Source organism: Paramormyrops kingsleyae, chromosome 17, assembly GCF_048594095.1.
Source record: "Paramormyrops kingsleyae isolate MSU_618 chromosome 17, PKINGS_0.4, whole genome shotgun sequence".
NCBI classification, from domain to species: Eukaryota; Metazoa; Chordata; class Actinopteri; order Osteoglossiformes; family Mormyridae; genus Paramormyrops; species Paramormyrops kingsleyae.
The window spans coordinates 16,341,379-16,462,775 of NC_132813.1; the positions used below are offsets into that span (position 1 = coordinate 16,341,379).

At 50.4% G+C, this 121,397-nt stretch overlaps 5 protein-coding genes and 2 long non-coding RNA genes across 24 annotated transcripts; 4 read left to right on the top strand and 3 right to left on the bottom strand.

The window, feature by feature from the left end:
- Nucleotides 1-4,700: 4,700 nt before the first annotated feature.
- Nucleotides 4,701-8,482, bottom strand: LOC111847164 (uncharacterized). Its single transcript, XR_002839037.2, has 3 exons — nt 8,400-8,482; nt 5,961-6,004; nt 4,701-4,771 (listed from the first exon to the last, which is right to left on the bottom strand). It is a non-coding gene; the product is annotated as an uncharacterized lncRNA (long non-coding RNA).
- smg6 (SMG6 nonsense mediated mRNA decay factor) lies at nt 7,774-56,739 on the top strand. Of its 3 annotated transcripts, none has more exons than XM_072701446.1 (19): nt 7,774-7,931; nt 9,786-12,357; nt 12,678-12,870; nt 13,038-13,148; nt 13,724-13,830; nt 13,942-14,020; nt 14,348-14,458; nt 15,012-15,218; nt 20,955-21,016; nt 21,103-21,248; nt 33,675-33,788; nt 33,998-34,181; nt 36,028-36,244; nt 43,594-43,773; nt 48,425-48,583; nt 53,077-53,221; nt 53,515-53,738; nt 53,816-53,897; nt 54,278-56,739. In XM_072701446.1, the coding sequence occupies exons 1-19, from the start codon at nt 7,817-7,819 to the stop codon at nt 54,406-54,408; spliced, it is 5,139 nt and encodes a 1,712-aa protein (XP_072557547.1). In that variant the 5' UTR covers nt 7,774-7,816; the 3' UTR covers nt 54,409-56,739. The 3 variants fall into 3 exon arrangements, with proteins under 3 accessions (XP_072557547.1, XP_072557548.1, XP_072557549.1); XM_072701447.1 differs by having other exon boundaries at nt 7,775-7,931; nt 36,031-36,244; XM_072701448.1 differs by lacking the exon at nt 7,774-7,931 and adding an exon at nt 7,937-8,075.
- A 711-nt stretch (nt 56,740-57,450) lies between these two features.
- hic1 (hypermethylated in cancer 1) lies at nt 57,451-74,378 on the bottom strand. 3 transcript variants are annotated; one of them, XM_023804929.2, is made up of 2 exons: nt 74,159-74,378; nt 57,451-65,243 (listed from the first exon to the last, which is right to left on the bottom strand). In XM_023804929.2, exon 2 carries the CDS (start codon nt 65,224-65,226, stop codon nt 63,187-63,189), a length of 2,040 nt encoding a protein of 679 aa, XP_023660697.2. In that variant the 5' UTR covers nt 65,227-65,243; nt 74,159-74,378; the 3' UTR covers nt 57,451-63,186. The 3 variants fall into 3 exon arrangements, with proteins under 3 accessions (XP_023660697.2, XP_023660696.2, XP_023660699.2); XM_023804928.2 differs by lacking the exon at nt 74,159-74,378 and adding an exon at nt 71,656-72,133; XM_023804931.2 differs by lacking the exon at nt 74,159-74,378 and adding an exon at nt 71,249-71,649.
- A 1,156-nt stretch (nt 74,379-75,534) lies between these two features.
- Nucleotides 75,535-86,315, top strand: LOC111840276 (uncharacterized). 6 transcript variants are annotated; one of them, XR_011983336.1, is made up of 14 exons: nt 75,535-76,089; nt 76,583-76,635; nt 77,084-77,176; nt 77,276-77,319; nt 78,398-78,529; nt 79,105-79,246; nt 79,460-79,574; nt 79,698-79,858; nt 80,185-80,368; nt 80,862-80,990; nt 81,185-81,276; nt 82,007-82,087; nt 83,687-84,205; nt 86,179-86,315. It is a non-coding gene; the product is annotated as an uncharacterized lncRNA (long non-coding RNA). The 6 variants fall into 6 exon arrangements; XR_011983334.1 differs by having other exon boundaries at nt 75,535-76,635; XR_011983335.1 differs by having other exon boundaries at nt 76,583-77,176.
- Nucleotides 82,144-91,241, bottom strand: tsr1 (TSR1 ribosome maturation factor). The gene is made up of 15 exons (XM_023804922.2): nt 91,070-91,241; nt 90,512-90,615; nt 88,191-88,419; nt 87,757-87,891; nt 87,085-87,509; nt 86,612-86,765; nt 86,216-86,397; nt 84,525-84,724; nt 84,285-84,444; nt 84,075-84,185; nt 83,735-83,867; nt 83,248-83,364; nt 82,973-83,113; nt 82,500-82,574; nt 82,144-82,412 (listed from the first exon to the last, which is right to left on the bottom strand). Exons 1-15 carry the CDS (start codon nt 91,185-91,187, stop codon nt 82,234-82,236), a joined length of 2,463 nt encoding a protein of 820 aa, XP_023660690.1. The 5' UTR covers nt 91,188-91,241; the 3' UTR covers nt 82,144-82,233.
- Nucleotides 88,315-114,405, top strand: taok1a (TAO kinase 1a). Of its 9 annotated transcripts, none has more exons than XM_072701541.1 (21): nt 88,318-88,453; nt 91,988-92,138; nt 92,228-92,295; nt 100,413-100,661; nt 100,867-100,938; nt 101,864-101,965; nt 102,132-102,177; nt 102,452-102,548; nt 102,927-103,040; nt 103,867-103,958; nt 104,367-104,460; nt 104,704-104,785; nt 105,094-105,261; nt 105,451-105,876; nt 106,002-106,226; nt 106,312-106,440; nt 108,881-109,084; nt 109,176-109,415; nt 109,525-109,737; nt 109,842-110,024; nt 110,282-110,790. In XM_072701541.1, exons 4-21 carry the CDS (start codon nt 100,530-100,532, stop codon nt 110,753-110,755), a joined length of 3,093 nt encoding a protein of 1,030 aa, XP_072557642.1. In that variant the 5' UTR covers nt 88,318-88,453; nt 91,988-92,138; nt 92,228-92,295; nt 100,413-100,529; the 3' UTR covers nt 110,756-110,790. The 9 variants fall into 9 exon arrangements, with proteins under 9 accessions (XP_072557645.1, XP_072557642.1, XP_072557643.1 ...); XM_072701542.1 differs by lacking the exon at nt 88,318-88,453 and adding an exon at nt 91,411-91,430; XM_072701545.1 differs by lacking the exons at nt 88,318-88,453; nt 91,988-92,138; nt 92,228-92,295 and adding exons at nt 94,963-95,479; nt 110,925-114,405 and having other exon boundaries at nt 110,282-110,690.
- Nucleotides 114,406-115,789: 1,384 nt separating this feature from the next.
- tp53i13 (tumor protein p53 inducible protein 13) lies at nt 115,790-118,969 on the top strand. Its single transcript, XM_023804923.2, has 9 exons — nt 115,790-115,928; nt 116,137-116,211; nt 116,332-116,367; nt 116,568-116,626; nt 116,712-116,790; nt 116,988-117,116; nt 117,215-117,406; nt 117,492-118,164; nt 118,242-118,969. The coding sequence occupies exons 1-9, from the start codon at nt 115,833-115,835 to the stop codon at nt 118,349-118,351; spliced, it is 1,449 nt and encodes a 482-aa protein (XP_023660691.2). The 5' UTR covers nt 115,790-115,832; the 3' UTR covers nt 118,352-118,969.
- Nucleotides 118,970-121,397: the final 2,428 nt, after the last annotated feature.

The following is a 121,397-nucleotide window of genomic DNA, read 5'->3' on the forward strand; positions in this document are numbered from 1 at the left end:
GATATTTTTTAGCTATTTTTGCCTGCCAAAATAATTTTACTTAATTTTGCATTTACATTATTCATCCAAATTAAAAAAAATAAAAATAAAACACACTATATACGCTCAAACTCTGTCAGGTGCTGTCCGAGTTTTCAATTTTGTCTCAATCAATCGGAAATCTGAAGTAAGACTACTCTTTGAAAATCATACAGATACTGTCTGGTTATTTATTGGCCTACGTCCTCGGGGATTAAGGGAAAACCTTAATCCTGGATTTTCGCGCACACGAAAATGTTGATATTCGCCTGGTTTATATGTGGCAAATCGTCAGAGGATTAACCCAGAATGGCGATTTTGGGGTTTGGCCTTGTACGCATTCACTCCCATCGATACGTCAGACCGAGACGCGCACGCTGTCTTTTCATAAGTGGAACAGTAATGCGCTAGGAGGGCACTTAAATAACGTTCATTACGCGCAAGCTTCAAATTCGCCCAAGAAACCTGTTGTGAGGTGAGAGATAACGATTCATAACGATTATCTGTCAGTGATACAGATATATTCGTTGTTATCCTGCTGCTATCCGTCAGGAAACTGTTTCTTTAGCAGCACATTCTGGACAGGATGCCACTTCATCGCAAGGCTCACACATGCACCGATGGAAGACGCCAATTCGCCTGGCTTCGCGTCTTGAACTGCGAAAGCAAAATCGTGCAGCATGTGTATGGAGAACATGCACATAGGAGTGGGATTCGAACCTACAACCCCGAATACGTGAGGCAACTTGAGACACAGTGCCGTCCTTTAGTTTACTTAAAAAGAGATGCTATTCTATAGATTTTTAACAGAAGTACCATAATACACCCATATAATTTAAAAATTCATGTTGTTCAGCACGTGCGCCTTGGAGATAGATGATGCAGACAGAAAGAGAAGAGCAGAGGAGCCGACGGGATAGTTCATTGTCTCCTGGTAGCATATATAACGTCACTTTTTCCATAAACTAATGCAAACATTCCGTGACATGTATTAAAATATAAATATGGTTATCACGCATGATTCACCCTGAAACAGTAAATGTCCTTATACACACACACAGTGTGTGTGTGTGTATATGTGTGTATATATATATATATATATGTATATGTATATATATATATATATATATATATATGTATATATATATATGTATATATATATATATATATATATAGAAGGCTAGTTCACATATGTGTTTGAAGGAAACATGACAGTTAGTCTAGAAGCTTCTTCACTCTGTATTAGAAATCTTCCGAGATGAATTACAAATGGCCACTGGCATTGGTGCAAGAAATGCGGTGGTATTCATCCAGTTTGGGGTCTGCTTCAAAATGTGATGATGAGCTGTTTTTACTGGGGTTCCCTCGGCCAGGCAAAAGAACCTACACATTCTGCAATAATATTCAATCGATACAACTGTATAAATTGTATAGTTATATGTAAAAGAAAATGACTAGCTGAAGTTGGAAATCCCTCCTCAATCGGCGTCCTCCCGATCCGTTTGGGCGGCCCTTCCGGAACTGGGGATGATTCGCTTTTAATTGGTGTTTTTGAACATATTCGAACACATTTATTTGTCAGTAAGTCTTGCCGTTTTCCATGGAGCCCGCCCCCATTAAAAGTATCCTCACCGGTTTAAAAAAACACTGGTAAACTGCATATTGCAAAAGAAAGTGCACACAGTCTAACATACCGTGACTTTTTGGTTGTATGTTTTGTTTTTTGTTTCTAAGTTAAAATGGTGACTGAGGCTTTCTGTCACATTGTGCTAGCTTCTGTGTGAGGACGTAGACTCGTTTACGCACAGTCCGGACACCTCCTCGCCGATACCGTGGTAATAGCGTGTGTTTTGGAGGCTGGGGGGGTTTCGGGGCTGATTTGATCCCCACCAATGCTGAAACCAAACTTATGCCCTTGACAATATCACCAAATATAACATGCATTCAGACAGGAAATAAGAAAATTCATAAATATAGGGCTACAATAATGTGTGTGTGTGTCACGGTTGGCTGTGTCAGTCCGTGTTGTGAAGTCCGAATCAGTTTAAGGTTAATAGGCCCCACAAAATACGTGTTCTGCCACAGGAAAGTTTGTACCTGTTACAAATTCATTGAGTGTCGTTCTACATCATGGACGCACGTTTATGATCTTTGAGTAAAAGATGGAGGCACCATTGCATTCGAGTCACACATGCGACGCTGTAGTTGTTAATTGAATTAAAAATTCAGTGCAGGCAGCAGAATATGAGTCTTTAAGGCAGGTAAAAGCCGGCTTTCTTGCAGGACCGTGTCATGAACAGTCATTTATGTAGCACAGGCGGCGAGTTCAACGCAATTCCTTAGAGGAGACTTTTTAATCACAAATGTATTTTTATAGCATTACAGCTCAGATCTGCAGCTACGTACGTCACGCATTATATGATGAGAGGAGGTTTATTTTGCTGTCGTTGGCGTAAACATTTACATCAGAAATAAAAGATAGAACAGAATTTAGCAGGGGCAGTGTGTGGGTGCAGCTTCAGACTGCTGGTATTTTTCTCCCGGGTATTTTTTTCTGAATGTTACCAGTTTTAGAAAAGACGCTACACGTGTTCCTCTCCTGGTTTCAGGTAAAATGTGGAATAAGGGATGAGCTGAACGTGTGAATGCGTGTGCAGGCTGGCTGATTCATGCATGCAGAAATGCACATGTGCTTTACACTCTGAGCAAAAGATGATGACTGTAGAAATCAGTGTGTACTGGGGAAGGAGAGAGTGGATATTCTACAGTAAATATACCACCCCCTGCAAGCATGCACACACACACTCACATCCGTAATTATAGACAGCATGCACTGAGTAACAATAGTGATGAATCACCATTCCACGCCACTGAGCTGCTGCTGTGAAATTGCCAACATCTATCCTTCGTTCTTTCTTTCCATCCTTCCTTCTCCCTCTCTCCCTCCCTCTCACTCCGTCCCTCTCACTTCCACCCACCCCGTCCACCCACTCCCCCTCTCTCGGACACAGTCATTCCTGCGCCTTGCCACCTCTCCTTCTCTCTGTCAACGGTAGCCTTGGCTCTCAGATCTCACTTGTTCTGCATTGTTTTCAACCCCCCCGCCACCCCACATCTCTCCTGCACACCCCTCCTGTTTACAAAACCAACACAAAGTCCATCTGGAATGCTTTCATTATATAAATCCAATGATGTTTGTTTGAGTCGCATTAATCATTAAACGGTAATGATTAATGTTTCTACACTGCGACTGAGTGTGTCTGAATCAGTCTCTTGTCAGTATTTCATCTTCAAAATTAATTTACAATGTGTATTTTATTTTGATTCAGCTTTACATCACCTACATTCTGTCAGTGGGTGACAGGAAAACGTTTCTACTTCTCTGTTCCTTGTTTTTCTCGCCACTGTGCTTGAAGAGATTGGATTGATAAAAAGACTCCTCTGTCTCCACACCTTCTTCTCTGACTCATGCATATTTCCCAGCATGCCCCTTGGAGAAGGTACGTGCGCCCCTGGTACAGGGAGTGGGTGTTTGCCGTGATCGTGGAGACCAGCAGACCTCGTATGAGCCGCTTTCACACATGCGTGTAATACCAGGGGCAGCCTCATCAGCTGGCATTAAGACAGAAGATGATCAATGCCTATTCTTATGGTGCCCACTCAGGACTACTGACCTTTAAAAGGTGCTTAGAATTATCAAAACTTTTGAAAAAGCAATTAACACGGAGAGATGAGGGTAATTTTGTGGAGATTAGCCACTTTATTTGGCAATTGTATTTAGTCTCATCCAATGAACAACTTTGAAGAGTGTTGTGTGTGTTCATGCATTGCGAAGCCCTTCATATTTAAAACAACATTTCTTACATTTGCTCGTTGGTCTTTATAAGCTCCTCTCAGTCCAGCATTCACCTTCATCCCCTCACTCGCTCTGCTCTTTCTGAATCTGATTCACAGTGATTCATGCTTGAATGTGCTACATAGCTGTAAGGATTTCCCTGGGACCTCCCAGGGGGGGTGCTTGTGATGCTCTGGGACGATTCCCTGCATGTCGACTGGCAGACAAAAGGAACCAGGGCTTGGACCCTCTGCTGCTCCCATCTGACGGCCCCCGCCAGACGATCGTGGCCCACCCCGCTTTTCTGATCCATACCCTGCCAGTCCTCTCAGGCAGACGCTTCACCCCTGCTGTCATCACCTCCTTCTTCGCCTCCGCCTCTGCCGTCATTGCTCCCAGAACTGCTGTCTCCAGCTCAGACGGCGTGCTACCACCAGGCGATGCCACCATGACCTTGCCTTTTGTGTCTCACTGTAACCAATGCGAGAGGCTTAACTGGTGTCAATCTGGCCGGCCGGCCAATCAGCAGGGAGCAGCAGCCGGCTGTGGTGCACCGTCTGGCAGTATTTTCCCTCCTGCCCACATGTTGTGTTTGGACCTTTAACTGAGTGCATCAGTGGATTTTAAAAGCACAGCTTAGCAGCGAGCCTGCATTGGACTCTGAGTGCTGACGAGGGGGCTCCCCCTCCTCACAAAGCACTTCCCAGCCTTCCCTTCGCCTGTCCATCAGGAGTTGGTGCAGTGCTCGCAGTGCTCTTACTCCTGCCTGGGGTGGGTTGTACAAACTAACGAGCAGCCCGTTGATAAAACATCCTCTTTCAGGCGTTGTCCTAGCCAGCTCTGCCTCCCTGTCTCTGCAGATCTCACTGCCTCTGCAGCCCACACTGCCTCTGCAGATCTCGCTGCCTCTCCTCTCCACTGTAAAATAAGTCCCGTCGGGTAAAAGATCAGATACTCTGGCTTTTTTTTTTTTTTAACTCCCCTTACTGGAATTTTCTATGACCCCTATCTTCTGATTGGCTGGTCCCATTCTTTCTTTCTATGTCTATAGCTAACCCTGCTGTGTTCCTTCTCATAAAACTAATGTATTGTTATTGTTTTCTGTTCACGTCTCCTATCTCTCTGGCACTCTGCACCCCTCCACCATTGTCTCCTGGTCTCCTTCTCCGTTACCTGTCCAATTAATGTCTGCCAGCGTGCTGCAAAGTCATCCTGGATAAGGTGGAGGGTTTGTTCGGGGAAAGTTAGCTGGGGGGGGGGGGGGTGTGCAGGTGGCCTCACAGGACTCAGAATTTACCTGCTGAACCATCCTGCCTACTTATCTGCATTCCAAGTCCTGCCCCCCCACATCTGCTAATAACACCCTCCCTCCTGTTAGCAACAGACAGGAATCCAGTGATGATGCACGTCATCCTTCTTAGGATTTTCATTGGCTACATGTGCTCTTACAAATATAGGGCCTATTTTGGTTATTGGCTATTTTACCTAGTCAGTGACTGCATTGTTTTTCAGATAGTTGATAGATATTGCTGATACTACCAAGATTTGTGGGTTTGTTTCAACAGAGAACAAATGACCAGTTAATTGATAAAGCAAATAAGGATTTAATGTATCTCCTCTCATTCTGTCAACAGCCCACTTCTTAGACACAGTGTCTCTGCCAAGGCGCTTCCCTGCGTCCTCAAAGTTCTGTCAGCGCCTGCAGCTGCAACTGCAGCCTTTAGATGTGCAGCTGAAGGGAATCTTGTCTATTCTCTGACTCAGAGAGAACTTCTGCTGACTGACTACAGTGATGCAGGATTTCAGCTCTGTCCAGCACAGACCTTTACTTAATAAGAATCTTATTTTATTTTATTTTTTTTGCATTTAAAAACTTCACTGTTAGTTGCAGCTTATATACACGGCGCTGGAAGAACTGTCATTGGTTATAGGTTGTATTTTAGTATTTCATAACTGTGACTCTGGCTGCCTCCCATTCTGAAGACATCCTGTTACTTTTGACTAAAAAAAGACTGAAAATAAAATGCATGCAGTCAACACATTACATAAATCTATTATTCTTGTAAGAAGAGATGGATCGATGGACGGACAGATAGGCCTATCGCACCTTGAGTTTGGTCCCTGTCAGGATCTGCACATTTCTGCCATCTACTGGTTAAATATAAATGCATAAAAATAAACAAGAAAATCATGCTTGTTTTTTTTTTTTAAACAATGATCATTAATCCGATGTTCTCTACAAAATGTATTGGAACAAATGCATATTAGTAAAAGGGATCGATGTGTGAACATATACCGTTTATCCCACCTATTCCTTTACACCGTTACTACTCTTTTATTCTTTATACACGATATCTGTACTGAACCCCGCCCCCCCCCCCCCCGAGCAAATCACTGTTTCCCACACATACACTACATGAGTCACTGAGATGACTCACACACACATACACCACAGACAGTCTTGTATTATGTGCCCTAGCTAACCTTGAGAGAAAATGCCAGTTCTTCTAAACTGCGATATCTTCCTTTCACCTTTCCAAACGATGACATCCTTTATGCCACCATCTGTGGCTAGATGTCACACACTCACTACCTCAGAATGACTTTTAAACTCTGTATATTATAATTAATCCCGTAGCATCATTCTTTCACCTTGTAATGAATTATGTACTGTGCCACACCTTGACTCAGAGATGTTTTGTTCTATCTTAATATATAATAATAATAATAATAATAATTGGTACTTTATTGATCCCCGTGGGGAAATTGTTTTTACGCCTCCCCCAACTTGCTCTTTGTGGAGCAAGCTGTCTGCGAAGGGCAGCCACCCGTAGCGGCGCCCAGGGAGCTGGGTGTTTTTAAAAAATATCAGTGTTTATTATCCTGTTTCAAATACAACAAAATATTCAGGCACTCCAGGCATATCTGTCCCAGTAAAAATCAGTAGGCTATATTTTCCTTTTATTTGATTTTATACCATTCAATCGCACTAATTTGTTCAACTTATTGGCCATATCAATCACACGATCATCTTGTGTATATGAACTATTAATGGTTTTGGTCAATTAACTATAACCGAATTAAGTAGAATAACGATGCACAGAAACATACTGGCGATTGAACAGTTCAGTGTGATTCTGTTACCTATGATAAATATACACTGCCAGAAAAAAAGGTACAGGCCTGGTACAGTTTTGTTCCCAAAGGTGCAAACAGCATCAATGTACCCTCCTAGGTACAAAATTGTTCCTCAGAGTCCATTTATATACATTAAAAGGTACATTTACCTACAGCTATAAGGTATAATTGACACACCTTTGAAGGTACAGCCCCAGTGAAAAGTAATTGTACTTTTTCTGAGAGTGTATAGCCCAAGCAAGTAGCCACTAAAAATACCTAAACAGTTACATTTTATTTACTTAGCAGACTCTTTTATTCAAAGTAATCACATTTTTTTGAGAAAGCATTGTTATACAGCAACAGGGGTTAAGGACCTTGCTTAGGGGCCCAATGGTGACATCACTCTGCCGCCCCTGGGATATGACCTTCCCATCACAGGTACAGACACCTACCGAGTCGTACACCACTCCCCAAGTTACCTTTCAATCACAATTTCATTGTCTGCAAATTTATATGTATCTGCGAATCAAAATTTATTAATAAAATTAAATGCATACCGTTAAATTCAAAGCATTAAAAAGAACGGCGGCAAACTTGAATACTTCCTCTGTAACTTTATCAATAGTTTTGGCAAATACAGCATACACCAAGGTAAATGCGTGATAAATCCTACACGATAACCGGCGTATTTTACGGAGTAAAATGATGTAAAGTAAAGTAATACAGTGCAAGATGAGTACGCGCTCATGCTGCTGTGCTATTTTCAAACGCGCAGTCAGTTCGGCTCACGAGGGCGCGCGTGCGGTGTTTTGGCCTAGCGCCGCCGCCGTTTGTTTGGGTTCGATGGTGAAGATGGCGGACGAGCTCGACAGAGTGCGGATCTCAGCCGCGGAGCTGCGAGCCACGGTGACCAGCCTGACTAACAACGAGCAGAACCACGGAGCGGGAGAGTCAACGGGTGAGGAGCTGCTGCCTGGTCCATTGGAATAAGGCGCGGGAAGTGACTCCTCGGACAGTTTGAGCGGCTCAGGTTGTTCAGGCAACTTAGCGTGGTTGCTAAGTGAGTTAGCATTGACGGTGGAGGTGTGGGGAAATGAACAAAGTAAGCAAAGTAAGCCTTTCCGCAGTGTGTCGGTAAAATTGTGCGAAATGACCTCCCCACTCCCCGTATAGAGAGAGGGCCACGGAAAGGTTCTGCCGAACCGGGGAAACTGGGCGGTGATGCGAACGGACCCCCCACGTCCACCTTTCCCTGACAGGCCGAAAGCGTCCGGGCGCCAACTTCGTGGTTTTCAAATACCCGGCGCTCTGCTGAGTAGCCGTAAAAAAGAGACTCCCTCACTATTTACAGAACAGCTCAATCATTTAAACAATAGTTTGATAACACTGGTTACGCTGTATTTTTACATGAGTAACGCTAACTCACCACATCGTATTGACACGCGTTAAAGCATAGCTTAGCTAGCCTAACGTAACCCAAGCAGCGAGACGGCAGGCAGTTCATTTTACACCCGGGACATAACGGTGGCGTTGGCAGAGTGACGTAAGCGATGTTTGTAAGATTTTTGTAAACTACTCGTTAGCTGATTTTTTTTCATTCCGCAAATCAATGCAAACCCTTGTTTTCTCTCATATTGAGTTTTAATTCAATGCATTTATCTTAATTGAAATGCAAGTAACATCAGCATCACTTGGCTTCAGTGTAGAAAAAGTTTCTTTTTTTACGTTAAAGTAAGCTGGGTTTGTGTAGCAGAGATAGGGGTGTTTCATGTGTTCATGACAAGGTTGTATTTTACTTCTTTTTTCCATCTGAAACCCACATTTAAATTTCATTTAATACCAGAAAAAAATTACTCTATTTTGCTGGTATTTGAGCTTTCCGCTTTAAGAAGCCCTGAAAGTGCTTTATTGTGCATTGCAGTTTGCTTCATTGTGCTTCCTAATTTAAAGAAAAGGAACAAGCTTTAGTTTGGTTTGAATAAAATTCAGTTTGAAGCATATAGCTGGACATCTTTAGGGAGGCACCAAGGAAGCAGTTTAAGCTCTTCATGTAATGTGTTTTTGACAGCTGGGTGAGTCACTGTACAGTTTTCAGGTTGCTTCGGTGCTCATTTGTCTGCTCAGTGGGTGAAGGTGTAAGCTGTGCAGTCTGTGAATCGCTTGCCCAGCATCCTCCCCCCTCATCCTGTGCCCCCGTTAGTATCGTCATTAGCGTAACAGGTTAGTAGGGACTGAATGTTTCATTTCAGTTTCCCGCTGGCCTGACGTGTGAGTGCTGCTAGGTGTTGTGCCTTTGACTGTGCCTGTGCTGTTTTGTCTTAGGTTAGAATTTGGCCACCTGTATTTATTATAGAAAAGCAGATGGTGTCTGGTCAATTTTTGTCAAAAGTGACTGTAGCCTAGGGCTGCTTTAGACACTCCACAACATTTGGGAACACTAAAATAAAATTAAAATTTCCACAGCATCCTGTGGTTTTCCACCTAACTGTTGAGAATATTGAAATACAAACACTTTTCTTAAATGAGGTAGTATATAGTGCCCTGCAGTGGGTTGGTGCCCCATCCTGGGCTGTTCCCTGACTTGCGCCCGTAGCCTCTGGGATAGACTCCAGTCTAGTTGTTCTTTTTAAGGACATGGAATATGCAACCTGAAAGTTGCCAGTTCACATCTAATAGGAGCATGTTGTAAAATACCTAGGCATGGGACCTAGCCTAAGCATCCCCAGTAAAATATCCAGCCTTATGAGTAACTCTGGATGATAATGTCAGCTAAGCTGTTGAATTAATATTTTGCTGCCTGCTCATTCTTCAGATGCATCTGAGGGGAACCCCAGTCAACGGTCCTTTGAGGGGAAGAGACCTGATATCCAGCTGTACCGGCCACGCATGGGCCAGGACAGGCATTGCCAAGATACCCCCACGTGCAGTGCTGACAAGGAGAGAGATGCTCAGGGGGACAAGCCCTCGGAACATCAAGGCTGTCCTGGGAAGGATGCGGAGGCAGAACAGGATGTCTCATCGGTTCAGCACATGGAAATGGAAACAGAGTCTGCCCCAGAGGGAGATCAAAATGTTGCTACGCCAAACACCCAAGACTGTGCACTTAGTGAAGGGCCAAAGACCCCAGACAGTGCACTAAGTGATGGAGATTGTGGGAGTGTAAATGATGGTACTTCTCGTTTCGCTGTCTCCAGTAGCCTTCCTGCTGGCTCTAAGCATTACCCTGAAACCAAATGCAGAAGTGACTGTGAGTTTGTGCCACTGAAAAGTATTAATCATTGTGTGGATCCTGGCCGTCAACCGGACACCTCCCATTGTACCAGTCCTGCTGGCACTGACACTAGCAGCCGCTCTGGGGAGCCACCAAAACAACCCCAGGTGACAAATTCAAGGATTTTGGCTTCCACTTTGTCCTGTGGGTCCACTTCACCAAAGCCAGGTCGCCGAATTCGCAAACCTGACCGTGAGATATACCAGCCTCGGGCGGGAAGGTTACAGCAGCAGCAAGGCAGTAAAGAAATGGCCTTGAGCAAAGAGCCAGAGAAAACTGAAACAGGAGAGGAACCTAAGAAGAGCTCTCACCCCGAGGGGCACAGCCGTGAGGGTGTGAAGGACTCAGCCTTGATCAAAGAGCCAGAGAGATCTGGACCTGGTGAGGAAGAACCCAAGAAGAAGAGCAAAAGCAGGCGAGAAGTTGGCTGCCCACCTACAGATGTCAGCATCGCAGTGGACCATCTGACCGGCAGTTTGGAAAGCATGAAGATGTCAGAGACAGGAGATAATGAGGCCAAGAAGGCAGGGAAGAGAGGGGGAGAGGAGGACAACGCAGGGAGCAGTAGGCGGAAGACGGGTGAGGGGAGGCGAAGCCGAGCCGGGGGGGGGGGAGGTGAAGGAGGCAATGGAGGCTGTTTAGGGGAAGCTGGCAGAAAGGGGGTTGAGAAAAAAGAGAAGGGAAGTCGGAGGAGTAAAGGGAGGGACAGAGAGGGAGATAAAGATCTGAAAAAGAGGGGGAAGGAAGTGGAGGGCAGAAAGGAAATAGAACCTGATGACGGAAAGGGAAAAGGCAGAGGGGGAGATGGGATTGGAGACAGTGGAAGGGTGAAAAGCAGAGCAAAAGATGGGGGGAAGGATGGTGACAGAGAGCGACTAAAAGACGCAGAGAGAGAGCGAGGCCAAGATGGGGGTGGGAGGCTCCCGCTTGGGGGAGGCAGTAGGGCTGGTCAAGTTTCCAAGCGTTATTCCAAGTCGGGCAAACGTTGTCCCAGGAACAGAACCTGTAGCACCAGCTCAGCCAGCAGTGGAACCAGTATGGATGGGCCAGGCGAGGAGGCCAGAAGAAGGGGTCATCTGGCAATGGCACGAGATCAGGGCGAGGGCAAGGGCAGAGAGAGGCTGGACTGGGGCGGCAAGCAGCAGCGGGATAACATCAGCAGAGGTTTTTCCTCTACGGATTCCCTTGAGGAGAGTGAGACTGGGCATAATGTCAGGGGGAGGAGGCTAAGAGATAGTGACAGGCACAGGGAGGACCCCTGGAGTCCTGAAAGGAGACTTGGTGTGAACAGAAGGGGTAGCAGAGGAGGTGCTGGAGGACAGAGTGAAGGTGTTCAGAGGTCACTTCTTGTCCCACCGCCTGATCCTCCCCAGTCCATCACAACAGCAGGTGACGACCTGTCCAGGAGACAGGAGGGAGGGAGCAGAGGGAGGGGGAGGGGTATTCTTGTCCTCCCTACTCGTACTGACCTCACCATGCCCCCAGAGTCTAGCCCCAGGCAGCTGACTGGAGTAGGGAGAGGGTCAGCGGGTCCTGTGCGTGGAAGAGGAGGCCGGGGTGGGGCCACCAGGAGACTGTGGGACCCAAATAACCCCGATCAGAAACCAGCTCTGGTGCACAGTCATCAATCTCAGCATGTGGGCCTAAAGCAGCCACTGCACCTACAACAGCAAGGTCAAGGCAACTTTGGTCAGCTACACTTTCTGGATACAGATGATGAAATTGCAGGAAGTCCCCCTGTTCACCAGGGGGAGCTCTATCATGGCTATCATACTTCCCAGCAAAATGCAACAATGGCCTACTACAAGTTCCAAAATTCAGATAACCCATACTTCTACCAATCTCCCAGCACCACCACGCGTTACCCTTACCCTTACGGTGTGAACTACCAAATGCCTGGAGCAAACGGCATGTACCCCTCACCCACCGGTTCCTTCTATACGGGGTACCCACCTGCTGTGCCTGCGCTGACCCCAGAGGAGGCGGAGGTGCAGACCAGGGGTGAGCTGGGGAAGCTGCTCCGAGTTGCTGACAACCAGGAGTTGCAGCTCAGCAACCTGCTTTCCCGGGACAAACTGAGCCCGGAGGGTCTGGAGAGGACGGCTCAGCTGAGGTGAGCAGCCTTAGCCCTGGGGGAATTACACTAACCAGAAATGCTGTCCTGCCGGCCATGTTTTAAACACATTTTATTGTCCGTTAGTGTTTTGTTGCTGAAAGTTTTCACCCCTTTTCCACACTAAATGTATCAGCAAGGGACATGTTGGTAATTACGCAGTTTATAATTACTTGGCTGAATATGTTCGTTGCCTGCTGGTGTTGGGGATTGATGTGTTCCATGCTGATTGTCATGAGTGTTTTAGTAAAAGCCCTTTTTGACACTTGAATCTCCAGATGAGGCAAACACTCTCTTGTCTGCCTGTCTCTTGTTGCCAGGGCGGAGCTCCTGACGTTGTATGAGCGGGTGATCTTGACGGACATTGAGTTCTCGGACTCGCAGAACCTGGACCAGGCCCTGTGGAAAAATGTCTTCTACCAGGTCATCGAGCGCTTTCGGCAGCTCCTGAGGGAGTCGACGACGGATGACGAGTCCCGCATTAAGAAAATGCTCCTCACGCTTCTGGATGAGGTAGAGCTGGGCTTTCCAGAGGTTTTTTTTGTGTTGTTGACAGTGTGTTCTGTCCTTTTGGAAGGGGTACCTTGTTTTCAGTTGGGTTTTGCTTTGTTGCACGGATTGTTGGATCACTAGTTAATCGAATGCCTGCCGGTTGATGTGCTCCGGTGTGTTTCCCAAAGGGAGTGGTGTTCTTCGATGCCCTGCTGCAGAAGCTGCAGGTGGTGTTCCAGTTCAAGCTGGAAGATTACATGGACGGTGTCGCTATCCGTGCCCGGCCTCTCCGCAAGACTGTAAGTGGACACCTCGGCAAACGGCCATAAGATGGCGCTCTGCAAGTGTGGCCACGAGCATGGTGTTGTGTTTGGCATTTTAGCTAATCTGCATGCCTTTATGGCTGTAGGGTGTCTGTAGTGTTTTATGAAACTGCAGGTGCTGTTGCTGTAGCATGCAGGAGGTCCAGCTTTGATGTCACCCTGTGAAAGCTCATAACAGAGTTTTGTGTTAGTGTATCAGGCCCTGCTGAGCTGTGAGTCCTGGGTCTAGCCCCCACCACCAGAGACAGTAGTTTCATACTCCCTTTCGATTTCAATGCAGCTTGTGTCGGAGACTGGCTATTTGGTTTTCTCCACAATTGGCTTGCTTCACCACCATCTGAAAAAAAGGGTTCCACTTTGGCTGCATGGCATGTTTTGTTGTGCTTGCAGGGTTTGCTAAGTGGGTATTTATCTCTGCAGAGTGAGACCATTTGTGTGTAAACAAAAATGAAAAATGGCAGTACTTTAGACGTCCCGCCATGTGGTCTGAGTGGTGTTTATTGTTTTGTGTCTGTCGTGCTGGTGACACTATGCTGGTCGTGTGTGCATAGGTCAAGTACGCTCTGATCAGCGCCCAGCGATGCATGATCTGCCAGGGTGACATCGCCAGGTATCGAGAGCAGGCTAGTGACTCTGCTAACTACGGGAAAGCGCGCAGGTAAGCACACCTGAAGATGTCATCAGCAGTTAGTGGGACAGTGCAGAGGGCGGTGACATGAGGAAGCATGTCTGTGCACTTCTGGGTCACAGTAAGCATCTCTCTCCACAGTTGGTACCTGAAGGCCCAGCACATTGCACCAAAGAACGGACGCCCGTATAACCAGCTGGCTCTACTGGCCGTGTACACGGTGAGTGTTTGTGCCCTACTGGAGTCACGTGCCGAATGGTGGGTTTCGCTCATCTCAAAGCATGTAAAAATCGAAAGCACGGTGCAGTTAATCCCTCGTTCTTTTAACTTCTGTTGGGACCGAATTCTAAACAGGAGGTACGTTCTGGCAGCTGTTTCACAGTTTGCCATTAGGTGTCAGTGTAAGCCTATAGAATGAAACTCGCTGGATGGATATATATTTTTTTTTTCTGACTTTTTCCTTTGTTTATATCTCTTGTTCACGTCTCTCTTCTGCTTTCCCACACAAATCAACGGCATGTTATGCCCCCCCGCCCCCGCCTCACAGAAGAGGAAGCTGGATGCAGTGTACTACTACATGCGCAGCCTGGCCGCTAGCAACCCCATCCTGACAGCCAAGGAGAGCCTCATGAGCCTGTTTGAGGAGACAAAGCGAAAGGTGTGGGCGGGCAGCTGGTTTTGTGGCTTTGGGTGCTATGCAGTAAACCACCAGCAGGTGGTGTGATGCTTGAGAAGAGTGTGCATTTTTGTCTGTGTGTGTGTGTGTCTGTGAGAGAGTGGACAGCCTTTGATGGGTTCCATGGCAGTCCTGCTATTCCCACAAACCACTCTGTGCACCATAAGTGAATACAGCATTCATTTGGGATCTTAATTGCCACGGGAAGGAGAAGATCTGGCTGGGACAGGAGGATGCGATTAAAGGTTACGATCTAGGCTGCTGCTGGCTGGCTGCAGTGCTTAGACTGCACAGGCCAGGCTTTGCAGTCACCCCAGCTGAAGCCCGTTTGGGTCATGCTAGCGTAGCATACCTCTGCAGCTGTAGGTCTCTGCATCACCTGTGCGTCTGCGTGGCTCTGGTTGCAGCCCAAAGGTCCTGTGCCCCTTCAGGCAGGCTGGAATGCTTTTGCTTAATGTCACTAATGTTTCCTTTCTGGTCACTGGTGTTGATTCGTTTGTCGATCTCTGGTCAATGGTTCCCCACCTCCTATCAGGCTGAGCAGCTGGAGCAGCGGCATCGCCTGGAGCCAGTGGGGCCATCGAGGGGCCCCCGAGGGGGCGGCCGGCGCGGACAGGAGCCCGCACGCATTGAGATCTGGGTGCGTCCTGGAGGGCAACCGGCAGCCACATCCCGCACGACAAGCGAGTCCGGCCATGAGGTGGAGCGCGACGGCGAGCTCGAGGGCCTGAGCACCAGCGACGTGAGTAGCCTGCAGTCAGCGGCCGCGTCCGGCCCTTTCAGGGGCTTGTCAGCAGATCCCTCACTGACAGGCTGTGGCCCCAGGACATGTGACACAGTGTGTTAATGAAGTGAAATGAGAGGAAGCTTTCTTTGCCGTCTGTACACGGACTAGTGCGGGTACTTCGGAATGCTCTCTTCTTCATCCACATGCATACAGGTGTGGGTGAAGCTTGGGGTCTGAGCGTTGGGTCACCCATGTGTACTGCGCACCTGCTGGGACGATGGTTGATGAGCTGTCCTACCATAGAGAGCCTAACTAGATTTCTCATGACTTGGCTGATCTGGTTTTTTTTGTGGTTCACAGGGTTGTTGTCTGTTTGCCACTGTTTTCAATGTGGGGGGGTGTTTCTCTGATACCTGAGTGTGGCCTCCCTGGCTCTTTGTGTTAAGTCTCATGTCAGGGTGTGTCTGTAAGCAGGGGCTGGGTATTTGTATCCCTTCATGCATGTGTTTTCGTGGGAGGGATGTGTGAATGAGAGAGAACCCTGTTAATGCATTTGTGACACTTTGTGTGTGTGTGTGTCTCGGCTGTTTGGCAGAAGCAGTGTATTGTTTCGCTTGGTGCAATGGTGATGAGAACGTGGCCGAATCGGGGGGGGGGGGATTGGCCCTGGCAGCGGCCCGCAGAGAGCAGGGGCGGGGGAAGCCACGCGCGCACGTGGCCTCACCTCATTGCGCCTGGCTGGGCTGCCCTTCAGTTCAGAGAAGGAGGCTTTCGCCATATTCTGCGGTGTGCTCATCATGAAGTTTCAGTTCAACCAGCAGAATAAAAAGAAATGAAGAAGCAGCCCCCACCTTTGTTTACCTTGCCAACCCCACGTAGTCACTGCACAGCAAAGACGCGTGCTGTCTCCATTTCGCCACAATGTGTATCGAAACACTACTTTTCTGATTTTAAAAAGACAGTATGACAGAAGCCCTGTAATCATATAGTCCATATCTATAAAATAAAACTACCCAAATAAAAAAAATCTACCCAAAATAAACCAAACAGAATTTATCTCCTAATAGTGTGTCACATAAGTTGGTGGTATTGCCTCGAGTGCCGACAAATGTGATTACAGGGCTTTAGATGATGGGCATAAAAATTTGTCCGGACGGCAGTTTTTCAGTACTATACAGACATTTACTAACACCCACAATTTCCTAAGCAGATTAGTAGTACGCCCAAAATATTGATGAGAGTTGTATTGTGACACCCAAAAGTTAGTAATCTGTATGAATTCGGTGTATCCCTATGTTTAAGAAATGTTTGTCTTTAAACTGCAAAAAGTACCACCAAACCACTGATATCTTTTTACCTTGTTTATCCACAATATCTAATCTATTAAAAGACGTGGCTGCTGAGGTGTCTGTCTTTACCGCCACTTCAATGCTTTTCGCTTCCATGTCATACCAAACCAGTAGTATGTGGCTTGTTAACCTAGTTTAATAAGGATACGTCGTATAGTACTAAAAAAACCTGTCGTCTAAAGCCCTGATAATTATTGTGCACTTGCACATTTCACAATCATATTGCAGTGTGATACCATGCCGCCCTACGCTTAGGTAGAATTCTGTATAATATGCTTGCTTTGACACCATGCTCTGTGTTGTTCTGGGCCCTGTGTAGTAATGCAGTAACGTGGAAAGAAACTAGCCACGTCTGGCCTGCCAGCGTGTTGTTGTAGTGCCAGTTGTCGCTGGCTTACCTTCTGTGAACTTGGAGGGGGGAGTCGCCCAAAGACACTCAAAACACATGGCAAAGTGCATGATTACATGCAAAAAATATTAATGTGAAACGAAACTTCAAATACGGAAGCAGACTCCTGATCGGCTGCGTAGGGCTTTCGCTTGTTTGTCCCCGTCCCTCCCCACTGTCCACAGGAGCAGCCATTATGCTGGCTGTCATGGGCTGAGATGACACACTCTGTCTTAGAGCTGGCTGTCATGGGCTGAGATGACACACTCTGTCTTAGAGCTCCTGTGGTGTGTGGAGGTGGTGAAGACTCATCCCGCCCCTCCTCCCCCTGCTCTGGTGGCTCACCCCCCCATTCCCAGCGTGTCAGGGCAATGGCTGGGGTCTCGCTCCCAGGATCCTCAGTGGCGTCCAGGCGCTGGCCTTCCCCCTGCAGCTGCCATGCCCTGAAACCCTTGGAAGGCCTCCTTCCTGCAGTAAATGTCACAGCTTCTTTTCAAGAAGAAATATGGGCGCATACGGCTAAATGATACAATCTAAAACCAGCGTCTGTCTCCACGTACCTTTCATCTTGGGGTGTTTGCAGAGTGCCTCTGGGGGGGGGGGTGTTATGCTAATCATATCTTTTCAGAATTAGTTACAGATTGGGATCTCAGACTGGTCTATGCGTGTGCCGCTCTCTTGCTGCTTGCTGCGCCTTCCCTTACCGCTCGTGCTGTACAAAGCAGGCTTTGCTGTCCTCTTTGTCCTCCTTTACAGAAGCAGCATCAAAAAGCGAAGACCTGCAGGGCCGTGTTTCCTGAACGCGTGTGTCTGTCTCTTCCTGAGAATTTCAGTCATCTCTGTCTGCACGTCTCCTTTCGGTGGTGTCTGTGTCTTATGTGCTTATTTATCTGTGTGTTTGTGTGCAAACTTTCACCATAAGGCTGATAAATAGTTGAGGGGAAGTGGGTACATGTGATGCTGTTAGACGCATCCTCCAACACCCTCTCAGCCTCGTGGCCCTGCTGCCGGCTATTTGACTGGGCAGGGGCAGGACAGCATGGGGTGGCAGTTGCCCATCAACCTGTACTTTCGTGTGACCCGGATGTTCAAGAGGGTGCTGTAAAGCACGTTGCACATGAGCTGGTGCTTAACGACTGAATGCCACCTTTTAGGATTAACACCTTGCTGCGTGTTGTAGGCCTGTTCTGTGTCCAGCCTGTGCCGTGTGCTTCGACGCATCGCCCAGTCCTCCCCCTCAGTCCACTGCCATTACCTCTGCAGCCCAGGAGCCTCTGTCACAGTGACGGTCATGTCTGTAGAGAGCAGATGTGGTTGCCAGTGGCCTGACTGGTCATGCCTCTATGTTTGGGCACCACTGTTGAACACCATGCTATCTTTGAAGGCACTGCCGTGAACTCCGCCTGTGGTTAGCTGTTTGTCAGAAGCGAAGGGCCATCTTGCTCTGTGCAGAAAAACTCTGGGGGTTTGTTGCCTTTGCCTTCTTCCTTTTTGATGATAAGCTCTTGGGATCTGTAGCTCGTGCACTGGGCAGTGCAGATGGGGTGCTGGCATTCACGTCCATGTTCACGCACCCATACAATAAGTAGTCCAGTGCAAATATATGGTGTTGAATCTGAGCTGCTCCCACAAAATGTCCAGCTTATTAAGTAAGAATTCCCCCTCCTCGATAAACAAATCAGAAAAAGAGTATAAAATAGGTGTTTGCTCGATTATTACAGCAATAGTCCTGGCAGAGCTGCGACGCTGTGGCTCTGTGTTCAGAAACCACTGTTAGCTGCTGTATGTGCACATATCACACTGACATCTCCAGGTGTATGTGTCTTGGTCTGTGCGCACGCATCTGTGTGTGTTTGTGCATGGGTGCATGCATTTGTGCGCGCCTCCGTGTGTGTGTTTGTGCGCGCACCTGTGTGTGTGTGATCAGCATTTATCTGAGTGTCAGTCCAATTGTGCCAAGCAACCAAGGGAAGGGTGGAGCTCATCAAAGCCCTTTATCTGAGCTCCTCATCTGCTGACGCTGCCAGCAGGGGCCTCGGTCAGTCGTCTCCCTGCCACGTCCACCTGTGCGGGGGGGGGGGGGGTGCTTTGCCAGGCTGGCTCCTTAAGCCACACTGTCCCCTTTGAAAGGCTTTCTGTCATTCTGTCCTCTTCCCCTTTTGGGATCCAATCCATTGTGTTGCTCGGTCTCCTGATGCCCCACCGCCTGACCGCATGGCAAGCTAATAAAAGCCACACACACTGCGATGGTGTCGGGCAGCGGCGCGGCCCGCCGATAAGGGCATGGCGAGGTGTCAGGCTGTTGCTTTGTTCCTGTGGTGGCTTGCTGCTCTCGCACGCAGCCCTGCAGCTCGTGCCTCCCCTCAATGGCCACCTCATGAGTAGCCAGAGCCGGTGGGGAGTGTAAATGCCAAACCTCAGCGCAGTCTGGAGATCAGGTTATCAGGATCAGGATAACAGGTCTTTCTTCACACTTGGCTCACACGTGCACTAGCACCTATGTGATGAGCATTTAAAGGGGGTCATGGGTCACCTCAGCCGCCAACGCTGATGGGTATTGGTATTGCTGTGCTGTAGCCGTGGCAACCACCCCACCCGTTCCCCCGGCAAGCACAGGAATAGCCGCGGAGCGCGGGTGTGGGGCTTCCTAAAATACAACGCGCTGCCACCGGCGGCAGTTGATTTATTCTTAAATGCTGCACCACTGTTTATGCTACCCTGGCCCCGCTGCCTGTAATGGCTGTAATTAGTGTCATAAGCGGCAGCGTGTTTTCATTTTGGGGCCGGGGGGCCTCGCCTGGTGCAGCAGAGGGATTTGCACCTTGACAAACAGCCTGCTGTGCTGCAGTAACTGCGTGTGGGACAGTTTGGAGTATGTTGAAGTATGTAGTCGCACGCGTGTATATCATTTACGGGGACGCTCGTATCTCACGTTAATATCATGGAGGCTCTAAAGTAAATATAGGACGAGCTGCCGCACGCCGCTGTCCTCGGGATAAATGACACGTCACGACAATAGTTCCGTTGGAGTGCAGCCATTTCGAAAGTGTGTCCGTGCTGCTTAAGTGCCCACAAGTTACCCACTTGACATAAATCGCAGGCGGCCCCGTTTGTTTGGAATCCCCTGCCTTTGTCTCTCAGCTTGGCTTATGGGGGGTAGGCTCTTTGAGGGGGGGCCTGTGACTCTCCTCCTTGTGTAGCTTTGGTTCACTGTCTTTAGTTCAGTGACTTCAGTCACTGTATCATGTTCTTTGGTCCAAAGTGATGCTGGGACAGAAACAGGCCCCTCTTTTGAGGCTCCCTTTTTATATTTCCGTTCCTTTGCACTATGAACACTCTTTTCCTCCTTTCCACCTCAGAGGAGGTTAGATGAGACCAAAGCCACACTCGCTGTACTGAGCATGTGCAATAATAGTGTGGTTTTACTGTGGTGTTGTGGTGCAGGTTAAAGAAATACTTTATTTGGTCCTACAATAGTTTGATCTGTGTTTATTCTGATCTGGTTTATAAGTCAGTGTGTGTGCATTTTGCATGTCAGCCACCAGAGGGCAGGTTCCTCCTTTGTCTGAAAATTCAGCAGGGCATATAACTTCAATTTCTTTGCAGATTTCTGTGTATGTTCTGACCCAGTGACTGACCCCTCCAGCTTATGGCTCCCTGCTGATTTGGCAGGTGCAGTGATTGACAGCTTATAGACCCTCTTGTCCTCACCCACTGTGTCCAGGCGCCCTGTGCTTTTCTGAGAATGATTCTATAGTTATTTTATGCTTCACCTGTGTTTAATGCAGATTCAAAGTGTTTTAAGTCACTGTTTCTCCTGTAATTAATTGATCATCGTGATGGTATACCGTTCATTAAACCACTGAGTGTTCAATCTTTAGGTCTTGAAAGAGGAAAATCAGAAATCGGATTAACAAGAGCCTTGTTATAGTTTCAGTAATCATTGTATAAACAGTGTGATTGAAGTTTCTGCTTTATATCACAGATGTAATTTAAATCTCTCTATTTCTGCAGCTGAACAAGAGATTTGTTCTGAGCTTCCTTCACACTCACGGGAAGCTGTTCACCAGAGTGGGGTGAGTGTCGGGGTTGGTGATCCCATGCCTGTGCCAACGGAACGTGCCATCTGATCGGCGCGCTCTCTGTTCTCTGTGGCCTACAGCCTGGAGACGTTCCCCATGGTGGCCAGCCGCGTCCTGCAGGAATTCCGTGCTCTACTCCAGCACAGCCCCAGCCCACTGGGCAGCTCCCGCATGCTGCAGATCGTCACCATCAACATGTTTGCTGTGCACAATGCCCAGAGCAAGGGTGGGTACTGCAGCACGCCGAGCCGCATGGTGACGGACGCACGGCGCTCCCTTTAACTGCAGATCAGCGTGCGTCACTCACATTTCGCAGTGCTGGCATGGCCTGACCTCGAACCCTGACCTCCGTGTGAACTGCTGTCCCGGCACCGTTTTCTTAGGAGAAGTGAAACCGCTGCGCACTGCTGAAGCTGGCCGCCGTGCCACACGTTCACATGCACGCACGCACACACCGCAGCTTCCTCCCACAGACGCGTAGTCATGCGCGCCTGCACACGTACACACGCTTCCCACCACCTTGTGTGCACCCCATCCCTGTATGGGGACATGCAGACACACACACACCTGGGTTTCTGTGCTTTTCCCGAAAGCAGCTGCTTGTGGCCACTGCTGTCAGTCATCCTCTACATATTTTTCCCTCGCTAGCCATCCAGCCAAAGGCGTGTGTCTCTGTCTCTCTCTCTCTGTCTGACGACATGCGCGTTTGGCTCCGTGTCTCTGACGGTGCATCCTGGGTAATATCTTCTTCATTTTCCATTGCATGTTTCTCTGTATGAATACAGGGGTGTCATAAGGCTAAAATATGTGTGTGGGTGACACTGCTGGGGTTGTTTGGATGGCTGGTTTTCTCCGTGTTTGGGCCCAGAAGCCAGTACACTCCATTTTCTGAAGGGGACAGGGCAGCCATGCCGGTCTCGCAGGCAGTTTCTTCTGGAGAGATGAAGTTCCACGCGTCCATCTTCCTCGTGGCATGGATGTCACAGCGGTAACAGTGACGTAACCCGTCAGTGGTCCCGGATGTGAGCCTTTGACAGATTGCAGGTTACAGGTCCTTACTGGACCTGCTTCTAGCCTCTTAAAGTGTCCACAGAAGTAGCAGCTGTTTGACCTGAAATGCTTTGTAGAATCAGTGTGTTGGTGTCTGTTCCAGTGGGAATGTGGCTCCCTGCCTGGTTTGGGGGTAAGAAATGGGGGACACAAGTTTTTGGGCCCCACCTGCATTCTTTGGAAAGTATGACATTTAAGAAACTTAAAAACCTGATTGTTACCTCCGGTGATAATGCTGTAGGTTAGAACTAATATTTTCAGAAGGCTGGTTTTTAACACTGCAGAGTACTGCATTAGGGCTGGGGGTTGTGTGTGCCCTATGGCTGAGCCCTGCATTGCCCATCCATGTATCCTTAACTGTTGTGCCACCTGCTGCTGTTATGTTGCTGAAGCATAATAAGTACATTGATTCTATGCTGCCTTTGAAAAATAGCCAGAATGCTCAGTGATACTGACAGTAATGAGGATCTTTGGTGGGGAGGCCCTACAAACACACACACAGACAGATCCATTTACTGCTCCCCCAGATGTGTGCGTAGTCTCCTCTTTTGCGGGGGGCATAGGAACTTGGATCCTGGTTTCAGTCCTCCCATTCACCCCTCCTTTTTTGACCTCCAATCCCCAAAGCTCCCTCAGCCCTAACCTTAACCTGCACCCCCCCCCCAGTCCTCCAGACCCCACATTCACGGCCTGCATACCCCCTGGCCTCCTGCAGACCTCCATTCTCCCTCCCTCCTGGCCTGCCTGTACCCGGTTAACCACAGAGATGTGGGTTTTTCCTGCAATAATTTGTTTTTTATTCCCTGAAATCAGACAGACTCCCGCGCGCACACACCCACATAGGCATGATCACACACTCGGGCTCTTACACAACCACACACACACACCCCTGCTCGCCAATCATCTTATGCATGGTCACGCGAACCCCCCCCCAGGTGGGTACGCACACATACTCCAAACAAGCACGCGCTCGTCTGCACACACATTTTTATTGTATTATTCTATAAAACTTCCTATAAATCACTGGTTATTAATGGGCCCCAGACCGGGCCGTCTCCCTGCGCTCTGCACTCTGCCTCACAAACACACACCAGATGCGAAGGAAATGGGCAGACAGGAAGGGCACCCAGGAGACAGCCTGTGTTCTCTCTTTCGCTCGGTCTCGTTCTTTCTCTCCATACTCCCTTTGTGTTTTGCTGTGTCCGAGTTCCTAGACCCCAGATTTTTAACTGAAAACAAAAAAAAAGTAATAATAATATACAGGAGCCGCGCCCGGCGTCCTGGTGAGCAGGCTCTCCCCGTGGGCTGAGACAAACGCCAGCTGCCAGGGCTGTTGTACCCTGCAGGGCTTTGTGGGCACGTGGTAGCACCACATTCGCTGGGGGTTTTCCTACGTGGGCACTAGGGCACATCTTGAGAGCTAAATAAATGATATGAGGCCCCTGTGTTAGGGCAAGGGGGGGGGCAGCATCCTGTGCTTCAGTGACACCAAGGATGTTTCCCTAGCAACATTGCTATGGTGCAGCACCAGACCATTCTGGGTTTGGGTGGGTGTTTGCAGTGGGAGTTGCTGTAGGATTAGGATCCAGGGGGAGCCCTGGACAAACTGGGGTGAAGGGTCCCAGTGTGAACTGGGGGCGGCTTACTGGTATGTGCCTGCAGATGCAGTCGTTAGCTTGTAACATCCGGCCTGGCTTCAGAACCGCTGGTCCTGTACAAATATCACAGCATCGGCACAAATATGTAAATATGTTGACTTGGAAGGATGGTCCCTTTTGCCTTGTGTCCGCACAGCGCCCCGGGAGAGAGGGGGAGCGGCTGCAGGGAAAGCAGGGCTCCAGCTGCCCATATATGGGTGTGCGCTGGGCTCCGACACCAGCTTCTCATCACCTCTGAGCACCACACTCGCAGATGTCTCGCTGAGTCCGGCTGTGGTGCTGGGAACGGAACATAGTCCCGCGTGCTCAAACGGGAGGTGCTGCCTTCCAGCAGGGGTTCCGAGCCCGACTGGCTCATGCTTGCTCATATCAGCACCCACCCACCCACCTCATCTGAACTCTGGGTGCCCTCAGATGGTTTTGTGATTAATAAGGGGGAAGAAAGACATGAAACCAAAACCTTACTCGTTCTCGCAGTGGGTACGTGCGCCTGTGGTATTGTGCAGGCGCGTATGTGTGTCTGAGCTCTCATGGTTCTCTGCTTTAGGTTTTGGGTACTGGCTTGTGGAGAGCAGTAGACATGCTGGCCCCACTGGGGGTTACTGTGTGTGTGTGTCCGTCCCTGCTCACACTACAGCGGCATGCATTTGCCCTGTGTTCTCTCTGGCAGTTACATGTCTGTGGGATTATCACACTCACAAGTTTCCACTCAACAGGTCTTTCAATTTGAAACAGCTCGGCTGTTGGTGCTTCAAATGTGCATTCTTATGAAATTTAGTGGGCTTCAGCGTGCTGTGGATGGTGTCTTGGTGAATGCAGTCAGGTATAGTGTATTGGGGATGGTCTCTTTGTGAATGCATTGGGGTGCAGTGTGCTCTGGACAGTCTCTTAGTGAATGCAGTGAGGTGCTGGAGATGGTCTAGTGAACGTATTGGGGTGCTGTGGGTGGTCTCATAATGAATGCATTGGGATGCAGTGTGCTGTAGATGGTATATTTGTGAATGCAGTGAGGTTCAGTGTGCTGTGGACGATCTCTTAGTGAATGCAGTGAGGTGCTGTGGGCGGTCTCTTGGTGAATGCATTAGGATGGAGTGTGTTGACGGTGGTCTCATAATGAATGCATTGGGCTACAGTGTGCTGTGGGTGGTCTCTTAGTGAATGCAATGAGGTGCAGTCTGCTGCGGACAGTCTCTAAGTGAATGCAATGAGGTTCCGTGCTCTGGGGATGGTGTCTAAATGAATGCAGTGAGGTGCCATGTGCTGGGGTTGGTCTCTTAATTAATGCATTGGGATGCAGTGTGCTGTGGGTGGTCTCTTAGTGAATGCAGTGAGGTGCTGTGGGCGGTCTCTTGGTGAATGCATTGGGATGCAGTGTGCTGTGGGTGGTCTCTTAGTGAATGCAATGAGGTGCAGTCTGCTGCGGACGGTCTCTTAGTGAATGCAGTGAGGTGCAGTGTGCTAGGGATGTTTTTTTTTTTTTTAGTGAATGCATTGGGTGCTGTGTGTTGTCGGTGGTCTCTTTGTGAATGCAATGAAGTGTTGTGTGCTGTGTATGGTGTCTTAGTGAATATAGTGAGGTGGAGTGCGCTGGGGATGAGCTCTTAGTAAATGCAGTTGGCTGCAATGTGCTGGGGACAGTCTCTTAGTGAATGCAGTGGGGTGCACTGTGCTCTGAACAGTCTCAGTGAATACAGTGGGTGCATTTTTGCTGGGTAAAGGTGTTTTAGTCAATGAAATGTCATCTGTATTGGTGGTGGCGGCAGGAATGTGTCAGTGCCTCTCTGGTGTTTGCCTGCATGGCAGTGCTGATCATCTAGATGCTTCCCTGTCTGTCTACCTGTCTGTCTGGTGGAGGCTGCTGTTGTTCTGTCTGCCGGCAAATCAGACCGTTCGGTGCCCGGTCAGACTCTCGGCAAAAGCTGGACTTTCCAGTGTCCCTCCAGTTCCAGCTCATTATTAAAGTGTTTCCCTGGGTCTCCTGTCTCTCTCCCTCCCCCTTTGGTCCTTCTCTCTCTCTCTCTGTCTCTCTCTCTCTCTCTCTCTCTCTCTCTCTCTCTCTGTCTGTCTCTCTCTCTCTCTTTCTCTCTCTCTCTCTCTCTCTCTCTCTCTCTCTCTGAAGCGGCTCCCTGCTCTGGGATTCCTGTATCTCCATCGTGAAAGGTGTAGGCTCAGTCATCGCTGTCACAAGATCGTGTTTGTGATCCCCACCCAGGTTGTCGGCAGTGTTCGTGCACGGTGCCCCCACCCTGCCTCCATTTCTCTATCTTCTCTCCATCTCTCTCTGTGGTTGGCAGCAGAGTTTGGGCACTAGCAGTGTTGGCCCTGACTGCAGCAGGATGTGGAGATCTGTGTGTGTGTGTGTGTGTGTTTCTGTTCTCTCTCTATACCACCCCCTTCTTGCTTTTTTTCTGATTCTTGTGTCTTGGCTGACTTTTTTACCTCTCGAAGAATTTGGAAAGGCCGTGAGATTTCTTTTTTTCTTTTGCCTGACTTTGAGAGCTGCTCTCCCTTGCACACTCTCCTCCTGCCTCTCTCTCTGTGTCTGCTGTGGCTTTTTACTAATAGATTTCATATGTTGCAGCAGTTGACATCAGTCTTAAACTATTTTACATGTGATCTGCGATATTTCCTGAGGAAATCTGTCAGATATTTATTAAGGTCTAATAAAACAAACCTTTCTTGTTCTCTCTCCGTCTTTCTGTTGTCCCTTTCTCTCTCCCTCTTTCTTTTTTTAAATGTCTTCTCTCTTCCTATGTGGTAGTTGGCCTGGAAGCTGTTTGAATGTGTTATTCCTGCTTTTAGAAGTTTCTTTTTTGGGACAGTACTTCCTTTCGTTCATGACACTGCAGGTCAGGTCAGGCTGTTTGACTGAGAGACACTGGCAGTGGTCACAATGCTGATGGAGGCACTCTCCCTTCTGTGTTGCCAGTGATGGGCTGTCCATAGTATTATGTTGGCCACTAGGTGCCGCAGTGGTTAAGGAAGTAGCTACATCGGTAGTTCTGCTGTTGTGCTATTGAACAGGTATTATTCCACTCTAGTCCATTCTTAGATTGAAAATGCATATGGATAAAAATAAATAATTTACCCAGGAGAACAGGTCAGAAAGTTTCAGCCAGGCTCCTAATCCTCAGGAATATTTGAGTTTCTACATTTAGCTCTGGTGCTCATTTTGAGTGTAAATAAGCTAACCTGACTTACTAATTATTTGAATAGCCATGTTTTGGTTTGACTTTTTGCCCTGAGTGGCCATATTGGGAAGCAGGACTCATCAGCATTTGGCTTAAGGGACCTTCTGCATCTGCCCTCCTCCCTTCGCCTCCGCCGCCGCCCATGCCGATCCCAGCTCTCCGTCTCTCTCTGGATCCTTGGGACTTCCAAAGTTTCCCCCAGGACCTTCCCTCTGTGAGGTGGGCTCAGGGAGGCAGTGGACACTCACACGCACACAGCAAGACGCATGGCCGGGTCACTGAGTGTGGAGCAGGGCAGAGCAGCAGAAGTGGCTCAGGGTGTGGTGATGGTGCAGAGAGGCTGGGCCACATGGGGGGCGGGGTGCTGGGGACTGGGCGGCATCGGGGGAGGGTGCAGAGGGGCTGTGCCGCGTGGGGGGAGGGTGCCGCCTGTCTCTGCTGATGTCGTGGTGTCAGTCTGCAGGATTTATGTCTTTGTTTGTTTCTGTCCTCACTCTCCCACTTCCATGATGCATTCCACATTTGCAGTGTCACACCACAGCAGCTCCCTCGCCTGCCTTCCCGTTGTCCCACTAGCCCGGGCTTCTCGCTCTCCTCGCTGCGCCGCTCCCCCTCTTCCCTGCCTTTCCCCACCATCTGACGTATCTTCGCATGCTCATGCTTCAAGGGGGTGTCACCGCAGCAAGGTGTAGCCAACAGTAGGGCAGCATGGTGTGCTGCGGCAACAGCTGTCCAAGATGAGGGTGAGGAAGCAGAGTGACCAGATTTACGGCATCCCGGCATGGATGGGAGGCTTTGTGGCTTTCTTTGGACCTCCTCTGCTCATCCCCGAAGATGCAGTGAGTGTGAAAAGGTCACAGATGAGTCTTGGGCCCCCTTCCGACACGCACCGTCACTCAACTCTTCTCATGATGCTCTTGTGTCCCACAGCCTCTTGTTCTCTCTCTCTCTCTCTCGCTCTCTCTTCCTGTCTCAGTTTCTTAACTGAGAAACGGGGTTTTTTCATGCCGGCCTTTAATTTAATTCGTAAGAAGTGCTGATTGAGCGCCGCAGAGCAGCGTGGGCACCGGCCCCAGGGAGCCGGGCGGGAGCCAGGCCGAGATGGAGACCACACTGAGAGCATGGGAGGCCAGACCCCGTGACAGGCTAATACGGCCGTGTGAAATATACAGAGAGTACGTGCCTGACACCGCTTAGCGACTACTGTGCGCGGTGTATAAATATCGCCTGGTAGTCCTCATCATCATGTTTATATAAGTGGGCAGCACTTTGAGTCTGGCTTTTAAGAGCTTGCATGGCAGCGCAGTGGTGAGGTATAATCATGTCAGGAACGAGGAGCAGGCACTCACTCAGGCCCCCGCTTACCGGGGCCGCCCCGTGTCACCTGTGGCCAGCAACACACGCTAGCTGGGGGGACCTCACCTTCAGGCACTCCTCTCGAATCTTTGCCACAGTGTGGGTAGCGATCTTTGTTCCCATGATGCATTGCTCCCTGGTGCTCCGACGGTTAGATGAAAAGGATCATGTGAGCTGTGAATCAGGAAGGCCAGGAAATGGAGGGCTTGCCTGCGGGAGAATGCCCGCAAATCCTCTCACGAGTGGCTGCAGCTGACTGGCACTGTCCTGCGTGTGCCATTGCAGCCCTCCAGCTCACAGAGAGCCATCATCGACCGAAAGCCCTCATGTCGGTTCTGTCACGCCGGCTCACAGCTGGCCTGGGACTCGCGGGAATTCTGTTCTGTGGATGGACTTGGAGCCTAGCAGCACCTCCCTGCATGCGTGGGACAGTGCTGTGCGCAGGGCACTCTGTGACCTGCAGCCTTGGGTGGTCGTGCATCATGGCAAATTCAGATATTTATTTATTTATTCGGTCACGTGTCCCTTCAGTTTATTTAAGTGTGTGTGGGGAGTGGGGTGTGCATCTGGAGCAGGGTGCTTACAAAATGCCAAAAGAATAACATGTCACGGTTTGTTGAGAAGAAGATGGAGACGAGAACAACAAAGCTGGGGATGTCCTCAGCCTGAAGCCCAGGGCGGGGCACTACGCAGAGATAAGAACAAACCATTATTTCATTTACCATAACCAACACCTAACCCCCCCCTTCCCATTAAGTCATCTCACCCCAGGGTGATAAGCTTTCCTGGCAGGAGCTGATGATGGAGCCACCTGCAGTCAGTCAGTCTGCCCCTCCTCCAGTGCCTCACACTTCATCACCGTCTCACACAGACACACACACACCGTCATACACTCACACAGACACACACACCATCACCGTCTCACACAGACACACACACCTTCACCGTCTCACACAGACACACACACCTTCACCGTCTCACACAGACACACACACCTTCACCGTCTCACACAGACACACACACCATCAACGTCTCACACAGACACACACACACCGTCATACACTCACACAGACACACACACCATCACCGTCTCACACAGACACACACACCTTCACCGTCTCACACAGACACACACACCTTCACCGTCTCACACAGACACACACACCATCAACGTCTCACACAGACACACACACACCGTCATACACTCACACAGACACACACACCATCACCGTCTCACACAGACACACACACCTTCACCGTCTCACACAGACACACACACCTTCACCGTCTCACACAGACACACACACCTTCACCGTCTCACACAGACACACACACCTTCACCGTCATACACTCACACAGACACACACACCATCACCGTCTCACACAGACACACACACCTTCACCGTCTCACACAGACACACACACCATCAACGTCTCACACAGACACACACACACCGTCATACACTCACACAGACACACACACCATCACCGTCTCACACAGACACACACACCTTCACCGTCTCACACAGACACACACACCTTCACCGTCTCACACAGACACACACACCTTCACCGTCTCACACAGACACACACACCTTCACCGTCATACACTCACACAGACACACACACCATCACCGTCTCACACAGACACACACACCATCACCGTCTCACACAGACACACACACCTTCACCGTCTCACACAGACACACACACCTTCACCGTCTCACACACACACACCTTCACCGTCTCACACAGACACACACACCTTCACCGTCTCACACAGACACACACACCTTCACCGTCTCACACAGACACACACACCTTCACCGTCTCACACACACACACACCTTCACCGTCTCACACAGACACACACACCTTCACCGTCTCACACAGACACACACACCTTCACCGTCTCACACACACACACACCATCACCGTCTCACACAGACACACACACCATCACCGACTCACACAGACACACACACCATCACCGACTCACACAGACACACACACCATCACCGTCTCACACAGACACACACACCATCACCGTCTCACACAGACACACACACCATCACCGTCTCACACAGACACACACACCATCACCGTCTCACACACACACACACACCATCACCGTCTCACACACACACACACACACCATCACCGTCTCACACACACACACACACACCATCACCGTCTCACACACACACACACACCATCACCGTCTCACACACACACACCATCACTGTCTCACACAGATACACACACCATCATACACTCACACAGATACACACACGCGCATCGTCACAGAAATGAATAGATTTTCCTGCTATTTTTGCTGATGTTAATCTTTTCAGTTATTTCCTTTCAAACGTAGCTTTGGGGCAGCGTGTTGGGAAGGTGCGATACATACGGGTCTAATGCTGGATTGAATATCACGCTGCCCGTCTTCCTTCTGAAGCTCTGGAGCCTTTCATCCTGCCAGCATGAGCTGCCCTCCCCCCTTCAGTTTGAAATGCTGCTTGGAGTGATGGCCCCGCGTCACTGGAGGGGATTTTCCTTCATGCATGACTCTCCCAGGCTCCTCCTCAGTTTCTCACCCCCCCCCCCCCCGCCTTTCTGCCCCCTATACTTCAGCACCCCCTCCCTTAGGCTACAGGGGCCAGGTGTTACCTCCTCATTCCCCTTTGCGGCCCGATCTAAGCCAAAACGCGCATCGCTGACACATACACTAGCCTAATGCCCCCCCCGCCCCCACAGACAGACACGGGGGGGTGGCCGTCCGTGGGGGATTAGCGCGTGGGTCGCTGCCGTCTCGCCGCGGCACTGCTTTACTTCAGCGTGCGGATCGCAAGCCGCCTGACATGCTATAAACCTCCCACTGCTGGGTAATGTCAGCGTTCCGCCCGGCCTGGCCCAGCTCGGCCCAGACAGGCGCGAGGTGCCGTCCTAATATATGTGCGGCCCGTCAGAGGACTGTGCCTTTATAGCACTGCACCGTGTTCCTCTTCGTTCCTCTCAGCTCCCTTACTCATTTTTCTGACGCCCCTGTCAGAATGGGCCCTGGAAAGCGAGCATGCAAAACTGTACAGCTGCGTTTAGGATCCGCTGTGTTTACGTGGGTCTCTGTCTCTCCACGGCATCGGCAGGGCATCGAGACTCATCCCTGTGCTGTGGATGCTCTGGGGCCCCTGTCTGCTTGGCCATGGGCCACGGTGAGGTAGAAAGCCTGCGTGCAGTGGTTAGCACTGGACACTGGCCTACCTGTGGCGTCACCTGTTCAGCTCACTGTCACCTGCATACGCGTCTGTGTATATTCTCTGAATGCTGTTTATGTGGTTCATTGTTTTTTGGCCTGCCGATTTCGGCCTTGTCCTGCTGGGGCACAGGGCAGCCGTGACGAGACTCTGACTCCATACAGCAGCTTGTTAGCAGGAATTAGCCCGAGCTGAGATGTGTTGGAGTGCAGCGCTCTTATCTGTGTGTGAATCTGGCTGGGGCGTGTGTGCATGCATGCGTGTGTCAGCGTCGCCGTGTGGGAGCCAGGGCCGCTGGTGTGGCTCACAGCTGCAGCTCGGTGCCGTTCCTGGAATGGCCAGACCCTCGGAGCTGTTTACTGGCATGCTGCTGTATCAGGCGCGGGCTGTGGATCTTGTCCAGCTGGCCCTCTCCCTCTATCTTTCCCAACCCCCCCCCCAACATGATGCTCTGCCCACTTCCTCAGAATTGCACCTCTGCACCATTCCTTTAGGGTGCGTTGTCATTCTGTGGTCTCATTCGCACCCAGGCCACCCTCCCCCTCCCATAGGGGCATGGTGACTACACATGTCTTCCTTTGGTGACCGACTCCCTGGTCGCCCTGGCATGTGGCAGTGACACGGGTTCCTGTTCAGGCCTGTTTTAGCAGCTCTGGTCTAAGGCAGCTGTTTTCAGGTGCCACATGAGTGCCCTCAGTGTCGGAGAAAGCCGAGTATCATGCCAGTGAGTCGGACTGACCGGTGTAGGTGTGTGCCTGAAGTGCAATGTAATATTACAGCAGGAGAGTGGTCTAAGTGCCCCAGACATTGGGGTTGGGGCTTGGAGCTTAGCTGTCTGTGTGTCTGTCTCTCTACGTGTGTCTGTATTTGTCTGTGTGTGTGTGTGTGTGTGTGTGTGTCTGTCTCTGTGTGTGTGTGTCTCTGCAGGGATGTGCCCACTCCCTTTCTCCCACCCTTGGCTGGGGTTGCCCTGTGTTTATGCTGGAGTATGGACTTCCTAGTGGCAGCCTGCACCTATCTAAACATCCCCCCGGCCGCTGCCCTGTGTTCCCTGCCCCCTCGCTGAGCTCTGAGCAGGAATTTGAACACTTAGGGGGGGGCGGGAGGGGGACTTCTGTCTCATTGAAATGAGCCTCTGGCCCCTGTTCCGCTCCTCGTCCCGTCCGGGGAGCAGTCTCCGTCAGCATTCACACTGTCCCGAATCGGCGCCTCGCAGTGCAGAAGTGTGCATCCCATGCCAGTGCCCGTATGCGTGTTTCTGCTGCGGCCGGCCTGCATTCGGCGCAGGACGCCGTACGGTGAAAGTGCCTGTGAGTGCAAGGGCTCGCTGACAGATGAATTGCTCTAATTAGAAACCCATAACATCCTGCCACATGGCCGCCTTATCCCACTGCACACTTCCTGCTCCCAGGCGGCCGTGGCGGGGGGAGCGCTGCCCGGACGCCGGCCCCGGGCCCCGGACCCCGGGCACAGTCTCAGTGTCTGTCTCTCCTCAGCCCCTTTTGTGTCGGTGTGTCACCCCATCCCTGACTACTCTGTCTCTCTCACTTCCTCTGTTTGGGTCTCGCTCAATCATCCCAGCTGCTCTGCCTGTCTGTGGCAGCCCTCTATCTCCCCCGCCCTCCCCCTCGTGTGCTAGGGGCGGGGGGGCTTCTTCTCCCCAGCGAAGGCCGGCCGGCCGCAAGCTGTCGCTGAGCGGAGTGCGCTGCCAGCCAGGAATGCGGGCCGGCCCTCGCTCTCACGCCTGCGGAGTCAGCGGCACGGCGGCCAGAGAGAGCGTGTGCACTCACTCGGCTCTAATGGCTGCCAGAGTCCGGGGCATGGCGGCCTGCTAACGTCAGTGATGAGGGTGGCCATGGACCGGCTAGCGGAGCCCCTATGTGCTGCTGGCGGCTCCCTGGGTAACAGGAGCCGGCCCCTGGCAGATGTCCCGTCTAACCATGTGACCATGCGGATGTGTAGCACACGCCTTGTGTCCGTCCATCACACTCATATGCCATATTTAAAGAGGGGGAACGTCACACTGTGATGCAGCTCTGTTCCCCTTACATTGGATCTTATTGTTGGGTTGAAACCCGTATGACGTTAAAATAACATTAGATGCTGAGTGAAGGTGCCGCCCATCCCCCCTTCCCGTTTGCAGAGGGTCAGGATGAGGTGCGTTCGCCTCTACAGGAGCAGAGTACGGCCTTGGGACTCGCCATGTTCGCACTGCTGGTTCAGCGCTGCACAGAGCTGCTAAGGGACACACCCACAAGTAAGGCTCTCGTCTGTGTGTCTGTGTCTGTCTGTCTGTCTATGTGTGTGTCTGTCTGTCTGTGTGTGTGTGTGTCTGTGTGTGTCTGTCTGTCTGTGTGTGTGTCTGTCTGTGTGTGTGTGTGTCTGTCTGTCTGTCTGTGTGTGTGTGTGTGTGTGTGTCTGTGTGTCTGTGTATACGTGCAGCTCACAGGCCTTGCCCTCATGCAGGTCCTCGCTCTCCGGATAACGAGGAGGCCGACCTGCCAGTGGAGGGGGGTGGCATGCCACGGGTCTCTGACTTCCCCCCCGACCTGCGGGAGCTGCTGCCCTGTGTAAAGGTGTGGTCCGACTGGATGCTGGGTCACCCCAAGCAATGGAACTCTCCACCCAGCAACCTGCCCCCACCCTGCAGGTGAACCTCCGCCCCCAACCCCCCCCCACTCATGCACACACAGACGCACACATGCAGTGTCTCAGGTACAGTAGCTCAGCCCTTGACTCAAATGAAGGACACGCTTACAAACACAGTCCGCAGAGTGTCTCACTGGCTGTGAATTGGGCCCCCATCTTGATTTTTGGAGAATTTCTCTGTCTTCCTGTCTTGCCCGCCCCCCGATCTGGTCTTCCTCACACACACATTCTGTCACGTGCTGCTGCCTGTTGTGTGTGTGTCTGTGTGTCTGCCTATATGTGTCTGTGTCTGTCTGTCATTATGTGTATCTATGTGTGTGTTTGTGTCTGTATCTCTGTGTCTGGGTATGTTTTTGTGTGTGTGTCTGCGTGTGTGTGTGTGTGTGTCTGCGTGTGTGTGTGTGTGTGTGTGTGTGTGTGTGTGTGTGTGTGTGTGTGTGCACACGCACGCCGGTTGGGGGGTGAGTTGAGCCACAGCACAGTCCTGTGTCGAGCAGCTGTGGCACTCCCAGTTTCCCCCTGATTGCTTTCAGCTGGTACTTGAACCCGGGGCCTTCTGGGTTCTGGAGCCCGGCCCAGACCCCACAATCCCCCCAGCGCCCCGTACAGCTGCCTGACCCCTCCCTGACCCCGCGCTGAGGATAGGAAAATACAAGGCGTGCCAAGCCAGAGAGCCTCTTTCATTCTGCCTGCTGGCACCCGGCCCGTGACCAGGGCTTACATAATGGGAAACATAGCAGGGCCCAGGAGAGAGTGCTGTTCTCTCCTTCACCGATCGGCCCCTCCTCAGTGCACTCTCGTTGCCCCCCCCGTGTGATATATCTCCCCGCACTCTCTTACTCGGGCACATCCATTACACACGCCCTCGACACAATCCTGAGGCCTAGCCACCGGCGTCGGCACGCGCGTGCACACACACACACACACACACACACACACACACACACACACACACACACACGCACGCACGCACACACACACACGACGCACACACACACACACACACACGCACGCACGCACGCACACACACACACACACGCACACACACGACGCACACACACACACACACACACACGCGTCCTTACAGTTGTTCCCCATCTGCTTTTCACACATAAGAGACACGAATGCACACATTCACACACACGTTGGCTTCGGCCTGGCCAGTTATCTAGAGCCATGGTGCATTGGAGAGGAATGCAGTGCCGGCCTCCCAGCGTGACCCCTGACCTGAGGGGGCACTCATCCGACTGGCTTGTGACCATGTGACTCAGCCTGTGCCGGATGTGTGGGGGGGGGCAGGCTGGGGATTCTGCATGCTGTGGGTGGGAAGGCAGCCGCGGCAGGTCAGGTCAGGGCTGTTACTGGCCCTTTATTCCCAGAGTGATTCTCATGGATAGCAGCTCCACTCCTTCATGCTGCTACAGAAATGTGGACGAAATGTCTTACTCGAGATGCCCAGTGGGACCTGAGCAGTGGTTGAAACTTCAGAACCCTTGCTTGGACTTTGGGCTGTCAGATGTGCATAAAGAGCTGCCTGCTGCCCCCCCCCCCCCATCTCTCATGCCCCACCCTTGCCCGCCTTACTGGTCAGTCAGGACATGCGGCTGCCCCCCATTTGAGTATCGGCTTTTCCCTTTGCTCGTTTATAATGCCCTTCACATCTCAACTGCTGACAGACAGGCTGCAGGCTCAGTCTCCAGTCGCTAACTGCCGGCCCTCATGTAATCGTAAGCGATGTCATTTCCTGTAGGTAAAGGCACAGGAACAGACTAGTTCTGGATCTCCGTGATCTGAGCCCTGTTCCTCAGCCCATCTGTGTTGGTCTGACCATTGCCCCTTTTGCCCAGCAGCAGCCCGGACGTGTGGCAGTGCTTGGCAGACCTGTGCAATGAGCTGGCACGGGTCCACCTGGGGGAGGTGCCACTCTACAAGGCGGATGGCGATGGTGATACAGACGAGGAGCTACAGCTGCTGGTGCTGGACGAAGACCGTGCGTTGGCGGGGTTTGTGCCCCTGCTGGGGGCGCCGCAGGAACCCTGTTACACGGAGAGGGGCACTGACCTGGTGAGCGAGCAGAGCCGGTACCCTGGGTGGGTGGGCGCCATAGGAACCCTGTTACACGGAGAGGGGCACTGACCTGGTGAGCGAGCAGAGCCGGTACCCTGGGTAGGGGGGGCGCCATAGGAACCCTGTTACACGGAGAGGGGCACTGACCTGGTGAGCGAGCAGAGCCGGTACCCTGGGTAGGGGGGCGCCATAGGAACCCTGTTACACGGAGAGGGGCACTGACCTGGTGAGCGAGCAGAGCCGGTACCCTGGGTAGGGGGGGCGCCATAGGAACCCTGTTACACGGAGAGGGGCACTGACCTGGTGAGCGAGCAGAGCCGGTACCCTGGGTAGGGGGGGCGCCATAGGAACCCTGTTACACGGAGAGGGGCACTGACCTGGTGAGCGAGCAGAGCCGGTACCCTGGGTAGGGGGGCGCCATAGGAACCCTGTTACACGGAGAGGGGCACTGACCTGGTGAGCGAGCAGAGCCGGTACCCTGGGTAGGGGGGCGCCATAGGAACCCTGTTACACGGACAGGGGCACTGACCTGGTGAGCGACCAGAGCCGGTACCCTGGGTGAGTGGGCGCCATAGGAACCCTGTTACACGGACAGGGGCACTGACCTGGTGAGCGACCAGAGCCGGTACCCTGGGTGAGTGGGCGCCATAGGAACCCTGTTACACGGAAAGGGGCACTGACCTGGTGAGCGAGCAGAGCCGGTACCCTGGGTGGGTGGGCGCCATAGGAACCCTGTTACACAGGGAGGGGCACTGACCTGGTGAGCGAGCAGAGCCGGTACCCTGGGTGGGTGGGCGCCATAGGAACCCTGTTACACAGGGAGGGGCACTGACCTGGTGAGCGAGCAGAGCCGGTACCCTGGGTGGGTGGGCTCCATAGGAACCCTGTTACACAGGGAGGGGCACTGACCTGGTGAGCGAGCAGAGCCGGTACCCTGGGTGGGTGGGCTCCATAGGAACCCTGTTACACAGGGAGGGGCACTGACCTGGTGAGCGAGCAGAGCCGATACCCTGGGTGGGTGGGCGCCATAGGATCCCTGTTACACAGGGAGGGGCACTGACCTGGTGAGCGAGCAGAGCCGGTACCCTGGGTGGGTGGGCTCCATAGGAACCCTGTTACACAGGGAGGGGCACTGACCTGGTGAGCAAGCAGAGCCGATACCCTATGCCTTGCTTTTCTCCGCCATCCCTTTTCCGCGGTCTCTCTTCCCTTTTTTCATCCTTTGCTGTCCCTTTGCATCTCTCTTTCTCTCTCTCTCTCTCTCTCTCTCTCTCTCTCTCTCTTCTCCCTCTGGGAAGGTCCTGCTCTCAGTGCTGTGAGTTTAGGCCACAGAGGGGCGTTGAGGAAAACGCTGACCTCTCCCCTCCCCTCTTTCATTTTCCCCTCCTTGACTTTATTTTTCTTATTGCTGTTTTATTCTTCAACTCTGCCTCTTTGCCCCCAAGACTCACAGATTGTAACAATAGTATTAATGATAATAGTGATGATGGTGCTGATGTAGAGGAGCAGAATATAAAGATAACAAACACACTGAGGCTGACCTGGGCGGGGATGGCGCACATGTGTGTGTCTGTGTGTGTGTCTGTGTGCGTGTCTGTGTGCGTGTCTGTGTGTGTGTCTGTGTGTGTGTCCGTGTATCTCCGTCTCTGTCTGCATCTGTGTCTGTTCCCGTCTGTCCGCGTCTGTGTCTGTCCGCGTCTGTGTCTGTCCGCGTCTGTGTCTGTCCGCGTCTGTGTCTGTCCGCGTCTGTGTGCGTGTCTGTGTGTGTGTCCGTGTATCTCCGTCTCTGTCTGCGTCTGTGTCTGTTCCCGTCTGTCTGTGTCTGTCCGCGTCTGTGTCTGCGCGTGTCTGTGTCTGTGTGTGTGTCCGTGTATCTCCGTCTCTGTCTGTGTCTGTCCGCGTCTGTGTCTGCGCGTGTCTGTGTCTGTGTGCGCGCACGCGCGCATTTCAGTCTGTGTGTATGTGCACGCGTTTGTGTGCGCGCACGTGTTTGTGTGTGTGTGTGTGTGTGTGTGTGTGAGAGAGAGACAGCGTTGTTGGCATGCTGTATATACGGTCACTTCCTCTCCAGTTTAAACAGAGCAGCCTGTGCTGGCAAACTCCTCTCTCTCCTCCAAATGGTTTGCATCATGTTTAAGACCCCCCCCCCACCCTCTCTCTTCCTCTCTTCCTCTCTCTATAAATCACCAAATATCTCAAACTTTATGTGAATTTGGGGAAAAAAAATCTTCCCCCCAGAAGGGCATAAGAAAAAGCCGGAATGGATGAGGAGCACGTCCCCTCCCCCAGCCCTCCCAGCCGCGATGCCCGGCTGCTCCTCGTCACAGGCTCTAATCGGGCTGCCTTCCCCTCTCGCCTCTTCCTGATTAGCTCCCCAAGTCGGCCACGTGTGGCTGGTTGTGTCCCGGAAAGTGTCGACTTCGATGGTTTCTCACTCTTTGGCGGCAGTGAGTTCTGTCTGGGTTTTTTGCCACGTCCGTTTGGGGGGGCACGCTGGAGATGGGCCTGTACTCGTGCACTCAGCAAAGGTTTTGGTTTGCTGGTGTAAAATACCCAGTTTCAGGTATGCGTGTGGGTTTGAATCCCATGAACACGTGTGTGATTAGAGAGTCACCGCCGAGTCAGAGCCTGCCCCTCTGCCTTCACCTTTTGACGTATCCTGGGCCCTTGAAGCTGCAGAATCTGCCTTGCAGGTGGAGCAATGCTGGCGCCATTCCACAGCATGGGTCCGTAGGCCATGGGGGGGGGGGGGGGGGCTAGATAGCTCATTTCCATTTTAGAATAAGAGAGTTTGCCCCCCAGCAGCACCGTCTCTGGCACACGGTGGAGATCTGTCAGCTTGCTGGACTTGCATCAAGCGGCAGTTTTCATTAGCAAGCAGAACCCAGGGGCCATGGAACTGTCAGGACCGGGACAGACTCGAGGGAGCAGCGGGGAGATATTGGAGGGGGGAGGGGGGGGTGGCCTCAGGTGTGTGGCGGCAGGCTTGAGATCAGAAGAGCAGCAGCCCTGAGGGAGAGAGTGCTGGGGAGTGATCGGTGCTGCCGGTCGGGACTCTCCTCCTCTGCCTCGCGATCCTGGGCAGAGACGCCTGGGCTCCTGTACAGCTCTCAGAGCTGGGAGGCTGCTTCAGGGAGGGGTTTACGCATGTAAGCACCATGCTGCCGGTGTTTGACGGAGACGGGGCAGCGCAGGTATACTCACTGCACTCCCCCATCACTTGCGCACAATCTAACTCGAGCACACAGACGCACTGCTTGCCCCCTGCCCCCACCCCCCCAGCACAGTAATTGTCTGTATCTGTTTTGTGTTATGGCTTAACAGCATAACTGTGGTCAGAGGCTTTTTATGACAATTATACCCTTGCTGAAATTTCAAGTCAATCGACAGGCGAGCTTTAATTACCAGAATTAAATGGGAATTTATGTGCTCACTTAGCAAAGTCGTTAAAATAATTAGAGGAGATTGCTCAAAAAAATACCCACACGCATATCATCTCTCAGTGGTTATGCTTGAATGAATAATCCTGATAATGGCAGCGCAAACACAGTTAGGTGATAAACCCTTCCGTGATGAGCAGCGCCCGGTCAGATGTCAGAGACACGTTCGCTTGTCCTGCTCCGAATGGCGACCAGGGCAGTAGGCTGGAGCTGCCTTCACACACCCAGAAGCTAATGCGGAGTGCAGGATCCCAGGTAACATGTCACTGACTGGGACTGACGCGGCGCTCGGCTATTTCAAAACACACAAATAGGATGCCTAGCTTTGGTGTGTTTGCGCCACTTCTCGATAAGCTATTGTGTTTGTATGTGGAGTTGTGGTTTAGACATGTGGCCTTATTCTAACCACACACTCAGTGCGTATTGTCACACACGCACGCTTGCACGCATGCAGAGGTGTGTTCTCTGGTTTGCGGCGCATCTTAATTACCAGTGTGTTTTCCTAAGTTGTATCCCTGCTGCTGGGAGTGAGGGACAGCTGCAGTGTGTCCTCCTGTTGCAGTGTGTCCTCCTGCTGCAGTGTGTCCTCCTGCTGCAGGGGGACACTGCTCCCTATGTTGGGTTGTTCCTTGACAAGTGTACATAACAAACATCACATGCTTTCCCTCGCCATTAATCAACTACCATAAAGTTCAACCAGCTTTAATTCACTAACTGACTTCATACAAGACTACTGGTAACTCCTTAAATGTTGTGTAAGTTATCCATATGTACAGTGTACACTGTGACTCTTCAGTGCTTCGGTCCCTGTTCCAGTGCGTGTTGTACCTGGTATTTGGTAAATGAGTAGCCCTGCATGCTCTTTCATGCTGGGTCTTTGTACCCTCTTATAGTGAGTCTCTCTGTGGGGCCATGCTTTCCCTGGCTGTGTGTTAGGATAGATGGTGACCCCTGTATGTGTCCCCTGTGAAGTCACCATCTCCCTCCTCTGCCTGTCTGCACAGTGTGTCCATATGACTGTATTTTGAGACATCTTAGCTCTTCCGTTCTCAGTCTTATCTGATGGCACATTTTTATAAAGTCACCGGACTGATGTTCTAGGTCATCAGATTGCTATTAAGCTCTGTCACACCATCAGCTGTTGGCACCCTGTTGGTCCCGTCCTCATCTGTGTGGTTAGCGGACATTCCCGTCCGTCCCCTCCTCCCCGACCCCTTTGTTTGGCCAGCAGGTCAAAGGTCTGTTGGGATCTGTGCTGAAAGAACGGCTCATGGTCACATCCTGATGGGTTGATCCCTTAGGCAGCCACTGGTGCTCTGTGTCAGGAAGGCACGAGCTGTGCAACTTTGACTGACTGCAGGCCGAATTGAGGAGGGTGGGGAGATGTGGGGAGGCTGCCTGACCACGGAGGGTTTCGGCGCACGTACGAACGCACATGTGACGTGGCCCCGTCTGGTGGTGGTCAGTAGGGTCATGGGATCTCAGAGTCACTGTGAGGCCACGGCAGAAACGGGAAGTCAGCTTAATCTGCGAGAGGCTGGCAACTTCCTGTTGAAACTGTCTGGTGATGTCCCATATCGAGAGGCTGCGAAGCAGAAACTGTGGGAAGGCACAGTCAAAGAGTTAGCCGAAATGAGAAGTGGGGGTCCTTCATACCTGGGACACTTTTACTGGGGGGTGTAACCCAGCCCCCTCTGGAAGCTGCAGCAGGCGCGTATTTCCCTTCAGTAACGTGTTTTTCGTGGATGGACACATGGTAAATACATGTCTTTGTGATTTATGTATTTATTTATTTGATGATGGTTATCTTATTTTACTCAAAGTTAATCCAAAGTGACACAAGGGAGGAAAGTTTGGGGTGAGAGTACAGGGTCAGCCAGGCCCTGGAGTAGGCTGGGTGGCCTTGCTCAGTGTGATATGGGTGCTCTGCCAGCCAAGGGATTTGAACCAGCAACTTTTTGAACATGTTCACAGATCCTAACCCAAGCTTCCTGCTCCTATAAAGCGAGAAACCCTAAAGACTTATGCTTTTAGTTTGGTTGTGTGGTTAGCTGCTAATGCAGAGCAATTCTTATATTAAAATGAGGGTCTGTGCAAAAGTTTTGTAATGCAGTCATCTACATAAGCAAGATAAGCTTCAGTTTAAACTTTTTTTAAATGTGGTATCTTTCAGTTTGCTCTCATAAGCAGGTTCTCCAATCAGAAGAGGAAATGGACCTTTGGTGGCCTCTGTGCCACGTTTCCTGGCCTTACACTGTGCTCATGTATCTTGCTTTTGTTTGAGAGATGATTTGGCAAAGATTTGCCGCATATGAAATTGCATTTTTTTTGCTGATGGTAGTTGGGATTTAACTTGGAAGTGTCCAGAGAGTGTTCTGAGGGCTCTGCTTGTCAGGGTTTTCTTGCTGTGGAGGTATGTGTCTGTCTGGTGGACCTCCCCATGGCCCTGCTGGTGGGGATTCCTCCAGTGCCCACTTTCCAGTGGCTGCTGAACCAAACTGTGGGATCCAGACTCCCATCCCATGAGGTCAACCTGAAACACTGTGTGCCAGGTCCTGGTTAAAATCATTCATGACCTTGGATTCCTTGGGTGAAAGTGGTTTAGTTGTGCAGGAACTGAGCCAGAGCTCTGACTGGTTTGTTTCATCATTGAGATGTTGCATGTGGTCGAGTCTGAGAGTGGCTGATGGACTCTTATTTGGTAACTGTTTACTGTTGTCAGGCCTGATCTCAGACAAACATGGTCGTTTCCTCCTGCAGTATCAACCAATTTGGTTTATGGGGTTGAGTTTTGGGATTATGACAAAGCACCGAGGAGACAAGTAGATGTTATATGAGGAGGAGATTGTTCTTTTACAAATGTAATATCCAAAGCAGTTGCTGGTTACCTGTGGTATTTTCCGGCTTTCTGCCTGTCTGAGAGCAGGTCTCTCCACTCTCTGCTGCTCAGACACAGCTTCCGGTGAGCCGCCGCCTTAATAGCCAAACGAAGGTGATCATTTCGACTCTGAGCTGTTGAGATTCGGCATCCAGGTCTTTCTGGAATATCAGTGAGAGAGACCAACAGTCTGACAGCTGAGGGGCCGCAGCACTGCTCGCTCGCCTGGCCGGCCGGCCGTCCGTTGGCGTCTGTGCTGGACTCCCTGGGGTCCTGTGAGCTCATCTGCCACAGTCATTACAGGAGGGGAAGGTAAGGGCCAGATGCGGGAGATCTGCAGTTTCTCTCCATTGCTTATCGCCAGGTGAAACCTTACCAGTGTGTGTGTGTGCGTCGCCCCCCACACACACACACACACACACATACTGTGTCACGTTGCCAGTGGAACTGTGTCTTGCACATGGCCCTTGGTCCTGGGGTTGCTTCTCTCGTGTGCTGTCATCTACCAGTTGCATCTTTTATAATGATTTATAAGTGGTACATCCACAATAAACCCCACCCTCTGCCTGTCTGCAGGAAAATCAGACCCTTTGCTGACCCCACCCCCTTTCCCTGCCCACAGAGATATGGTACTGTTGGCTAACCCCGCGCCTTCCACAGGGAGATGGGACCCTTGTCTAACCCCGCCCTCTCTGCCTGTCCACAGGGAGACGGGACCCTTGTCTAACCCCGCCCTCTCTGCCTGTCCACAGGAAGACGGGACCCTTGTCTAACCCCGCCCTCTCTGCCTGTCCACAGGAAGATGGGACCCTTGTCTAACCCCGCCCTCTCTGCCTGTCCACAGGGAGATGGGACCCTTGTCTAACCCCGCCCTCTCTGCCTGTCCACAGGGAGATGGGACCCTTGTCTAACCCCGCCCTCTCTGCCTGTCCACAGGGAGACGGGACCCTTGTCTAACCCCGCCCTCTCTGCCTGTCCACAGGGAGACGGGACCCTTGTCTAACCCCGCCCTCTCTGCCTGTGCACAGGGGATTGCTGCAGACTGTAAACGGGTGACAGTCCTGAAGTACTTCCTGGAGGCTCTGTGTGGGCAGGAGGAGCCGCTTCTGGCCTTCAAGGGTGGAAAGTATGTGTCTGTGGCGACGCTCCCGCCCCCCAGCCTGGGAACGGAAGCTGGGAACCGCCAGGGAAAACAGGCAGACAATCAGGTATGGGGCGAGCCAGGAGGGGGGTGTGGGGAGATTGGGGGAGCCGGGTTAGAGAGATCCAGGAGGGGTGGGGGTAGGAGAGTGAGAGGCCACGTGTGAGGGGGGGGGGCTTTATATGCAGTTTGCTGGGCATCTTTGCTGCTACTGCTATGTGTGTGTGTGTGTGTGTGTGTGTGTGTGTGTGTGTGTTTCCTCACTCATCTGTATTTGTGATCACAGCTGAAGAGTGTGTTCGGATGAGGCTCCGGCTGCCTGTTTGTTTTTTGAAGAGTTTTCATACTGAGTGTGTCACATGGTGTGTGTGTGTTTGTCACATTGTGTGCATGTATATGTGTGTGTTTGTCGCATCGTGTGTGCGTGTCTGTCTGTCCGTTGCATTGTGTGTGTCTGTCACATTGTGTGTGTGGGTGTGTGTCTGTCACATTGTGTGTGTCACAGTGTGTGTGTGTGTGTGTCACATTGTGTGTGTGTGTGTCTGTCACATTTGTGTGTGTTTGTCTTGTCTGTGTGTGTCACATTATTTCTGTGTGTGTGTGGGGGGGATACTGTGATCAGCAGGAGATGGATGGGCGAAGCATGGCGGGGGGTGGGTGCTGGGTGTCACGTTTCCAAAAGGCCGCCATGTTCAGCATGTACTCGAGATGTGGCACAGACCTGTGAATAAATGAGCGTGTCGGCCAGTGGACGGGTGGCTGGAGAAAATCAGGAGAGGTGCTGCGGGTCAGATGGTGAGGAAGTCTCCTCCCACAGGCTGACTGACTGCTCTTGCCAGATACCTCCATAACCAGTGGCGGCTAGTCTGTGTCACATTCAGAATTAGTTTATAGGAGCTGGATAACACAATAAGTGCTATTTCATTGGTGTGGGTGTGTGCATGAGTGTGTACACAGGCGTCTATGGGGTGTTGTGAATTTCTGTGTGCCGTACGTGCTCCATTGACTGTCCTCTCTCCCTGGGGGGAGGGGGGCTTGTCGTGATGGTCCCAGCTGTCCTGTGACATCACTGCATCAGGAGCAGGAAATGGGGGGTGGTTAATTTAGGGAGGGGGGTGACATCAGAGGCTTGTCTGAGCCTCTTAGTCTCCCAGCTGGGTAAACTTCCCTTTGACCCTCCTGCCCCTCCCAAAAGCTCCAACCTGTTTAGTGCAGCTCGTAGATGCTGTGCGTCTTTGATTAGCGCAGCTCGTAGATGCTGTGTGTCTTTGATTAGCGCAACTCGTAGATGCTGTGCGTCTTTGATTAGCGCAGCTCGTAGATGCTGTGCGTCTTTGATTAGCGCAGCTCGTAGATGCTGTGCGTCTTTGATTAGCGCAGCTCATAGATGCTGTGCGTCTTTGATTAGCGCAGCTCACAGATGCTGTCCGTCTCTGTTTAGTGCAGCTCACAGATTTTCTCCCGTCTCTGTTCATTGCGGCTCATAGATGCTTTCTGTCTCTGTTCAGTGCAGCTCACAGATTTTCCCCCAATCTCTGTTAAGTGCCTCTCATAGATGCTCATCATCTCGGTTTAGTGCACCTCACAGATGCTGTCCGTCTCTGTTTAATGCAGCTCACAGATGCTCTTTGTTTAGTGCAGCTCACAGATGCTGTTCATCAGTGTTCAGGGCAGCTCACAGATGCTCTCCATCTCTCTTCCGGGCAGCTCACAGATGCTGTGTGTCTGTGTTCAGTGCAGTTCATAGATGTTGTCTGTCTCTGTTCAGCGCAGCTCATAGATGCTGTGCGTCTTTGATTAGCGCAGCTCATAGATGCTGTGCGTCTTTGATTAGCGCAGCTCATAGATGCTGTGCGTCTTTGATTAGCACAGCTCATAGATGCTGTGCGTCTTTGATTAGCGCAGCTCATAGATGCTGTGCGTCTTTGATTAGCACAGCTCATAGATGCTGTCCGTCTCTGTTTAGTGCAGCTCACAGATTTTCTCCCGTCTCTGTTCATTGCGGCTCATAGATGCTTTCTGTCTCTGTTCAGTGCAGCTCACAGATTTTCCCCCGTCTCTGTTCATTGCGGCTCATAGATGCTTTCTGTCTCTGTTCAGTGCAGCTCACAGATTTTCCCCCGTCTCTGTTCAGTGCCGCTCATAGATGCTCTCCGTCTCTGTTTAGTGCAGCTCACAGATGCTTTCTGTCTGTTTAGTGCAGCTCAAAGACTTTCCCCCATCTCTGTTCAGTGCAGCACATAGATGTTGTGTCTCTGTTCAGTGCAGTTCGTAGATGCTATACGTCTCTGTTCAGTGCAGCTCACAGATTTTCCCCCGTCTGTTCAGTGTCCCTCATAGATGCTCTCCGTCTCTGTGTAATGCAGCTCACAGATGCTCTCTGTCTGTTTAGTGCAGCTCACAGATGCTGTCCGTCTGTGTTCAGGGCAGCTCACAGATGCTCTCTGTTCAGGGCAGCTCACAGATGCTCTCTGGTCAGGGCAGCTCACAGATGCTCTCTGGTCAGGGCAGCTCACAGATGCGCTCTGTCTCTGGTCTGGGCAGCTCACAGATGCTCTCTGTCTCTGTTTAGTGCAGCTCATAGATGCTCTTCGTCTCTGTTCAGTGCAGCTCGTAGATGCCGTGCGTCTCTGTTCTGATCCTCCCCATCCTGTTTGTTCACACCGTGCTCATGTCATTTCAGCCTCTGACCTTGTCAGAGTTCCCTTCTGTTCAGTGTGCTCTGTTAGCTGTGTGCTACCTGGCTGTTCATGACCTTGGTCACACACACAAATACGGTTTTCAGCAGCGCACCGCATTACACCAGCAGGCTGTGATGAGCCTGTGAATTCCTCTTCACACCAGAGTGCTTATGCGGCTCTGAAACCGGTGTGAGGTTGGCAGCTTTGACACCACATGCTGCAGTGTGCATCTTTGTGGCATGAAAACAGACTTGCTCTATAATAACATCAAAGCAGTTTTCCCTGATGAGATACTCTAAAGGCTTCAGTGTAGAACAATTACAAGTATGTGAACTGTAGGAGTCCCCTCAAAGCTGACTGCAGCTCAATACTCCACTGAACCCCTGTCACTGTGGGGCTCAATCTCCCCTGTACTCCTGTCACTGTAGGACTCATATTACATTGTACCCCTGTTATTGTGCGACTCGCGCCCCACTGTAGCCCTGTCATTGTATGACTCGCACTCCACTGTAGCCCTGTTACTGTGACTCACACTCCACTGTAGCCCTGTTACTGTGCGACTCGCACTCTACTGTAGCCCTGTTACTGTGTGACTCGCACTCTACTGTAGCCCTGTTACTGTGACTCACACTCTACTGTAGCCCTGTTACTGTGACTCACACTCCACTGTAGCCCTGTTACTGTGACTCACAATCCACTGTAGCCCTGTTACTGTGACTCACAATCCACTGTAGCCGTTACTGTGCGACTCGCACTCTACTGTAGCCCTGTAACTGTGCGACTCGCACTCTACTGTAGCCCTGTAACTATGTGACTCGCACTCCACTGTAGCCCTGTAACTATGTGACTCGCACGCCACTGTAGCCCTGTAACTATGTGACTCGCACGCCACTGTAGCCCTGTAACTATGTGACTCGCACTCCACTGTAGCCCTGTAACTGTGCGACTCGCACTCTACTGTAGCCCTGTTACTGTGTGACTCACACTCCACTGTAGCCCTGTCACTGTATGGCTTACACTCCACTGTAGTCCTGTCACTGTATGGCTTACACTGTACCATGTCTGTATTGTTCACCAGCATGAGCTCCATCATGCTTTATCTACAGCTGCTCTGAAATGGTGTGCCCCACTGTTGCCCACTCTCTCCCTGGGCCCCGATCAGCAGTGCCAGCTACAGGCACAGTTGGCATTTTTAGAACTTTTCCAATACCTTGCGTCTTCATAAAAGATCAGCTGTAGCCATATTGTCCCGCTGCCGTCAGCTGTGCCCATTGAAAGCTGATCCCCTTGGGCCCAGGAACGTCCCTACAAACCTCCTGCTGATGTAGCTTGGCTCATCCCAATGACGGCCGCACCCTCAGTTCTCTGCCTCACTGTCTCTGGGATGTGTTCAGTCGTCCCCTCTGCTCCACCATTTCCCTCTGTCTCTCTGCTCATTAGGCAAAATATGCCGCATACCTTCCCAGTCTGATACGGTTCAGCTTCTAAGTGCTTGCATGTGTTTCTGTGGACATGAACGCCGTTACCTAGAGCCTGCGTGTGGCCCCTCTGTCGAGGCTGTGTGACGGTGCAGCTCGTGCACACTGCCTGTGTTTGTCTGTGTATTGGCCTGCGTGCTTTACGATGTCTGGCAGAGCGTGCAGTGGCTGCAGATGGCAGGAGGTGTGTGCGGCTGCATTAATGCGGCCTGCAGTTCTCGTTAGCGCTAATCAGGGGCTTCCTGTGTCGAGAGGAGCCTGCTTCACCTTCCCCAGGCCCTGTTCCACCCTCGCTTCCTTCTCACTCCATTCTTCTCCCCTGGCCACCTCCCATGCAGTCCCTTTGCTTCTGACTCTCCTGCTGTCCGGTGTGTGTGTGTGTGTGTGTGTATGTCCCCACCGTCTAGTTGACGTCACACGCCGGGTCGCGACCTTTGACCCCACCCGAACTCGCCATCGAGGCGGGTTTTTTCAGCTGTGTAAACGTTGCAAGCTGCTTTTCGAAGGAGTATCAGTAATTAATTGTGCCCCCCCTTCTCACCCCCCCACCCCGGGCCAGGAGCAGGACGTGATCGTGGAAGCGGAGTCCTCGCAGTCACTGTCGGAGGGCGAGGTGGATGGAGACGGCAGCGAAGATGACATCCGGGAGCTGAGGGCTCGGAGGCACGCGCTGGCGCACAAGCTGGCTCTGCAGCAGAAGCGGCAGGACAAGATCCAGGTACGGCGAGTCCAGGTCGCGACCCCCATGCACACCGGCCCTGGGGTTCCACCCAGCTGCTTTTTGGAGGCAAAACAATAGTTCTATTCCGGCCCTCTTCGCGTTTAAACGACCCGGGGGCAGGATTGATGAATGCATTCGAAATCTGGAAACTGGATATTAGAAACTTCTGCCCTCTCTTTCCCCCTAAGCCCCCCCCCCCCCCCCCCGTTACCCCTCAGCCCCTCACTGCAGTACTGCTTAATGGAGTTTAATGGTGTGCAAAGGACACTTTGATAGATAGAGTGAGAGAGGCTGCTGATTTGGGGAGTTCTTTTTTCAGTTCTTTCTTGTGTAAAAAGTTTTTTTTTTTGGTTTCTCCACCACCCCTTTATTTTATTATTATTTTTTTTTTAACGGTGCCCTGGGCTCTGTACCGGATACCCCCCCCCCCCATCCCCACCCAACCCACCCCTGCCTTGAAACGTAGCCAGCCACAGCTGTCTGACCAGATGTGTGAGAGAAGGAGAGGCTGAGTCCAGTGGGGACTTGAAGCTTGAAAAAGAGCTGAGGTGGGGGGGGGGGAGTTGGTTCTGGAGAGAGATGGAAAGACGGGGAATATAAAGGGTAGAGATAGAAGGACCCGGAGAATGGAGCAAAGATGCGTGAATGACTCTTAGATCTGACAGCGCGCAAACCTTGTCAGCAGGAGTTTTGTAGGGATCACACATTGTAATGGAAATAGCTGTGATTTTCTCTGCATTCGTGTAAATAAAAATGCTCTTGAGTGCTCCAGAGCAGGCCGTCGGGGACGTGGACTCCATCGTGAGCCAGGCCGTATCCTTGCTTTCATGCCGTGGAATCTGCCAAATCCTCCCTGACACCCCATTGGACCCCAATCCATTCGGCCAAGGCGAGCCGCTCGCCCGGATCCGCCAGCTTAGCTTAGCCTCAGTCGCGGGAGGCGCACATACGCCGGCTGAGCCGGGTCCCCGTGTGTGTGTCCCTGTCGGAGGCCAGATGTGATTTATCGTGGGCCCTTGAGCATGCTGAGCCTCCCCCGTGAGGTGGGGCCCTGATTAGAGACGGGGCCCAACAAAAACACGTGCACACACACACACACACACACACAAACTGCCATTCGCTTCTCATTACACACTCCGGCAGTCTCTGGACTTGTTAACAGAGAACGTTCCCTCGTACCTGTGACCTGTACGTGTGGGTTCCTGGGGCCAAAGACAAGTCGAAGCGAAATGCTCAGCCTGGCCGTGATGCTTTAAACACGTGTGCTTTGGGCCGGGGGCAGGAGAGTGAGCACACGTGAGCGGGCTGGTCTGCATTGAGTGCCTGCCTCTTCTCTTCTCTTTTTCCCACACGCTTCCTCACGATAAACGTACAGCCGCTCTCACACGCTCATCTCCCACCTTCTCTCTCTCCTGTTTGCTTCCACTTCTGTTTTTTGATGGTGCTCTGAGGGTGGGGGGGGGACAGCTTCACATGAGTACTCATTTACATGTGTGCATCATTAAAACCACTGTCAGCTGCAACATTACCACCCTCTTTGGTTTCTGCCAGCCCGGTGGCGTGCTGAAGATGCTTTTATCTGCCTGTCTGCCGGCCTGCCTGTCTATCTGTCTGCCTGTCTGTCTGTTTGCCTGCCTGCCTATCTGCCGGCCTGCCTGTCTGTCTGTTTGCCTGCCTGCCTATCTGCCGGCCTGCCTGTCTGTCTGTCTGCCGGCCTGCCTGTCTGTCTGTCTGCCGGCCTGCCTGTCTGTCTGCCGGCCTGCCTGTCTGTCTGTCTGCCGGCCTGCCTGTCTGTCTGTCTGCCGGCCTGCCTGTCTGTCTGTCTGCCGGCCTGTCTGTCTGTTTGCCTGCCTGCCTATCTGCCGGCCTGCCTGTCTGTCTGTCTGCCGGCCTGTCTCTGTCTGCCGGCCTGCCTGTCTGTCTGCCCGCCTGCCTGTCTGTCTGCCGCCCTGCCTGTCTGTCTGTCTGCCGGCCTGCCAGCCTGTCTGTTTGCCTGTCTGTCTGCCTGCCGGCCTGCCTGTCTGCCTGTCTCTGTCTGTTTGCCGCATCGGATGGCGGGCCTACACGCGTGCTCGCTCACACGTGGCGAGTGGCACGGCTGCTCCGTGTGTACACGCCTGTGAGCGTGGGTGGCGACCTTGGCTGGAGCGCAGGAAGCCTTGCTCCCTAGAAGAAAGGTTGTGACCTTCCTGGCCGCAACTTACTTGCTCACATGCTTTGACGCAGTCTCGCTGGCATTGTGCCTTCCTGCCTCACACTCCGCTTGGCCACTCGACGCGCGTCCCTGCGTTCCCCCATGTTTTTGTTCACTGCCCCGTACCAGTGGCTGTGTACTGTTTGTATGCACAGGAATGTGCGATGATGTAAGCGTAGGTGTATAAGAATGCTTAATGGCTGTTTAAATATAGCCAGCCCTTGACTGCACCTCCTGACCTTAGAGGACTTGCTTTCCAGATTTGAAACAATGGACCCCCTCCCCCCCGCCTGCCCGCCCAAGTGTTCCCCTCACTGGACACACACTGGCCCAGCCGATAGGGGATGTCGCAGAGTGTTCTGGCGGCACGTCCAGCTGTCACTGGGACACAGGAAATGATTCTCATCCAAGAGAAATCCTCGCATCGGAGGGCGGGGGGGGGGGGGTCGCGTGGCTTAGCTGTGATGTTATGGGCGCAGGAATGTGGCACCGCAGCCGACCGGCACCAGGTGGATGTGTCTGCGTGCCTAATCCCACTGCCGGAACATCAGCGTGCATGTGTGCGTAGGTGCATCTGTGTGTGTCTGGGTATGTATGTGTGTGTATGTGAGCGTCGGGATGGGTGTGTGTGTGTGTGAGAGACTGTGTGTAGGTGGGTGTGGTTGCCAGGTGTTCACGCTCCATCTCTGACCCTGCGGATGGATCACAGTGCAGCTTAACTTGTGTCCTACTTCTTACCCTGTGCCGCCCCCCCCGCCATGCCTCATAAGTCACCAAGCGCATCTGCCTGTGTCTATGAGAAAATGTGTCTGCATGGCTGCCTGCCAGTTGAGACCCGCTCCGGTGAGTGTGTGTGAGTGTGTGTGAGTGTGTGTGAGTGTGTGTGTGTGTGTGTGTGTGTGTGTGTGTGTGTGTGTGTGTCCCCTTGAGTGAAACACAAACACACACGTCCGGCCCGCTGGCCGCTCTCTCTGGCCCCGTGGCCTGTTCTGCCTCTGCTCGCCCTTCCCACACTCAGACTTGCTCTCCATCCGCCAGGCTGCCCTGGCTCCCCCGCTGCTCTTCCGCCCCGTCTGCTTTGTCTCCTGCCCCGCACGCATCTGCCCATCCTCCCCCTCTCTATCCCTCTCCACTTCCTGTATCCCGCACCGTGTGCCCCCCCCATCGCCCTGTTGCTCTGACCCCTCCTCTTTCCTCCAGTCTCCCTCCGTTTCTTTGCCTCCCCACCAGAGCTTCCCTCTCTCTCCGCGCGACGTGACTGTCAGCACAAGCTGTGGGGCCTCTGCCAGCAAGCCAGGTCAGGGTCTGCTGGAGATACAGGCAACGCTGCTGTGCTCACACACAGTCACAGTGTAGATACACACTGTCAGCCATGCCTGGGGTACCCGCCCTTCTATGTCATCTGACACTTTCTCGGTGACACACCTGCGGCCACTTGTCCGGTTCGCTCAGGATCGTCCACGTGTGACCTGGGCTGCTGAGGGAGTCCGGCCTCTAAGCTGGGGGTCACTTGCCAGTGCCCCCACGCACCTTGGGCCTAGGTCCTGACTGGTGTAGCGCAGGAAGCATTGGGTGGGTGAGAGCCGTGTTTGGCGGGGGAGTGGTTTCAGCTGGTGCTCCTCTCACAGTCTGTTTACGACAGACTGTGCCAATAGTCTCATTGAAAATTCTTTGCTATGCGGCACGCCCAAATCAGGCCAGACCGACAGAGCATTAATAGAGTCCCCCCCCCTTTGTGTTCCATTACTTCCTTAGCCATTTGTGTTCAGTGACTAAAATACCTGAAAGAGCTGCTCATTCAGACAAAGGGTCTGTAACCCATGACTTCCTTAATAGCTACATTGCCTCTGAATTCAGTGTACAATGCCGTATAGAGCATCTGCTAGTCTGGCTGTAGTGATGATCCAGGTGGCAAAGTAATATATACCAGTGCTGTGTCTTGTGCCAGTGTTCCAGGCTGTTATACAATATGTACCAGTGCTGTTTCATGTGCCAGTGTTCCAGGCAGTGATGTTATATATACCTGTACCGAATCCTGTGCCAATGTTTCAGTTTGTGATATGTACCAGTGCAGTGCTGTGTACCAGTGTTCCAGACTGTTATACAATATGTATCATTGCTGTGCTGTGTACCAGTGTTCCAAGCTCTGATGTAATATGTACAAGTGCAGTGCCATGTGTAAATATTCCCAGTTGTGATGTAATATGTATGGGTGCAGTGCCGTGTGCCAGTGTTCCAGGCTGTGATGTAATATGTCCCAGTGTATGACAATGTCTCTTTCTCTTCTGTATTCCAGGCTGTACTCCAGACTTGCCGGCAGCTGGAGCTGGAGATTCGGCCGCTCTTCTTGGTTCCCGACACCAATGGCTTCATTGACCACCTGGCTGGCCTGCAAAGTCTGCTGGCCTGCGGCCTCTACATCCTGGTGGTGCCACTCATCGGTCAGCCGCAGGGCCCCCCTCCTCCTACTCCCTCCCACTTGTCATTTCTCTCATCCCTTGTTTGAAAACAGCTCACAGAAATGTTTTCCTCTTTACCGTTCTCTCGGAGATCTACACGCCTCCTGTCCCACGTTAACCCCTCTCCCCCAGCCACCCGTGTCGTATCGTTATCTGTCTCCTGCCATCTTGCCGCCACATTTCTTTGACGGCTGTAGCGGTCGTGCCCAGTGACAGTGACGCCTCACACTGAACTCCCACTGGCTTTTGAACCTGCCCCTGCCTACCTTTCTCAGTGATCACGGAGCTGGACGGCCTGGCGCGGGGCCAGGAGCACCGGGGTGGTGGTAGGGCTGTGCCCGGGGAGCATGCCCGCGCGCTGCAGGAGAGGGCCAAAGCCGCGGTCAGCTTCTTGGAGCGGGGGTTTGAGGCGAGGGAGCCCTGCCTGAGGGCGATGACCAGCCGCGGAAACCAGCTGGAGTCCATCGCCTTCCGCAGCGAGGACACCTCCGGCCAGCAGGTATGGGGGTCGTGGCTACTCTATGGCGCCGAAATCCAGCCAGACAAAACCATCAACGCACACCTGTCTTCCCACAGGGAAACAACGATGACCTTATCCTGTCCTGCTGCCTTCACTACTGCAAAGACAAGGCCAAGGACTTCATGCCCACGCAGCGAGGTGACAACACGCCTGCCGTGGCCCCCGACCTGCACTTCTCTGCTGTCTGTACCTCACATAAGGGTTTCCATGGTTACTGGTATGGGAGGGGTGAGGCCGAGCGAGCCCAAGTAGAACAGGATGGGCGGTCGTGTTGGGGCAGGTACCCAAATGTGTGAAACACGTCGCAGGAAGTGGCACCTTGCAGGCGCACCGAGGCTGGTGTGCAGGGTGTGTGCTGGTGTGCAGGGTGTGTGCTGGTGTGCAGGGCGCTGCCTCAAAGCCACCTCGCGTGACAGAGCCGCCAATGACATCACCGTGTTTCTCAGGACAAGCCCGTGTCCAGTCACACCTCTTCACTTCTACTTCCTGTCTCATTTATGCTCCCCGACCCCCCACAGATGAGCCTGTCCGCCTCCACCGTGAGGTGGTTCTGCTGACGGATGACCGCAACCTGCGAGTCAAGGCCCTGACCCGCAACGTGCCGGTGCGAGACATCCCTGCCTTCCTCAGGTGGGCCAAAGTGGGCTGAAGCGAACCGGCGGCAGGGGGAGCCGATGACGGTGCAGCCACGTGCCAGGGAGCCGTGTCGAGGAAGGAGGAAAACAAACGGCCTCTGAGGAGGGGGGACGTCCACCTCGGCGGGGCGCCGAGGGAAGCGCCCCCGCCCGTCCTTTTTAAAGATCACTAAAGCTTTTTTTACTTTTGTTTTTCTTTGGTTTTTTCTCCTTTCTGCCCCTCTGAGGAGCCTCTGCCTGCTGCTCGCCACAGTGAGGGTGAGCGTGCACATGGGCACGTGTGCAGGGTTTCAGGACAGAGCCATGGGCAGGGAGACCAACCAACTCGACGGGGGGGGGAGGGGGGGCAGGGGTGGGCAGAGGAGGCGGGGCCCTGGTGGGAGCTGCCAGGCGCCTACTGGGTTTCTGCACAGCAGGACTGGTTCGGGCTGAGTCAGGGAGACGATGGTATGGGTCTGGCTCTGAGAAAGACCTCTCCCCATGATAGTCACCGGGGTGACGGAGAAAGCCGGAGAGAGGAGAGGGACAAAGCAGGCCCCAATCTCCTAGATACAGATTTCCATTTTGGCAGCTTTCAACAGCTTTGTTTTCAGTTCTGCATTGGCTCTGTGGTTTGACAGCTTTTCATTTTTATTTTCACCATGTATATATAGTATAACTTTAATGCTGAGTGACGTTGTGCTTTTAGGCCTGTGATGCGCAATGATGATGAGTCTGTGTGATTTATGTGGGACTGGTGATGAACAGGCAGTGGCGCTCACAGAGGCCGTATGCTGGGCTCCATATTGGCGCTCTGGAGTCACCCTTCAGTTTGACAGGGTTCACACACAGGTGACAGGAGGTGACTGGAAGCTGGAGACACGCAGCCACACCCACACGGAGCTGCATGCATGTTGAAAACATGCGCTAGAGCGAGAATCACATGCATGGAAAATGCTTGGGTGTGAATCTGTGTACTGTGGCTAAGTGTTTGTGGGCCAGCTATTGAGATATCAAACTCACATGTATGTGATGGAAAAGCAACTGAATACCTTCGTTCACACAGGAAGCTTACATAGATATATGTGAGTGTGTGTTTCTGTCTGTCTGTGAGCGTGCTACAGAGCGAGGACGAGTGTGTCTGTGCCCTGGAATGGCGCAGTGCCAGTACCCAGCTGGTGCTCCCTGACATTACCAAGTAAGCCTCAGCATTTGACACTGAACACCTTTGGCATTTCTTGCAAGACTTGCGGGCCAGCATCTGCGTCTCTGGTGAGGCCTGGGCCTCGGAGGGTACTCTCACACGCCCAGTATCTGCCTGTCCTCTTCCTTCCTATCAGCCCTGGTGTGAGAAACGGCACAAGTGACAGTCCCACCACTTGGCACGTGTCATGCGTCAAGCCAGTCCCCCTGTGTCTCACCTTGGACCCTCACGGTCAATGCGGTCAGCATGGGAGCCACCTGTGCTCAGCCTGTGTGGCCTGTGACACAGCATGACGAGCACTTGGCCTGCTGTGCACTATGGGGTGACGCCCTAGGGCTGAGTCTGTCACTGTGTACTTTCGCCCTTTTACAGAGTGCTTTAGAAGAGTAGTTTTATTTTTAATTTGGGTTTTATTGCTCTTACTAAAACTTTTTAAATACTTTCTTGTTGCTGTTTTTTTATGAGCTGTTGCTGTAACTTTTGATTTTTGTTTCCACTCATTACTTCTGTTCTGTGTCTTACCGGTACCCGTGTGATGTTGTGTATTCATTTGCAGATTGCATCCCACAGTGATGTCACGTACCGCGCGTCAAAGCTGCATGTGTAATTGAGCGTGTTAGTTTCATCATGGTATGCGACCTCCTACGTGACATTGTGTCATCTCGCCTCCGAACGCGATCTGAACACCTTCTGGGGATTAAATGTCGGATGTGAAGCTCTGATGACAGGCCCAGAGGTGGTTGCGCTTGTACAGAGACAGTGACACACTGTCTTGCCTGCACAGAGATAGCAACGCGGCGTTCCATCTGCGCAGAGACGGCAACACACTGTCCCACCTGCGCAGGGACAGCAATGTAGTGTCCTGCCTGTGCAGGGACAATGACACACTGTCCCACCTGCGCAAGGGACAGCGACACGGGGTCCTGCAAGTGCGATCAAAGTTCCTGTCGCATGAAGCTGGAGGTCTGTGTTTTAACCTTCTGTAAATTTTCTGCAGTTCAGTGCGCTGTATTAGTCATTGTGCTTGAGTTTGTGCACGTGTGGGGGGGACGCAGAGGCTGTGCGGTGTACAGTGACAGGAAAATGTCACCATGTGACAGGGTTTGACAAGGCACACTCTGCATGTTCGCTCTTTACCCTTAATAAACGGCTGCTTTGAAGACGAACCTCTCCTGTCTGTTTTTTTTCCCCTTTCTCTTCCATCGTACTCATTCCAAAGCTGGCCACTGTGCCTGGGAGCGCAGCAGAGCCCAGTAAGGTCTGTGAGTGCCTGCAGTGAAGGCTGTCCGTCCCCAGGACGCCGTGTGTGGCACAGCCCAGCATCCCCCCCACCCCCCCCCACCCCCCTGCCCGTTCAGCTGTTTGCCGTGTTCTGAGCCCCATCTAAACGAGTGGGGCGGCACTGGAACGCAATGATGGGCGAGGCCCCGGACATCTACGGCAGGCCAGCTGTCACCGCCGTACCACTCACAGGTCTGTCCTCCAACTTTCTCCACTCTAACAAATTTCACTGTCACTTAAGTGCTGTCTTAGGTTAAAAGTAGGAGATGCACAGAGCTTACGGATTTACAGATCCGTATGTGGCTGGGTGTTCAGGCCGTGTGGTCATCAATGGCTGCAGAGTTAGACTGACCTTTTTGTGTCTCCTGTGTCCCACTCAGACCCTTAGCTGTGGTGACAGTGTCACTGTGGGGCAGACCAAGGGCTTTGGTCTCAAAAAGCAGGATTAAAGAATCGTGGAACAGTTAAATGGCCACTTTGGATCCCTTAGCATCTGTCTCTGACTGGGATGAGCTCTGAACTGTAAAATGATGGTGGCGAGTTGCTAAAGCGCTACTGATGAGGTAAAATGAAAATTTAAATGAGAAATAGATTTATAATTTCTGTAGTTCATTTTATTGCCAAATTGACTTGGAATATAGAAACTGACAATCGTGTAACACGTTCACTGTGGCCTTTATAACAAAAAAGCCCTTCAGCATTATTCAATATGACATAGAAATCAGAATAACCCACTGTTGAAATTTCTACAAAAATTGAAATATAAAACATTTCGACATGCAATAAATACATTCATTTCATTAAAGCAAAAAAGACCATATGAACACAATGTAATGTAGAATACTGCTTGCTTTCATGTGTATTGCATTTTAAGTATTTTTTAAACTAAAAAAACAAGAGGAAGTGATGTTTAAACTTAATGGTTTTTATAAAAGTGAGCAGAAGGTTTGACCTTAATCAGAATGCAACACTGACAGCTTATTTAGTGAGCCCCACCTCGAAAGTTTGTGCTTATCAGGTGATCAGTATCTCCTCACTGCCCACCCCAGAGTCTGTGCTCCCCTCCCTCCTGTCCATACACTTTTGGCCATTCTGTCTCCGTCTGTCCCTACGTCCATCCTTCATGTTCAGCTTCACAAACGCATTTTCAGTCGTTCCCTTCTGCCTGCCTCTGTCCTTTCTCCTTTCAATTCATCATAGAATTTTTTTTTTTGCATCTTTAAAATTTAAGCTTTCAAGTCCCCTCTGTCCCGTAGTTTTTTCTGGAAAAGTGACGATGCCCTGTGCGCTGGACCATCTCGTCCTGGGGATATTTTGACATTTTGCCGTGGAAGTTCGGGGAATTCGATCGGGGCGTTAAAGAAGAGAGAGCGGTTGTTCACATAAACATTTTGACAACTGTCTTCTTCAGGATGAGAAACAGCTGGAGGGGACCTCGAAACGGGAGGTGGGGTTAGTGGGCCGGCTGGGGAGGGAGTAGAGATTGTGGGCCAGAGTGAGTGCGGGGGTGGGGGGGTCCCAGGGAGGAAGCGGACTGCAGAGTGAGGATTAGGTGCAAGCGCTGGCTAGCGGTGTGAATGCCACAGTTTGTGCCCCCACCCTCCCAGAATGGTGTGGTTTTCCAATCGATGCATCTGGATGTAATATAGAGTCCACCCCCACCCCCTCCTTTGCTGGACAATGGGAAAGCAACACACCCAGGTGCGTTTTGGTGGAAAACGGGGGCTCTGACTGAGACCACACATCCCATGCCACTACACCCCCCCATGCTCAGTCACAGTGCCAGACTGACACCCTTTGGGGATGCCTGGCCTGCCATTCACTTTGCTTGCAGATGGAGGCTCCGCCCACCTACCACAAGCCCCACATTGCTGTGTGGGCTGCCCTTCCCCACCCCTCAGAGTGCATCTGTCAGTTTGATTTTGCATCAGCGCCCCGCAGTCTCCCACACCAGTATGACTCTGGCCTGGGTTTATATGCCCTTATGGGGCTGCAGTGGGGTCACCAGTGGGCAGCTTCGGAGACACGGCTGCGCTTTCTGCAGCAGGAGAGGAAGAGGAAGGAAAGCAGGCGAGTAAAAGACAGGCAGTGTGCTTTTCCTCAGCCCAACGGAGGCCCCAGGGGTCAGGCGGCCCCTCTATTGTTAGACGATGCCTCTGGTCCGCCCAGTGACTCCCTCCATAATGACCCCCTCCCGCCCGAATTTGGAGGAGGAACACACAGAACTTCCTGCCCTGAGATTTGACCGAGCCAATCTGCAAACCCACTAACCCGCTCCCACACACACACACTGCACCCACACATCCCAGAAGTCTTGGCTAACCCAAACCCTAACCTAACCCAGAACTCTGCTTTTCCTCGCCCCCCCCGAGCAGCTTGTGCAGCAGCCATGGAAATGTTAGCTCCCTGTTTTTCTCCCAGTGTTTCGTCTGACGGGGGGGGGGGGGGCGGCGTGAGGCCAGGAGAAGGTGGGGGGCAGGGCAGCCGTCCCGCCAGCCTCTTCTCCCCCCCTCACTCAGACATGCCTTCAGCTTGCTCCACGTCTCCTGCTGCTTCTCTGACTTTGCCCCCACGGACACCTATGGTGGCTCTGACTGCCGCGCAGGCCCCCTCCTCCATAACGAAGACCCCCGCTGGCTTGCACTCTGTGTCTCTGTCATGCGCGGGCCCTTGACTCTGGCCAAGCCTGTCAGCACGCAGGTTATCTTACGCAGGCGCCCGCTGCTAACATCACACACACGGGGGGTTGGGGGGGCATCGGAACATTCGCTCTGGTCATCCTGGACAGCTAACCCTCCCCTCCTCCCCATCTCTGTGAAGTTCAAAACCTGTCTGCTAACCGTACGCCGCCGCTAATAGCAACGTCTCACTCTGCAGCTGTCGCGGCCCGCTAGTCGTCTGTGCGCTCGTCCGAATTTGTTTGCAAGCAGCTAGTCCCCGAATTTTGGTCCTTTTTTTGGTATTGTCATACATCCCTGTCCTAGCCCTATCTGTCTTTCTGTTTCCATTTTTAAAACATGCATCTGTTGTAAGGACGCCTCCCCGCCCATAGGTCATGTAAAGGTCATGCCCCAACCTACCCCCCCTTTCATCTGTGTTTAAGTTTTACAAAATTAATTCAGTGGTTGGTTGTTTCTTTGGCAAAGTCGAACTGGCAGATTACATGTTGTTCTTTAACAAACAAGAACATATACACAATACTACAGCTAAGATATTACTGTGCAATTCTGTCCACGGACAGACAGGTAAATACCTCAGGCTCAACACTGGTATGATGGTAAGGTACAAAACAGAGGTTATCGAAAAGTACTTTATAAAGCATTTAAGGGGAAATATAAGGGATTGTTTTGGAGGACCTCGATTGTCTTAGAAATTGCATAGGTCTGATAAAAGAGTGTCACAGAAGTGTAAATACTGCATTAAAGCTAAACAATCAGATAAAATCATTAGCAACTCTTCAAACACACATTTTAAACATAATAATCACAAAAGAAATATCCACAGGATTCAGTCAGGATGGGTACACAGTTGCTTCCTTTGACACAAGCACAATAAAATTCCCTACATGCCCAGCCTGGCTGGCGGATGTTTGCGGAAGTCTGGGCTGATGGCTGCTTGTTCCCTGGCATGGTTTTGGAAGCACTGGAATCACTGGGAAGTCTGGAGATCTATCTGGTCCCTGTTGATTAATCGGGGGGTGGGGCATGACTGGTCAATGTGGTCTCTGGAAAAGCCTCGTGATTGAACAGATGTGAGAGACAGACAGCCATCATCCCACGTGTAAGCAGAAGGGGTGTCTGTGCGTGTGTATGTCTGCATGTGTGTGTGTCTGTCTGTCTCTGTATATCTGTATGTGTGTGTGTGTTTATGTCTGTGTCTGTCTGTGTTTCTGTCTGTCTGTGTTTCTGTCTGTCTGTGTCTGTGTGTGTGTGTGTTTCTGTCTGTCTGTGTCTGTCTGTCTATTTCTGTCTGTCTCTCTGTATGTGTGTGTTTCTGTCTCTTTGTCTGTGTGTGTTTCTGTCTGTGTGTGTTTCTGTCTGTCTGTCTGTGTCTGTATGTGTGTGTTTCTGTCTGTCTGTCTGTGTGTGTGTCTGTCTGTGTCTGTATGTGTGTGTTTCTGTCTGTCTGTCTGTCTGTGTTGCCATGGAGCTTCATGTCCCTGATACTCCACCTTGAGCCAGGCTCCCCATTCACTTCGCCTTGGCTCGAATAAAGAAGTGTTTTGTCTGGAGGGAAGGAAAAGGAAAAAAGCCTTGATTCACTGATATACCACAGAAATCGCAAGTCGTCAAAGGTAGATGTGGTACACGCGTGTTCTCCCTCCCGCCAGGGCAGCTGCTACAGTACATGTGTCACAGGCATGCAGAGCTTCTCGCTTCACATTCGCCCATAAGGCTGGATTGGTCTCTAGTGGTTAGACAGTCTGATTTAAGACAAGCCTTCAGCAGCTCCTGCTTCTCTTGCGATGAGGTACAGTGTCAGAGGTCCTGATTGCTGAGTTCAGGGCATCGCTGAAGTTATCCATAACCGTGAAGGGCTCCACCCTAGGCAGACCTAGTCGGGACCATTAACCTGCTCACCAGCCGTTAAGTGCTGCCTGTGTGGTTCATGGCAAAGCCACGCGATTGGGCGGTGCCCCGGAGGTCAACCATAAGGCTCCTTGGTGACGCACCACCACGTCATAGCTATTAATACATCAGTAAGCACACGCTAAGCGCAGAAACCCCTGCACTGGTCATGAAGCTGAAGGGTGTCCATGTGGTTTACAGCGCAGGGTTTGGGGAGAGGGGTGTTGTCATGTTGTGAGTGCCTACTGGTATTTAATTACACGTGTGTTGGGAAGAATAGACAGAGGAGGTTCACGTGTGTGTTGGGGAGAATAGACAGAGGATGGTCGAGTGTGTGTGTTGGGGAGAATAGACGGAGGAGGGTCGCGTGTGTGTTGGGGAGAATAGACGGAGGAGGGTCGCGTGTGTGTGTTGGGGAGAATAGACGGAGGAGGGTCGCGTGTGTGTGTGTGTGTTGGGGAGAATAGATGGAGGAGGGTCGCATGTGTGTTGGGGAGAATAGACGGAGGAGGGTCGCGTTTGTGTGTGTGTTGGGGAGAATGGACGGAGGATGGTCGAGTGTGTGTGTTGGGGAGAACAGACGGAGGATGGTCGAGTGTGTGTGTTGGGGAGAATAGACGGAGGATGGTCGTGGGTGTGTGTTGCGTTTCGAGCCAAAGCAGCACGTGGGAGGCATTTGGCCCGTGAAATGAGGACGGAGGCCAGCAGTGGACACAAGCCGCTGGGCAGGGTGTGGGATTTCACGGGGAATTAGCGCTGCTCTGGGCCAGCTGTGCTGTCCAACTAGCAGGCCCTCAAAGACGGGGGAGGGGGGGCACCGATTAGCACCCACAGTCAGAAGCCCTGCCTGTATCAGCACTGCACAGAACAGTTTGGGCCCTGTCTCTGCCTTATGGCATTTTGAGGAAGCCCACCCCAGTGCAGCGCCCCCTAAAGGCAGATTCAGCTCTCTGTGTGGCCCTCACACTGACCTCAGGGGTAAAGCATCCCGCTTGGCAAAGGCTTTCATGAAGGATTGCTACTCTTCCTACTGACGGTACAAAGGCACGTGGGCATAACTGTATTCAATAGTGACAATAAATAGCCCTTAGCATCTCATGCTAATGCCGTGGAGACCTATAGGAGGAATGAGTGGGTGCTAATTACTGCCCTTACATTCAAGCCTCTGCTCCACAAACATGCCCAGTCTGGAAGGAAACGCAGAGGAGGAAGGCCACTTGAACGAACGGCTGGGGTGAGCCATCTCCAGCAGGGTCCAAAGGCTGGGCCGGAAACCGCAGAGCTGCAGAGCCACTTTCACAGGGAATATCTGACAATCCATCAGGTTTACATCTGCTGCAGACTCCCATCGGCTGCCATTATTCCCCCATGTTCAGGTTCCTCCTTCCCTCTGCCTTTTTCCGTCCTTTCATAATACTTGCATTGCTGCATACCCAGGGCACGGCTGCCATGCATATATGCTATTTATACCCATGGTCTTTGGATTCTGAACGTTAAATAGAAAAAAAAAATCTATTCGGTTTTGGCTCGACAGCTAAAATAGTACTTTTTAAAATCAAACACTGTATTGTGTGAATCCTTAGGTAAAAAAAAAAGAATATAAATTAGCACAATATCCCTTTAAAAGGCACTTTTTTAGAGGTCTGCATGGCTTGGTTGTGTGTTTTACATTTAGGCCTCTTAAGTCTTGCGGGCTGTGTGGTGACCCAGAGGTCAGAATTCATCGCCACGGCAACTCTGGCCTCATGGTGCAGCGGGCTTTAGCTGGGGGAGTAGCGGTCAATGGTGCGCAGATCGGGGGCCAGCTGCTGCGGCTGCAGGGACAGCGTCTGGCCCAGGGCGTCCATCTTGTCGTGGGTAAGCCCCAGGTGTTGGGCGGCCAGCTTGGACAGCGGGAAGAGGCCCTCCATGGCCTCTGGCTTCAGGCCCAGCGGGAAGAGGCCGTCGCCGAAGTCCACCTTCAGCTTGCCGTCAGCGGCGCCGCCCATGCCCACGCCCACGCCGTGCATCTTCATGTGGCTGATGAGATTGCGCTGCTGGGCAAACTTGCCGCCGCACACCTGGCACTCGTAGGGCTTCTCGCCGGAGTGGATGCGCATGTGCTCCGTCAGGCGGTACTGCCGCGTGAAGCGCATGCCGCAGGCGTCGCAGGCGAACGGCTTGAGGCCCAGGTGGCTGCGCATGTGGCGCGTCATGGTGCCGCGCTGCGTGAACTTCTTCCCACAGATGCTGCAGGGGTACGGCCGCGTCAGCCAGTGCGTCTTCTCGTGCTGCCGCAGCGTCGCCGGGTCCTTGTACGACTTCTCGCAGGAGGAGCAGCGGTACGGCCGCATGGTCTCCCCCAGAGCGGGCAGGCTCGAGCAGCTCTTGCCCTCTGGGTATGGCAGACACCCACTGCCATTGTTGCTGTTGATGTTTCCTCCTCCGCCGCTGCCGTTGCTGCTGGCCGGCTCTCCACTCAGATCCTCCTCATTGTGCGTCTCCACGTGGGCGTTGAGCTGCTCGGAGCTGGGGAAGCCCTTGTCACACGGGATGCACACATACAGGTTGTCCCCGAAGCTCTCGGGCTCATATGCTGGGTGGAAGCGCTCCAGGACCCCGGGGGGAGATGGGTGGCCCTCACTGCTGCCTGACTCCTCGCTGGCTGTGCCACTCTTATCATCGACGCCTAGCTTGTCCTCGACGGTCTTGCGGCGGTTTCGGAGCTCCGCCCCCCCGCTGGAGTCTTCCTCTTCGTCGTCACCCTCCTCCTCATCCTCGACCCCGAAAACCGGAGGCTCACGCTTCACCCAGCTTTCGAGAGTGGTAGGGCAGAAGTAGGACTCGCTGCCGCGTGAGAGGGAGCGCTGCAGAGTGGGTAGGTGGGGGCCGAATGGCTGGCTGAGGTGGGGGTAGGAGGGTGACGCCAGGTCGCGCAGGTCACCCGTGGTGTCGCCCGGCTCCAACCTGATCTGGAAGGCTGGGTCTCCATTTGTGGGGTAGTCATCCTCGTTGATGCCACTGGGGCTGTTATGCCCACTTAGCTCGCCCCCCCGGGCATCATCGCGCCGCAGGGCTGAGTGAGGGATGTGTGCAGCTACCTGCTGGGCTTGAGGGGTGGGGCTCTTCTTGGAAAGGTCCAAGCCATAGTCGGGGGAGCAGCCCCTCTCTGGCCGGGGGGGACGCAGACCCAAGGGCAGCGCCAGAATTGAAGGTGGGCCCGAGTAGGCCAGGGAGCCCTGAGAGGTAGCAGGGGCATACAGCTCCCCCACATGAGTGGCCAGTGGGTCCCCTGGTGCTGCTCGTGAGGGGTGGCTGCCAGCCACGCCCCCGGGGATGCAGGCCTGGATGACTGGGGTGGCGGAGCGGAAGCGCGCCTCTCGGCTGGGGCCCATCTTCTCATAGGGCAGCAGGTCGGGTCGCGGGTGGTACTTGCCTGTCCGCTTCAGCCTCTTTTTGCATAGTGCCACCAAGTCCAGCAGCTGCAGGTAGCTAGCTGCAGCCAGCACCGCCGCTAGGCTGGGCTCTGGGCCCGCCCCTGGTCCTGGCTCGGCCTCCCCCAGCCGGCCCGTGTAGATGTAGTCCAGGATGACCCGGAAGACCCCCGGGCTCACCATCTCGTGGTCCAGGTTGATGAGGTTGTCGTGGACGACCAGGGACTTCAGGTAGAGGCTGCTGGCGGCCAGGATGTTCTTGTGGGCGCGGAAGAGGGCGTTCTGCACCACGATGATGACGTCGCAGAGGAAGCCTTTGGTGCGCTGCGTGTTGAGCTGCAGGAGGAGGTGTCTAGCATGACTGGGGGCTTCCATGGCATCCAGCATCGTCTTCAAACCTCCACCTGCAGCAGGCGAATAACCATTGGTGAGTCATGCCACCATACGCACAAGACAAACCTGTCCATTCCCGCAAGGTCGCTTTCAACCTGCTGTTTCTGCAGAGGCCTGGTAGACTATAGCATTCCAGCCTCATACACAAACAGCACTTTAAGTGTTACAGGATTTCAAACGGCTTGTAAGTGAGCAAAAGGATGGCAGGCATAAGTCCTAATAGTGTGTTTCCTGGAACGATTAAGAAACTATCGATGTGATTGTCTGCATAAGGGCAAAAGCTCAGTTTTACATTGAAGAGAATAGATTACTGCTGATTCGTACGGCAGTAATCCGCCGTGTTGTCGTTAACATGCCCACACGCCCAGTGTGCTGAACGGCACGCGAAAAGGACACCAGTAGAATCGCACGCATTTAAAGGGAAGATGAAGCATGGGCGTTCCGCTATAGTATGAACGACCCAGACGCAAAAAAACGACACAGCTGAAATCACGTTTGACATTCGGCTCTTTCGGGTTCACATGTAGGGAGAATTTATGAATGTACCAAATGTAAATCAAACCAGGGACATTCTACGCATTTTCAGAGCGCGAATAAGTCGGGGGTTTTATTGGTTAGAAGGACTAGGTAGCCCGTCTAAAAACTATTTATAGGTAAATTGTGTATATTCACTTCTCGTAAACAAGATTTACATTTTAAACAGTGGTGGCAGCATGTCCAGACAATAATTTACTGCTACACACTATACAACACGAAGTACTTCCGTAATACGCCTTGAAATCTAAGGTTTGCTTAACGTTGTCAAACGCGCAAATCGGCTAAATAATGAAGCAACAGGCAGCATAGTGCTAAAGGAACAGGACTTGCAACCAAAAGATTTATGGGGAGGCTGTACTACTACTGTGCAGCCTGGGTAACCAGATATATATGTAAAAATCTGTACGCGCAAAAGGTGCTTTGGATAAAAGCGATTACTTAAATAACTAAAATAAAAATCAAATTCCGTTCAGTAATCCTCCATATGTCAGGCAATCCTGGTTTGTTTTGCATAGATTTTATATTCTACATGTCCCTAAGAAAGACCTGCGATTGGTCCGCGTGTAACAAAGCGGAATGTCGCGAGCTGCCTACTGCCAAGGTCTGCACTGTCCTCGGTCCTGTCAAGGTGCTTTTCCCTTTTTTGGGGCGGGTTTAATAGTCCGTGCAAACGATGCATGATTTGTGTTAGCAGTAACAGCACGCGGGGCAATGGCCAGTTATGGGGACTCATATTTAATTTTATGTTCAAACACGTCCAGAGCATGCCCGTCTGCAAATATCCAGATACACGCCGGCAAACACCTAGTGAACGCTGCATGAAGCAACACACCCACCTGCGCAGTAAATCAAGCAGTATGCGGCGCAGGAGCTTGTCTATAAATCAAAACTCATCTTCAGCGTGTGCAATTGAACAGCAAGGAGCTCTAAAAGAGGCTTTAGGTTATCGGATGGTATTCGTGTCGTTAAATTGTTTGCTTGTTTATAACCCATAGTCTTGTTATAGGGAAAGGCCAGTAATAAGGCTGGTTTGATGCCACTGTGATCCGCCTTGAACCGCACTGTAACAAATTCCCAAACTGACTGGTAAAAACTGGGGGAACGCCTCGGTCCCAGTTGCAGCATCTAGGTGTATGGATCACGGTTAAGCTTGACTTCAATCTGAACTTAACTTTCGTTTAAAAATACAGGCCCCAAAAATGAACTGTGGATTCAAGGACATAAATACGAAAAAAGACAGGAGAATTAAACACGGCTCAGAAAGAACAGCGACATATTAAATATGCTAACTGAACTGTTACTGAGAAACCCTCGTCTGGTGCAGAAACCATACATGGGGTCCTCGCTTCCAAACGACCAGAAAAATGTAACTGCGGCATGGCTGGTCACAGATTGAATTCTCCTACCCAGCCGGAGAATGAGAGGAGAAGGGGGCGACATTTAGGCCACTTGGGATTAAACTCCCATATGGGAAAAAATGTCACCGTCATAAAGATTTTTGCGGATGGTTTTTGTGTCGTCCCCCGGCATATGCACAGGTGTTTGGAAAAGGCGGTTTTACAGCGTGTCCCGGCTGCAGTGAGATGCAGGTGGAGTGACCGAACACCTGGATTAAGCACAAATAATATAAAAGATTATAGACGCTGGCTCGGTTTGGATTTCATGGTTTTTTCCACTTCCTAAGAGACTTCCCGCGTCGGTATGGTTTTAACATTCATAGAGATTCGTGTAATTAAGTGAACGTTAAATATAGAATTTTTAATGAATTGATGATGCGGTACGTTTTATGTAGAAATACGCGTTAATGTGAAAATACTTTGTAACTAAAAAAAATTGATAATTATGTACGACCTTAAAAAGTGTTTAATTCCACCTCGAAGCGTAAAATACATAATGTCGAGAAAGTAAAAATGAGAATCAGGACAGTGACATATAACGAGGCTCAACGAGTCTGTCAGTGGGGAAGGAACGTGTTAGCGTCACTCTTATCCTTCTCCTTTAGGGCTGTCGCAGTTCTTTAATCTCTTCTGCTCAAGTTTCATCTCAGCATTTATTGGGTGTGTTGACAGTTGGCGGAAATTAAAGCATCTTTACATCTTTGCACCTGTCCAATCGATTGCCTTTACGTTACACTATTTGCACAATACATGGACTATTTTTTTCTCGAAATAGTAATTTCGCCCTGCTTGCTTGGCTGTTTGACTGCTGCGCATGGTGCTGCATGCATCTCTCTCCAAATGTAAAGTAACTGAGAAGGAAAATCATCTTATTTAAACTCCTTTGTTTGAGCATCATACGTGGGCCACACAAGTTAGGCCTACATCTTCCTGGGTGTGACTGCGACTTTGCATGACGCCTGATAAAATCGGTTCTACGTATATCTTGAAACTTAAGATAAATATACATTTACATAAACACTTTGTGTGACACCGACTACTTCAGCGTATTTCAAACAGAGCGCTTCACGATGGTTACGAATTTTTACATCTTAAATTTATTACATCGTGTGCCGTGACATGCTGACTGATCTCACAAAACTGACGGCGGATGGGTGACTTGTACTGGGCAAGTTACTGGTTTATAGTTGTTTAGCTGGTTTAGAATTAAGTACGCTTTACACATCATTAAGGAAATGTTAACACACACACACACTCACTCATATAAACGTTTTAAGATAATCTTGGGCCAAACGCTAATTACTTCATGCTAATCCCATATACCGGTCTGATATTAAGATGCAAACATTGTTTCATTTCATTAGCCTCTTTGAAGTTTTATTAGATACGCACTGGTTCTGTACATAAAAACGATGCAACGTGTAAATAATCTGACGCATATCAGTGCGCTTAAACTTGGAGCAGCTCACTGACAAAATAGTTAAGACAACAGGGTATCTTTTACAACTGATAACAAGCCACATAATCCCTCAGTAAAAGCCGTTTAATTGCAAAATGTAAACACGTATATACATTTATTTTAGAAATACAAAGACATAAACTTCTCTCCGTTAAGTTGCCGAATAATTTTGAAGGAGGTACACGCTGTGTCTGCGCATACGCATTTGCTATATTTGGTATCAAAAAGGTTTCTTTTGAGACAGTGCGGCAGTCGTATTTGAGACAGTCTGGTGCTCGGTATCCCTGTGTTTTGTCTGCGTTGTCATTTCGCAGGTTTAGGGGTGACGGAGGTTTTACAAAGTGGGGTCTGCATTAAGTAAAGTACTTCCTTCAGACTTCCTCCAGTCTGTCCTATTGACCGACCTCAGTTTATCCCGTCGTGAATGGAATGTGAGATACACAGCATAAACAGTAAATGCATAAATGCATGGTTTCCTTTTTGCTCTTGATATAAGTAGCCTAAATATTACAGTAAATATTAATGTTTTTTAAGGTTACTATTTACTGAGGAGGTTTTGACGGTTCCTTAACCATAAAAATATGTTATGAAAAATAATATGTAGTATTTAAAAATATTTTAAAATACCTACAATTGTTTGCCTATCATACAATGTAAGTGTCTAATTTGTAAAGAGGAATTTCAGACCCCAACAAAACGGCCGAGTGCATAATGAAGAACGCGTGTGGACGCAAATTTAACAAATATTTATCTTGAGTCTATAAACATCGCTGTTGTGATTTTATTTAGGGGCGTACCCCAGCCATATGTTTCATAGACGGAAAACTGAGAAACTTGCCCCGCGTGTACATCCGTGCTGGCCGCGTCGCTGTCTTTTAAGTAGCCCTACATTGACTACTTTTGTGAATGGGATATAGAAACGCAGCTGAGCATGAAACCCTTTTTAATGAAAACCACTCGAGCTTCTAAAAAGGAGGGAGAAAGGCCTCGTGTGTATTACAAGTCTGGGCGATTAGCGGAATTTTCGCACTGTATCTAAGTTGAACAGAAATGCCAGCCGACCGTTTTTCTTTCCCTCACGTTGTAAACAAACTTTTTAGTTCAGGGTAAAATTAGTTGTTACAAAATGCGACAAATGTATTCTTTGGGTCTGTAAAATACGCGGGATTGACCAGCGTTCAATCCCGTGTGTGTATGGTTATGTTATTCTGCTAGTATCCGAAACGACACTTTTCCGGCCGCATTCGATGCTATATCTCTAAACCGCACACAGTCGAACGGCGAGCAGCAGCGATCCCCTCTCCATCTTTTCACATCTGTACGCCCAGATTTCCATTCATAAATCCGACGGTGAGGAATAGTGCACAGAAGTCATCGCCTCAGATAGAACCTCCAGCTGTCCAAAGACGGCCCTAATTCACATTATTGCTGTCATATGTTCCCACCTGTTAAGTCCCTAATACTCTTAACACGGCTTCAAGCACTGGGCTCACGTAAATTTATCGTAATGTACGTAACAATGCTGCCGTTTTATTGCTGAGGATATTTCGTATTAACTCGTCCCTATGGCTAGGATGTCTTTGCCTGAGGCACAACTTAGGCATCAATCGGTTATTTGGCAAGGTATAGCGTTTATTTTCAGAACTTTACCTGCATGTCACAAAAAATATTTTATTATAAGACTTTCATGCACAACCGATGCTACACGATATAATGACACTTCCGACCGCAGATCTGCCCTGACCTTCGGACAATGACTGACAGCAGCTGTAGTAGCAAAACTGCCCTTTAATCTCCTCGGAAAAAAGGTTTATAAAATCGTGAAATTATTTGGGTAGAAATGCTTATTATCATCATTTGTTTTGTCAACTAGGCCTAAATAAGTGCAACATCGAAACATATTCTTCTGCGCTGCGCAGAAGTGTTATGGAGTATTCCAGATACATAGGTGGTATGCAGTAGGCCCACTGTATGAAGCAGTCCATCTTTTATGTTAAGTCAAGGAGTTTTTTTGTTATTGCGGTTTATGCCGAAACTCAGCTTTCCCCGTCCTTGCGATCAGGCCAAGTCAAATGTCAAACCAAATAAAAGTTACCTGCATGCTGACAGCGTCAATCTGCCTTTTCACATTGTTTGGTATTACGTGGTATTCAGCATGAAACACTCTTGTACATCAAAGTCCACAAACAGCTTTGTGGTGATTTAACATTCCAATACATTAACTTACAATTTGAATTAAAAGTTTAGATTTGGTTTCCCCTAACTACTCGCGAAGCCTTGCAGTTTAACATGTAGGCTATACTTCAGTCGGTTTAGGCTTAACGAAGAGATCGTGATTCATCAGTTTATGCGTTGCGTAAAATAAAAAAAAATCGCCGGCAACACGCGTTTAATCGCGATGAGCAGACGGCCGCTTGATTACACCCGAAGGTGCCGCGAAGAGCTTATGTTTAGGTCGACAGAGCACATCAATCACTCCAGCTTCGGGGACAGAGTCCGCACGGTACCGTGGTCCCGACATCCTGCAGGATGTTATCTATCTGCTGCTTTAAGCCCCAATAGCCGAATCACTGCCCGCTAGCAGCCTATTTATTGACAGCATAAATCAAATATGTTAACTTACCTTAGTGGAGCTTCTGCGGAATAGTCCAGTTATGTTTCACTTTATCACTCTAACGTGACATAGCCTATTTATTTATAATTTGGATTTGATTGACATACAGAAAGTTTATTTTTGCTTAAATTGAGTTCTCTTAAGGCAGATTGTACGTATTTATACGAAATTTCATGCAGGAAAACAAATGTTCAGTCAGGAAATCTAATGCCATCTAACTTAAGGACACCGACAAGATATATTTTTGAATAATATTAGACACAGGCTTCGGTATAAACATAAACATACTTGTACGCTCTTATAAATCCACAAAATGTCGTTAAAAACTACGACACACTTAAAATATCGTCTGAATATCTAACCCTAAGCACTGAAACCAAAAGAGCAGCCGCTGAATATGTGCATTAACACGTTACCTGGATGCCCGAACTCTTCTACCATCCGTTCTAAGTCGCCCTTAATGATCATCTCAACAGTCTACTGGAGTCATTTCTGACGTTTCAACTTTGAACTGCCAGCCTCCAAAATCCATGCCAGTTTTCCAAGCACTACTGCCAACTCTTTTTATTATTAATTGCTATGAATTTCTTTTTACTCGCGCTCCCTCCTCCCCTTCTTGTCCCTCCTCTCTCTTTCTTCTCTCTCTCTCTCGCGCTCTCTCACAATCCCCTCACTTTCTTTCTCACCACCTCCTATAAAATACGTGCTTAGTGCGGCATCAGTTTCCTTCTATTTTTTATTTTAGTAATTTCCTCAACTATTTTTGTATCGAAGGTATAACGCGCTTGGATATGATAATGGGGTTTCTATGCCTCGTAAGTATTTTAGCGCCCTGTGTGATGTCAGTCTATAATAAAACTAAAAGGTAAAACCGAGGGCAGGAACTCGATGTGACCCCAACTTGAACTTCCCAACACATCGTGGCTTCGTCTTAAAGAGACAGGCTTCGTATTGTATATCACAGGGATGCAAGAGGGGCTTTAATTGTGGAGATGTAGAGAATTTTTTTTTTTTGCGAAAAAAGTTAAGCTACCCCAAAATACATGTATTAATTTGTTTCGCTGTTTCTTTTGAAGTGTGACATTTTTAAGAACAATGCCGGGGGAACTTTAACGCGTCATTGCAAATTAAATACACATTTAAATCTACGACTCATTGCTGTTATGTGTGTATAACTTTAGAAGCAAACTAACACCACTGCGGTCTGGTCAGCCTCTTGTGTGCAACATATCCTATTAAATGTACAGTTCAAGCTTGTAAAACTGACTTAATCTGTCTCCATTTTATCTTTCACTTATAATTCTAGCACAGAAGTACATTGACAAATAAGGTACACGAATTCAAGTAAGTCATGGAACGTCGGCACTTGGACCTTTTAGATACTGTTTGTCTACTAAGAAATATATTTATGTAGGTAATTCAGTACGCAAATAGAATATTTGTCACTGACCGTCATAACATACAACAAGACTATAACATACGTTCAGGTCAAAACCGAATAGACCGCAGATCCGGCAAAATCTCGTTTTCAGTGGACCCGCACATTCACAGCAAACCGACAAGGGACAGTTATAAATGTTAGTTGATAGTGAAGCATCACAGAATATTTAATCATAATGTCCACAATCCCGATCAGTTCGAGCGACAGCTGTCAATGCTCTGGAAAGGGTGACGCTTGAAGTGCCTGTGTATCCCCTGAAAATATATCCGTCGGGCATTTAGTATTGATACACCTACCGCTGAACATATACAGGCTTGCTGTCGAGATTTTTTGCACTTTTGTCAAAACGGCAAACACTAAATACCGTATACATAAAATGTAATCGATCTATTTACTGATTCACAATCACCTTTTTCATTGAACTGTTTTGATCACTTAAGGTGCAATAAAAAAATTAGGATGTGGCTTAGTTGTAAGTTACTTGAAACATTATCCATTGATCAATTTATTTTTTCTTCTTTTGTTTCGTTTGACATTTTATTGTTTTAATGTTAGGTAGAGTTCACGACGGTTTGTATGAGAGGCGGAAACGACATAATATCTGTCTCATTCAGCCATTTTCATTATGGCAGGACTTCTGGAAGGAATTATTTTTCCTTCTGCTATAACGCAAATAAGACACCTTCTCTGATAAAATGTATTTCTGCTGTTCGTTGTGGTGTTTTAACATAGTACCTACTGAGAAGTTCACTGAATTTAGAATTAATGAAATCCATGCAAATACTCGCTTTAATTGTTCTAAACACAGTTTATCCTATAGGCACGTGTCCTGTCAACCGTTTATGCCAGATGATGGAAAGGCCAGCTGCTGGTCCCAGTTTTCTCATCATTAAATTCTTGGCAAACATCTTAATTTCCTAAAAGAGAGTTAAAAAAAGTACAAGGTATGCCATAAACTCTTCAAGAAGTAAATGCTCTAAATACCCTGTTATTCAAGCCTCTCTGTTTTTCATACGAAATAAATGTGCTTATATTTATAAAAAACGGACAATCTGAAAAAAGGATAATGGAATAACAGCATTACTGCATTAGCAGCAAAAACAACCGCCTGCTCTAAATTATGTTTCTGTCTCTCTAGTTTTGAATTTCACATTGATTCTTAATTCTGCGTACAACGTCAAAGTACGAAAATGTTTTAACTGAAAAGAAATGAATCCAAGTTGTCCCTCAGTGCAAGTGTGAAGTAGGAGGTTTCTGCTATAGTATCAAGAAGGGTTAGGAGACTGCTTCCCCAGGCGCTAAAATCCCGTGTAAACGAGCCAGATGACATACCCAATAGTCTCAAAAATAAATAAATTATTATGGGCTATCACAGCGCATGTTCAATAGCAGCCCCGCGACCCGTTCCAAGTGCACACGGACGCTGTGGAAATATTCACTTACGACATCTCATACGCTTCCCAAATTCGCGAACCCACCTCGGATTCATGTCTGGTGTATTGGCCGTATTTGGTTGTTCCTCCTTAGGATTCCCCTTTGCTGCCTTTTCTCTTTCTTGTAAAATTCTCTTCACGTTGCTGGTTGTACTTGCGCATTTTCTCCTTTCTACTCCCCCTTAGAGTACTCTCTCCCTCCCACACACAAATTGTTTTCCTCACGTGCAATGAGAGCCTAAGTTAAGCACCTCTTTTGATTTTTGTTTGGATAAAATTGGACGGCTCGTCCTGTTGAACACGACGACAGCGACACCAAGCGTTTAAATCGGTTATCGAGCGCAACCCCACTAAGCTAGAACACTTAACTTCATAGCTCATATACTTATATGGAATGTGTGTTTTTCAGCTTTATTTTTAATTTGACTCTAATCCATAGCAGAATGTCATAGAAAAAATACCACTTGCACAATATGAGTCAGGAGTTTGTGTGACTATGTGAGTCGCTGCAGACAAGTTGGACTCTGCAGTGTGTTTCCAGTGTAGCGTACAATTCCAGAGTCCTGGCAGCCCTCAAAAAACCAGGCTTGGAAGCTTTCATACCATTTCTGAGTTACAATGAAAGTCCAAGCCATTTAGACACTTGGAGCAGCCATGTCTCTATGGTGGAGTAAAGGAGGTTTTAAGTGTGACCGGAAGCTGGTTTGTTCCAAAGGACGCTGTAACTACCTTTCTACAGACTATTTAAAAATTATTGCATAGCCTACATAAATATATTGTTTGTGTGTTTATTTTTTTCTCCACCAATTGTGTGCATTTAGCTTTACTAAAATCAGAATCAACGTTTATTAAAATTTTTATGTCATATGGACATTTATATACATAAACAAACGATTGGTTTATAGTATAACTCCGGTATATGTTGATTTCTGGCCATCACAAACAAAGAAATCTAACTGGCTCTAGTTGGATTTGACCTTCACTCAGGCACACACTCAAAACTGACTATGACTTTTTGAGACAGACAGGTAGAATCACAAACCGAGAGGTTTATGCCGAATGACATCTTTTCCATCAGTATCTTTTTCCCCGGATTGGCTATCACAGCTCTCAAGTTTTTGTGCGAAGTTGTTTGACTGACGGATGTTTTTCACTTCTGCTTTCCCACATTGCGATCTGCAGACGCGGCCCAGGCGAGGAGAGGTGCTGGATGACCGGTGCGGTGGGTAAGCGTCTCGTCACGGTGAGAGAGGGTACTTAAGATGCTCCAAAGAGTTACCCCCGAGCAGCAGGAATGAGGAAACGTACTATATCTTCCTGCGCACGTGGTGCGGAGACGCGCGCCCTGGCGTCCTCGCGGCTCCGCTGAAACTGCACCGCTCGCGCTTTTTGCTTGACAGCGAGGCCGCGTGAGAGTCTCGCACTTCTGCTCGGTTTCGGAATGAGCGAGTTGCGCGCGCGGGAAAGCTGCCAGTGAGTGTGGTGCGGAGTGAGCCCAGGCAAGTAACGGACTGACTGGCTCCTTGCATGTGAAACGCTGTCGCTCTTTATCCGAATTGTCGTGAAGAAATATGCTCAGAGTGTTTTAATCGCCTTACAAATTTACTTGAGCAAAAAATCACCTGAGATGAGGTAAAATATGCGTCGATGGGCAAAACTATTTATATGCTCTTCTGTCCCAACCAGATATCGGTTAAATTCATAAATACCTCAAGGTTATCCTCTTTGAGTAAGCAATGTATTAAGATTTGTAAGTATCTCCTGGGGCGTTCAAGGGACTTTAACTTGCGTTAGAGGGTGTTATGACAAGTGTATCTGTAAAGAGGGAGACGTGAACTCTTAATGAACTGACAGCAGCAGCGGAGCCCCGGCAGGTCGCCTTTGGCGGTGATTGAATTAACGGGCATGGGGCTGAGCTGATCTCCGAAGCAGGAGGCCAGGTGGGACTTCCCTCAGAGTGGGAGACAAGGCCCCCGGTAGGCTGGTCTGTGTGAGCGTGTGCATGTGAGTGCACTGGGTGCTTAGCTTGGGCCCAGCTTCCAGAGATTGACTGGGTGTATGTTGTTTGGCTGCAGTTGTACTGTAGTGTAAGTGAGAGGGTGTTTGTGGGAGGGGGGGTAAGGTCAGTAGGGGTGAGAGAGCAGGTGAGGGTCAAAGAGAGGCATCTGGCCCTCAGCGTGTCTCATTTTAATTAGTGCTCCATGTGACTAATAACATTCCAATCAACTTGTTACCGCTCCATTATCACCTGGCAGCGAGCCTGAAATCAAGACAGAGCAGAGCAGGACCTGGGGCCCTGGTCCACATCCCACCATGGGTCTCCCGGGCCCTAATGAGCCCCACGCTACCCTACACTCAGCCTGATTACACTCAAACCCACTCCATCTCTTTCTCCCTCTGCCTCTCCTTTTCGCTTCCTTACTCTCTTCCCATCGAAATCTGACGCAAGGTCCTTGTTTCCCTCTCCAGGAATCACTCCACGTTTGGGCCATGTGTTCACAGCAGCGGGAGGACAAACACTGGTGTATACTCGTCTCTCTTTAACCCAGTCTAACCAGCTGCTTTTTGAGGCAGGGGAACAAGCTGAGCTTTTTTGTTTTAATTTCGGTGCCGTTCCGCTGCTTCCTGCTACACTGAGCTATTAGACGTTATGGTCTGTGGACCATTGCAATGGGGGGAGATCTGAACGAGAGTCCTTGTTGATTGATTGCAGGGAAATATGTGTTTATTTGGGCTGGTTTTGGGTCATATTTCTGTGGCATGTAGAGGGTTTCTTTTTTTATGACATCAGGCCAGAAACGTAGCAGTACTCTCTGTCCATTCATGGGGATCCTGTCTTGTATGTCATGTGTGTTTTAATCAGATGTAGCTTTGAGGGTGAAACGCGAATGGAATCTGGTAAGGGTTAATTTCAGCTTCTGAATAAAATTCACTTTGAATTCAAATCACCCACCTGCTTTCTGGTTTCAGGGTGTGGATGGGTCAGGTGGTCCTTGTCACCTGGTAAACCATAAACCCAACGGTGGTACAGTGCAGTTTCACCATCCCATGCGGCTTGTTTCGGTGAGAGCAGTCAGAGCGTGGGCAGGTCATGGTTGATATCAGAAAGTTGATGGTTCAGATTTTAGAGAGGGACACTTCTGTTGTATATTCATTCTGCAGGAGGGTAAACGAAAGGGCAATGATAGAAATTACGCTTTGCTGAGGTAAGTAACCCCCCACCCACATTTCTGAGTGTTATTGTATATTACTCTCAGTATCTCTTTTACAAGTTACCGTTAGAAATTAGTAAGTTTGTTAAAAAAAATGTATGGATGGTGAGGAGGCCTGTAAATTTTATAATGATTTTTTGACTGTGTCCATCTCCATCTCGCATGGCACACATGGGAAGAGTGTCTTCCACATGCCCCCCCCCCCCCCACTTTCCGCCTCGTTTCTCACTAAAAACCATATGGCGTGTGACATCATGAGAGCAGGAAACAGGGAGAGAGAGAGAGGCTGGGCTGCCAGCTCTGAGTACAGTGATGTCAGCACATCGCCATTCTGGGAGTGAGGCCTGATGGGGGCTTTGTTTGGGGGTGGGGGGTTGTTGCAGGGTGTATGTGGTTGCATTTTCAAGATTTTACTCCCACCTGGATAATTAAGGGAGGAGAGGAGAGGGTGGGGGCAGAACGAGGCATGGCCTAACTGACGGACCGTGTGTGTGTATGTATGGGCTCAGCTTGTGCACTTTGTGTGACCTGCTTTCCTTTTGGGAAGTGTCCCTGTGCTGTAATGGCTATAGTGTGCATGTATTTTTAAATGTGTTTCTTAATGACTCTCCCAGATACGCCGCTGCTGTTGTTTGAATGTGCTCAGACGCACACCTGTTCCGCTGGGATAAAAAAAATCTCTGGATAAGTCCCATAGCATTGCTTTTGGCCAGCTTGTGAGTCGCTCCCCTCGGCCTGGTCCCCGGCCAGCCCGCCCACCCCCACCTTACCTGATCTCCTCACTCACTGAGTGACTCCCGCGTCATCCTGCTGCACTCTCACGGCCAGCCTCTGTTGGCGCCTCAAGCCTGCACACTGCTCTCCGTTGCTCCCCGTGCGCCGTATCAGCAGACGTGCATCCATACACTCTCTCACACACATGCACTGAAGCAGCCTCTTTTTTCCCCCCTGATTAATGGCAGAGCTGGGGTGGGTGCCAGGTCAGATCCCTGAGAGGGGAAGAAAGCTGCAGCTGTGGTGTTCACTGCCTGGTCTCCCTGCCCCTTCTCTCCCCCTTTCTGCCCCTCCTCAGTGACTCCTCCTGGGACACTCGCCTTGGCCGGAAGCCCAGGAACCAGGAAGTCAGAAGCAGGCTAAGAGGGAGAGAAAGGGGCGAGCGGAGAGAGGATGTGGAAACACAAGACCGAGCAATGGGAGGGGCCTGGTGGGTTGGTAAAACACTGGGCAGTGCTAAGGGCGAGATACGGACTGAGATGAAGGCAATATGGCACGGCTGGTTGGTGTAATCCAAGAAAAGGCTGTGAGGTTAGAATAAATGCAGGGGAGAGAAAAGTTGTGTCAACAGTACGATTGCTGTCTGTCTCTACTTACATTTCTGCTGACTGCCAATTGTGTGGACATTGTTAGGGTATGAAATAGTTTAGATGTTTTATAGTCTCTGAATGTGATGGAAAACCAGTCCAGTACAGAAAAGCATGTTTAGACTTCAGTTCTGCCTTGGCCCTTATTTATTTTACACAGTCGGCAGTTTTAGCTGCTACACATCAAGTCACACTGTGTGTAATTTGACTGACAGGCTTGTGCAGAAAGTGCATGTCCAGTGCTGAGTCTGGTTTTGACAACCCTGAAGCTGGTTGGGTTTAGTGAAATGGCTCAAGATTACGGGAGGCCCCGGAGCTAAATCTGTTTGACTGAAAGGATACTGGCTGCTTACCTCAGACACCAGGAAGCGTGCCGGTTAAGGAATCACTGTTGAACTTTTGTTTTTGTGAATATCAGATCAAGTCAGATTGCGGAGCATGCACTGGAACAGCTCGTTGCTGCACCCACTACATGACAAAACACCTCGGTATCCCAGCTAGCAACCCCCCAGACCGACACATGGTCCAGTCCCACCCTCCTGAAATGGCCCTCTATGCAGGTAATGTGCCTCATTCGGGGCTCCATGAGCACCCGCTCATTTGACTCATTTCAGTAAGTCAAACCAGCGGTACCCAAGGGTTCTCTGAAGAGTCACAGTACTGAAGGAGTCCAGTCTTCGTCTCAGATCACTGGATAGCGTCCATGTCTCACAGCCATACAATAAGATATGGAGCACCAGGACTCTAACTTGGACCTTTGTTCTCTTACAAAGATATTGGCAGTGCCACATACCCATTTACCAGCGACCTCATGACCCTCCATGCTCTCCCAATCCGTCTACTGAATTCATAGGAAGAGTCACCAGAGACATGAATGTTGCTGCCGAGGTAAGTGAACCTGTCGATGTGGTCAGAATTCACAAACTGGGTGCTTCTTTAGAGCCTGCAATTCTGCAGGAGCCTCCAGCATCTGCTTATGAGGATGTGATCAATCTCCTTTGTGACCACCAGTATCGGAGTACCAAGTCCAAAGATGCAGCTCAGGGCCCTGGAACCAGGATCCAATGACCTGCAGGCCCTGACCAATCACACCACCAAAGCCCAAAGTTTCCCCTGCATGTTGGAGGACTGCTTGCAGTTTAATGTCATACTCAGAACTGACTGTATCCTGGGTAGATTATGAATATCTAGCCTAGTAAAATAATATTGATATTGAAACTACTAGCTGCCAATGTACATCGTTATTTCATGCAGCTAAAATATCTCATTGTAAAAAGTAATGATTTTACAGTTAGCAGGTCATTTTTCCAAATAATTAAAAATTCCAAACAAGCAATTTAAGCTATTACACAGAAATACGTGTTCAGTTTTGTTGCTGCTGAAGTTAAAGTAGTAAAATTCATGGCATTACAAAATAATTTGGTGGTTAATCTGAGGTTCTGACAGCTGAAAGCAGCTTTGATCAGACAGCTAAGCTCAAATCCGTCTCTTCTTGCAGCGTGTGCCCCCCCAGCCCTGGAAATGTGACCACTTCGACTCCAGAACCTGACGTCCGAGGGGTTCATTAAGACCAAGATCCCGACATCCTGCTGGTTTATTACACCAGAGTTCTTGATGTCCTCCTTGCTTGGTGTCGACTCTCCTCTGCTGTATCAGGGCTGCCTTGTTTAGCCAGGCCACATGTGAGTGTTATTGGCTGCCCCTGAGTGTGTATGGTGAGTGTGTTATGTATGTCTGCTGACCTGCTCCTTTCCCTTCGCCCCAAAAGCCCGGAAAGCCTTTGCTGCATGTGTGCTGTGGTACGCTGACCTCTCCCTCACCCTGGTGCCACCCAGCCTCTGTAGAACCCAGGCGTGCATAGCCCTGCCAGAACCTCTGAGAGCCACATCTGCTACCCATAAACGCCTGCTGCTGCCACTCCCTGCCTCCCCTCCACCACACGCCATCACCTCCCTCTCGTTTTCATTCTTCCTTTTTCTCTGTCCCAATCTCTTCCTCTTTTTCCATCTCTGCAGCAGGACCAGTGCCCATTCTGTCAGCTCTCCTATCTTCTGCTCATTTTCTTTTCCTCTTCAACAAAGCCACCCTCCCTTCTGCCCCCCCCCCACCGCTACCCCTGCTCCCAGACCCCCATTCCCATCCAACGGAAAAATCTCTCACCCATTATATTTACAGAGGGAGCCAGCTGAATGCGGTGGCAGAGAACTGGGAACCACAGAACATTCCTGATCCAAACGGGCCCTAGCCACCACCGTTAACCCCTAGCGGCTGGGATTAGGCGCTGCAGACACTCTGAAAGAGACGGTAACTTTTTATTTTTCCTCTTTTGAAACAGCTGCATATTTAACTGAAGCCATTCAGTTTTACCTGCCTCATGTCTAATAACCTTTCCAGAAATTGAATCATTAACCTTTGGGAATCCTTGTCCTTAACCACCACCCCACCTGCTGTCTGCTTTGAATATTACGATTTATTGTGTTTATGCCTCATTTATACAGCTGCATCTTCAGAGGCAATTCGCCTTGGGAGCCAGTCTCCTGGTGTCAAAGCCCCAACCCAGCGACGAGCAGCCCCTTAAGAATCAGACCGGGTAAGTGGTGATCATTTCACACTTAGAAGTTCACGTCCACTAGGCAAAAGTAAAAAATTATTTTGCCAAGACATGGGCCAAATATCATAGTTTGCCCCCCCCCCCCATACACAATAAAGCCATATTAGTGCTATTATTTTATCATTATTTTGACTTTTTCTCAGTAATCAGATTCGCAGAGTGAAAAAACATGCACACGCTGAACTTTTGATCCCGCAGTTTTTGGCTGGAGCCTGGGTCCCGAGCTCGTTCCTCAGACGGGCTGGCACGCGTCCGGATTGTGGTCCCAGCAGGATCCCCCCCCCCCCATGAATCACGGAGCTGCGAGCATGCAGGAATGCCGCTGCACAATAAATATTACCATTCATAAATCATTTGTTTCTCAAAAAAACATACAAAGCATTGGATTTAAGGGGTGGGGGTGTAAAATTGTGAAGCCTCTGGGATCCAGAAAAGGGGTGGGGCTCATATGTGTGTGTGGGTCATAAGAAAAGAGAACATGGGCCATAAGACTTTGTGTCTGCAGTGTCACTGTCCTGCCTGTACACTGCTCTAACAAACCATCTCCCACCCTCTTCCAGAAGGCTGTACAGCCGACGCAGGGGAAGGTTCCAGCGCTTGGTCCTAATCTCAAACATTCCCATTTTATACAGACAGTGTTACTGGGCGAGACGGGTATCATTCCACAGAACGAATGGATTCGAGTCAGTTGTTTTGGGTTCCCCTGCAGGTTTGAAGGAGCAGACAGGCACAGACCCACCAATACACTTCTGACACCTAGTGGTGAGCAGTGGAAGTTCTCCAAGAACAAGTGAGTAAACAGAGGAAATAAACAGAGCCTTTTCATAAACCTCCTGGACAAGCGGGTTTCAGTAAACAGGCTTTACTTAGTCCATGTATAATAAATCATGTGTGAGAGAGACACTTCCCACAAAATCCCACTCCTCCACGGCCAGTCTATTCCATGTCGGCTTCCGCCAGGTCGGCTGGCACCTCCTGCTGGACCCATGGTAGGGGTTGAGGCACATAGGGGTCGTAGGTCCACTTGGGAAAGACCCGCTTATACAGGTTCATCAAAACCGTGTCCTGGGATGGCAGCTGCTTGTCAAACACACATTTCATGTGTCCATGGGTGCCTGAAACACATGTGACAGGGGGGTTAGTGGATGGAGTGATGCAGCTGCAGCTCCTTCCCTTGCCACTAGGTGGAGTCACTTTCGTACCCAGGGCTTCTTTGATGTGTCCTCTTCTCCCCCACTTGGTTCGCATCTCCACTGGCTTGAACCACAGGATGTCCTCTGTAAATTGGGGGAAATCAAGCAGTGGACAGAAAATAAGTGCCCTGTGTCTTATTAAACAATCAGACCAGCTTCAGTCCTAGGGCTGACCGCTGTACTATCACTGTATGGGTACAATGGCAGAGTTTAACGTTCAGCATAATCACTGTTTCAGGGGCCTGTGTCTTGCTGAGCCGGATGACTTGTCAGATTCATGCTAGTCTGGGCAGAATGTTAGTGAAATAAGGAAAAGTCAATTTAAACTGGGGTACCTTAAACACAACAACTTAACTGGCTAAGCAAGAAATCCACCCATTGTGATATAGGCCCCTGGTGCCGTAATCATCACTAGCAGTGCTATGAAATGTCACTGTCATTCTGTAACTGTGTTATGCCAGTGAGGACAGGGTGCTGCACACCTCTGTTGAAGAACATGTATCTGACAACCGCAGAGCGGCGGTTGATCTTGAAGGGGTGTCCACTCAGGACAATCCTCTTCAGAACCACTCTGTCGGGGGCACTAGCGAGGAGGTGTCCTGTTGCCACTAGATCCTGCATACCTGGGGAGGATGGGTGGCAACATAGCGACAGTTAGAGAAACAGCTGCGACTGGGCACTGTGGGACGGACGATGGTGGACACGGGATTCCAACCCTGAACATTCTGTTGATGAGATAGCACTCGCTCTCTCTCACCATTATCCCGCTCCTTGAAAACTAGGACCCCGGCAGTAGGGAAGGAGATGGGGGCGTACACCGACATCACGGTTGGGGCGTTGGGCCTCAGGAAACGCTCCATCTTGTGTTTGTCAGCTGTGGGCGGAGCCAGACAGAGGTTAATGATCGTACTTCCTTGCATGTACTGCAAAGTACCACCCACAGAAGGTTAAGGCAAGGTAAATGCATGAACACAGGGCCTATGCACACACACAGCCCTTGAAAAATTATTCTAAGCTACTTCCATAAGGATGCGATCTTAAATTCAGCCAGCAAAGGCCATTTCTGCAATCAGCAGCCATTTATGAAATTCTCTCTGTTCTCTCATACATCTCTAAATCTATATCATATTTAAATGCTTGAGATGTGTATCTGCTGGAGAGGAACTGCTGCTTCTCTGTTTTCATGCATATCTCAGCAGCACTGGCCAGTGTCCCCCAGAGCACACCGGAGTCGCTGCTGGTACCTGACGTGTGCTGGGAGAAGAGGGCAGAGGCCCGGAATCGCCGGAACCCGCACTGAAAAACCAGCTGCTCCTTGGATTTGATGGGCAATGTGTTACTGGGATGCCTCTTCACCAGCATGTGCATTACCGACATCTGGAAGAGAGGGGGTTCGGGAGGGTCAAAGGTCATTGGGGGCTTTTATGACATGAACTATCATGTTAACAAGAAAACCATCCATATGTATATCTATGGGATGGTTTCAGCTTGGGCCTGAGAGGTTTACATTCATTCATTTAGCCAACATGGTGGACGTGTATGGCCTTTGTGTGTATCTGTGTGTGCGTGCGCACAGATACACACCTTCTGTTCGTGGGGGAGCAAGGAGACCAGGACCAGGGGCCTGCCGCCCTGGAAGCTCTCCATCACAGAAGCGGGGACCTCCTCAATGTGCAGGGTGACATACCAGCCCACCTGGAGAGGAGCCGTACAAGGTGAGCCTGCGGAGCCCTTTGCGCACACACACACACACACACACACACACACACACACACGCATACGCCCGCCCCTCACCATGGCCCCATCCTCCTCCTGTGCCGCCTCGGCCAGCACCCTTTGCCGCGTGCGCTCGAAGCTCTGGAACTGGAAGATGCGTGCATAGTCGGGGGGCAGGTTTTCCAGGGGGTCCCAGGGCGACGAGCGGAAGCTCTTCAGTCCCCGGTACCGCTGGAACCTGAGGGAGCATGGCGGGGTGGGGGGTCAGCACTGGGACAGACTGAGCGGCGTGCAGCAGTGTCCCGCAGCCACTGGTACCTGGAGCGGGCCGGTGTGTCCAGGGGCGTGTCCACCTCATCAGGGAACGCGTCGTCCGCACGCGCCTGCCGGTACCTCTGCAGCTCCTCCTGCTCTTGCTCCTCATTCACATGCTCGTCATAGTGCCGCTCGGCACTTGTGTGCATGCTTGAGCTTATTTCCTCTTCATCCTCCTCCTCCTCAGAACCGGAGGCGTGGCCCTGATCCACATGGTGGCACAGACAGCACAGAGTTCAGCTATGAACATTCCCCAAATTCATGGAAAAAGTCACATTTAATGACGTCCACAAAATGATCACAGCGATTTGAAATTACTCATCCTTAAAACATTAAAGTCGGGACCCATTTCTTCTGACATCCGGCCTTTGTTTAGATTACATAAGCATATACAGATAGTGTCATCTTCCAGTTGCCCTTAGGGTATCGACAGCTAGCTAACATGCTAACTATGCCATATGGCAGCTGATTAATTAATCAGGGCTTATGACAGTATAGAGCATTTTAATATGCATTTTTAACTGGTTTAGCAGTCATGTCGGTTGTGGGTCGACCATGTGTGTCTGACCGCGGAGGAACTGAGAAGGGCTCCGTGCCCGATCACGACGCGCAAAGGGTTCCGTGCCTGAAAACGATGTGTGGGAGCTGTGCTGCTTCAGCATATGAATTGGTACGGTCAGTGTTCACACCGCCGCTCCAAGTCCCCTGCGGAGCCGCCAGCCGCCGCCCCACACGCAGCCCTCAGCAAAGCCACAGCTGCCATAATACAAACAGTCACCCCGCTCCATTGTTCCTGACCAGCATTCAGGCTTCCCCTTTCATGTGCCCCCCGACACCCAGACATCAAACACATATTAAGGCCGATTAAAGAAAACAAACCACACACAGCCTGCATATATGTAGACTGCACACCCCCCCCCCCCCCCCCAAAGCTTCCAGGCAGCCGCACTGTAAATAAACGGCAGCTGCCTCGTCCCCAGCCAGGACAGGAAGCAGAATCCCAGGAATAGGAAGTGACAGGGGCTTCTCTGAGCACAGCAGGTCCCAAACACCATTGTTGTGGGGAACGGGGTGGCACTGAGGCCCAGCGGCCGCCAGAGAGGCAAACAAACAACGGCGTTGCTGTCGTGGGGCGTGCACAGACAGAGGGTCACGTATGCACCGTGCTGCCCCTGGTGCGCCAGGCTCTACGTACACCCACGCAGCGACATTCCATCCTCATGATCGCCCCCCTGCCCCCCCGCCCCCCCTCGCACACACACCCATCACCTCTGGCCCCTTCCATTTAACCCGCTTCCTTCGTGGCCCCAGCTGTTGCTGTGACAACCCCAAAAACACAGATCCCCCGGACGGCAAACAGGAGGAGCTGTGGAAGTGACACGGACTTGCCCCCGGCAGCCAGTATTCCTCAGCATAACCGCTCTAGTGTCTATAACGTCCCCCCCCCCCCCCCCCACACACACACACGCACACGTCTGACCCCTACTTCCTTTGCGATTATCAATATTATTAATATTGAAATTTCCATTTTCATTACAGCTTGGCTCTGAAGGAAAGGCCTTCTACTTCCGAATTCTACAAAAACTTGTAGAAAGTTTATAAAGACTTTTATAACCATGGTCAAAATTCAACAGCTTCTGTTCTTGTACTTCTTTAGAGCTGATCCGGAATGGGGACTGACATCATTTCTGTACCTGAGACTCACTGCCATCCTTATCCTCCATCTCGTCATTCTCGTCCTCCATCATCTCGTCGTCCTCGCTGCCACTGCTTTCCTCAGCATCCTCGCTCTCCTCTCCATCATCCAAAATCCAGGTGGCCTGGTACTCTGATGTTCCCTTTGGCACTTTCATCACCCTTCTATTTTTTCTAGCCTCTTAAAGGGCATTAGGGTCAGAACATAGGAAAGATCAGTTTGAGAAATACCTAGAGTCTCCAGCTTTCATTTAAGCTTTTTGTAAGGCTTTAACATTACAGATGCTCACCATAATTTTTCTAGAATCTTGCACTGCAAACTGGCCCTGATTACTCAGACGCACCCCCGCCTCTTTAAAATGCCACAGATCCAGAACCTTAAACTCATCCCTCACCTTCAGCCTCCAGCAGTTCCGAGTCAGTGGGCCAGGTTTGCTCCCCATCCATGGGGTCCACTTCAGCTTCAGCCTGCAGGCTTTCCCTGCAGGATGGGTCTGCTTTCATCAGAACCCGCACAGCAGCGCTGTCCTCAGCCTGGGTGACTTCATCCTGCAGAACAGACCCGGGCCCATGCGAGGGCCACTCGATCATTTATGCAGCTGGACATCAGCAGCAAATTAAGGTTAGGTGCCCTCTGAAGGGCACAACAGGATCACCCCCTTCTGGAAATGCTGCGAGTAGGATCCTTTGGTGTAGGAATTCATATCTGTAAACTCTACCAGCTTAATCTCAGCTTCTGACTGAATAGTAAAAATTGCACTCATTGGTGAATTTCACCAAAAATTGCAAGCAGTGATTTAATTGGACAATGAAGGAAATGACATTTGTTAGATCTCAAGGCAATTTAGTTTTAGCTCAAAAGGCTCACCAGCATCTCCACGTCCTCTCCTTTGCCTGGTTTTGGGGGTCGGGATGTTGACAGAAGGGGCAGGGGGTCAGGGGGGGCGTCAACCTGCCGAAGCTGAAAGTCTCCATGACCGACGATATGCACTATCCTGTCCACCTTCAGGGGGCGCCCTCGGACATAGCCGCTGACGTGCAGGGTGCCCAGGCCAGCAGCACCAGGTGTATAGGTCACCCTTTGGGCCAGCAGGTGTGCGCGGCGGGATCGGAAGCCCAGGCGCCGCTGACGCTGCATCGCCAAGTGCCTGAGCAGCAGTGCAGCATCTGGCCCAGAGTCCAGTGGGAAAATGCGTGCATCAGGGAAGCGGGCAGCGATGATCCGCGCCAGAGACCGCCTGGCCTCGACCCGCTTCTTCACTGGCAGCGCGGCCACACCCGTACATACCAGCACTAAGAAGAGAGGGAAAGCATAAAGGAGAGAGCAGGAGGGGGCAGCAGGATGGAGAGGGCACAGCAGACAAACCATTTAGTTATACTGCCCCCCGGTGGTCATTTAAATGTCAGCAAAGTGACAGGACTTTTGTTAAGTCTGCAATAAAACTGTAAATTTATGAAAAATTCTACTGATGGGGGGATGGGAGAGGAGACTGAGAAGTGTGTCTGGCTCTGGGGCGTGGCACACAGCTGGGCGGCTCACCGTGGCTGGGCAGGCCTTGTGGAAACAGGGTAGAGAGGCAGTACTCTCCGTATGTGTCCCAGCCCAGCGCGGAGTCCAGCACGAACACCAGGCTGTCGGCTACCTTCGCTACGTCCAGCAGGGCATGCAGGTCGGCTTGGGAGACAGACGAGTGCACATTTCAACAAGACTGCCAGGTAGTGCACATTATGCTGTTGTAAAACCTTCGTTTAAAACACAGCGGCTGTTTCTGAGTGATGTACGTATGGTCTGCACCAGCAAATGAGGGCACACTGGTAGGTGAGGTCTGTCACCAAAGAAGGGTGCAGGTTCCACTCCCACACTGAAGCACCAGTGAACAACCAGCTTTCCAGACAATAAAAACTAATCTTTTAAATGATATACAGCTGTGCAATGCATAACGATAATATTTTTCAGTGTGTGCGCCATGTTACCTGTGTCTGGCCTGATGAACATAAACCTCTGTTTGAAACGTGGCAGGACGAGGCCAAAGCTGTCACCAGCCGTCTCCACCCCCGCTTTCTTGTGAACCAGCCCCCCCACATCCTCTCCTTGGAGCAGCTTCATCACTGCCCTGGCATCAGCCTCCGCATGCAAGGCCACCACAGCCACCAGGTGGGGGGGTCCGTCCCTGCTGCCCAACTTCCGCTTCTCTGTCAGTACCTGAGGCCGGCAGCAGGGGGCAACATGCACACAGGTAAGATTAACAGTGCTGACAGACTCACTTAACAGAAAATATAATTCTTTATTACAAGAGTTTTTGGGTCAGACTGTGTGGCACCAGGGCCCTGTATCACGAAGCTGAATTCCTTGCTTAGCCAAATAACTAAGGATAAATAGCAGCTTTTCGATATCACAACGCTGGTTCTCTACTTAATGAGATACATGACCATGGTAACTCATACTATACAGCACAACTGATCCAGAGAAAGTTAGCTTTCAGGATCACAGATCTCAGACAGTTCTAGGACCAATCAAAGAGAAGGAGCTGAATTCCCAAACAGTGCTTGGACCAAAGAGTCGTCGTCGATATGTTACCTGATGTATGAAACAGGCTTTCCCAAACTCTCATAACAGCTTGTCCATGAGAATCCTGTGACTTTGGTAAAGTTAGTTGCATATTCGATATTCAGTCTTACGGCTGTCATATCTTTCAACAAGCAAGTCAGGCAGTTTTTAATCACAGACCATTGATGTCGCTACTAAAATACTGAACTAATATGTCATCATGAGTTGATAGCTCTTGCACACCCCTTGGTTTTCCAGATTACAAGTGAATTGTAAGTAACATTTTAATGTCACATGTACACTTCACATTCAATATCTGCCGCTCTCCTACAGTCATTGGTGTGGAATGGAGATGTATAGAAAATACATAATCTGATCATCAAGTGGTGTGCATTTTATCCCAAAATCCATTCCTAAAACCACAATTTACTGAACATGTCTACCTCAGTTTTATGGTCATTAGTCTGCTTATTGTACCCTTTCCGTTTTCAATGGGGTAGTTATAAATTAACATGGATGCCGCTATCCTACAAAATGTCAACAGCTTCGTTGTCTTCCCAGACCACATACTCTCCCTATGCCTGTGTGTATGTGATGGATGCAGGGATATTGAATGGGTTTTGAAGGGTGACAAGTTTAATAGGGCGGCGTGGTGGTGAGCACTGCTGCCTCACAGCAAGAAGGTCCTGGGTTCGGTCCCCGGGTCGGGTGTAGGACCTTTATGTGTGGAGTTTGCATGAGTTTCTGCCAGGGGCTCCGGTTTCCTCCCACAGTCCAAAAGTGTGCATGATGGTTAATTGACAACTCTAAGTTGGACCTGTAAGTGTGTGAGTGTGGGTGTGTTAGCACTCATCCAGGGTTGGTTCCGGACTCCTCTAGCAACCGCTCGTTCGACACAAAGTCAAACCAGCGATACTCAAGGATTCTCCGAAGAGACACAGTACCGATGGAGTCCAGTCTTCATCTCAGGTCACTGGATAGCATCCATGTCTCACAGCCATATAGCAAGACAGGGAGCACCAGGACTCTAAAGACTTGGACCTTCGTCCTCTTGCAAAGATATCAGGAACGACACACATCCCTTTCCAGAGACCTCATGAGCCCCCATGCTCTTCCAATCTGTCTACTGACTTCATAGGAAGAGTCACGAGACATGAATGTCACTGCTGATGTAAGTAAAGCTCTCAACAAGGTTGACATTCTCCCCGCAGACAGACACACTACTGATGGCTGTGCCCAAGAAGTCATTAGAGACCAAGATCCAGGCATTTAACCAGGACACGCGCAATCCCAGACACTCAGACTCCTCGCTCAGTCTCTCGAGAGCCCCGAACCATAAAGCACGTTTGGAAATTAAGAAATTTCTTAAGGACCATCAAACTGTACGCATGAATTTTCGTTGTCAGGGATCTGCTGCAGCATGCCTTTTAGCTTTGGTGTTGGTCTTCGCCCTTATTGTACTTTTGTATCCTTAATATTTTACCACAATTCTATGCTCCACTGCAGCGAGCTATGCTTCGGCGTTTCGGGCTCACTGGACTCTTTCATGCGCACACGCTGGGTAAGTGTGGTTTCAGTACGAAAACCTGGCTTGACATAAATTGCTGATATTCCGCTTCGTGATACCGATTATCTCGGAGTGTATTTGTTTCTTTTAGTCAAGGTGGAAGTTACCTTTGAAATCAGATTCGCGATACAGCCCCCAGATTATACAAATTACACACACAAGTGCGACACTATATTTCACCTGGTCTTTCTTGTTACGACGTAACTGGTTGGCTTTGTGTCTCCGGTCCATCTTCCGCTGTTCCTTCCTCTGCTTCTTGGTGAGGGCCATCACTGCCACTCGACCTGGAAAAACAAGTTTGTTCCGGGTCTCCAGCTGTTTTTGAGCAAACCCTTTTGCCTTCAGAGCTCAGCGCTCCGGAGCCCCTGCGGGCTTCAATCAGCGGTCCGAATAAGTGTAATAATGTTTCTAACATTATCGTGGTACGAATTATAATATAAAATGTATACTGAATACACAACAGCGACCTACACATTTTCCATACAGCAAAACGACACATAATTAAATTAATTTTCAAATCGTGCTTCAGTCAGCTTTACCAACAGAACAGTCATACAGATTCAGTTTTATGGTGCATGTCAGACTACATGGGTGACGGCTGCTTTCTGTAACACTGCTATTTAAACCGAAGATTGAGTGATTCGGTAACACGTGTTTTGAACGCACTGCTGTTTCCATAAATAAATGTAGTGCTGTCATATCCTTGTCCTCCAAACCTGCCAGTCAGACCCCACGCACCTTTGTTTTCCCTCTCGATTTCGCCCTTCGTGCGGTGCTTTCCATGCTTGTGCTGCTTGTTTTTCTGTTTGTAAATCCCTGCTCTGTGGGCCTGCTGCTGCTCCCCGTCGACAGCCATTTTTCCCCACGTGATAGAGTAATGACACGCCTCTGGGTGCGCATTACGTCATATTCATGTGCCAAAGGCAGTTTCTTGTTCTGTCCAACCTACCAACACCAGTTTGTGTTTTGCTGCCACCTGGCGATCCGGGGCGAAATTTACGGCTGGCTTTGAATGGAGAAGATGTTAATTCTTCGAAAATCCCAAACAGAGATAATGATGGCGTCTACCTCTCCAGTCCCGAATATTTCATCAAAAGATGTTGGCACTACTTGATGTTTTTTTTCATGGGCATGTATCATGTTTACGGAAGAGGATTAGGGCCACCATGAAAATATTATTTGAATTCTGACTATAATCTCAGAATTCTGACTTTTTTTCTAAACTCAGAATTCTGACTTTTTTTCTAAACTCAGAATTCTGACATTAAAATCAGAATTCAAATATTTTCATGGTGGCCCTAATCGTCTTCCGTACATGTTTTCATAGAAGATGTACAGATTTTTAGGCATTACGTTATGTCAAACGGTTAGAAAAATCGTGCCGTAAACGGAAAAAAAACATCTCCCGGGGGAGCATGCTCCTAAACAGCTAAGGTTTGGGTTAAGCTTCGAATGTTTACAGCGCCTGGCTCTGCCCCTGTCCCAAGTAGACATGTGGCATATAGATAGCAGTTGGCTGTTTCTCTTGTATGCCCTGCGATTGACTGCGCAGAGTGTACCACACTCTTCTGCCCTGCGCTGCCTGGGACAGGCACCCGTGTTCAGATTGAGATGGATTTTTTTTCCCCAGATGGTAGCATCTCTGTAACTCCACAGGTAGAGGGCGCTTTCTCCCTGTCTGCACTCATGGCCATGGCAGAGGGGCAGGACAGGGGCACAGAGGGCTGTCCTCGGGGCTCTGTCTCAGGAAATGCCAGTTTGCAGAGATAAGAAGGCAGTTCCCAGGAAAGGGAAGAAGAAGGTTCTGGTAGGTTACAGTTTACATAACAAATACCTTTTTTTAATTAAGTATGGGACTTAAGAGCAACAGCTAGGGAAGCTTTCATTATTTTGCAGCTGTTGACTGTTTTCTTATCCAGATGGCCTTTGTTGCCTGGATACACATCTGTCGACAATGGCAGCAGGTGAGGTGATAATAGTGGAACTGGACTTAGGATGAAAGTGAAGCTTGAGGTATCAGGCAGGCGCACCATCACTGCCTCATTTGACTCTATGAGAATGTAAAGCTCTGTCCTCTAATTCTCCTCCTGTGCAAATCTGTCAGCTTATAGTATCAAATGTACATCATTTAAATGTTATTGCAGAGTTTGTGGGTTCATTTAAACTAGGGTGACCAGATAATCCATGTCATCCCGGACATTGTGAGCTACTTCAGGTTTTACAAACTACCTTAGAACTGAAAGGCTCCTGCACTTGGCTAAATAGTTCAGCTCTTCTTGTGCTTTGACTGGTTTGTTTCCTTGACTGAAAGACTCATCCAGTTGTTTCACATTAACATTAGTGACACGTGCATGATTATAGGAGACTGACCAATCAACATGCAATAAGAACTCGGTGCTTAAGTGAAATCCAGGTCCTTTTAATTGAAATGGTAGGTTACAAACCTTGTCCTAGCTCAAGGTGTCCAGGATGACATGGATTATCTGGTAACCCTATTTAAACCCACAAATGTGGACATCGTTTGTTGTTCTATTGTCGATTTCTTCACCTCAGTAACCACTTTTCAACATAGCCCTCACTGAAAGCTGCTCGGCTTTGATGTGTATATGTCCATGAGTCTTTATCCCCCAATGATTTAGCAATCTCACAAAGCTGATTTTAAGATGGCAAATTGGGGTCACTCAGATTGCTGTGTACCATAAAAGCTGTGCACACCCTGCGTGATGTGGCACATGCAGAGTGTGGGTGCAAGCTGGCTCTGCGGCTCCGTGTGTCACCGGTGCAATATGGCACTGCAACTCTCATTCATGACACGGCCTCAATAAGCCTCCTGTTCGCCTGGATACAGAGACATGGAATGCTGCATTCCCATTGGCAGAGCAACAGGGGATCTGGAAAGGAGCCAATCAGGAGTGCCGGCTGCTCATCCTGCACTCACATTGGCTGACTGTGGCCGGGAATAGAACGTTGCTGCCATTCTCTCACTCTACATCTCCGGGATGTGTTTCTACCCGCATTATTATGAATGGAGGACAGTAAGCCAGTTCCAACTTTGTGGAGTTGGTTTAGCACAGGAGGCTCAATGTGCATCGGTCAACCTTAACATGCTGTTTGTTTGAGTCGTTTACGTCACGCTTTTTCTGTCTTATGATACACGGAGCAGGTCCAGATATACGAGGCAGTGTCTGTAGTAGGCGTCCACTCCCACTGCTGTTCTCCAAGTAGTGCAACTCTTTTGGGTGGCTTAAGTTTTTCTTGTAAACATTTTGTTATTCTAAGGTGGTGTTTCTCAAACCGGTCCTTGGGGACCTCCAGACAGTCAATGTTTTTGGTCGGAGCTGGGAGGGAGTGAAAATGTGGACTGTCTGGGGGTCCCCAAGGACTGGGTTGAGAAACACTGCCCTAAGGTACAGGCCTATCAGCCCAGACAGAAGGGACTTCCTGTTCTTGGTAAATGCATCTGGTACCCAGCAGCAATAGCTGAATGATGATAGCTGACTGAAAAGCATAACAATGGCAGAGAAAGGCCCTTGTGTCATTGATTGGTAGTTCCTGGGGGGTGGGCTCAGGGTTAGGGGCCATGTTAAGGCCAATGGGCAAGCAGGAGAGTAGGGCTGTTGCTCTGCGAGGCAGGGATGGTTCTCACAGCTCGATCTGTGCTGGGAAGCGCGAGTAGAGGCGCACCCAGCTACACCTGGCCGTCTGCATAAAACAAACAGGCGCAGGTGGAAACAGGAGGTGCCCAGCATTACACAGCAAATCCTATACGAAAAAAGAGTCATGGTTTATCCTGTCAGCTTAGTCTTATCTGTTTCAGCAGACCAGTGGTTTTCAGCCTTCCTTAGCCTTAAACAAAACAGAATGACTGAATAAAGCTTGGGTGGGGAGCCTGCTGTTTTTATAGATACGAGTTATTTTACCCCCCCCTGAGTTCAGCCTCCCTGTCCGCGTTCGTTCTTTTCCCCGCTGCTTCTCGCCTTCCACACTCCCGCTTCCGGAGTCTTACACAACAGCAGACGGTCACCCCAAAAGCAGCTGCCGGCTTCCTGTCGCAGTTAAATAACAGTGCGCCTGGTATAATTATGCATCTGGAGCAAATCTGTCCACTTTATTAAGTTTAAAAAGAAATGTTCTCATTTAATTATTTCTCAGGCCAAATAATTCAGAACAACACGAATATATATTTATACGCAAAAGTGGGCAATATTTCGACAACAGGAAAGCTTCTTCATCATTTATTATTATTATTATTATTATTGTTATTATTCCTTATTACTTTTTTTTTAACCAGGTCTGAAGTCAAATTTGGACAGTTTTCTGGTAACTATGACCTTTTGTTACGGATATTAATCTGTTAACGACTTGGTAATTAGGTGTAAAGATGTTTTGCGTTTTTAGATCTAGGTATCCGTATAAATTGGGTAGTTTCACCAAACACTTACTCAGCAGTTGGGGGCAGCTCTCTGACCGCCGCAGCCGTCTGAATTACAGCGCACACTTTTGTATAATGATTAATTAGATTCAGATAATTATTGCGCGGCAGCGGGCAGGCTGTTTTCTCTGACTCCCCCCCGGTAGCTTTTCTGCTATGCTCCCGCCCCCTGGGACTTGGCCGCCCAGCGTGTGCTCAGCCTGCCGTGGCCAGTAGGACTCCTGATAGATGAGTGAGCGGAGCCCGGAGTTCCTGGAACCGGTTATTCGGAGTGGGGGGCAATAAAAATCACAGCCCAAGAAACGGTTATCCTGTAATACATTCCCTCCCTGTATCACAGCAAAGAGCGGCGGCTGATCCCTCGGACCGGATCAAGGGCGTCGCCGCTCGTTAGTCCGAGGGTGCTTCGGGGCCGTTCCTGCATATTCCCCCCTCCCGCCCAGTTTTGTCACAGAGGGAGGTGGTGGAGCGCACAGCCGCCATCTTTTGGGACTTGCCTATGAGGGAAAGGAGCTGCTGGGCCACGGGTAGCCTTGGGGTGGAGTTTCTGCACACTGAACAACAGCGGCAGTGGATCGGTGTGACAGCACAAAATAAGCCCGGGGGCAGCGCTGCAGTGAACGAGAGACCCCCGATTCCGCACCGTTCTGTCTCTGCCGACCGATCCAGCGGCTCGATCACTACAGCCCTCTTTTCAAACCTGGCCTGTCGGAAGGGTGAGTCGCCGCTTCACGTTCATTCAAGTTATGCAGCGATCCGGATTGGGGTTTGGGGAGGGATGGGATGGGTGAGGTGGGGTTGCGGTGTTAGAACAAACTGTCCCGGTCGCATTAAGTGTCATTAGTCCGACAATGCACGCATAAAACAGCACTGTCACTTAATTTACATAGCTGGGTGGAAAAACGACTGGGCGATTTGTGGCACGTTGACAGCGTTAAACTCGTCTAGGTCTTGCCAAAGTAGTGCGATGATCCAGTGTCCAGGTTTCGATCTATAGGATGCCTGTGCCGTGCTGTGCGATGCCGTTCCCCTGCCATGGTTTGGTGCAGTGCCGTAGCACCCTGAATGTAATGCTTCTGTTATTTCAATCGGTACTTTTTAAAATAACATTTTTCCACGTCGAAAAGCTCAGTTCTTTTTATGGTTTGTGCAGATCGCTGCATTTATACATTTACACTTGTTTTAACTGTAGCTGTCATACTTTGACGCCTTTTTGAAAGCCACTCCCTCCGGCTTTTTCTCCCACGACCCCCAGTAAATAGCGTGTTGCGGGCATGTTTATTCCCGCGCAGTGTAGCGCTTTTACTGTAATCTTCAGCACGGTCTGTTTTTCTGTGTGTATATAAATGGCAGATCAATGCGGACTGACGCACAGCCCGCTCCCCGCGGCTGTCCCGTGTTTTCGCTCATTACGACATTCCGGCTCGCCCGTACCAGGCGGGCGGGACAGTTTGACAGCCCCTCCCCCGACCCCCACTCGTACCCGTGTCCCAGTTGCGGCACTTTATTTTCCTGTATGACGTGCCCTCTCCTGAGGGATGTGCGGTCGGCCTCTGCGGTGTCTCTCCGATTCGGGTTCCAACTCGACTTACTGCCTGTTTTATCCTTCGTAAGTATAGAGTAAAATTTAGGAAACGCAAGTTAAAACGTAAACACTAATATTATATTGTCTGGTTTATTTTTTTAAGTACTGCTTCTGAATATCGGCTAGTGTCAATGTCATTTACTTAACGCATGTATATAATGTTAATATCAAATGTCCGGTATGCCTCGTTATAATGAGGACATCTGATCTGGAGATTGTTTTACTGATTGTTATTTTATTAACAATGTGGAGACGCGTTTAAACAAACCGAACGCACGGTTTATTTGTGAATAATATTCGCGGGAGATGCCGTATTTTGGATCTCAGTTGCTTCCTTACTAGACGTTGGGGGGGGGGGGCGCTATGTACTGTAAACGTTTTTACATCCTTCACACAGTTTATCACTTGTGTCAGAGAGGGTCTCTGCTCCCTTGTTTTCCCTTCTAACCCTGGGGGCTGATTAGATCTAAGACTCTGCCCGCTCCACTCTCCTTGGTCCGGAGTTCCCCTAGTGTTGTTTGACTGGGCAGAAGTGCTTTTTTTTTTTTTTTGGGTGGGAGGTGATTTCAGGGCACTGAATGGAAGTGTGATATGATGGACTTGTCTCCATGATGTTGCTGTAAGACGCATTTGCAGATTCGGGCTGGCTTTCAGCTCGCCATCAGCACAGTAGCTCTCGGTGCGAGGGGTTGCAGGCGTCTCTAGGCTTTGGATGTCTGCCTGTAAATGTGCTTCCGGGTGGATGGTGTTTTCTGTGTTGGGGCAGAACGCTGACTGCAGTGAGCGTGGGCAGCTTTCCAGTCTGAGTCTATTTGCCCTGCCACGGTTTGTTTTTAGCTCATTTCTGCAGACCATCAGCATGTTAATGGGCAGAGACGATACACTGAGCGTGTGCAAAGGCCCGTCCAGTGCCCACAGCTGTCCGGCCTGTGCTGCCGCTCCCTTACTCCGCCCGGGCCTTGGTCCTCAGTCCTGGACCCTCTGTGTACTGCTTACCATCTGAGATTGTGCAGATGGTCTCTGTTTAAAGCCCCTCATAGACACAGCTGCTTGCTGGAGTTCTGACCCATGAGCTACAGGTGTATGTCTGCAGCGGGTATCTGCTGTTAGACCTTTGGGTGAGCGTCAGTGCTATTTGAATGCCTGATAGCGACAGGCCGACGGACGGATGAGCATTGATATGCAGTTTGCTGGTACACAGGCACGGATGTTGGGTTTTCATTTATGCTTTTCATGAACATGTTGCTGGTTGAGGCCCTAGCCAGGTGATTGCTGTTGTACTGTAGACTGAGGTAGCCCCCTCTTGGTTACTGCAGTAAATGCCCATCTGCGTGAGTCCCTCCCCAGCCACAATATCCCTGGGACTGAAGGCTGATCCTACCAGGCTGGGGGGTGGGGGTGGCCGGTCTTGTGACCCGGGAATGGAATCCGTATCGCCATTGTTGTGTCTGTCTGAGGCTGGTCATTTGAAAAAGATTCTGACTGTGGGAAGGGAGTGTATGTGGGGGCAGGGGGGGTGACAAAGAAGACTGACTTCCCTATTCAGTGCGGCCAGCAGGACAGAGACCAAATAATAAACAAGCCTTTATTTTTTAGTGAGCAGTGTGTGTATGCACGTGTGTGTGTGTGTGTGTGTGTGTGTGTGTGTGTGAGAGAGAGAGAGAGAGAGAGAGAGAGAGATGCAGTGGATTATTCACTGAGTTTGTAGGTTTTTGAGGTTTTTTGTGAGAAGTTGCTTGTGAAGCTGATTAACATATGAAAAACTGACTTTTGACCCCCCCATCTCTCTTGCCCTTTTCTATGTCACTACAGCCTTTGGGTCCAGTCTTCTGTGTCCCCATCTCTCTCTCTCTCTCTCTCTCTCTCTCTCTCTCTCTCTCTGTGTGTCCCCATCTCTCTCTCTCTCTCTGTGTCCCCATCTCTCTCTCTCTCTCTCTCTGTGTGTCCCCATCTCTCTCTCTCTCTCTCTCTCTGTCCCCATCTCTCTCTCTCTCTCTCTCTCTCTCACTCCTCCCCCCCCATCTTTTTGGAGGTCTCACCCTCCACAACATGGCATCTCCTCAGGCCTGTTTGCATCTTTAGGGTTGATTCTGTGCTGAAAAGAACAGACAATTCAATACACTGCAGAAAATATAAAATATATCAAGCTGACCAAATTTCAGTTTGCATGTCTGTTTCAGTGTCTTGCGTGCCACACACACCCTGAGCTGTTATCCTCTGATGTCATGAAGAGGCATTTTTGAACTGATTTGTGCTGGAAAATCTTTCCCAGCATCTGCTCTGTGTCCTCCTGGCTCTCCTCTCTGTCGATGTGTTATTATAACACTTTTATTATCGAGATATTTCAGAGACAGGGTTTGCATTAAACTTCTAAAAACATTAAACTTTAGTATCCAGTGACAAAGGTGTGAGCAAGAAAATCGCATTATGTGACAGTGTAGCCCAGTAATGTTCCGACTGCCATCTGCTTCACTGGAAACACGCATGTTGAGTGTGTGGCTTTTAAAGTAAACCTGACCAAACTGCATGAAATGATGATGATCACTTGGTGAAATTTCCCTTTCTTACAACAGCATTTTTTCCCCATCCATCTTTTTATTTTAATTGGACATCTTGTATTGGATTTCAGGTGGTTTAGTGGTATTTCCAATACAAGGAACTTCTCACACTAGGGAGAGGATTCTGAGTAAAACGGGGCAGGGGCTGATGGATTTATTTATGTACAAGAAATGGGACTCTGGGTTAGGGGGGGGGGGGCAAGACAAGAAACACAGGATTCAGCTTTTGCCATCAGGAAAAAGATACAGAGCAATGAAAATAAAGACAAACCGCCTAAAGAACAGTTTTTATCCAAAACCAATCATGGCCTTAAACTTAAACTCTAAACAGGTCTTTTTCATATTCACAAGTGCAATTCATATATTTCTCCAGTGCAATATGTATAATTAGTGCAATTTGTATATTTTTGTAATTTATTCTTCTATTACTCATGCCTCACATTGTGTCGCCGGCACTTTCGCAATTTCGTTGTCAAGTGGCAATGACAATAAAGATTATCTTATCTGTTGTGCTGAGTGAAATTCTGGGTGAAAATAGGAACGGGGCAGAGGAATGTGCCTGCATGTGAAGCCAAGGATTCAGGGTGAAAGCAGGACCGGAACGCAGAGAGGGTGGCTGGCAGTTGTGTCCGCAGATTCGGCCACGCTGTCCAGTGTGAAATTCCCAAGGTGTGTGCCGGTCACGAATGAGGCCGGGGCAGAGTGACACGGAGCTTAATCTCCCGCAGCACAGCCTCCTTCCCCGGTGCATTAGATTCCTGTCATTGTCATCTGCTCTGCCTGAAAGCCCTAGTCTCTCCATTAAGCCGTCCCTCTGCACCATCCCCACGCACCATCCCTGCTCATCTCCATCTCTTGCTTTGCCCATCTTTCCCCTCGTGTTCCGCTCCCTCTTTGGCTGTATAGGAGCCCTTTGTTGCCGTAGAGACAGGGGCAGTCATTGGCTAACTGTTCTGGAAAGAAAGAATAATTTGCAAGTGTTGAGTGTGGCGTAGTATCAAGCCCTTTGTCACACACACACACACCGGTTTAGCCTGTGAAGCAGTGAGCGAGGACAGGAAGTCGTTGAAGAAACCTTGGCTTTGTCTGCACGGACTTCCTGTCTCACCATGCTGGCAAAATGTCCTCTCCCCCAAGTGGGCTTTCCCCATGGAAACTACCATATTTGTTTTTTATTTTCTGTTTTTACTGTCCTTGAATCATAATATGTACTGGGAATCTCCGGGGGGTGATGTCGTTGCTGTTTGTTACGTGCCCTTTTTATCCGGTTAGGAGAGGGTGTCACAGCTGGCCTTGGAGCTCCTCGCTAAGTGGCTATAGACCTGATTAAAAAGCGGATGCTTATATCGAGTCTACCCAGTGGCATTTTGTTTAAGTAGCAGGAGGATTCCTTTCCCTTGGCAACCGCTGCTGTGGAGTGCAGCCTATGTCAGATTTGGTTGCCTTGGAAACATACAGGAGTAGCTGTGTGGAAGATGGCTGACCCGCGGGTTGACTTCTCTCCAGGTGCCCATGCCTGCAAGGCCGCTGTCCTGCAGATGAGCCATCGGCGGCTGGCATCGCGTCACAGACCCAGATAGTCCCCGGCGGCCGCACCGCGCCCTTTCCCTCCCCCAGCCCAGCATGCCCACCCCCAGCCGGGCGGGGAGCCTGAAGGATGCTGAGATTGCCGAGCTCTTCTTCAAGGAGGACCCTGAGAAGCTCTTCACCGACCTGCGCGAGATTGGCCATGGCAGCTTTGGCGCCGTCTACTTCGTACGTGCCAGCCCTTGGGCCGACCCGACTTTTCTGTCCCCCTAGATATTGTTATTTCAGGCTCCAATTTGTGTGATAAACTGAGCCTAAAGCCTAACAGAGCCTAAATCTGGTGGTGAAACATCCAGCCCCACGAGTGGACAAAGTGTTCGACTGTCTGCGCCAGTCTGGCTGTAAAGACATGCTGTCTGCCTCTGTCCTTCAGGCGCGGGACGTGCGGAACATGGAGGTGGTGGCCATTAAGAAGATGTCCTACAGTGGGAAGCAGTCCACCGAGGTGAGTGGCACTGTCGGCGCAGGCAGGTTCCCTTGCTGCTGCTGGTACAGGTCAATGGGCATGAGGTGAACACACCTTTTAATACTCGAGGAGGACAGTCTCCGGTGCTGGATGTACAACACCAGACATGACCTCCCTGAAACGTCGTCCTCTGTATTCTCGGTTCCTCTAGCGGTGACAACCAGCAGCAGTGCTGTCTCGGTGCAGCTTTGGGACACATGACCGGCATGCATGAGTCATTTTCTTCGCCAAGAGTGCGTCAGCCCAGCATCAGGTGTAGTTAAGTCACTCTGCTTTGTGCGTAACTCAGTCTCAAAGCAAAAGACTGATCACTGTTGGCTGATCAGGTATCTTTAGCCTGAAGAAACATCTGGTCGTATTCTTTGCGCATTTGGGAAGTTCAGGAATGGCAGAAGTGTTTTCCTGTGTCGAATACACCGAGGTGTTTTGCTGGGTTTTTCTCCACTGGAGAAATGCAGAGTCGAAGCCCTGATTTGTGTGCTGCCTTTGTGAAGAAGCGTTACCGTAGAAACAAAACCATCGTCGAGGCGATCCAGTTGTGATGCGTCAAAATCAGGGCTATGCAGTGCGAGCCTGATGTGTTATAACAAGTGCTGTTTCATCGTCTTTTTCTGTCGGCTGATGGCCGTCTTGGGTGGTTGTCGACAGCCGCGAAATGAAAATTAGCTCTCAGCTCCACACCGCCACGCAACCTCTCTTGGATATGTGTGTGACAGAATGGAGGGGGGGGGGGGTGACCTGTGGGCTGGGTGGCAGAGTTCCCCTTCTCATTTTAACAAGCACTGCAGAATCGGGGATTTTATCGTTTTTGGTGGGTGTGACTGTATAAATGTCAGTGGGGTGGGAATTTCGTGACTGGTGATAAAAGTTAAAGGCTGCCCTCTGATCCTTCCCACCCCCACAGAAATGGCAGGACATCATTAAGGAGGTGAAGTTCCTACAAAGGATACAGCACCCCAACAGCATCCAGTACAAGGGCTGCTACCTGCGGGAGCACACAGCCTGGGTAAGGGGTGCCCCCCCTGGTGGGAGCTGGTAGCACAGCGTAACGCACACAGTCCCCTGGGGATGAAATGGGGGATCCTTGCTGTCCTCACTGGTGGACCAAGATCAGTATGTTTAATGCACATGAGTGTGATGTGTAAATGAAGCCATCCCCTCTTTTCCCGCAGCTGGTAATGGAGTACTGCTTAGGCTCCGCATCAGACCTCCTGGAAGGTGAGCCTGCTTCCTGTATCTGGTAGTTTCGGCCATCAGAAGTGTTGCTTTTATGTAAGGAATGCATTTACTGTGACTGGAATGGCTAATGGGTGACAGACACTTCCCAAGGAAGGCCCAGTGTCCCCCTGGCTGCCAGCCTCCAGTGCCGCAGTGAAACAGCACATTCCCGTGCGGGTCTGAGGGCTGCCGAGCCTGTTCTGGGGCGGCAGCACTTTTCTCCATGCCTCCTCTTCCTCTTTCTGACTGACTGCTCTCTGCTCTGCTCCTCCAGTGCATAAAAAACCTCTCCAGGAAATAGAAATAGCAGCCATTACCCATGGTGCTTTGCAGGGGTTAGCCTACCTTCACTCCCACAACATGATTCATAGGTGAGTGAGTGTGAGTGAGTACGTGTGTGTGTGGGGGAGGAGGGGAGATTCAGAAACCCAGACACACAGACGGGAAGCTTCATATAACCCAGCACCAGTCGTAAGGCTAGAAATGCGCAGTTATCTTAAGATCAGCTCTGGCTTAGCATGGTGTTTGAGCTCATGGCCCAGTCACAAGACACTGAACCCTGAGTCCTGGAGGACCTCAGCTGGCTGGGAGGGGTCTTTTAGATCAGTTTGAAATGTTTGTCCTTTTAGTTCTCAGCGGTGCAAGCAGTCGCAGGGATTGGATGGGGGAGGTGTCTTTGTGCAGTGAGCAGTGCTGCAGTGAGCAGTGCCGAGGAGTGATTGTCCGTTCTGTTGCACTCTGGCCCATAGGGACATTAAGGCCGGAAACATCCTGTTGACAGAACCTGGGCAGGTAAAGCTGGCAGACTTTGGCTCCGCCTCCATCGCTTCCCCCGCCAACTCCTTCGTAGGGACGCCATATTGGTGAGTGGGCTCTGTAGACCGTCTGTCCACACCAAGCATATGGTCCTTCAGAAAACATGCACCCCCCCCCCCCCAAACACCCTCAGGGATTTTCATTGCCCAGACATGGAGTCATGCTTTGTGTGCATCTTATGCTGCGTTCCATTTGAACTCATAAGTCGGAAATTGTGAGTTCCTAGTCGGAAATTTCAGCTGGAACGTCCCCTGAAGTTGGAATTCCGACTCGTGAACTCGGAGGAATCGACACAACCCCAAGCTCAGAATCCAAGATGGCTGCGCCCTTTATCAACAGAAGTTAAAGCAGTAGTTTTACACTGTTTATTAGCACTTATTTGTGGCTCATTAAGTTGGTCTTACACACAATACTGTCCAACTGCTATCTGTGTACTTGTTGCTACAGCGTTTTTATGCACAAAATACCACGTAATGTGTTGTTATCCAATGATATTACTAGCAATTAGACAGGCTAGAACTGGGGCCCGTTTCATTACGCAGGATTTCTTGCTTTGTAGGATTTAAGGTACTCTGGGCTAAATGTAAGTAAATGAACATAAAGGCTGTTTAAACTGGGGTAAATTAAATCCGACAAATTATCCAGGTAAGCAAGATATTTTGCTTTTTGAAACGTGACATTAAATGGCTTTCCGACTTGTACTGGAACGCTGTTAACTCGTGTGTGACGTCATTCCCAGTTCTGAGTTCCGGTCTCTGGGGTAAATGGAACACAGCATTAATGTCTGCTCTTTGTGCCTGCGGCAGACACTTCGGTTAATGACTTCCTGTTTGGCTTACACTGGGCTCCAGTTTCCTGTCCCTCCCCCCACAGGATGGCCCCCGAGGTGATTCTGGCCATGGACGAGGGCCAGTATGATGGCAAGGTGGACGTCTGGTCACTTGGCATCACCTGCATTGAGCTCGGTGAGCCTGTAGGAGGCGCTGATGTGAGGTTCAGCCTGCGCCAGTCTGCCATCCCTTACACACGTTCATTCTCTCTCTCTCTCTCTTATGCTTTTTTCTCCTCTCGTACACTTTTTGCAGTTCTATCTCTCCCTGTTCTCTCTCCCCTGCTTCTCTCCAGCTTTTCTGTTTGTTCCCCCCCCCCCTTCTGTGATACTGTTTACACGGTGTGGGCATGTACCTGGTCCAGTTCAGTGTAAGAACCCCTCAGTAAACCTCTATGGCTGCTGTCCATCAGCTTCAAGCTGCTTGGCTGTCCCTTTGGGGCGTGGCCTGGGCCTGGTCTGGGTGTGGCTTAGGTGGGGCCCCACTTGCTGAATTTGTATTTATCTTTTCTTGCTCTGGTGTCCACTTGTGCCCCCCCCTCAGCGGAGAGGAAGCCCCCGCTTTTCAACATGAACGCGATGAGTGCCTTATACCACATAGCACAGAATGAGAGCCCCATCCTGCAGTCCAGTGAATGGTGAGAACCCCCCCACCTGGGAGCACTGTGTCCCTGTTCCACTGTCATACTGTCCTACTGGCATACATAACCTTAGCAGGAGCCGCTGGAAAGGCAGATGGACACACAAGCATCCAGCAGCAACTGCTCTTCTCATCTTTACCAATATGCTATTTTCTTATGTGTGTTTTTTTTATTCGTATTCTGGGATCTTTTTTTGCAAAATCTAAATGGTTCTGCTTTCTGTCTCCCCGACGCTCTTAGGACGGATTACTTTAGAAACTTTGTCGATTCTTGCCTTCAGAAGATCCCCCAGGACAGGCCTACGTCTGAGGAGCTGTTGAAGGTGAGGCCTGCATCAGTCCATCGCCTCCCTTGGCATGCTGCCCCCAGCCCTGGGCATCCCCCACAGTGCCCCGCATGCCATTTAGCTATGTGTTTGTGTGAATGCATACACTATTTGGCAAGACCTGTTACCAGCAATGGTTGGATGGCGAGCAACAACGAGTGGGGCTGCTCATAGGGTCAACCATGACTGGAAATGCACTAAAATTATAATTGAGAATGAAAAACCATTAATCAGACCTCCTCTGTTTTCATTCTTATTGTCCATCATCCCCTTCCTCTCCCGCTGATGGTGTTTCTCTTTGCCAGCATGCCTTTCTCCGGCGGGAACGGCCCGATTCTGTGGTGATAGACCTGATCCAGAGGACAAAGGATGCCGTCCGCGAACTCGACAACCTGCAGTACCGCAAGATGAAGAAGATCCTGTTCCAGGAGACCCCCAACGGCCCAGTCGTGGAGGTACCCGAGGAGGAGGAGGTGAGCCCAGCCCCTGGTTGCCAATTTGGCCCCACCTCCCTTCCCCTCCCATGCAGTGGAATTGTCCTGCTGTTGGCCGTCATGGCACCTGACAGCCTTTGGGTATTTGTGAACTCACTGGTTTGCCACAGTTATATTTCCTGGATGTGAAATTGTGTGGTAAAAGAGCCCCACCACTGCCCCCTGCAGGAGCCAGAGCACGGCCCGGGACGCACGGGCACCGTGAGCAGCGTGGGCAGCAACCAGTCCATCCCCAGCATGTCCATCAGCGCCAGCTCCCAGAGCAGCTCTGTCAACAGCCTGCCAGACGCCGCTGGTGCCGGGGACGACCGCAGCGAGCTGGAGCTGCTGGAGGGCGACCACACCGTCATGTCCAACAGCTCTGTCATCCACGTTCAGCCAGTGGGTACCGGCCCGTCTCGGGGGGTGGGCTCCATTTCATTCACTGCCGTGTCTCACTCCGATGTCCCTCATCAGGATGAGGAGTGTTTCCATGACAACCCAGAACCACAAAGGCGGCTGTCAGAGCCGCAGTCCCCACCCGCACAGACACCCCGGACCAAGCCTCGCTACCGGAACCGCGAGCACTTTGCCACTATCCGGACCGCCTCCCTGGTGAGTCCACTCCCCCCCCCCCCCCACCCATGCAGGTGACATCACTCCTCCCTGTGTGTCAGTGAGGGGATGATTCGTCCTATCTGTCCCTCTGTACAATCCATCCCTCTGGCCTCCGCCCCCAGGTAACGCGGCAGGAGCAGGACTCAGAGCTGCGAGAGCAGATGTCCGGATACAAGCGCATGCGGAGGCAGCACCAGAAGCAGCTGATGGCGCTGGAGAACAAGCTGAGGGCCGAGATGGACGAGCACCGGCTGCGGCTGGACAAGGAGCTGGAGGCCCAGAGGAGCAGCTTCAGCGGAGACATCGAGAAGCTGCTGAAGAAGCAGCAGGCCTCCCTGGAGAAAGACGTAGCGTAGCCTCTCTAACGTGTCACCATCATCATCCTCATCATCGTCGTGATCAGTCCCCCTAACCATACCACCCCCCACACAGGCTAAGACGGTCACTAATGACGAGAGGAAGTTCCAGCAGCACATCCAGAGCCAGCAAAAGAAGGAGCTCAGCAGCTTCCAGGAGCTACAGAAACGAGAGTACAAGCTACGCAAGGAGCAGCTCAAAGAGGTAACATGCTAACACAGCGAAACACACACACACACTGTGGTTACACAGCGAGAGAAACACACACGCTGCATGTGTGTTAGTATGCCAAGTGTCTCTGTGCATTAGGCAGGTGTATGCATATGCCTGCACACACACAGTATATGCAGAGGCAGTGAGTGGCTGAGCGTGTTAAGTGGCTGTGACACACACACACTTTTTTTTTTGTCAAAGAAAAAACAAAAACAAAAAACATATACACGATATACAGGGCACACACAGGGGTGGTGAGTGGCTCAGTGGGCTAAGCCTCCGTGCCTGTGATCAGACAGTTGGTGGTTTGAGCCTGCCCTCAGCAGAATAGTTACAGGGCAGGCCCTTGAGTGTACTGACTGACTCTGTGTGTGTGTGTGTGTGTGTGTGTGTGTGTGTGTGTGTGTGTGTGTGTGTGTGTGTGTGTGTGTGTGTGTGTGTGTGTGTGTGTGAGAGAGAGAGTGATCACACTGCAGGATTAGGCAGTGTGCTTGAGGGCCTGCCCTGTAACTATTCTGCTGAGGGCAGGCTCAAGCCACTGACCTAATCACAGGCACAGGGGGTTAGCCACTCACCACTACTTTTTTTAATTAAAAAAAAAAAAAAAAAGGCAAATAAAGGATTCACACATGTAGCACCTGTCTCTGTGTGTTAGGGTTAAGACCCTTGCTCTAGGACTTGCCCCATGACTATTCTGCCAAGGCTGGGCTTGAACCACCAACCTTCTGATCACAGGCATGGAGGCTTAGCCTGCTGAGCCACTCATCACTCCTGTGTGTGCTCTCTGTATTTCGTGTATATGTTTTTTTTTTCTTGACAAATAAATGGCAAATAAAGGATTTATCATATATATACATACTATATTGCCAAACGTATTGGGACACCTCTCCAAATCATTGCATTCAGGTGTTCCAATTGCTTCCATAGCCACAGGTGTATAAAATCAAGCACCTAGGAATGCAGACTGCTTCTACAAACATTTGCGAAAGAATAGGTCATTCACAGGGGTTCAGTGAATTCAAGCGTGGTACTGTGGTAGGATGTCACCTGTGCAAGGCCATTTGTGAAATTTCCTCGCTACTAAAAATTCCACGGTCAACTGTTAGTGGTATTATAACAAAGTGAAAGCAATTGGGAACAACAGCAACTCAGCCACGAAATGGTAGGTCACAGGGACACCGCATGCTGAGGCTCACAGTGTGCAGAAGTCGCCAACTGTCTGCAGAGTCAATAGCTACAGACCTACAAACTTCGTGTGGCCTTCAGATTAGCTCAAGAACAGTGCATAGAGGACTTCATGACTGAGCAGCTGCATCCAAGCCTTACATCACCAAGCACAATGCAAAGCGTCGGATGCAGTGGTGTAAAGCACGCCGGCACTGGACTCTGGAGAAGGAGAGGTGTTCTCTGGAGTGACAAATCACACTTCTCTGTCTGGCAAACCGATGGACGAGTCTGGGTTTGCTGGTTGCCAGGAGAAACAGTACTTGCCTGACTGCATTGTGCCAAGTGTAAAGTTTGGTGGGGGGGGGATTATGGTGTGGGCTGTTTTCAGGGGTTGGACTTAGTGCCTTAGTTCCAGTGAAAGGAACTCAATGCTGCTGCATTCAAAGCCATTTGGACAATTTCATGCTCCCAACTTTGTGGGAACAGATTGCGGATGGCCCCTTCCTGTTCCAACATGACTGTGCACCAGTGCACAAAGTGAGCTCCATAAGGACATGGATGAGCGAGTCTGGTGTGGAGGAACTTGACTGGCTTAGAGCCCTGACTTCAACCCGATAGAACACCTTTGGGATGAATTAGAGCGGGGACTGCGAGCCAGGCCTTCTCATCCAACATCGGTGCCTGACCTCACAAATGCTTTTCTGGAAGAATGATCAAAACACTCCTAAACCTTATCGACAGCCTTCCCAGAAGAGCTGAAGCTTATAGCTGCATATTAAAGCCTATATATTAAGAATGGGATGTAATTAAAGTTCATACGTGTGTGAAGGCAGGTGTCCAAATACTTTTGGCAATATAGTGTGTATGTATGTGTGATATATATATATACTCACACACGTGTGCGCACACACACACTTACCTCCTGTCTGTGTGTGTTACGGTTAAGGGCCTTGGTCAAGGGCCTGCCCTGTGATTATTCTGCTGATGCTGGACTTGAGCAGGTGACCTTCCAGTCACAGGGGAGCTGAGCCCCACACTGCCCCCATGTGTACCCTCTCTGTTTTTTATTCTTGACAAATAAATGGTAGAAGAATTTATCATCACATGGGCAGCCACCTTGTTCCCAGTCTATGCACACGTGTTTATACGATGCTTTTTAAATACACTAACAGAATGTCACACTTCCAATGCTAACAGTGTATGATTTGCTCCATCATCCCATCATCACACTGGGATCTGATGTGTCGCTGCATCTCGCCCCTAGGAGCTTCACGAGAACCAGTCGACACCCAAGAAGGAGAAGCAGGAGTGGCTCTCCAAGCAGAAGGAGAACATCCAGCACTTCCAGGCGGAGGAGGAGGCCAACCTGCAGCGGAGGCAGCGTCAGTTCCTGGAGCTGGAGAGCCGACGCTTCAAGAGGCGCGTGCTGATCGTCCGGCACAACGCGGAGCAGGACCTGCTGCGTGAGGTGGACTTGGCGGGGCTGTGTTCCGCTTGCTCCGTCCCGTCAGCCCGCCCAACTACTGACCCCCTTGCCCCCCCCCCCATGCTATCGGCAGGAGCTGAACAAGCGGCAAACGCAGAAGGACCTGGAGCACGCCATGCTGCTGCGGCACCACGAGTCCACACAGGAGCTAGAGTTCCGGCAGTTGGCGCTGGTGCAGCGGACGCGGGCCGACCTGATCCGCACGCAGCACCAGAGCGAGCTCACCAACCAGATGGAGTATAACAAACGGAGGGAGCGTGAGCTGCGCAGGAAGCATGCCATGGAGGTGCGGCAGCAGCCCAAGAGCCTGAAGGTGAGTGGCGGCGCTTTGCGGGGTCGACGGGGTGCCAGCGGGGGTGGGGGGGGGCCATTGAGGCACTTATGACACGTCTCTCCAACTCTCTCCTGTCTTGTGCCATCAGTCCAAGGAGCTGCAGATTAAGAAGCAGTTCCAGGACACGTGCAAGATCCAGACGCGGCAGTATAAAGCCCTGAGGAACCACCTACTGGACAACACGCCCAAGTCGGAGCACAAGGCCGTCCTCAAGCGGCTGAAGGAGGAGCAGACGCGCAAGCTGGCCATCCTGGCGGAGCAGTACGACCACTCCATCAACGAGATGCTGTCCACGCAGGCCGTAAGTTATCTGGTGGGGCCACAGAACTATGGGAAGGCCACATGGCAGAGCTTCTTGGCCCCCACTTGCTGTTAACGGTTTATTCCTCTTCCTCTTTTTGCCAGCTGCGATTGGACGAGGCGCAGGAGGCGGAGTGCCAGGTGCTGAGGATGCAGCTGCAGCAGGAGCTGGAGCTGCTCAACGCCTACCAGAGCAAGATCAAGATGCAGACGGACGCGCAGCACGAGCGCGAGAAGGATGAGCTGGAGCAGAGGGTGTCACTGCGTCGGGCGCTGCTGGAGCAGAAGGTGCAGTAAAAGGCGGTCAGGCGGCCCAGGGGGGGTGGCTTTTGGGGTGGTGGTTCCTGCCGTAACCAAGCGGTGAGGCTCAGATTAGCATCAGCTATCGGCTGCCACTTCCACACACAGCTGGCCGTTGCTCAGTATAAGATTTCACGTGGTTTGAGGGGCGAGCGGAGGAGGCAGGGCGCATATCAGAGGATTGTGGGTAAAGGTGTGAGGGCTGGTTGTAAATCCACATGCTGACCCCCGACTCCCACCGGCAGATCGAGGAGGAGATGCAGCGGCTGCAGATGGAGCGTTCTGAGCGCATCCGTAGGCTGCTGGAGCGGCAGGCGCGTGAGGTGGAGGCCTTCGACTCAGAGAGCATGCGGCTGGGCTTCGGCAGCATGGCGCTGTCCGGCCTGTCGCCCGAAGCCCTAAGTCACAGCTACCCCGGGGCCCCTGCCGGCTGGGCCGCTCACCAGCACCCAAGCAGCCACGGCCATCCCTGGGGGGGCGGTGGCCACCAGCAGCAGCACCACCACGGCCACGGCGGAACTGCATCTCCCTGGAGCCACGCCTCCGCCGGCTCCCTGGGGGCCCTCCCCCGGGTGGGCCCCGGTGTGGGGGCGAGGAACAGCCCGCAGGCGGCCAGGAGAATGGCGCCAGGGGGGGCAGCGCGCGGCGAGGCGGGTATGAACCGCAGCACCAGCATCGCCTCACAAATTTCTAACGGGTCACATGTGTCCTACACATAAGGGGGGGTGCGGGGGGTGGGGCAGGAGGCAGACATGGGCCAGACTGCCCCCCAATCCCTGCTGTTTCTTTCTTTGCTCTTCTCTCGTTCAAACAGACCTGTCTGTCTGACGAGGCGTCTCGCTCAGGTCACATGGCTCACAGGAAACCCCCCCCCCCCCCCCCCAACAGGGCACCTTCCCCCCAAGAGACATGGGACTGATCCTGGCTGAGGCAGTCGGAGCCACATGAGCTGACATGAGTGCTGGTGAAGTTCAGGTGTGAGCAAACGGGGGAGGGGAGTGCGGGGGCCAGCGTGCCGCTTCAGGCCGTCTGGGCCTCGCCCACTGCGGGACAAAGCTGCCCGGTGCCAGCCGACCGCCCGTCTGCCTGGAGAAACGCCATGTTGTCCTACAGCGGGAAGCCCAGCGAGGCAGCAGCCAAAGGGAGCCGGAGAGAGGTGACGTGCTGCTCCTCAGGCAGCAGACGGGCCGCGGGGCGATTGTCCAAACACCGGAGGCCCTCAGCCTCTCTGTACGTCAAACACCACAAAGGTGCTGCTGCTCCTTAACAGGGGGCCGCATGTGCTGCTTACCACATGCTGTATAAACAAACACTGTTAATATAGCAGTCCAGCAGCAGGCCCCCCCAGGAAGGGGCAGGGCAGGGCAGCCATCTTTATGTATCGTGCCTTCATAGGGTTAAACATATCCAAAGCATTGGGACACCCACATACACAGAAACACAACATGAATATGGAAGCGCCAGCCAGCTGAACTGCAAGCAAACCCGATATACTGAGACCAGAAACCGTGGAGTATAAAGGCAGCGGACATTAAATTATGGGATGGAGGATGTGATGATGAGTAGTGATACTAAACAGCGAAGGAAGGACACAGACGCCCACCACCACCCTAAGCCACATGGGCCACCCACCCACAAGCAACGCTCATCACACGTCACACTATGAATGTTTAAAACTACATTATGAAGCGAGGTTCACCCAAAAGCCAGGATGTCATTTCACATTTGTTTATTTAACAGACACTTTTGTCCTGACTGACATACAAGCAAGGCAGGTAGTACAAGCATACAGCCGCCAGCATGGATGCAGATGCTGCTAGGCAGCCCTAACAATGACGTGATGCACAAGGGGCAAGAGCCAAACAGGCTGTAACTGCAGAGACTATACAAATATAAAGCTATTCAAACAGCATCAAGAGAAGCAAGCAGAGTGTAAGTGTGAAATACAGGAAGAGCAGTCAGTCAGAAGGAACAGAGAATGCAAACAGAGCCCCAGTGAGGGTCCGTGTCAGGGACAGAGCCCTGGTCTAAGGGTGAGGCTGTTTAAAGCTTTACCTGAGGCGACGTTCCCTAAAAGTGGCAGTGGACTCTGCTGAGCAATAACTCACTCTGACCTGAAAGCAGGGGCAGGCTGGTACCACGACATTATGTGCGGGGGAGTGTGGTCAATGCTGCGATTCTCCACCAGACCAGACGGATGTTCCACAAATTAAGATCTCAGATAGATGGGTTAACTTAAGCTAGAAGTCATGATTGTCCAATAGGAAAGCTCCTTGCGTAAACTTTTACGCAAGGAGCGTAGGTTAGGTTAATCCACCTAAGAAATCCTACTTTGTGGAACACCCCCAAAAGAGGGCAGATGTACTGCAACAAACACAAATACAAACAGTGAAGTGAATCGGTAATGGATTTTTATGAGTAGTTTTAAAGTTGTTAGTCTAGGATTGAGCATTACTAATAATAACTGATACTTTATTGATCCCCATGAGGACAAATTTAACCAGACCCCCCCCCCCCCCCCCCCAGCAAATTGTATTGGCAAGATTTCAAAATGGAATAGTGTTGCTTATGAGAATACCATATACCACGATATAATGTCTGGACAGTATAAATTATCGGGACATTACATACCTCTGCACCTCCTACAACAATAATTCATCTTCCTCTACTCTTGGTTGACCTCAACTCTGTAAAAGTCAGTGCTGCCACATGCTGGAAACCCCTAATCAATTTCTTTGCACATATGCAGTTCAAGCACATGGACACGCATGATCTCTGTAGGACAGAAAAAAATCTGGATTACATGCGCACCATCCACAGCCGTCTGGCACAAACCCCTGGTGACAAGCTTCGTCATCTGACCCTGTATGTGACTGAAAATGTATGTGGAAAAGCGGAGCATGAATTAGCCATTAGTGCAAGGTGATGCTGGCATGATTATCTTGGTGAAAATCTGACAGCCTCACTGCGCATGGGGCTGTGGGAGGAGGGAAACGTGGAAGGTCTGCTCTAGTTAAATGTCTTAAGCTCTGGTTCAGCCTAAACGCCAAGATGCCAAAGTCATGGAGCTGATGATCAACATGCCAAAAACAGACATGACAGTGACTGCGGTCTGAAGCCAGTCAGTACGATTGGGCAGCACGTAACCCAGCTGCGAGCCCTGCCATGAGAGTACACTCCCACTTGCTTTACTAAGGGAGAACAGAAATGTATTAGAATGACTTCAGTAGGTGGTGGCTTGTAGTCTGGATGAATCCTTACACAAAGATGTAAAATGTTCATATTGTATATAACTAATGTATGAGAGCGAAAAAAAATATGAACCATATAGTGAAGATGGACAAACTTGACATGACTGAGGGTTTTGCGGGGGTAGCGAGTGTCGGTGATCACCTGCGGCCACAAGCCTGACTGTCACAGACTCATGTGCTGCTCCTCTCCATCACTGCCCAACACTGCTGTCGGCGTGGGCCGTTCTTCCAGCCTTCAGCGCGGCCGGTCCTCCCCTTCCAGCAAAGCAGTCATTCAGGTTCTCCGCCTGTGTACATGTTCAAATTTAAGGGGGGTGTTTTATTCAAAAACTGGGTATGACACTGAGGTTTTTAAAATGGAGCTTTGGAAAGGAAGGGCTGTCAGGTTCCTGCCCCACACACACACACACACACGCCTGGGAGACACATGCTGAAGACATCGCTGTCCACCTCGCAGGACCAGGAGTGCGGCCAGTGTGAACACACACATATATATATGTGTATGTGTGTGTGTGTAAAACCCTTTTAAAAAGTATAACCAATCAAAATGCAAACCACACTTCCTGCTAATTGCCCAAGGGAAGCAGTCTGTGGGATGTTATTCATAACATTCCCCCCCCCCCCCCCCCCAGTTTGGGAGGGGTGAGCTGTGCGTTAAACTTCCATTCCCTACACCCACTTGTCAAACACTGTGCCATACTGCAGCCAGTGCCCCCCCCCCTCAAAACCGCATGAAGTCAGCATGCAGTCCAAGTGGTTCAGAGTGACTTAACCTTTCCAGCCTGTCTTGGCCAATGGGGATGTGTGTGTGCGTGTGTTTGGGTTGGGGGTAGAGTTTTGTACAGCGTGTGTCAGTATCTCCCCCTCCCAACCTCTGCTTTTACATTACCACAAAAAAAGTCTATATGTACCTTGTATTGAAATGTATAGATTGTGAAATCTGTCACTGTCAGAAAGATTACAAAATATAAATTTAAAGTGTAAAACTGAGAAATGTACAAAATATGAAAGAGAAACTCTAGAAAGAAAAGTAATATTTTGTTTGTAATTGTTATGGAGGAGGGATACCAGACAAAATATCCAATGTAATAATTTTAGTAAAAAAAAAATTGAGAGAACTTTCCTGTGTCTTAAGCACCTTCACATTTCATACCTAGTACCCCTCCGTGGCTCTTCCAAACGCTTTGGCGCCATCCCGTGGTCATATAGCGTTAATACATAATTCCATCTTAGCTGACCCGTATGACGCTCACCTGAGGCAAAGCCTGGTCACCATGTATTAACTAAATACACGCCACTATTTGAAGGCAAACTGTATTTAGTATTAAAGGATTCGATGACCTGAGTATTTTGCAAAAGGGACCGAGTATTGATGAGCTGCGAAACATTTAACCTCTACTCAAGATGCCTTGAAGAAGCAGGTTAGTCGTCTCGTTTTTCCAGTTTTGCGAAACCAGTATCACTTTCGAATATCATTTTACCGTTTATCACGCATGATATTTCGACAGCCTTGTGACATTTCGGTAACAAATCACCGTAATTTGTTCCATGAACAGTGCCAGTCAACCCATTAGGCGACATACGCGGCCGCCTAGGACACCTTGTTCTGAGGGGGCGCCGACTTAGCAAAACAATTTCAATTTGTCCCGGACGGTGGGCGCCGGCGGCACATGGACTTCGACAGGTACTGCTGATGAACGGTGGGTCTGGCCTAAAATCAGCGACCACAATCTGTCATTTTCGCCGTATCCGTATCATTTTAGCAAAATTTTAATAGCCGTTTTAAAATGTTTTTCTCTTTTAGCCTGCATGGTCAGCAAATCTTAACAAGCGACAGTGATTTCATTTCTTATTATGAACTCTACTGCTCAGTTATTCATCAGCATAATTATGACGATGTGGCATTTGGGAGTTAAACTTCGACACAGCGGAGAGAGTCGAGGACAACTAATGGAATTATATAGAAGTAAAACGCGCAGGTAAAAATCCCATTATCCCGAAGTGATTTGGCCCGTATGGGCCGCCGTCAGCGTCAAAATCGGCGTACGTGTACGACACTGACAGTGGACAGTGTTTGGACTCAACGGCGTCCTACCCGCGTCGGACTAGTAGGGGAGAGGCGATCAGCTTTTCTAAAGTATTGGCGCACGGCACAGGCGGATTTGCCGGGACACCAGTTCCGTGCTGGGATTTCTTTCAACGGCTGTCAGTAAATGGTGTGCGCCATTTCAGAAATGAAAACGTCGCTTGAAGCATAAAGTAACAGGGGGCGAAAAGGAGAAAAACATACATTGTCTTATATCGTCTTGTGCACTGCAAAGGCACATTTTTTAAAACTTCGCATTTTAATACTCTTTAAACTGCATTTTTACTGGATTCTGCGTTAATCTGTTTCACTGCGAGACGAAAGGATTCTTACGTTAAGGCTTTTTCACTTAACTGTGGTTTGGAACCCCGGGACGGCGTCAGTTTCTCTAGCGTGTATCATGAAGCTGACCTGTCCACGGGAAAACATACATGTTAGTAGCCGAGTCGCTTGGAGGAGATGATCATGGCCGTGTGGCGTGCCCTGCTGCTCTGCCTGACCCCGTCCCTTTGCCGCCCCGGGGGGACCATAGGGCAGCAGTGCGACGATGTGAAGGTGAGTCCCACAGTGAATAATCGGGCCGCCGCACGGGCTTCCTCATATTCCAGTTAATCATCCAGTGCACCCAAGATACTTGATCAAAACCATTTTATAAACAGTATGGATGATAACATTCCACAGGCATACTGTGCAAAAACTAAAAAAGATACAGAATATATATGTTTGATGCAGATTGCATTAGAGTTTATCCTCTCTTCGTCAGCGTCTGGCGGAGAAAGACCTGATCCCAGACTCCATGCTTAGATGTTCCGGACCATCCTGGCCGGAGCCCAGTCAGGTAGCACCCAGATCCGTGGAGCTGAGGTTTAGTGCTGGTCGTGGGACTCCAGAAAAAACCTGATGCAGTCTCTGTATGTGTTTAAACCATGTGGCGAAAACATGATCTTTCTGCTTACAGATACTCCCCAGTATTGACAGCAGTTACACGCCGCAGGTAGGAAGCGACCCCCTGAAATCCTGAGCCAAACTAAATAATCAGTACAGCCGGCTTGGCAGCTCTTCGGCTAGCAGCTGACGCGGACGTTTCATGCGCAGATTGTCCGCTTGGCATGTTTGTGATGAACTGAAAACTTACAAACATGGGGAGCGAACGGGGTGGCTGATGCGTCTTCTTTCCGCCCGCGTGTCGCACAGCCGCCGCTGCCCGTCTGCATGGACTCGCCCATATCTTACAGTCACACCATCCCCAACAGGTGAGGCTCCGTGCACCGCGGCGCCTGCAATAAACGTAAAACTGAAGCTATATTTCTGTACGGGTACCAAAAGTTTCTCTCACAGTGGGGCTCACCGGCCTGTCGGAGCACGAAGTGGGGATTACCTGTACTGCCCACCGCAGCGCTGGATGCACAACCTGCGGGTGAGGGAGTGCGCATGCGCGCACAACTGCATGAAATTACGATAATTATAGCTTGTTTGCGGCATCGTATTTTCAAAAAAACTCCCAGAACAACATAGCTTAATTTGACAATGTTTACTGAGTTACCAATGCAGTTGAAATTACCTGTGTGAAGGGTGCCACAGAAAACGAGCCTGTTCTTGTGTTTATTTTTGAAGCATGGAGCCGCTGTGCTGCTGTACCATCCCTGTGCCTCCATTTCCCAGCATTCCCGCCTGTCACTCTTCGCCCGTTCCTGTTTGTCCCATTACATCATCACTCCTTTCCCACAGCTCAGCATACAGAGAGTAAGTCTTTTCATTTGGCTATTTTTGTAGTTACTGCAGTCCGAAAGCAAACAGACCAAGAACAGTCACTGAGTCACACCATCCTGCTTCTCCCGAAGCCACTCGCCATCGTCACCTGGGGGCGTACACTGCAGCTGTCCCATGTAGGTGCATCAGAAGCCTGTGATTGGCTGGGCCAGAATGCAAAAGCAGCTGTCCAGACCAAGGCTAGAGGGAGCTACAGCCTGCTTCTGACACGGCCAGCAGACTCCAGAATGCTCTGGGCCACAGGACAGGAGGACACACAGCGGGTAAGGCAGGCAGGGTCAAAGGTCAGTAACCCACAGCAGATGTGCTTTACCTGAGTCTGGGGCCGCGGCCATCCTCCCCTCAAAGGCTCTGAGGCGATGCTGCTTGGAGACACTCTCCCTGCCTGTGGGGAACAGAACTGCAAGAGGGAAGATGGGGTGGAAGCAAAAGAGGTGGCGAAGGGAGCTGGTCAGCCAAGGAGCAGCAGGAAGTACAGCCAGGGGAGCAGCGAAGGAGAGCAGCGCCACGGGTGGGATGAAGGTCCATCAGCTGCCTGGGCTGGCAGCCAAACCCGAGACCAGGAAGGGAAATCGCAACGCTACAGAGGAGCCGCCACCAGACAATGGGCATGGGGCAGGAAGGGGCGGAGCTAGGGAGGTGGCAGAGCGGCAGGATTTAAAAACGGGGGGAGGAGATAAAGGGGAAGGTGTGAATGGTAAAGGCGAAATGAGAGGTGTCAGTGGGGAGGCAGGGAAGGAGAGCCAGAGGCACAGGGTAAAGACCCAGAAGGAGGCCCCACTACAGCCTGGCAGTCCCCAGTGCGTGGGTGTTCAGGCAGCCTTGCCAGTGGCCAGCAGCGGGCAGAGCCAGTGGGTACCCACCCCGCGCACAGACGAAGCAGCCTGGGCAGCGGCAGCACTGGGCTTCCTGCTGGTACTGCTGACGCTGGCGGTTCTGCACACGCGTCTCTACCGGCACTGGCGTCGCCCGCCCAGCCTGTACTGGCACCAGCCCGAGCAGGACCACGACAGCGTGGCAGGTGGGTAGGCCGCCCGCAGGGCGCACGCTGCTCCGCCCCGCCCTTTTATCATCTGTGTCTGTCTCTGTGCCCCTCAGAGGTGATTCGCCGGAGGCTGAAGATGATGGGCCAGAGGAGGAAGAGGACGGCCAGCCAGCGCCGGGAGTACAGCCTGCTGCCCAGCTCCAGCAGCGAGGAGTCTGACTGACGCTCTCCTCTGGAAGGACTCGGACCCTGTGCTCTGCACAGTGCAAACTGCTTTAAACCCTGATATGCACTCCTATGGGAGCATCAGTAAGCTGTGTGCTTACCAGCAGCCCGTATAACTCAGCAGAGATGTAACCGGTTTATCTGTGTGACCATGACGACATGTTCCGTTGGGAGCAGCCCAGCCTTTCTGAGCAGGATGACACCTACTTTCTGTGTAGTGACGTCTTTACAGTGTTTGTCCATGTTGCCATAAAAACAGAGACGACGCCGTTCTCTGTGTTCAGCTCTACGCTGCTCGTTCTAGACCAGCGAGGGCCCAGCCTTGCTGCGAGCACGACACAGGCGTACAAAGAAAGTGCGAATCACTGCCTACATCACCACACGGTGGAGTGGTGGAAGTGCGGGGGGCTTCCAGACAGAGAGGGGGCGTGGGACCTGAGACTCCAAACGCTACGCACACGGAGCCTGGTGTTCAGGCCACATCACAGCAGTAGGAGCTCTGTGTCCAGCCTTTATTCCCACCTGACCCCACTGGGTCGATTGTTGGTATTTTTTAACATCTTTTTACATGTATTTTAAATTGAAAGAGCACAATAAAAGTGTTTCTATAATGTAATCATATATATCTGTAATCATAGCAGATTTGAAATGTACGGCGTCACCGAAGAGGTCATCTCTCATTCAGAGACTGCGTTTTCACCATCCTGCCCCACAAAGGGCCGTCCAAGACCAGCAGAACCCAGTTTGTTAATTTACTGAACTGACCTTCAGGAGGTTTAAGCATAGACCAGGGTTCTTCAAATCTGGACGTCAATTCCAAATCCAGGCCTCGTTTTCAGTTCTCCCAGGTAGTTAGTTTAATAATTACTGATTCTGATTGGTCAGACGCTTCACACCTGGCTGTGATTTGAATAATTGGGGCGTAGACCCTCACCCCTTCGTAAATATTAAAAAGATAATTATGGTATTGAGTTTCTTAAGCTCAATACCCTGTGAGGTGACAAAAATAACGATGATGAGTGAAGGTGCCGGCCTTTGACAAAGGATAACGTGGAATCGCCCTGCGAAAATATACTGGGAAGTCGATAGAAGGAGCCCAGAGGTCTCTAGCGTGGGCTGTTAGAGTGTCTGGGTAATGGAAGGGGATTAATCTGCCCGTGCTGGGGGGTCCAGGGGGCTGCTTTTCCTGAGCACCCTGTGTCGCTACTTCTACCTGCTGTTAGCCTGTAACTGCCATGTGACCTGTGCGGTGCTGTGTCACCCACACAGGTCACATTTTTTACTCCTAGCCAGTTCATGAGTAAAACACCAGGTGAGATGAGCGTCAACAAAAAAGGCAGAGAAATGAAAAAGCAGCACAGCGCCTCTGAAGCAGACAGCAGGAGGTGTAGCAGTTAAGGAATTTTACCCAGAAATAGCCTGAGCAACATATGCATATAAATAAATGGCGTCGACGGGATAAACCAGTGGGGGGAAAACCGGGCTGTTAAGTTAGTGGTGGTATTTGGATTAACTGGCTTTGGAAGGATCATATTCACCCACAATGCAAAAGGACCCACACTTACAGCCATATAAGACAATTAACATGTTTTTTATTTATTACAAATGTACACTTTGCGTTTCTATTAAGATTTGTTTTTGCTTAATGTTTTTCTTTCTATTTTGTACAGTTTCACTCCTTTTTGAAGCCTGTCTTCCTATCACCGCTTTCCCACATGAAGCGTTTCGAGATCAATGGGCACAGTGCAGTACCGCTGTCTGCGTACAGGTGAAAAGCTCGTTCGGCCAGACGCGCGCTCGCGTGCCTGCTACCCACAACGGGGGACAGTGTGACGGCAGGGGCACGTTCCCAGCCCGCACCCCCACACTGCCGTCTCTGGCTGCCCCTCTGGATTAGCTGGGAAAACATTCAGCTTTTATGGGTTTGAAACATGGCAAACAAAACTGAAAAACATGACGGCTCCCAAATGCATACATAGCTTATTAAAAAAATATCATGAAAATATATCATATTTATATATTTATATGTATATATATGCCTCTATTCAGTATGGGTGAAATCTAGCGAGGTGTAGACTGGGGTATGGGGGGGTTACAATTGGCACCAAATTTGTGATTTGCTACACCAGGTATCACAAGGTGGTTAGGGCCCATCAAAAACACAACCAAAAGGTTTTTTCTTACATGGTCTAACAGGGCAGCAAGTGAAAAAGGCATTTCCACAAAAAAATAACAAAAGGTTTGTTGGCAAACCTAAGTGTAAGTGTGCTGAGCTTAAGGCTTTAACAAAAAATACTGGTACAAACCTATGAAGTGATTCAGTGTAGTAGATCTGAAATGGAGGATTCTGGGAAACCAGCAGTTGGGGGGGGAGGGCTGTGACAGTGCACTGAGTCTGCAGACAGAACTTCCCACAGGATAATCCCCTCCACCATTTCCAACTGTCACAAATGGGACTGGTCTCCAGCAGTGTTTCACAAGATGGTCCTCAGGAACCCCCAGACAGGGAGCAGAAACGTGGGCCATCTGGGGGACCCCGAGGGCCGGCTTGAGAAGCACTGGCCTAGAGAGAGCGCAGAGCCGTGGCCGGCCCTGGGAACGAGGCGCTGCGGTAACACAGGAGGCTGCAGAGGCTCGGCCTGATTCCTGCCACCGTGCCTTTTACTCACATTTTCACACTGAGGGCCTCGTTAGCTTAGCATCGCCCCAGAGACCCAGCGAGCTTCGAACCTTGGAGTCGCAGTCAGAGCAGGTCAGCCTGTGTCTTCAGGAAATTCTCCCGATTCCTCACAGACTCAGAACCGGCCAGTTGGGGGCAGTTGAGGCTCAAAGATGCGTGTAAAACCATCTCATTCTAGACTAACAGCATTATGCAGGCTTCCAAACAAATGAAAGCTTGTGTTCCACCGGCAGCTGGTTAAAAAAAGCCAGAGTTTGTATGTCAGGATCAGCATCTCTTCCCCTCAGCAGCAAAGAGCCGATCAGATCCAGTCAACCCACTAATGGGAGCATCTTCTTGTTCCCCCATGTCCACCAAAAAAAAA

Bases quoted from the DNA above. Each gene is read 5' to 3' on its own strand.
- tsr1 (XM_023804922.2), bottom strand. From the start codon at position 91,187: ATGGCTGTCGACGGGGAGCAGCAGCAGGCCCACAGAGCAGGGATTTAC. The intron at 87,892-88,190 runs GTAACATGGCGC...CTGTCTCCCAAG, and splicing joins GTTCATCAGGCCAGACACAG to CCGACCTGCATGCCCTGCTG. The intron at 82,413-82,499 runs GTACGAAAGTGA...CATGTGTTTCAG, and splicing joins ACACATCAAAGAAGCCCTGG to GCACCCATGGACACATGAAA.
- smg6 (XM_072701446.1), top strand. From the start codon at position 7,817: ATGGTGAAGATGGCGGACGAGCTCGACAGAGTGCGGATCTCAGCCGCG. The intron at 43,774-48,424 runs GTATGGGGCGAG...ACCCCGGGCCAG, and splicing joins GAAAACAGGCAGACAATCAG to GAGCAGGACGTGATCGTGGA. The intron at 53,739-53,815 runs GTATGGGGGTCG...GTCTTCCCACAG, and splicing joins AGGACACCTCCGGCCAGCAG to GGAAACAACGATGACCTTAT.
- hic1 (XM_023804928.2), bottom strand. From the start codon at position 71,707: ATGATCATTAAGGGCGACTTAGAACGGATGGTAGAAGAGTTCGGGCAT. The intron at 65,244-71,655 runs GTAACGTGTTAA...CGCCTGCTGCAG, and splicing joins AGAAGAGTTCGGGCATCCAG to GTGGAGGTTTGAAGACGATG.
- taok1a (XM_072701544.1), top strand. From the start codon at position 100,530: ATGCCCACCCCCAGCCGGGCGGGGAGCCTGAAGGATGCTGAGATTGCC. The intron at 100,939-101,863 runs GTGAGTGGCACT...CCACCCCCACAG, and splicing joins GTGGGAAGCAGTCCACCGAG to AAATGGCAGGACATCATTAA. The intron at 102,178-102,451 runs GTGAGCCTGCTT...CTGCTCCTCCAG, and splicing joins CGCATCAGACCTCCTGGAAG to TGCATAAAAAACCTCTCCAG.
- tp53i13 (XM_023804923.2), top strand. From the start codon at position 115,833: ATGATCATGGCCGTGTGGCGTGCCCTGCTGCTCTGCCTGACCCCGTCC. The intron at 116,368-116,567 runs GTAGGAAGCGAC...CGTGTCGCACAG, and splicing joins ACAGCAGTTACACGCCGCAG to CCGCCGCTGCCCGTCTGCAT. The intron at 116,627-116,711 runs GTGAGGCTCCGT...TTTCTCTCACAG, and splicing joins AGTCACACCATCCCCAACAG to TGGGGCTCACCGGCCTGTCG.